The sequence below is a fragment of the Saccostrea echinata genome, unplaced genomic scaffold, assembly GCF_033153115.1.
Source record: "Saccostrea echinata isolate AGI-Se365-2 ecotype Australia unplaced genomic scaffold, CSIRO_AGI_Sech_v1 ptg000022l, whole genome shotgun sequence".
NCBI classification, from domain to species: domain Eukaryota; kingdom Metazoa; phylum Mollusca; class Bivalvia; order Ostreida; family Ostreidae; genus Saccostrea; species Saccostrea echinata.
The window spans coordinates 12752554-12896732 of NW_026889771.1; the positions used below are offsets into that span (position 1 = coordinate 12752554).

At 32.7% G+C, this 144179-nt stretch overlaps 8 protein-coding genes across 13 annotated transcripts; 4 read left to right on the plus strand and 4 right to left on the minus strand.

The window, feature by feature from the left end:
- Positions 1-4882: 4882 nt before the first annotated feature.
- Positions 4883-15431, plus strand: LOC133190436 (ubiquitin carboxyl-terminal hydrolase 36-like). 2 transcript variants are annotated; one of them, XM_061326073.1, is made up of 17 exons: positions 4883-4970; positions 5445-5694; positions 6121-6363; positions 6694-6804; positions 6995-7097; positions 7243-7310; positions 7482-7552; positions 7678-7760; positions 7882-7959; positions 9855-9948; positions 10198-10323; positions 10517-10606; positions 10748-10820; positions 10932-12302; positions 12487-12648; positions 12804-13015; positions 13232-15431. In XM_061326073.1, the coding sequence occupies exons 2-17, from the start codon at positions 5457-5459 to the stop codon at positions 13364-13366; spliced, it is 3258 nt and encodes a 1085-aa protein (XP_061182057.1). In that variant the 5' UTR covers positions 4883-4970; positions 5445-5456; the 3' UTR covers positions 13367-15431. The 2 variants fall into 2 exon arrangements, with proteins under 2 accessions (XP_061182057.1, XP_061182058.1); XM_061326074.1 differs by having other exon boundaries at positions 4919-4970; positions 5584-5694.
- An 8537-nt stretch (positions 15432-23968) lies between these two features.
- On the plus strand, positions 23969-24812 carry LOC133190729 (uncharacterized). Its single transcript, XM_061326414.1, has 3 exons — positions 23969-24086; positions 24260-24394; positions 24502-24812. Exons 1-3 carry the CDS (start codon positions 23969-23971, stop codon positions 24810-24812), a joined length of 564 nt encoding a protein of 187 aa, XP_061182398.1.
- A 4735-nt stretch (positions 24813-29547) lies between these two features.
- Positions 29548-47234, minus strand: LOC133190437 (cytohesin-1-like). 4 transcript variants are annotated; one of them, XM_061326075.1, is made up of 14 exons: positions 47098-47234; positions 42135-42208; positions 39983-40047; positions 39290-39356; positions 37058-37176; positions 35699-35779; positions 34840-34952; positions 34360-34508; positions 33907-34018; positions 33525-33539; positions 32220-32296; positions 31409-31565; positions 30771-30840; positions 29548-30672 (listed from the first exon to the last, which is right to left on the minus strand). In XM_061326075.1, exons 1-14 carry the CDS (start codon positions 47132-47134, stop codon positions 30600-30602), a joined length of 1209 nt encoding a protein of 402 aa, XP_061182059.1. In that variant the 5' UTR covers positions 47135-47234; the 3' UTR covers positions 29548-30599. The 4 variants fall into 4 exon arrangements, with proteins under 4 accessions (XP_061182059.1, XP_061182061.1, XP_061182062.1 ...); XM_061326077.1 differs by lacking the exon at positions 33525-33539; XM_061326078.1 differs by lacking the exons at positions 42135-42208; positions 47098-47234 and adding an exon at positions 40440-40594.
- Positions 47235-47422: 188 nt separating this feature from the next.
- Positions 47423-60299, plus strand: LOC133190441 (serine/threonine-protein kinase LMTK2-like). 2 transcript variants are annotated; one of them, XM_061326085.1, is made up of 12 exons: positions 47423-47529; positions 51884-52014; positions 52291-52498; positions 52692-52762; positions 53826-53953; positions 54448-54535; positions 54737-54870; positions 55329-55413; positions 55694-55812; positions 56015-56158; positions 56437-58081; positions 59285-60299. In XM_061326085.1, the coding sequence occupies exons 2-12, from the start codon at positions 51907-51909 to the stop codon at positions 59555-59557; spliced, it is 3003 nt and encodes a 1000-aa protein (XP_061182069.1). In that variant the 5' UTR covers positions 47423-47529; positions 51884-51906; the 3' UTR covers positions 59558-60299. The 2 variants fall into 2 exon arrangements, with proteins under 2 accessions (XP_061182069.1, XP_061182070.1); XM_061326086.1 differs by having other exon boundaries at positions 56437-58360; positions 59285-59423.
- A 1466-nt stretch (positions 60300-61765) lies between these two features.
- Positions 61766-70026, minus strand: LOC133190934 (WD repeat-containing protein 13-like). Its single transcript, XM_061326616.1, has 13 exons — positions 69906-70026; positions 69636-69691; positions 67560-67648; positions 67181-67235; positions 66713-66861; positions 66485-66567; positions 65964-66104; positions 65672-65838; positions 65312-65371; positions 64466-64608; positions 63656-63775; positions 63207-63325; positions 61766-62625 (listed from the first exon to the last, which is right to left on the minus strand). Exons 1-13 carry the CDS (start codon positions 69982-69984, stop codon positions 62429-62431), a joined length of 1458 nt encoding a protein of 485 aa, XP_061182600.1. The 5' UTR covers positions 69985-70026; the 3' UTR covers positions 61766-62428.
- A 2613-nt stretch (positions 70027-72639) lies between these two features.
- Positions 72640-83777, plus strand: LOC133190438 (ras-related C3 botulinum toxin substrate 1). Its single transcript, XM_061326080.1, has 7 exons — positions 72640-72815; positions 73530-73601; positions 77308-77425; positions 77695-77757; positions 79673-79951; positions 81358-81420; positions 81686-83777. The coding sequence occupies exons 1-7, from the start codon at positions 72781-72783 to the stop codon at positions 81971-81973; spliced, it is 918 nt and encodes a 305-aa protein (XP_061182064.1). The 5' UTR covers positions 72640-72780; the 3' UTR covers positions 81974-83777.
- Positions 83778-86388: 2611 nt separating this feature from the next.
- LOC133190935 (acyl carrier protein, mitochondrial-like) lies at positions 86389-93083 on the minus strand. Its single transcript, XM_061326617.1, has 5 exons — positions 92888-93083; positions 88525-88644; positions 87759-87846; positions 86996-87114; positions 86389-86515 (listed from the first exon to the last, which is right to left on the minus strand). Exons 1-4 carry the CDS (start codon positions 93044-93046, stop codon positions 87023-87025), a joined length of 459 nt encoding a protein of 152 aa, XP_061182601.1. The 5' UTR covers positions 93047-93083; the 3' UTR covers positions 86389-86515; positions 86996-87022.
- Positions 93084-131648: 38565 nt separating this feature from the next.
- Positions 131649-137936, minus strand: LOC133190598 (uncharacterized). Its single transcript, XM_061326290.1, has 4 exons — positions 137906-137936; positions 133456-133681; positions 131946-132128; positions 131649-131809 (listed from the first exon to the last, which is right to left on the minus strand). The coding sequence occupies exons 1-4, from the start codon at positions 137934-137936 to the stop codon at positions 131656-131658; spliced, it is 594 nt and encodes a 197-aa protein (XP_061182274.1). The 3' UTR covers positions 131649-131655.
- Between the last annotated feature and the right edge of the window lie 6243 nt (positions 137937-144179).

Sequence of the window (144179 nt, forward strand, 5' to 3'; positions counted from 1 at the left end):
GGATTGGATATTTTATGTTTATTGTAAATTCAAAATGACACTTTAAAAAAAATGAATTTGTATTTGCTAAACCACGACATTATATTGAAGTAACCTTTTTTCTTCAACAAATAAAACAAAGACTTCTTTTTTAAATTCCTTTATTTATTATGAAGAATCTTATTTGGTTGTAATTGGAATATATCGATATTCTAGTATCTTCAAAATTCCTCTGTCATTTTTTTATTACATACATTTACTAATTGATTATTTTTGTGTCTTAATTTAATCAAACTGCGATAGAATATTTCATCTAATCCATCTTTATATACGATTAAATTGTCATGATGCGTCAGCATGATTGAATTAATTAATAAATGATTAGTAGACTGATGATGGTAAATTCTCGGAGGAATATATTAATTGAACCAAGACATGAATATGAATTTGTAGTAATATAAAACTCAAAGCGATAAATTTAACCTGATCGCCATGAGCAAATTCGACTGGTTACTCAATTATCAAGAGAATTCAACTCTTTGCTTATTGTTTTAAAAACAGTTTTTAAGTCACTTTACATGTTAGCAAAGATATTCTTTAAAGGTTTTGTCACAATTACCTACGGTGTATAATAAGTTCCCAGTAAAATGTCATACAATTGAATTTAAATTCTTACATAAGTTTCATGACTCTACATTAACAAAATTATCGCTTTCCAATAATTGATAAAATGTTAATAGATTTATATTAAATATACCATTACCGTGTTCTCGCCATAAAATTATCAAATCATGAGCGGATCTAGAGGGGGGTCGGGGGTGGGTGGGGTCGGGAATAAGTCTTTTTCACGTTTGCGAAATGGCTTTTTTTTTTGTTTTTCTGTTGTTGTTGTTTTTTGTTTTTTTTTGTTTTGTTCTGTTTTTTGTTTTGTTTTGTTTTGTTTTTTTTTGTTTTTGTTTTTGTTTTTGTTTTTTTTGTTTTTGTTTTTTTTTTGTTTTTTTGTTTTTTAATTTGTCTTTTTTTTTTTTTTTTTTTTTTGCTTGTCAAGAAATTTTTGGGTTGGAATTTTTTTTTTTGACTGGGGTGGACCCCCCCACCCCCCGGAAAAAAATCCTGGATCCGCGCCTGCAAATCAATTCATAAGTATTCAAAAAGGTTGGGTTTCATCTGCTGAGGCATGTATGTCTAATGTACAGAATAATTTACCTCAAGTACCTCCTCCCGAATTCTTGTAATTTTCGTCGCCAAACAACTGACCCAATGACTTTATTTTCAGAAGCCATTTATATATCAAATTTTAACCTTATCTTACAGATAGATAGATAATCGTTATGTTTGGTCAGGGTAAATTCTAATGAATATTCTGATTACATGTGTTTGATGTGCACAAATGTTTCTTCTTATGCCTGCAAACATTTCGAAACGCGAAGGCATAATTAATTTCATATAAAATGAATCACGTTAATTACAAATTCCCTGAGTAGTTTGATGAAAAGAGATGAAAAAAAAAGATTAACACCTTAGGTATGATCGTTACCAAATCGTTTCAAAAATTATATGCCAGCATTTTTAGCGACTTGCAATTTTAACTACGTCTTTAAAAAAAATTCTTCTCTTATTTCCTGATGTTTATAAGATTTCTCAAAATTGGAGTCGTAATGATACTTGTTTAAGATTAATATGAAGATAACATCTGGTTAAATTGCTAAATATCTTGTGCTTCACGAAACTTTTCAGATGTCAGTATCGAAGTCCTTAAATGTTATCATTTCGCTACCGACTTTTTTTTCTCTTACCCCCCCCCCCTCCCTTTTCCCAAATCATCTGTCAAATGACGGTGTTAGATCTAGATCTCTTTTGTATAAATTTAGGTAGTTAATCTTTGATATTTTCTTTAGCTTCCGAGCTATGATGGCTCCTATTAAAATATAATAGAATTAGCTGCAGAAACAGATCTAGATATTATATCCATTATTTCTGCTTTGGGATATGAGACATTTATGTAAATTATCTAAAAATGTTTTATTCATTATACCACGCAGGGCAAAAACTATATGTTTCCTATCACTGTTTAGATTATGAAGATTTAATTTTTTTTTTTTTTTTTTTTGCTTTTAATTCTAATTTATTTATTTATTTATTATTTCATTTATTCTTTTTTCTAGTGTGGTCTCAAAAATACAGAGAGGGAGCTATTTCCTCGTATCATATACTAGAAAGAAAAAGAAATATAGATCATTTTCTACAGTTACATTTGAATTATGCTGTATAACAACAGTCTTCTGTTGTACATGTATAAGTTTTCTTCCAAAATTTAAAATTATTATATAGCCTATCAACATTTCCTATAAAATCAAGACTGAAGAAATATCATGGAAACATTTAAATAAAATGTCAAAAATATGACTGTACCTATGGGCAATAGCTTTTATCTTATACTACATCATGAATTTAGACCTGCTCATGCACAGATTTTAATATAAATATTATCATGCTGTAAATTATGAATTTACTGGGTGGAGGTAAATACAAACTTTTATTTTAATCTATTCCCTTATATATTTCCTTCATTTATTTATTCATATAGAAAAAAAATTATTAACAATTTGTATTTTTTTTACTTACCAAACCAGAAAAATACAAAAATCCCCAAACTAATTGAGTTGCTCCTTAAGTCTATCATTTTATTGTCGTCATAATGTCTTGAAATTTCTCTCCTGAACTGATGCTCAGTAACCCACACGGCAGCCCTACCTCAGTACATAGGAAATGTGCTTACATTATGCATTGATCACTCAAATTGTCGTAATTGAGCCGTTTTCCGATTTGTCTTTGAAGTTTCCTGGTCCGTTCGTGACAGTACAACACTTGCAAGCTCTCCCCCTTGTCACCTTAATTTCATTGCTTCTGTAGAAATTGGTAATTGTTAATTAATCGTGTGCTATGCTAAAAGATAGGATGAAAACGAAAACAAGAATTTATATTATGAATTATGCAGTTCTTGGTCTTCTTTAAATGGTCTGCCTACTGGTGCTCCAGAGTTTCTAGAAACGATTCAAGTTGCGTCATTAATTGTTTTATCAATTCATCTTCTGCTTAGTTTCTCGGGAATTAGCGAGGCCCCTCTCTCGCTCTCTTCTGATTTTCTTTTTTATGACTAATTTTTTTTCGAAAGATTCTTTGTTGTACAAGATGAATAAAAATACTGTAAATGCACATTGAGGGGGTAAAAGATGCAATCTTTATCCCCTAGTGGCCCTTTTATCGGATAATTTTTCCATATTTGAACTGTATGTCTCTCTGCAGGGATTTTTCTAATATTGATCATACACAAAATTTAGAATACCTGGCATTGCATGGCTGTCCTCTTAACAAACACAATTAACACTGGAAACAACGTCTTTTTAAGTTCTTTTAAGTCGATCTGCAAAGATTTTTTTCCCAATTTTTTTTTCCCAATGGGGAAGTTTGATATAATGCTAATATATGATCTCCAAATCGTCTTGCTACCCCTCCCCCTTTTTATACTTTGATATGCTTGTGACTCAGGAACGTGTGAATTTTACAAGAATCGTTATTTTTTTTTTGGGGGGGGGGGGGCTACTAATATGAATCATGAAAATAATAGGCAAATTGAAAGGGGGCTGATTGAAAGAGAAACTTTTTTTTAAAAAAATTCAAACCTGAAAAAACTTGACAACCAAAAAGCAAAAAAAAAAGTAAATTAAAAATTCTCCTAACCCGAAAATCCTATTGTTTTTGTGTTTTGTGTGTGTGTGTGTGTGGGGGGGGGGGGGTGGAACTTCTTTCAGTACCAATCCACCCGGTTCCGACGCCTATGATTTATATTGCTACATAACGATTTTTTGAAATGCAGAAAGAACTTTGGTTTAATTGAAAAATATGAGTTACACAGAAAAGTATATTTATAGCTATTTGGCAAAGAAGTAGTGGCTTCGAAGCAAATCCATTTAAAAAGGGGGGGGGGGGCTGAGATACAAAACCAAATAAGTAGAGGCTAAATAAAAATAGAGGTGAGATGAGAAGCAAAACCAAAACCACACTGGAAGGGGGGAAGCTGAAGAAGAGAGAAAAAATAAGAAACTTGAAGTCTTGCTATTAAATGAATGTCTTCAACAACCATACAATATTCACAAAAAGTAGGCAATTATTTGTGATTTTGATTTAAAAATTTCTATGCAATGTATGTATCATGATTTTCTGTACATTGAATTATTTATGTACCATGTTTTGATAAAAGAGAAAAAAAAAGAAAAAAAAGTCTTGCTATCAAAAGTATCACTCATTCATCATAAGAGAGTTTGAGAGCGTTGACTTGATAGATTCAGTCTAAATATATGATGTAAGTTCTACTTGAAAATCTATCTCATCCTACCATATTTCTTAAAACACAGTCAAAAAGTCTACAAACTTAAGAAATTTTTTAAGCTTCACTATGAAAGTGTTTGGTGAAATTCGGCATGTTTCCTGCTTGAAAAAAAAAGCAGTAATTTGGATTTCGGGGGGGGGGGGGGGGGGACTAACTTAGTCAAAATTACAAGTGGTGAACGTAACAATGTTCCAGTTTTATGTTACCTTAACCAAAACTGTATTGCAATGAGTTTATTAAAACAATTTAAGGAAAGAAATTTGCTTGTATATACTGAGCTTAAAATTTCAGGAAAAAAAATTTAATTTGATATATTTTTGCCAAGGCAGTTCGGAAAACGTCACCTTTAATACGCAATCAAACATTTTTGTGTATCTTATCTTATATGTACAGTAACATTTATTATTAAATCCTTTTCTGTTGAATTGATTTGCGGTTGCTAAGAAAAATAGACATTTCCCTATATCGTTGCCTTTTCGGCAAATAGTCACGCCATATTTAGCACCGGAAGTAAAAGTCTGCGCAAGACAATTGATTGAACAATCAGAAATGCCCGGATATTGCATTCGAAACTGTGTTGTTGGCCATCGTGTTGAGAGAGGTAATGTATTATTATGTGTTATTTATAACAGTTATGCTCTTGTAAACTTATTGAAAATATCTTGATTTATATTAGTTTCTGTTAATGACCTCAAAACATGTTACACAAAGACTCTTCTCAGCTGTTTGACCCGTGTGATGGCAGACCCCCGGTACATTCCCAATCGCCATGTGATTTTACACAGTTCTGTACAGAATAACAATGCAAGTTGTGTGGTCCCCAACTTTCCATACTTTTTGTTTAATTTTTTCTGCCAAGTTATGTCATAATATCGACGACAGTTGCTTAAACGTGCTCCCTTTTTATAGACTGTAAACATTTCCTCTCCCTTAAATTTCCGTAGCATGCACTGAAACTTGTTCTTGGAAAGTGCACATTAGAGTAGGGATTTGTATGGTTAAAACTTGGTCTATTTGTTAGATTTTCTTCATAATGTGTAGTGTAAGGTGTAACTTAAATCTCTTTCATCCACAGAAAATTAATGCTATGCCTGCAAATTCAGCTGACAACGTTTTTCATATTGAGGAGACTATAAAGTCTTCCCTTAATTTTAAGGGAACAATTGATAGTCAAATTGCCTCTTCCTCAAAGAAGATTTTATTGTCCCATATAGGCTTCCAGCCTGCTGGACAACCATACAGTATACAGCAAGAGAATTTGAGAGCAAAGTATGTTCCACTGAACTCATTGAAGAAAACTGGATCTGATCATGAACTTCACTTTGGTATGTAAAATATGTCTTACATGGTGAATTGAATATATTAGGTATTTTATTTTCAAAAAATAGTATTGTTGGCTTCAGATATAGTTGGTTATGATGATACATTGTATTACATTTGAACAATTTTGTGGTTTTGACCGGAATTATTATTTCATTTTCCAGTGTTTTCCCTTGATTTCAGAGTAAAGGGTCAGAGATCAATTGTAACAGGCTTTGGGTTGAGATTTATGACAAATCTCTGTGGACCTTACCACAATTAAATTTAGATATTTTTTTAATTTCAAAGCGGCATTTTTATCAGTTGAAGCGGTCAATTTGGTCGGTAGCCGTTCTTAGGGAAAACACTGATTTTCAAGAGGAATTTGTAATATCACTAAAATTTGAAGTTTGAAGAGACTTGATACTGATACCAATTTTTTTATATTGTAGAAGCAAACATGAATACAAATGGAAATAGTGTAACTGAGAGTAGTAGTGGTGAAAGTTTGCCTAGTCCAAAGATTGTATTGTATCCCGAGGATAAAATTAAACTACAATGGAGAAAGGTGCACAAGATTGGCTCAGGACTGATCAACATGGGAAATACATGTTTCCTGAATTCCACCCTTCAGTGTCTGACTTACACTGCACCTCTAGTCAATTACTGCCTGAGTGGGGAGCACAGCCAGTCATGTAAGTGAATCTGATATTATACCTAGTCTATATGCATCTTGGGAAAGCTAAGATTCAAGCATGATTAATGGCAAAATTTGAAGAAAATATTCAGTTGTCTAGGTAAACAGCCTTGTAGTTTTTGACAGTTCACGATTGTGATTTCTGTTTTTCTGATGTACTTAGTATTGACTGATTATGTTTTATTTCTTAATTTTAAATTGATAATTTTAGTGTTGAAGAGCAAAGTAAATATATGATGTGTTGTGCATCATATATGGCAAAAATTTGATGGATATATATAACATGCTTCCTATTAGAGAATGATACAGTATTTCAATGTTTTAACAGGCAAACAGCCAGGGTTTTGCATGATGTGTGAACTTCAGCGTCACATTAGAAGATGCTATGAGAACTCTGGATCAAATATAAAACCTCAGGCAATCCTACAGAAATTGAAATGTAAGTTTCTTACACATCAACATGAAAGCAAAGTTGCCATTATAGGGAACATGTTTTTTTTTTTTACATATATATATTTACATATTTTTACATATATATATATATATATATATATATATATATATATATATATATATATATATATACATATATATATATATATATATATTTTAACCTTAAAAAATTTCAGTGATAGCAAAACACATGCACTGGGGTCGACAGGAAGATGCCCATGAATTCCTGAGATATGTGGTAGATTCTATGCAGAGGTCCACTCTAAATGGTCATACAAAGTAAGTAAAAATGTTCATTTTGTAAAATGTGTAGACTTATATTTGGATTGGATATCACTAAAAATCTGACAAATGATGAGAGCATTTGATAGAAAATCAGTACAACATGAAGCAGATGTTTATGTTTTACTCGTTGTCTTTTCAGGCTAGACAAATTTAGCAAAGAGACAACAGTAGTTAACCAGATTTTTGGAGGATATCTGAGAAGCCAAGGTGAGTTATATTTTCTAAGATTAAAAAAAAAAACAATATGTTTTGCTAAAACTTTCACAATATTTTGAATTCAAATCCGTAATGTTGAATGTTGAATTACATACCACATGATGTGTCTCTATAGATGTACTGAAATAGTAATTTGATGTGTTTTTTTTTTTCCTGTTACAGTTCAATGCTTGCGATGCAAAGAAAAATCTAATACTTATGACCCATTTATGGACATCAGTCTAGACATAAAGGTATCCCCCCTCCCCAAAACCTTTTCATGAACCTGTAAATTTTGTAGTAAATTTCTAATTTTGCAGTTGTCTAAGTGTGACATGGGGAAGTCGTTTTCATCAATTATTCTTTTTTTGATTAACAGACAGTGCCAAGTCTTGAAAAGGCATTTGAAAAGTATGTACAGCCAGAAAAACTAGATTGTGACAATGCATACATGTGCAATAGGTAAAGTATATATACATATGTTGTAAATGAGAGAAAGAAAGATGTAGACTGACAATAAATTTTGAAAACTCTTTGAGAAGATGGTCAGGTGTAGGTATTGATGTTGATTGTTTATTTCCAGATGTAAACAAAAGGTCCCTGCATTGAAAAGATTTTCCATCCACAAAGCTCCCAATGTTTTAACCATCTCTCTGAAAAGGTAGGATTTTTCGTGTAAAGATCTGCATGAAAAATTACAACAAATTGCAAATTGATGTATCATGGTGTGAGTTGCTCATAGATTTCAGTAGAGACTTGGGGGGAAATTGTTTTTATGAATGTTTATATTTCCTATTGGGAATTAAGTTTCTGGTTCTCCAGATTAATTAGAAAGCAAAAAAATCTTGTATTTACTTGTATCACATCATATACATGTAAGATTTTTTCGTAGCCTGTACGTTAATGTTTTTTCATAATCTGTAACAGTATATGGCATTTGTTTTGATGTTTATTTTTTAGAATAGAATATTTGATTTCTAATGATAAAGATATAGATACATGTACAGTAGCTTAGATTTCATCTTGTCAAGTTAATCATCATAAGTTGAATATTACATGTAACCGTTACTTAATGGAAAGAAAAATAAACACATTGTTCAGTAAAACTTGCTTTGTCTGAATTCTGTGCACCAAAACTTTGTCAGTTTTTAAGTAAAATCTTAGGAGTTATGTCTATAAATCTTTAAAATGTAGACTGAAATTGACACATTGATGGTGCACAGAAGGCACAAAAGAGTTTTATTACTTATTTCTTGTAGTATATCATTAGATATTATTAGACTTGTTGTATATTTCTTTAGTCTTAATCATGTTAATTGGTAGCTTACTAAATGACTGTCTGTACACATCCATTTTACATGGGAATAGTGTTTATAATAATAGAGCTTTTTAAGTTACTTCAGAAACAAACAAAGAATTTTACAATATAGATGACACATGAATACATGTATCTAACATTTATGTTGGGCTTGCACATACCTTTACTTGTGGCATTTATATTAAACATGTATAACTGTAATGTAATACAATTAGTTGATATGGTCAGCTTAGAAAATTCTCTGCTGTGTTGAGAAACAATGTGATATTTTTTCCCCTTACATTAAGTTGTATGATGTAGCTTGAAGGAAATATGGAAGTGAAGTTTTTTTTAATTAGGAAAAAACCCTCTGCTAATTAACATATATTTTTTTGTTGTAATTTTGATGATTATTCAAAAGAAGGTGGAGAAAGTTTGAAATTCAAGCAAATTGTACCACATGGTAAAAAATTTGAGATGTCAAATTATAAAGAAAAAATAGTGATTCAACAAGTTTAGTTTTTTTTTTCAGCAGAGGCCTAAGGGTCATTTTTTGTTTCTTAGATAACATAATATTACAATTTATTGTTTTTGTGTAAAAAACAAAAAAAGAAGTGTGATGTGTTTGTGTGCATGAGTATATGTACCTTGTTTTGTTTTCCTCTAGAAATACAGAGATGTTGGAATTTGACGGTGGCTATGGCTTGAGACAAACAAGACGCAGTACAACTGCAACGTAATTTTAGAAAGATCACTGGTGCATCTGAGCAAGGAAAAACAAATGATTATATAGAATACATGTACATGGTGATAAACTTGTACTGATGAAAGCATTATCAATTTGTCTTCACCTTGTTCAGATGCCATCAGTTTTCTATCATTACAAAGGCAATGCAACAAAATATTTAAGAACTTTATTCTAGATTCATTGATTAATATATAGTCAAGCATTTGTATGATGAGAATTCATTTAGCTATTTTTGTCATTGCTTTAGAATATTGTATTAAGTTAATTAAGTTACTTTTGTAATTAAGCTATAGTTATTAAGATTACTTATATTACCTTACTTAAGACATTTACCATCATGTACTATTTAGAGTTAAGATTAACATTTCTTAGTTTATAAGTTAGTTAAGTAAATATGTAGTAGTTTTAGATATTAAAATCACATAGTATTTAGTATAGAGAAACATGATAAGTATTCTAAAACATGCATAAGTGGATGTCCTGACTTAAATTGTTACTTTGATTATTTTAGATTTGACTACAGTAAAATGGTACAAGGAAAAATTGGGAGACATGTGCACTTTCCAGAAAAGCTGAATTTGAGGCCTTATATGAGTGCAAAACAGGTATAGTATTTTAATCAATAAAATATTTTTTCAGTTTAATTCCTAAGGGTTTTCAAAAAGAACTATTCTTAGAAGGTACAAAGCAAACCCTGAATAAATATTCTTTAAAAAGTTGTTAATTGATTAATTACTGATTTGTAATCATCGACTCTTTTCTTCTTAACTTGAGGATACTGTAGAAATAATGTACATGTAGGTTATTGACCTTGTTATAATTATTTGTAGAAATATTTGTGTTTGGCTTTGTAGGGTGATCCAATACTGCTCAATCTGAATGCTGTCCTGGTACATTCTGGCTACACAGCTAACTCAGGACATTACTACTGCTACGTTAAGTCCTCCAGTGGAATCTGGTACTGCATGAATGATGCCAATGTAAGTACTGATTACTGATAAAGTTTATAATTATGTATGTATCTTGGGAAAGATAAAATCAAGGTTTTAAAGCAATAAATAGGGACATCAAGAGATTTTTTCAAATGCTGAATTGAAGAAAGTACAAAATAAAACTGCCGACTTGAGGACAAAAGGAAATGTGTAATACATGTATTTCTTAATTAACTTTCAGGTACAACAAGTCAGTGCTAGTCGAGTTTTGGGTGCTGAAGCTTATGTCCTCTTTTACACCAAAGCACGTAGTGAATGCAGCACATCTAAGGTAAGATCTAAATCTGTCGGAATTCAGTTTGGAATTCTAATTACCTCTGATGTCTAAATGTGGAATTTATGCATAAAAAAACCTTTTAATTTTAGTGAAATAATTTTGTCTCCTCTGATAATAAATTGTTTTAATTTGTAGCCCACACACACCATAACAATGGCAAACCATGTAGACAACAAAAATAAGTTCAAACCTTTGAATGGATTGACAAGTGAGTAATAACAAAAAATTAGACACTATTAAATTTCAATAAATATATCAAAACGAGACAGTGATTGATCTAGTTCAGAATTGGAGGTAAAATTTGATCATTTTGTTGTAGAGTACCCTAGCACGGACACTGGTGTTCCCATTGCCAGAAGTACTTCCCTGCCTTCTGTAATTGGTCCTTTCCTTCACAAGACAGAACCTAGATACCTATCAACAGCCACACTATTGCCAGAGAAAAGGGACAAAATCATGTTTGGTCTGAACAAGACACCCACTCAGAGTCCAGAGGATTCTGATGGAAAAAGAATCGTAGTTAAAATTAAACATGGAAAAGCTACAGCCTACGAAAAATCTCCGAAGGGCAAATCCAAAATTGTGAATGGAGACACTGTGAGCTCAAGGCTAGTGCCATATGGTGATGACTCCGAGTCTGATGATGATGAAGCTGTTGTTAACGCAGGGAAAAAATCACCTCATGTGAATGGGAAAAATTATATACAGCAAGACATGAGAGAAAGTGAAAAACAGAGGAATGATCACCGAGTTGTGTTCGATGAAAAACTGAATGCCACTACATCTGTGCCAGGAAATACTCATCTGCTGGAAACCACATTAAAGCAGAAGGGGGATACGCATGAAGCTTCCAACAGGAGGATTGATGGACTGAATCTGATGGTGAATAAGGCTAAAGAACAAAAGGCATCAAAGACCTACAGTGATGATAACGGCATTCAGTGCATGAGTGATAGTAGTGGAAGAAAAGTAAAGGCTACATCCAGCTGGCATGTACTGAGTCAAGACTGTGATCCTAGTTACTCAGTTGGCTCAAGCTCAAGTCGTGAAAGTGTTAACTCAACATCTGGCTGGGATATCAAAGAGAAATCGGAGGCTCCCAATTTCGACAAGGTACCTGATAGACAGCACCCAGGATGGAAGATCTCCAAGGAAAATGAACCCAAACAGGAGGTTGCTGACAATTCTTTGTCAGCACAGGTGAAAAAACTCTTTGCAGCAAAGAAAGAAGACAGTCACAGTAACTATGAATCTGCTGTTAACCAATGGAGAGAAAATTCAAATTCTTTCTTCCAAAGCAAGAGCGTAGCCATGTCTGAGAATCAACCACTCTTGGCAGACATTGATATGGAGGAGAGGGTGTCCAATAAAAAACGCAAGAAGCATAAGAAGCATAAAAAAGAGCATAAGGATGTAAAGTATGAGCAGCTAGTAAATGAGAGCACCTCTAGTCCTGAAGCCCACAGCAAGAAGCACAAGAAAAAGAAACATAAGCACAAGAAAGAGCACAAGCATTCAAAGCACTCTGATGATTCAGAGGAGGAAAGGCGCAGCAGGAAACACAAGCGATCTTACGATGACTCGGATGAGGATTCTGGAAAGGAAAAGAAAAAGCGATTGGATGAGGACTCATATGTCTGGGTGGAGAAGACAAAGGATACAATCAGGCAGACCAAATCAGACAGTAGTGGTAAGAGTCTTATATCACATATATAAACATATTTACATGTGTATATGTATATACTATATAATATATACTATAATATATATATAATATTTACTATACTATATAAATATATGAATGTATTAAATATATTCTTTATTTTCCTGACCAGGATTTATTCTAGGATTTTAAAATGTGTTGTTTTTATTAGTTTTGGTGCAATCCTGGGATCACCACATCAAGGATGGTTTCAAAAAGTCCAAGAGCACTTTTGGTGATAGCAAATCTTACAGCACATGGGATGGTAGCCGTTCATCCAAGATAGCAGAGGAATTAGAGAAGCAGTCATCAGCTGTGGGCTATGGATCTTCAGGTAAATACTTAACAGTGATTATATTGATCCAGCAAAAAAGTAACACCCAGGTTCTTTATATTTTGGTGAAAGTTACTCTTAGTTCAGATTTTCTTTTACCAACAATAGCCTTGAAATTTCTGAATGTTAAGGAATGTGTTAAATTTTATTTTTAGTAAACTCCTGGGAAGGTGGCAAGAGTACTTTGGATACTGAAGTTGAGAGCGAGAAAAAAGATCGCAAGAGGCTCTGGTCTGATGATTATGACGAAGAGTTGGATCACGGCAAAACCAAGAAAATCAAGAAAAACCATTCTGACTATAATGTCCACTCAGGATATAATCCCTTCCAGAAATACCAAGACCACCGAAACTATGACAACAATAGAGTAAGTCTGCATTGATTCTGCAAAGATAATGACCCAGGATTAAGCGTAGCTATCAGTTTGAGTTCCATAGATTTGACTCTTTTTTTTTCTTTAATTAAAGTTAAAAAGTAAGCAATCAGTATCCTTGATATTGAAAACATTAATAAGTGAATGAACGTTTTCTTTGAAAGGTTTGTTATAGAATTTAAAATATGAAATTTGAATTATTTATTTCAGTTCAAGGGAGGATTGAATGGCTCTCACTCATTTGGTGGACACAATGCCAATACTCATCACCGAGACTACCGTCATGAGGATCATCGTAACTTCCAACACTACAGCCATTCTTCCAAGCATGCATACAAGGCTTAAGATCGTTGGATGTGTAGAAGAAGCTGGGGAAAAATTATGTGCTTTATACTAGAGCTGTGTTTTCTTGCTCATATCAGGAATTCATTTTATATTGCTGCTGAGCAGCAAAACTTTCGTAAAGACAGATGATTGTTATCTGAGGATAAACTTTAAAAAAGGATGATAAATGGGTTTTTTTTCTCTCTCTTTTATTATGTAAAGATTTCAAGTTGGTTAATTTATTTCATTTGTAAAATTAATTAAAAGAGAATTTACTTGATTTAGTTTGTGGGCTTTCATTATTTTAAAGTGAAATTAGAGCGAGAGCTTGAATTGCAGATTTTATTGTGAGAAAAGAAGGATATAGTATATGATTGATATTTTACTGTGATTTACGGAGAAAGTTCAAGTATCTTTCAAATTGTGCACACAATTATAATGTGAACATTTTTTATACGATTTTTTTAAATGAGATATTTGCAAGAAGTGACCTGAAGGAAAAAATTGTGGACTTTAATTTAAAACTCCAATTCAGATAATCAGGAATAAAATGTTTAAGAAAAATCCTTTTGATGAAAAAGGTGATTGAAAAATATGCTGGCCTACCAGGCATTCAAAAAAGAATGTGATAAAGGTGTTGATGTGTAAAAGTTGGTTGATATTAAGTGCTTTTTAATCATGAAAATGATACTGTTGCAGAGTTTAATGTTACTATCCTGATGTCATATTTTGTGTTCTTGTAAGTTTCAATAAACTTAAATTTTTGTCAAAACTTTGTATAAGTTTGATGCTAGTTTTGTTTTTTTAAAAAAAGAAATCAGGTTGATCATTTTGTAAAATTGTCATTTTTTCCATCATATCACTTGTATATTTGGTGAGTAAATGTGTGTAGTATTTAAGTTAGTAATAGTACTTTACTCTGGGAAAACATTGCTTCCTTGTTAGGGTGTGCAACAGGTTCGAAAATTACCAGTGATACATATAGTTGTACTTACCATTTATACCTACATTTTATGATTTAATTCATTCAAATCAAGTAAAAGGGAAGCATGATATATCTCTTGCATATCAGAGGAGAAAATGCCCAGCTTTTAATGATTTCAAATCTATAATAATTATCACACATGAATTTTCAGGGAATGTGCAATTGTGAAATGAAAGTATCAAGTACTTTTAAAGTTTAAATGCATGTAGCAGAGTAGCACTTTATTGTTTTGTATGAATAATGCTTTAATACAGTAATACAATCTAATTTTGAGGTATTTACCTTGTATTGAAGAGTGAAGTTTTGTAATATTTCAAGTTTAAAGATATTTTTTCTAGTCTGCTGTATTTTAGGACAAGGAATATAAATTTGTTCCTGAATGTCTTGAATAAGTTACTTTCACTTTGTAAGTTTTTGCTTGCACATAACTGGGATATACAAATAAGAGAGAAAGTATGTTCTATTAGAAAAGTAGAGGAAAACATTATTATGAATTTTACACTTGTGGTTGGTTGTTTTAAAAAGTTGTTTCCTTTTTACTCATTGCACAAACCAATATCTCAGGCAAAAATTGAGGATTTAAAAAATATCTTTGTCCATAGGAAGGTGCTACCACACATTATTCTCAATTCTGAAAGGGGAAAATTTGTTATTTGGATGGTAGAACTGTAGTACCTATAATTTGTGCCATTTTTATTCAGTTCTCATTGCATGATAGAGAAATATTTATTTCATTATTTGTCTAACAGAAAGAAATACCTGATTGATATAAAAGTAAATTCAGATTGTTAAAAATGAGTGACTTAGTGAATTTTAATATTCTTAATTGTTGATACCTATAAATTTCAACTATTAATCATTTATCCAGTATGCTTGTTTTTGAAATGAGTATTTTTATGAAGTATTTTGATGATGGTTATGATGAATCAAGTGAAAATTGTAAATGTAAAGTAAATGAAGATTAAATATTTTGATTATGCACCAAAATAAACTGGTGTAAAGATAAATATATATATTAAGTTGTAATGTTTTTGTGAGACTTTGTGTTTATTTATACATTGTATGCAAGATGGAATACAATTAAATTGTTACAATTATGAATATTTCTTACATCTCATTATGATTATGAGGTTGCTGTCAACATTCACTGTATAAAATAGGAGTGACAAGAAATGTTAACGTAATCTAATCACTGGTGTTCTAAAACTTCCTTGGTGGTGGAATAGGCAAAAGTACAGATGACTATGGACCAATTTTTGTAGTTTGAAAATGCCCTCTTGTTCTTATTTTGGGGCCAGGCATTACAAAACATTGATTCAAATTATTTGCAAGTTTTGTGAGTCTTCCTCATGAAGAGCAGTTTTAACTGTTGAGAAACTGAACCAGGAACACTTAGTTGTTGAAAAGAATAGTCATTATTGAGATAAGGTGTACATGTTCAGTGTATTTTGCATGTGGGAATTCATTAGGCTTATGGAATATGAGTGCAGAATAGATGCTGACTTTTTTTCATTTGGGAGTTAAAAGGTAAATTTTATAATCATTTTGTTGACTTCTTAATTGCCCAATACTTAAAGATAGAGTCAAGCACACTGAAGTTTTGGGAATGGAACCGCGTGATCGTTATATGTGCACTTGATCAAGCGGGATTCAGATTTGGGCACCTTTTCCGTTTTTTTTTGGTGCTCCATTTCTTCTACACTGCCAAATTAGTGAGAGTGAAAAATATTTCTGTTGAGTTTAAAAAGGACCACAAATTAATTGTATGACAGAGAATTCAGTTTATTGCTTTTCGTGTGAACAAAAGTTCTCCATACAATATTTTTTCCCATTTGCATACTAACCTGAGTTTAATGGTAAAATTCTCTGCATTTTCGCTCAAGTTAAATTCTACCTTTAAAGGTTTTCGGAGCTGAGGGGGAATTAAACTGAAGAGGAGGAAAGCTGTATTCCCATCACAATTAAATAAACTAAAATTATGTCTGCATCATGAAAAGAAATGTACCATCCTTCTTGAGTCAGAAATAATAGTAAAATATAATGGAAATAGAAATCATTAAAAAAAAATTTCATATACGGAACTTAGGGTGATTTCAAAACGAAGGAATAGTGAAGTCAAGGTCATTGAAAAAGCCACTATGTGACTTTGTATACAGTTTGATTAACATATCTTGAAAAAAGAGGTCAAGGTCATAGGGAAGGTTAAGATAAGAAAATTACGGCATAGTTAAATAGTTCTCATTAAATTGTATTAGCTTATGAAGTTTAATGAAAGTTTTAATGAACAATTTCTTCTTTACTGTGTTAAATGAAAAACAATCATTAGTGAGGTCATGGTCATATGGAAGGTCATGGTCAGAAAATGACATCCTGAAATATCTCCCACTGATATGTATCAGTTTACGAATTTTGATAAAAAACTTCCAAAAATTGCTTTAAAATTGAGCTAATACTAAATACACAATAGGAAATAGTTCATATCAGTGTATGAATTTTGGTTAACACTATCTTAAACAATTTCTTTAAAAGTGATCTAATAGCAAAGTGTGGCGGACGGAAGGACGTAATACGGACATGACAAACACTATATGTCCCGGATATATTCATAAAATTAATGCACAGGTCATTTCTTAGAAACAAGAATTAATACGGAAAATTAAATATTACTTTTGCAAATGTGTTCAATGAATTATATATAACAATCAAACATGAAAACTCTTAAACTGGTCTAGAATATTTTTTCCAGTGCATGTAATGCAGTTCATTCCTAATTTCTAATCGTACTCACTGGGTTTGTGACTGAGAAGCTTGATATTATATTATCACTAAACAATTTATTTGTTTAATTAACAAACAATCGACCATACTCTCTCTCTCTCTCTCTCTCTCCATAGACAGTTAATTTATTTAAACACAGTATGGAAAAAATCGTCATTATGAAAAAGGTCAGGAACAGACCTCGATCTAAAGAGAAAAAACTATACAAATCTGCAGATAGGGCATAAAAATACGGAATCCTGGAAACCCCAGCGGTGAGATCAGGTGTCCAGGAGGAGCAACAGGTGATACCCTGGTAGCGTAATATTACTACACAAATAAGGAAAGTTGACGATGGAAAAGCTAAAGTCATCTCGTTTGTCTTACAGTTTAGTTATCAGCTGAACTTTATTGTCTATAGTCAGTAAAACATCCAAATATGAAACAGATGTCACGTACTCTGTTGTGTCTTTTACTTCAAGTTCGCTGGGATATATCGAGTCGACATATGAATGGTAGTAACTACATGTATTGTTAATTGATGAAACGTTGTCGATATATCTGAATATCGAGTTAAAGGCCACAGCAAGTGTTTCCTTATTCTCATTTAGAAGTTTTTTTTTAAAATAAATTCTGCTTTATAGGAATATAAAAACAGGTCAGCTTATAAAGGAGCACAATTTGTGCCATTCGCAATTCCAACAGATATTGTCTATGAAGAACTCCAGCATCCTTTAAATATCAGCCTCAGGGTACCTATGTGTAGAATCAGTTATTTTTTAACAAAGTAATTCCGTAGATGACAATTTTTCATTTTTATTTGAAAAAGCAGTTGAGGATATGGAAAAGCCTAATTTTTAAATTATTGTAAGGAATGGTTGTATAAAGTGTAGAAAAGTCATACGTTTTGATGTTACTGACTTGTAAAAATGTTTGTGATTTTAAATTTTCTTAAAGTTCTTTGGAGTTTTTGAGAATAAACATTTGATTAAAACCACTTCTCTTATATATGCCGTAACACAGTACATCTGAAATTAATATTTTTGTGAGGAGTAAAAATATGGCTTGCATTGGTAGAGCAGTTGCTGAATCCATCAATTTATCTTTGTAAGGATTTTTATAAAGTTTAAGAATCCTGCATAGGTAGGGTAAATCCTGTGGTAATTATAACTCACTTTCGTTGACTGAAATGTTAAAAGTTTTAAAGACTGAAATGTGATTTTGAAGAATTTCATCCGTAGAAAGTGAACAGTGAGTATAAGTTGGATTTCCAGATGTAGAATTAAAACCATGCAAGTTCTACTATAAATACAGTTGTAATGATGAGCCTTACAAACAAAGACGATATTGTTACTTAGCCTTGCCTGCTAGAATCATAATATATTGTTCATGTAGTCTTTCTAATTCTTTTATCACTTCCGAATTAGTGAAAACATATTGCCTTTTAACTTTCTGATAGGACTTTTTAATATATTTCTAAAACAATCCATTCTGACCATGTCCTGACAAAGTGTTCAGGTCTTCACATTATATCAAATTTTAAAGATTGCACGTTTTCCCCACACATTACTGACACCGTGAGAGAAGTAATACTAATGTAGTTCCTTTTTGTGGGATGTACTTGATCTAATTACATGTATATTGGTTTTGCACTTCACTTTTCAACATGCACGCAGATTATATATCAAACGCTATTCTCCATAATATTGTGATGGAAGTTTGGCTATTTTGAATAACACGGGACCCATATCTCACCTGAGCACTTTGGCTGGGAAAATCCCAACCTACAGCCCAAGGGAGAGGGGTGGGGGGTGGGGTGGTTTGAACAAACTTCAATCTACACTAACTGAGGATGCTTCCAGATTTCTTTGACTTAAATAATGTTTTTAGAAGATTTTTAAAGATTTTTTCCTAAATATATCTATGTAAATGTTTGATCTTCTATTGTGGCCACTCCCTAACACCGGGGGGACAATTGATTTGAACGAAGTTGAATCTACACTACCTGTGCTTCTATATTTATAGGACCAATCATGGCTTTGCTGTTCTTGAGAAGATAAATTTTAATGATATTTCCTATATATTCCTATGTATAACTTTGATCGTCTGTTGTGGCCCTTCCCTACCATATGGGGTCATGATTTAATGAAACTTGAATCTACATTATCTGAGAATTCTCTGTATATGTATCTATAAGACAAACCATGGCTTTGCTGTTCTTAGGGAGATTTTTAATGATTTTTTCCTATATGTATTCCTATGTATAACTTTGATTCCCTGTTGTGGCTTCCCTACCTCTGAGGGTCATGATTTCAACAAACTTGAATCTACAACACCTGAGGATGCTTCCATATAAATATGACTAATTATGACTGTTCTTTGCTGTTCTTGAGTAGAAGATTTTTAAATATATTTCTTATACTAGTATATTCCCATGTATAACTTTGATCCCCCTGTCGTGCCCCCTATCCCCCACCCCCGCCCCGAGTCATGATTTGAACAAATTAGAATCTACACTACCTGAGGATGCTTCTTTATTAATACGAATAATCATGGCTTTACTGTTCAGAATATGTTCTGATAACAGTACTTAGAGCTAAGTTCTCATCAAAGAACACTTACGAGACTTTTGCTGATTTTTTTTAATTGAAAGACTGATATGGATATATGCGAAACATCCCGAGGAAAATTGGAGTATCGAGTGAAGTTCTTTAATTGCAAGCTAATTAATTTTGCTTTTAAATAAAAATATAACTGTCCTACAATACATTGCATTGTAATGCTTGATGTACTGTCTAATTAAAACATATACTTGACCAATTTTTATTATTAGGCAAAACAGTGAAAAAAATATAAACTTTCCTGTTTGACTGATGAGTGAATATTTTGAAACTCAAACAAAGCGCCGATGACTTTGTAGAACAATCAAAGACGCTTTTCAATACTGCTTAGCAGTACTTGTTTAGTGAGATAAGCTCACACTAAGTCCTTTATACACGACATTTACCCGTAACCGTTATTAACTCTGACTTTTGCACATGGTCATTTGTGAATGTTTCTCTAACGTCTTATATATAGTATACAAGCCTGTTACTCGTTAGCATTGCTCAAACATTTACATAATATAAAGCAGAAATCAATGATCGTTTTGTCTACGTTGTTCAAAGGGACATAATTTGAGTTATCGAACATTGAAACAAAACTTACTTTATGCAAATTTCCAAATAAACATTCAATCACAAGGACAAATTGTATATAAAAGCTGTGTTTGGAGGGTGGATGGTGGGGAATATTTCTAATACATTGACAAGTAAAATAATTGTGCTTGTTTAAATACAAGTAGAATTGCACCATACTGCACTCTGCTGCAACACAATGCGATACATTGTGATGACTGCCAAAGTGTCTAATCAAAATAACTTAGTCAGTTTTTCTTTTCTTAATTGAATCTAAAAACTGATTGAATACACACACTTTTTTTCATTTTATGCTTTAAATAAAAGGTTTCAAAAACAGACTAGAGAGTATTTCTTTTATTCTCATATTCTTAAATATTTGTTTTCTTTGATATGAATCAAAATTAACAATCAGTAATTAAGTCGAAGGACTTTCGCAAAGTTACGTGTTACTGGGGCTTTTTTTTTTATTGAATGACTAGTTTGAGTATGCGCAAAAGATCCAAAAGAAATGAACACTCCTTTTTGACTGATGAGTAGATTTTTTTGTTTGCAAGAAAATTATACTGTTTACCTTAATAAGAATTTAACTGCATTTTTTTGCACTGCACTACAATGCAATGTCAATTAATAAAATGAAGTCCATTTTTGTTTTACATTATGGTTTTGAAAATAAGGTGTAAATTAACATATTTTCTAATATATTTTTATTTTTAAAAAAGTTTTGAAAAACAGACTGGATGGAATATTTTCATTCACATTTTCTAATAAGATTGTTCTCTTTCATACGAATCTGAATTAACAATGCAGTAATAATGTCGAAGGATTTTTCGACAAATTTTTCATTGCAGTTTATTTGTTTATGCAACGCCTAGTTTGGGTATATGAAAGATTGAAAAAGAGAGAAATCTCTTGTTTGGCTGATGAGTGTAAATTTTGAGAGTGATACAGATAAGAACCAGGAAGGATAAAGAGAATATATTCCGATAACAGTACTTAGAGCTAAGTTCTCATCAAAGAACACTTACTTTTGCTGATTTTTTGTTTATTGAAAGACTGATATGGATATATGCGAAACACCCCGAGGAAAATTGGAGTGTCGAGTGAAGTTTTTTAATTGCAAGCTAATTAATTTTGCTTTTTAAATAAAAATATAACTGTCCTACAATACATTGCATTGTAATGCTTGATGTACTGTCTAATTAAAACATATACTTGATCAATTTTTATTATTAGGCAAAACAGTAAAAAAATATATATATACTTTCCTGTTTGTCTGATGAGTGAATATTTTGAGACTCAAACAAAGCGCCGATGACTTTGTAGAACAATCAAAGACGCTTTTCAATACTGCTTAGCAGTACTTGTTTAGTGAGATAAGCTCACACCAAGTCCTTTACACGCGACATTACCCGTAACCGTTATTAACTCTGACTTTAACACATGGTCATTTGTGAATGTCTCTCTAACGTCTTATATATAGTATACAAGCCTGTTACTCGTTAGCATTGCTCAAACATTTACATAATATAAAGCAGAAATCAATGATCGTTTTGTCTACGTTGTTCAAAGGGACATAATTTGAGTTATCGAACATTGAAACAAAACTTACTTTATGCAAATTTCCAAATAAACATTCAATCACAAGGACAAATTGTATATAAAAGCTGTGTTTGGAGGGTGGATGGTGGGGAATATTTCTAATACATTGACAAGTAAAATGATTGTGCTTGTTTAAATACAAGTAGAATTGCACCATACTGCACTCTGCTGCAACAAAATGCGATACATTGTGATGCCTGCCATATTGTCCAATCAAAATAACTTAGTCAGTTTTTTGTCTTAATTGAATTTAAAAACTGATTGAACACACACACTTTTTTCATTTTATGCTTTGAAAAAAAAAGGTTTCAAAAACAGACTAGAGAGCATGAAATATATGGAGATAACGAACAGTATTCAAGCATTTCTTTTATGCTCATATTCTTAAATATTTGTTTTCTTTGATATGTATCAAAATTAACAATCAGTAATTAAGTCGAAGGACTTTTGCAAAGTTACGTGTTACTGGGGCTTTTTTTTTTATTGAATGACTAGTTTGAGTATGCGCAAAAGATCCAAAAGAAATGAACACTCCTTTTTGACTGATGAGTAGATTTTTTTGTTTGCAAGAGAATTTATACTGTTTACCTTAATAAGAAATTAACTGCATTTTATTGCACTGCTCTACAATTCAATGTCAATTAATAAAATGAAGTCCATTTTTGTTTTACATTATGGTTTTGAAAATAAAATGTAAATTAACATATTTTCTAATTTTTTTTTTTTTAAAAGTTTTGAAAAACAGACTGGATGGAATATTTTCATTCACATTTTCTAATAAGATTGTTCTCTTTCATACGAATCTGAATTAACAATGCAGTAATAATGTCGAAGGATTTTTCGACAAATTTTTCATTGCAGTTTATTTGTTTATGCAACGCCTAGTTTGGGTATATGAAAGATTGAAAAAGAGAGAAATCTCTTGTTTGACTGATGAGTGTAAATTTTGAGAGTGATGTAGATAAGAACCAGGAAGGATAAAGAGAATATATTCCGATAACAGTACTTAGAGCTAATTTCTCATCAAAGAACACTTACTTTTGCTGATTTTTTTTTTAATTGAAAGACTGATATGGATATATGCGAAACATCCCGAGGAAAATTGGAGTGTCGAGTGAAGTTCTTTAATTGCAGCTAATTAATTTTGCTTTTAAATAAAAATATAACTGTCCTACAATACATTGCATTGTAATGCTTGATGTACTGTCTAATTAAAACATACTTGGTCAATTCTTATTATTAGGCAAAACAGTGAAAAAAATATAAACTTTCCTGTTTGACTGATGAGTGAATATTTTGAGACTCAAACAAAGCGCCGATGACTTTGTAGAACAATCAAACACGCTTTTCAATACTGCTTAGCAGTACTTGTTTAGTGAGATAAGCTCACACTAAGTCCTTTATACGCGACATTACCCGTAAAGCTCCAATTTTCGCCGTAAATTATCACAAAAGCGAAGATTAGTTAAGTAGATTGTGATTTTTTAAATCCCACTCATTTCTGTTTAAAATCTTTAAAATCTTTCAGAAAATTCTGGAAACACTTTTTTATAGTACATGTTTTTAAAAGAAACAGATTATAGCAATTTCCTGTTTACTGCCAATTTTATTTATAAAACCGGTTCTACCCTATAACCTTAGAATTGGTCAACCTACACCACGTGTCTTGAATTTAAATCACAATAACATTAGTAGGGGTGATAAAATTAGTTTGTACATTCTATGCAGAGGATGCAAATATCACTCCCATACCAGAAACAACAAAGCCAATTACTGTACACCAATATTTATACCAGGTATAAAGGACAAAGATGATGTTGCTAAATTACCGAGTAAAGTCAATGTTCCTGTGGAAAAAAGCAGAGATCAGGCCTCAAAACAATAAACTGAGAACAGACTTAAGTCAAAATTTCTATTTTGAATATTTTGCGTTTTATTTAACATACGTACTTAAGAATTTGCAGATTAGTAAAATAATTCAATTGAAACATATGATGAAAATTTTGTTTCATTATCAATATTATTTCAAAAGTTATTTTGATTTGAAATTTTTACTTAAGTCTGTTCTCAGTTTATGGTCTTGGGGATAGGAAAATAAAGGCAATGGAAATATCACTCCTCTTAAAATCCATGAAACCAACAAGTAAACCGTTTAAAACTGACGAACAGAAATCCCAGGAGAAGCCCTCCATCACCAAGATCAGGGAGTTCAGAGTACCAGGTATTTACGGTGATTTCCATATGTCAGTACATCAGTCAGGAAGACTATAGGGCAGTGATTTTGATGGAAACCTTGTCCAAACAGATCTACAGGAGAATCAGCTACAGAAGATAAAAATAGTGGTAGATTTGGTTTCCACGCAGTGTCACAGGATGGGAATTTGATCTTTACAGACAAAGACAAGAATGTCACCAATAGAATGACACAGGATAACATTATCACTGAATTTATTAGAACAGAAGACTGGACACCAATCAGCATACACTCCTCCCACATCATTGGGGACTTACTGGTGGGGATGGTGAAGGGTAAAGAGCTTAAAGTCACTAGGTACAACAAGCGGGAAAAGAACTACAGAACATAGAGAGGGATAACAGAGAAAAGGAACTGTATAGTACACCATACTACATAACAGAAAACATCAATGGAGACATCTGTGCCTCAGAGAGTTATATGGGTGCAGTAGTGGTTGTGAAAAAATCAGGACAATACAGATTCTCCTACACAGGTCTGAAATCAGCATTAATTCCCTTCGATGTCTGTACTGATATCCTCGATCACACAATGGTTTGTGATGCTTTAAGTCAGTCTGTTCACCTTCTTCATGAGAACGGTCTGTTCTTGTCTCTGCTACTCACACAACAAGAGAACATAGCTTTTCCTCGGAGTGTTTTATTGATGGTGAAAATAATCTTTATGTTGGTGAAAGTGACAATTTCACAGTGACAGTGTTCAAGTATCTTCGTATAATGGATTTTTGCAACATTACCTTTTCTATTTAAAAAAAAAGCATAATGCAGAGATGAACACTTGAGAAATCCAGAAATGAAAAACCATGAAGTGGTCCTATACCAACAGCACAAATATCAACTTCCTGTGAAACAATGCCAAATCCACCCAGAAAGGAATGATAGATCTCCTTTGTGATGAATGCAGAACACTATTACATTCCAAGTGCACGACCACTTAGGAACATCGAGGTCACATTTTCACAGATTTGGAAATTTAGTTTTTCTTACCAATAACACAATAATTAAAGACAATTATTAACAAAGATTTGACAGAAATAAAGAAAATAGGGGACAGTATAAAAACATACATAAAAAGTGATGGAGAGTCCCTCAAAAATATGGTCGGCACAGTCGTATAAGAGCATGTAGAACATGTTAAGAAAATAGGATATTCCCTTACAGAAACACCGAGAAGCCAAAACAAGACACTTGTACTTACCTCCATGACCTTGTCAAAGAGCTCCATGGTTACCTTTCAACTGCAGATCACATGAAATTGATATTAATATTCTATGAAGAGGATACAAAAACATGTCCATTACCAGAAAGAACAAAACTCATAACACCAACATTCATATCATGCACAAAGAGTGAAAATGATATTGCCAATTTACTTGGTAAAGTCATTGTTCTTGTTGCAAAAGCAGAGATCAGGTCTTTGAAATTTTGGAACAATATCAGTTCGAACAATGTTTACAGGAAGAATAAAAAAACACCCCAAATATATATTTCTGCTTTTTTTAAATTTAAATTTTGTTTTATATATATATATATATATATATATATATATATATATATATATATATATATATATATATATATATATTGCTTCACTGAGGGGAGAGGGCTGTAGTGACGGACATGATCATACGAAACACCAAATTTATATGATGTTTCTTTTGATTCACCTTTACCTTACGTCAATAAACTATTAATTAAATCTTCATCACATTCGCACTCATTAATTTTACTCGGTTCCCTTGAAATTTCTGGAATGGACTATTTGAGGAATCTAAAGCAACTCCACACTTGTATTCTTCAACTGCAGCATACATGCTAGTGTTTTTTTTTTATTATGAATGTTGCCCAGTACAGGTTCTTTAAGACACCACGTGTGTCAGAAGATACCGGGTAATAATTCCAATTCAACCCGTCGGTTGCCAACAAAGGAATATATGCTGTTAACATAACATTCTTAATTATAAACATTCCACTATATTTCAAAATGAAGTCCACACCCTGCATTTCCTACAGATATTCCCAAACTTCCAAACTTTTCAATTATAAACATACCTAGTCGTGTCTAGATATTGAACATCTAAAACAAAATCCTCTTGTTTATTTCTCTTTCTCTTCTTTTAACTATGGTTCCACTGGACACGTCATTACTGGTGATGTTTATATAGTTGAAAACGACGACATAAAAGCAATCATTTTTTGTTTGTTTGTTTGTTTGTTGTTTAAACTCACATCCCTAGGGACAAATACCATTAACATGGTAACACTGAATTCCATCCCGGCAATGACCGCACTGCTATATGGAGACGTCCCCATTTACAGATGGAGGGCTGCAAATTTTGACCTATACTCGGCACTCAGGGCCATTGAGCAGTGAGGGATCTTTTTCGTGCCAGCACTTACTGCGACAATGGACCTCGTTTATATGGTATCATTCGAAGGACCGGTCTCCACGTCCCGCAGTGGATTCGAACCTTGCAATCATTTTAAAACGTCCTAAATACGGGAGCCCCGATTTTTCAATTGGCGACAGAACTTCATTTCTATTATGAATTTTGTCGAAGATTATGCCAAGTGCTGGGCGAACTAGAAGAGGAAGACCTCACAGAACACTTTGTCAGAATGCATTAATTTTCAAACCATGTAATTGGTAATCAACAAAAAAATCACTCTGGTTCTGCACTCAAGTACTCTGAAGTTGATATTAAAAGGATGCTGTTGTTCCTCATTGGCAACATCTATGTAGTCTTTGGAGAAAAACTTGGAATTTCGATGCGCGCTAATTATTGCGCGCTTTATTAGCCGACCTGTTTTATATACCTACGAAGCAGAATTTATTCAAACCTTCTGTATGATAGGAAGAAAACACTTACTGTGGCCTTCAACTCGACATTCAGATATATCGACGACGTATTATCAATTAACAATAGTTACTTTCATTTATATGTCGACTCGATATATATCCCAGTGAACTCAAAATTAAAGACAGCTAGGAGTCTACTACACCTGTTTCATATCTGAATGATTTGCTGACCATAGACTATAAGGGCCAGCTAACAACTTAATTGTATTACAAACGAGATAACCAGCTTTTCCATCGTCAGCTTTCCTTATCAATGTAGTAATATTCCGGTATCACCTGAATAATGGTGATTACGTCTCCCAACTTACTCGATACTCAAAAACATGCTCTGAGCACGATTCACTCTTATACCGAGGCAGGCTACTGATAGATAAGTTGATGCTACAGAGATTTCAACAACCTCGTTTAAAGTCAACATTTCATATTCTATGATCGTTATAATGACCTTGTTAGCAAATATAACCTTGGGCCGTATTTTGACTGACATATTTTATACCATTTGTTAGGCCTTTGTGTTTATACTAAATTTGACTACTGAATATTCCGTCTCTACCTGATCAATATACAGGGCCTTACTCCTCCTAGACACCTACTCCCAGCTCTGGAATTTCCGAGGGTCCGTGTTTTCACAGATTTTTGTGTTGTTTGTAGGTTTTTGTTTGAGATCGATCACTGTTTCTTTTTCTTCACTTTTTCCATTTCATGAATATAAATTCCAATGAAGGGAAGGGATATGATTTGGTCAGCGTATTTTTTGGTAATCAAATACATGTATGTATTTACCTTTCTACACAGATCATTAAAATATTTGTACAAACCCTTGCCGAATGCAATAAATACAAAGAAGCATTATGCACTAAATCTGGGTATTTAACCGTCCGAACTTCTTGCACAATATTAGAAATGATCAGAAAAGTGAAACTTACACAATTTTAATGCAGAACATTTAGCATTTCAAAAGAAACTCTTTCCGATGCACACGAAAATCTTTATTGAGGCTAAGTCATTATAATGAAAAAGAGGTAAGGGGTTGTTACTTTTTTTGGGGGGGGGGGTGTTTCGTGTCACTGAAGTCAAAATATGGAGTGTATAAACCTATCATTGACATGCAGAGTGAGACTTTAGAGCAATATGAGCTGCAACTTTGATATCAGATATTTTTGTTGCAAAATTGTAATTAACTATTTTAATGACAGAAAAAAGAACGTTAATAAACTTCTATTGTTTATATTTGCGATGGAAGAACTAATTTTAAACTTTGATTGAAGCAAAATTATATTATTGTCGTCCTGTACAATACTGATTTCTTATATAATACTATATACATTCCATTGTACAGAAATCGTTCTTAAAAAAATTTAATACTTTATTTTAGTCTAATTGATCATATAAGTTTAAGTTGCATACACATTTATCATAACAGCACATTCTAACAGCATTATAAAATTCTCAAAAATGCATATTGCTTTAAACAAGTGGTTCAGATCGTATAGTATTTCACTTCTATGGAAGACTGCATTTGGTCGTGAGCAACGATGACACTGAAATATGTCGCTAAGAACGATAGGTAGAATTCAACACATGCATAGCCAATGTTGATGTCAAAGGCCTAGTCAAAAGTTGTGTTCAACCAAGTAAAGCATTTAATTAACAAACAATAAAAAGGGGCGCATTTGACAATCATACTTCAAGGATTTCTTAGTTATTATATTTTCTAAAGGGGATTGCCTATGTCTTTGATATATATCTTAAATCTAAAATCTAGAGCTAATTGTATCATGTATGAGGAAACTGGACGTACATGTAACCCATTGAACATTTACGTGTACGTGTATCTATACAAAAATGATGGATAAATTGTTACATAGAACTGAAAGAATTTGTATAAGGCATTAACTTATATGGAAAGGCAACAGTTCAAAATTCCAATTCTATAAATAATTGTTTAGAATGCACACATATACCTTAATTTGTAAATCATTACTTCATAATATTTATCCATATTCATTATAAATGTATCATTTCATTATATATTTATAATATTCACTTATCTTTTTCCCTATCGTCCTATAAGAAAAATAAAGGAAAGGCTGAAGAAAAGTTTCTAATCATCATTTTAGTATTATTTTTAAACCATGGTCATCACAGTAGTATACTGTAAAATACACATCACAAACATTCAGTTTATTCTCTGGTGCCAGTAGCTTATCCAGCAGAAGGGGGGTTTACATAGAGCGATCTGGACACCCCCCCCCCCAAGGGATTTTCAGTAATAAAATTTAGATCACTCGAAAACCCATTAAAGAAATTAGAAGCTTGCATAATTTTCATGATTTTCCCCAACTTCTCAGAGCCCAGGGAACCAAGACCACCTTCTGCATGCCTTCTTTTGTCCACAGTTATATATTTTGGTTACATTTGATCAAAAAAGTTTTAAAGATTATGAAAGAAGCATAACAGCGGATGATGATAGATAGCAAAAGGTCACGTGAGTAATTCAGCTGACCAAAATATGGCCATGTCACATTTCATATCAGAAAAAAAAAGAAAAAAAAGAAAAGAAAAGAGATTTTAATGTCCAATCTCGTTTATTAATCAGTTATTTTCTATATCAAATACACAAATACATGTGGGTGACAATTATAGTTGCATGAAAATAAAAATGTTTATGTACATAATGAGTTACAAGTAATACAATGCTGTGATTGCAGGACTAGAACATCCTCTGTTGAGAAGTTACCATGTGAATATCACAGAAAAATTACTCCTGCTGATAAGGGATTTTTTTTAACATGAAACAAATTTACAGAACAAATTATTATTAAAAAATATGTTTTATGTAAATGTACTTCTGACAGACTATTTACTATACCCAAAACATTACAAAATGTAGAAAGAGCAACTTTGAATAATCATCTATACTTGAAGGCTCAGTAGCTGAATTTAAAAAAATATTATTATTTTGTCTTTAATCCAATACACAAAAATCTAATTCCTTCCCCAATTGAAAATACGTTTAGAAAAAAACTTGTTAATGCTATGCTGGCATAATTTTTTTTTTTTTTTTTGGTTTTTGTTTTAAATTATCAGGAATAAATATTGCAAGCACAATTACACCACTTTTCAAAATGAGCATTTTTTTTTCAGATAAATCCTTATATTAAATAAGTAATGACAATTCACACTGGCTTTAAAAAAATTGCACCTTATTTGCATTGAAAAAAAAAAGAAAACACACCTTAGTAAACCGATATGTTCACTGACTTCTGTGTTTAGCAAGAATTAAATGATCAAAAAATATCTACTTTCTAAGATCAATTATATCATTAAATAAAAGCAATTCTAGTATATTTAATTATCATGAGAAGTATCACAGACTAGCGATGCTGAAAAAAAGTGGATTCTCTCACAATTAAATCGCACAAGAAATTGAGGCATGTTCATATGCGGCAAATCATGTTAGTGTCTGGTGAAAATAAAATAGTACAGATTTCTGAGTATGCTTCAGTATATTTATATATAAACATATGCTCCAAGGGTCCACGATGGCAATACGAATCACTGGTTAACTGAAATTGGTTAATATTTTCTGGGCCTCAATTGGTCAAGAAAGACAACTGTTCATTTCACATGAGCTGCCTTCTTTCTTCTTGCTGCCAACATGTCGTAAAATGGATTCTCACTTATACTTTGTCTGCAAGACAACAAAAAATTGTGACTTTAAAGTCTAAATGGTAATTCTTAATGATGACGGTTAAGATGATTCAGTTCTGTGAGGATATCAATCAATACCTTATACAGCGTATCCATTCATCCTTCTCGTCTGCATTGGCAGCTGACATTCTGTAAACATTGTGTTTTCCTACAGGGAGAAATCAAAAACATTTATTGAGATTGTGCCCAATAAAGTCTAACACAGGCATGAAAGATGACAAATATTTTAAAGATTTTTTTAAAAAAGACACAAAGCCAAAGAAAGAGGGTTGAGTGGCATGCAAATCACATGTATACTTCCATCTCTTAAAACACCATGAACTTCTATAATTCTCCCTAGTTCTACAAATCAAATAGAATTTGTTCCCAACAAACAACGAACCAACAAGCTAAACAAGATTTTATAGCCTTATATGCATGACCAACATGTATCATCTGAAATATGATCTTGGCTCAAAACCTAGACAAATCCTTTTCATCAGACAACATAAAGTGCCAAATGGACAGTAGGCAAAAAACAAAAAAAAATGAACCCCCCCCCCCTTTCAAAAAACAGAAGATCTAAATCTTTTTACTTCCCTAATAGTTACTTTCAATACTGATATTTTTCAAACGACCAATCATGAAAATCTTACCTCACTGAAATACAAAGATGAAGCATGTTTTAAACCCAGACTAAAGGGGGAAGAACTGTGTTATCAGAGAAGAGCCCCTACCTTCTACAACCTTTCCTTCCTTGTCAACCTTACAAGCCTTAATGATGTCCTGTCCTGTGGCAAACAGCTCAAAGCTGAACGGTTTGTTGGCTTTGTCTGTTGGTACCTCCCTGATTGAGATATTCTCTAAAGGAATGATTCCTTTGGGCTCCTTATCCTACAGAAACAATTTATTATTATATCAATCTGACAAGTTAGTAGTGATAATTAAGAACAAAGTTTTTACAAAGTGATTATAGATGTAGTCTTTAAAAGCCTTTTCAAAGACTTAGAATTATATATATACGATTAAGAAAGAAATCACAATTAAGAAATTGCAAATTTTGTCTTTTGAAACATTCAGAGAAAAAGCCATTTATCTATTCCATAAAATACATGCAAATACATGGTTTGAAATTAAAGGGAAAAAAATACAAAAGAAAACATACATATTACTCCATTTATCAAAATCATTTTTCAAAGGAAGTGTCTTTGAGTCAGTAAGTTTTCACATTTAATAATATACATGTTTTTGGGTCTCTTCCATGAAATCCCAAATTAAATAGTTTAATATATTTCTACTTCCCTTTACAGCACTTCCTTGTTTTAAATGAGAGCATCACTTTTAATAATTAACAAAAAGCAAAGCTAGACAGTTAACATTAGTTTTTTTTTCATATCCAACCTGATCAATAGATATAGAAAAAAAAAAGTGGTGATTTTCTACTTTATACAATTTAATTTGGCAAGAGAGGGTCATCAAAAATAATGAAATATTACAAGATTTATTTCTTGTTTTGTTTGTTTTTTAGTTCTAAAATCTGTTACATACTGTTGTGAACTGGAAGTAATACAAGCAGTTGTCATTGAGAATGAACCACCTTCTCTTCCAGTTCTTTATTCTTCCACCTACGAAAAAAAAAAACAGTAAGAAAAGTTATCTTGTTTTTCCTCATTCACATGCAGATGATAACAACATAGTTTTTTTAACAATAAAAGCTCCTAAATTTTTTTTTTTGGTTATTTCTTTCAAGTTATATCAATAGCAGACATTTCTTTTTCCTCCTCTCTATTTTCATAAATAAGTATTGTGGGAAAATTAGCAAAAACAGGTTATCACTCACAAATTTACCCACTAGAAATTGAAAATCCATGCACATTCAATGAAAAGCATTAACAATAGAGACATTCTTTCTTGTGAAACAAAATATTATCAAATTTTACAAAAGATTTACTGGTATTTTGCCATAAACTAAAAGACAAAACCATAAGGTGCTTGGATACAATGGAATATAATACATTTTTTCACACTATAATGTTGTAAACAGCAATATTCAGAGATGATATTATAATCATTATTTTGAAGTAGAGAAATTTTACTTCTGGCTACATTTTCTTCCACCACCATGACTAACAGTTGGATAATACACTAGTATCTTGACCCAAGTAACAATAGTTATACAGAAATGGTTAAATGTGTATTACAGTGCTTTATACTAGGTATAAGGTCTTATAAATACATTCTTTTGAAGCCACATGATCAGCTGACAGATATATCTACTAGTTTATTATCAAGCAATTCCAACATAGAAATTTCAAGTACATGTACATGTATATTGTACAAAATTAGGATTTTTCTAACAGTTTTCTGTTTTATACCAATATTGTTTTATACAATGTATATTATAGAAATCTCTTTAGGTACATGTATAGATACACATGTTCTTTTTAAAATTCTCTACCACTGTTGAATGTTGATGATCAGTTAATTCTGATTAGCAGGAAGATACATGCTCGGAAATGAGTTACTTTGTGCAACAACTGGTCAAACGCACCACGTTTTGGAGCAAAATAATATGAACTTCTACCACCTATATGCCTCCATGCTAATTTTATTCTAAACAGGTATTTTCTATAACTATCAAAAATATCTACACATCTTTTTTTTTTGGTTCATAACTATAGCTCAGCACCAACGTAATAACAATCCATTAAATAAAAACAACTCCCGAGATGTATAAATCACTTTTCCAAGCACCAAAAAGCTTTTGCCACATTTGACCAGGAAAGAATGTCTTTGATATGAAATATAAAACAAAGAGTCAACAAGAACATGGCAGTAATACACCAAACTTACTGATTTTTTTGGCCCCTGTGTAAGTAAAGGGGGATAAAAAGAGAAATACACAAGCACATCACATAGATTCCAAATACACAGAGAATTCATTTTAATGGAACATCATTAACCACTACACTTTCATTAAACAAAATTTTAATTTTACGGGGTAGAGCAAGTTCGAAAATAATATTTTTGCAGGCATAGAAGTTCTTTTGTATTTTTTAGCAAGAATTTGGGGGTTTTTCCCCCAAGATTAGTAATTTATAATTTTGTCATTCTAACATGCAGTTCAAAGGTTGTATGGGGTGAAATTCTAGAAGAACCTTGCCAACAATAAACAGTCCTGTGATTCTTTCCAGAATCCACCTGTATCCCAAACATTATAAAGGCACCGTCTTACCTTGTTTACACAACCAGCCTTCCTTGTCAGGGTTAAAGAAAGTATGCATCAAGTCATTCCCATCATCCTCTGGAATCTTAAAGGGTTCCTTCTTGATGCTTTCATACAAACTCTAAAAAGACCAAAATGAACTTGATTCTGAAAACATCTACTGTTGCATTTATAAATAATTTTTTTTTTTTTTCACCATAATTGTTAAGCTATAGATAATGTTTATGTTAATGAAATTCAAGCAATTTTTTTTTTTGGGGGGGGGGGGGGGGGCAATGATTTTCAAGGGATGATATAAATAATTTTCAGAATTGTTAGGTTGAATAAAAATATTCTAATTCAGACATACAAAATTATTTCCACCTCACCTCAAAATACATATGGGTATGAGACGTATTAGGAGTATAAGGTTGTTTCTGCATCAAAATGACCCCCTGCCTTCAGACAGGGAAGGTTACTCACTGTGAGTAGTTCAGGTGGTAGATCCCCACCATCGTTGATGCCACGGTTCATTGAGATGAATCTCTCCACGGTTGGTTTATCTTTAACACTGGGATTATGGAGACTGGTGTTCAGCATGATGATGGCAAATGACAACACGTAACAGGTGTCTGAAAAAGTAAAGGTATCTCTTGTTTTATACTGCGTAGCATTAAAATGAACAGTACTTTTCAAAGCCTTCCATGAAACAAAATTCCTTCCAGCAACATATTACATGTACCCACATTGATAATTTTAGCCTCATTCATGTGTTGTGTGCCTTATACCATTACTGATATTTAGAGAAAACGATATAATCCAAGAATCCAAAGGATTTCATAACATTCAAGAATAAATATATACATTTTTTTTTTGTTTTATGGCAAACGCATACATTTGCTGATTCAAGATAGTCTTCACAAAGATCTGCGTCCATGATGTTAAAAAGTTAAATACTGGTACCTGTACTGGTAAAAACTCCCGGGTTGAGCTCACAGTATCTCTCAGCAAAACACTCCATCATCCTGTCAATCTTTTGTGCCTCTCCTGGCAAACGGAAACTCCATAAAAATTGCCTGAAATTACAACGAGATACAGTGTACTTATCTTTGAAAACTTTATGAAAAAGAATAAAATTTATTTTGCCATAATATTGTAAAACTGCATAAAAATGTATAAAAAGCAACAACTTTTGTAAACAAGCTAAATTTAACTGTGCATAATTTTTCATCTTTCTGCTGCAGTTAACAATAACATTTAAACATTTTTATACATTTCACTTCAAGATATACTGATTCATTCTTAAGATAGATTCATTTTATTACCATTAAATTTGGTTTTTGTCAATGTGCATAGCCTGCACATTTGTGTTTATCTATTTCTTTGATAAAGGTAATAACTTATTTTATCTTTCAAAACATTTTACTTTCCAAACATTATCCCAGACAAACAAAAAAGCCAGCATTTATATATTACTTTTACAAGCTTTTTTCTAAGATAAATCCATTATACTTGACATACTATCTGGGCAAAACACTTTAAAATGGCTTTGTACTATATTTCTTCTTCATTTAACCCTTGAGGAACTGAAGTCTAACATAGGTATTTTAAAGACACTACGAAAAATGTCATTTCTTCTAGTACATACTAGGAAGTAGCTTAATTTGCATAAAATCAACAAGTAACATGAATCACATGGCTCTAGCAAATTCATTTCATGAAAATAGCTGATCAACTTTAACTCTGAAGTAATAATTTGACCCGATGCAAGATCTTGGGAGTTTTTCAGGACATATAACTATGACAGCGTGACATGACTTACCTCAATGCCTGAACCAGAATCATGTCCGAGAATTCATGTTCATTTACAAATGACTTCAGAACGGATATATTAAAGTCATTCCTGTAAAAGGAAACGTAACTGTTTTAATACTTAAACATACAAAACAATGCTTACTTTTTGGTTGGTTGTGCTTTGTTATTACTTTCATTTAAGTAAATAGATATTTAAAATAAATTCCAATCCATTTTCTGTTCTAAACCAACATCATTTGACATTATATTGCTAGGTTTGAAATGTATTTCTATCTTCTCAGACAAGGCATACTTCCCTTAAAGAAACATATACCTCTTGAAATCAACAATCTTTTAAACTACATATTACATAAAAAAAGTTCCTTCAAAATTATTTTCCATTATCAATGAACATACAAAATTTTGATTGAATTGTCATTTATATGATCATGTCCAATTATAGTAAACAATGGACATGAAAAATGCTTAACCTATCATTTATGTCATCTTGAATAAGGAGTTTGATGATACATATTTATATTATGATGTTTTGATTAATCATAACCTTGGAATAAATTGTCACATTTTCTGTTTCATTACTCAACTTGTACTAAATATTACAACAATTACGCATGATTGGACACATCAATGGACATGCATGACTGACTAGACAGATGATGTCACACATTTACACGTCTTCTACCAGGTGACAAATCCTGATGATAAAAACCAATAAATACACACGACACGCAACTATTTTATTGCTTACTATAGACCATGTATTCATTCACAAGCTGTGCGTTGCAACACAAACAAAGGGAGGTCACAGGAGTCAATATGCACCGATCATCAATCACATTTGGCCAGGTGTGGTTTACCAATGTACTTTCCGTGACTATTACACTGACCAGTTTCAACATGTAAAAGTCTACAGGGGTTTTTTTTTTTTGGTTACAGCAAAAATTTATACCGTCAAACCTGATTCTCCCTAACCTCAGTTACTATCATGGCTCTCTAAGAACAGTCTAATTTGTCTATTGGTAATTTGAATCTAGACTTGATATTTTGATTGTAAATGTTTATGCAAGCTTGAAAGGAACTTCAGCCCCTTCTGTAGTTTCTAAAATGTTGTCTAATCTATCCTAATACAAAAATCAATTTGTTTCAAAATGTGTAACAATAAAAAATACAATGAAACATTGTGCATTTCTAGAGTATGCTATTCAATATATAACTGAAAGACATACTACTGTTTGACTTTTGGTTGTCCTGAGTAGTTCCCTATCCTTCCCCATTAAGAAACTTACAAATCTCCTATTCCTAAGTGGTTTCTTCCCCTCCCCCCCCCCCCCCCCCCCCCGGTACCATGAATGATAGAGGAGCTTACCGTTCCCCTAAGTAGTCCCCTATAGCTGTTTTGTTCAGTCCCTCTCCCTGATACAGAAACTTGGCAACTTCCTGATGGTCATTGTTAAGGAGCTGATGGTCAATCAGGTACTCAATGCCCTGTAAACAAATTTCAAATAATGAGGAAATATGAAGACAAAAGGTTTACATACAATTCATTATCAGACATAAAAAATAACTTTGTCTATTCTTCCTTCAAATCCTTCTGTGTAGATGAAAAATTTTTAATTATACACTGGTTGGTAACTAAAATATTGGCTTTATTGTTTAAAGATTTTTTTTTTTTTACACATTTGATGGAATATTTAGTTTCTTTTTTAATTCAACCTTAAGATAATTGACTTATAATTTAAAGCCGATTAAATTAAACACGGACATATCATCAAATATTCAGATATGATCCCCATGTACAATGTCAAAGAACACAGACGAATAAGACATAAATACATGTATATGTGCCAATTCTGTCTGTCTTATAAGATGAATAGAAACCACATGAATGCTGATTATGAACTCCTAACTGTTCACAAACTATGGGTATTTGTTGTGCATAGAGTGGTCTTTGTTCAACCACAAAAAACACACCCTTCACAATACACATCTCTTAAATTAATAAAGAAAAGCTTATCTTTAAAAAGTACTTCTACAAACATATCTGACAATTCATACGACTGTGTGAACGGTTCAAAAATTGAAGATACAAGAGTCCCCCTACTTTAGTTTTCATGATGTGTGGCACTTATAAGCACTTGAAATCTCTTTAGCAGCAGCAGAACAATTTGTTATGTAATCTAAATTTTTAAATAAGCAATCCATATACTCTGATATAATTTTACATGCTTGGTTTTTTTTTTTTTTTTTTTTGGTACTTAGAGAGCAGGAAGGTAAGAATAAAGTGTGTTTTACCAAATCTATCCCATTAAAAACTATCTACTTACTTACAATTTCTTCCTTATTGCTTTTGAATATGTATGGGTTTAATAAAAAGAGTATTAGGAAGAGGTAGGGGGGAGAAAGGGGGAGGGGGGTTTATCTGTACATCCCTCAAAGACACATGATCTTTTATTAAGGCAAAAACATGAGAAGATGCTAACATATTTTAAACATGCAAAGATTTTTTTTAATCAGAAATGAGGGGAACCATAAAATATAATTCAAGAAATGAAAACTGTTTCTCGTCACAATTTTTGGATCTCCTTTTGTTTATTGCTCGAGGAAAACCTATCACACACAAGGCTCATAAAGATAACAGTGCATTCAGATTCCTTTAGCTTTTATTCTCTTTCTCTGCATTTATATCCATGTAATCAAGCAACAACAACAAAAATTCCTGCCACACGATAAATTTAGTACTTTAATTTAATAAAGATATGGCATGGTTCCATAAGTAGTCAGAGTAATCTAAATTTCAAATTATTCTTTCACTTTTGCCCTCTTCAGCAACTCAGAATGCCATGTAAATCAATTTACACTGACGTTTTAAAAAAGACTGCAAAACACTTTTTTGTAACCACAACTCCAATTGCTATGTGGGAAGTAAATAGTCATTTTCTGACATTAATGATGGTTCTGAGGTCAAAGAAAAAGCAGTGCCTACCACAGATAAATGCATACAGTCAAAAAATAATTATATTAATTGCCTCTCCATAATGTAAATCTCCATAAACCTTATTAATTTGCAGCTTTTTGAAATTTAAAACCAATTTTTGTAAATGGAATGGAGACTGTTTCTGTCAATTAAATGCTTGCGCTATGGAATACTTGGATGATGAAATGTCTGTTAATAATGTTTCTTTAAAAAACAATCATTACATTTAACTGTTTCTGTGAAGGGCTTTTCATTTACTAAGTTTACTATTAGGGGCATAAGAGTTTACTATCATTTACTAATCAACATTTATGGGAGCTTAAAACTGTCTTGTTAAATGTGTACAGCAAAACAGGTTTATAGCAAGGGCCAGTTGAAAATGATAAGTTTATTGGTCATTCATCATTTTTCTAGTAGTGTTTGAGAAAAAAATGATTTCGTTATATGCAAGTATCTACTAAATAATTCATTTTTTTTTTGTTTTAAATATGGACATGTTTATTATACTATCGGACAAAAGTACAGATAGGATAAATGGGACGGGGTAAGAAAAAAGGGGAAGCAACTTGTATTGGACCCTTAATTTTACAAGTATATGTAATGTTCTTGCTTATTGTGTTTTACCTTCTTTGGATCCATGTTAAACTTCTTCTTCCCAATGGACATCTGTTTATTCTTGGGATTGTTTTTGCTACAAAAAAAAGATACATCATAAAAGAAAAGATACATCATAAAAGAAAAAAAAAATCATTGTTTGATGGTGAATACAGGCCCCTAAATGAGCTATTTTCACAAAATATACAGTTATACACAGTCCCTGTAAACAAACACAGACTGAAATCATTCATTTGGTATGGCCATGCATTTAAAGAAAATTGTTGGGACTAAGCATGTATACATTTTCCCAATTATTTTTTCAATTTCTTTTAATAACTATATCTGACTCGTTTTAAGTCACAGTGACCTATATCAGCTGTTTCAATATTTATTCTGCGATCATCCCCTTCCATTCTCAACACACACAAACCAAAATGGTTTTCGTCTGATCTGAGGTATGTTTGAAAAACACTAAAAACCCCGCAAATCTTTTCTCGGACTCCTTGCAACTGACAGATGGTAGGAATGATGTCATTGGTTGATTATAATCAACTTCTACAATCCCTAATGCCAAGACATTGGTGGAATTCAGATAAAAGCAGCATTTGTGTTTCAAAAACAATGGGATTTTTTTTTTTGTTACAAAGATAACACATTTGTAGTTCCAGATGAAAAGACCCTGTTTTCCCCCCTTTCCCTCTCTGATAAAGCTGATCTTACCTCTCATCTGAGACCTCTATGGTCTCCATTTCATTGGAAACCTCAGCTATTTCATCTTTGAGTTCCTAGAAAAAAAAAGAAAGATAAACCAAATAAAAGTTTTAATTCTGCAAATTTAGAACTAGGGGATTGTACAAATTGCTATAAAGATTTTGTACCGGTATGTGCAATGTATCAAATTGGACATTCTTGCATTGAAATGTTTCTATATTACTCTCATGTTTTTTTTAACTGCTACAGACAAGTTTTGAAATTTTTCAGCATTAAAAAAAAAAGAAGAAATTTTATGACTTTTTGAAAATGTTAAATTCAAGGAATTGAGTCTCTCCTATTTCAGTAGCCTTGCAAAACATCTCATAGTTATCTCAAAAGGTGCTTAAATTTAATCATAAAGATAAAACTAGCACAGACTGACATGTATTGAAGCTATACTATTCCAGCCATTTTCAATATATACCTTAAGTAAATTTCCCCAGTGTAAAAGAGTTTTATCACACACAACTCCATCATCCATAAGCATCATTTTAAAAGTTTGATTTTTTTTCCAAACCATTTATATGATCTATGCTAACACATAGTTTCCACAAACATTCACATTTTTACAAAGAAGTACACTTTCGTTTCTCGTCTTTTTAATCCATAAAAGTCGAACACAACATCCCATCCATTTAATATGTTTACATACAAATATACTGGGGAAAAATGAATCCACTTGATAATTTTATAGTTGTGACATAAATTTTAAAATTCCATTGTAATTTATATAAAATCAAAAGAAGACACAAGAGATCCTGTTACTTTTTGATAACACATAAGATTATTGATGCACAATTTTAACGCAAATTTTCCACTCGGATATATTGAAATCAAAGTAGGAAATAGTCCATTCACATGCATCATTAACACAGGAAATAAAGACAAAAAACAGCTAAATGCCTCGATCACAACATGGTTATTGGAGGAAAATAAAAGAGATGATTAATACTCATTATAATAAATTGTCAATCGTGGACATGACCCCCAAATAATGGACAACTTTACAGTGGATATTATTGACAGTGCTTACTGCCCAGAATAATCAGTAAAGAACTGTCAGTCCAGAAGGCCTAAGAACAACTGTGCCCAAAAATATGTGGGGAATAACATTAATGGTTCAGGAACATTTTATTTGAAGAAGACTCTTTTAATTCTGCATGAGTCATCATAATGCCTCATGCATCTCCAGTTTTTTTCGGGTGACAAATATTTTTTTTTTTTCATCTGAAGAAAGCTTTGATGGAGTAGTTCAGAATCACTAACAGGGAAATGATATCATTTTATACAAATTTTGATACTCTTAACCATAATAGTGAAACAAGAAAAAAAATTTTAAGAGTGCCAATACTTTAAAATAACTTTAAAAAAAAAATTACAGTCATAATAATAAATCCTATTTAATTTCTTGTCAAAAGGTTAAAAAGCAGGATTGAACAGATTTTACACAAGTTGACACCATGATAACATAACAGATTCTTCCAGTTTATGACCTAATCTTTATTTTCTTCCCTTTTTTATTTTGTTGATACCAGCTTGCTATTTGACCTTTAGATTTATCTGGACCCTGTCTTTATCCTGTTGCTTGTCAGCTTCCGTAGACAGAGCAATCAGCTGTCTGGCACTTCAAAATCCCACACACCATTAATTCTCTCAGTTTTAATTATCTTAGCTTACACATGAAAAAAAAAGTTTCCCCCCGAGTCGCTGAACCAGCACAAAGAACAGTACAAAACACAATCTCTTTTCTTTTTAAGTTTCCCAGGAATTCAAGACATATACATTGTATTACATGTATGAATTCTATACTAAAGCAGGGAATATGGCCATCTATAATCTTCCATCTATAATCTTCAAGTAAATCAGTGCTTCCTTAAAATTAATTTTGACAAAAGGAAGGATGCAGTTGAGAACATGAAGTGTTTTTGGGGGAAAACACATCTGAGAAGCTGCAGATGTGAATTGATTTTTCTCACAAAGATTGCCTGATAACCAAATAATACAATGATGTACCAATCTAAAAAGGGAAGTAAAAGAGAAAGAAAAAAAAAACATTTATCATAAAGATACCATCCCACATGTTCCAGGAAATAAGTAAAAAAAAAAAGTAGCAACATACCTGGATTTCTTTTAGGAGCTTTTGTTTCCTCTCTCGAATGGTTTCCAGAAGCTGTTGCTCTTCAGGTGTCAGATCTGTAACAACAAACATCCAGGAAGAATTACAAATAATTGCAGCCACTCAGTTCTACTGACCACAGTCAAGTTCTAGGCTTTTGAGCTCCCTGCTGACTCCCCCATCAGAACATGTCAATGATGAACACATGTAAACAATATATACTTCTTCTTTCCACAGTATGTGCAGGGCTTGCTACCCACTTAGTTAATCCACAAAAATGAGCACTCTGTTAGACAAATGTACACTTGGACCACCACACTCCAAATGATAAATTTTATGGGAGGCAAATACCTATTAATTATTTGCAAACATTTGGTCTATATATCTTGAAGCTGTAAAGTTTCCCATCAATTAGAAATCTAATACTTCAGCTTCTCCCGACAGCCACTGGATGAACATGGTGATACAACATGAAAACTTTGCTACCAAATGGCTAGAAATGAACTGAGAATCTACTGCTTTTTCTTAACAATCCATGAGAAATCTAGCATATGCTGGATTCATCAAAACAAGGCCCTCGAATCCTTTATCAGTGATATCATGATGAGTTACTGCTCCCTCTAACTAAACCCCCTCAATGCATTGTCTTAAATAACAGCATACATCTTTCTAGTTAAATAAGTAATTCAAGGCCTTCACAGTGGTAATTTCTATTTATATAACCAAATCAAAACATTCTTTTTCTAATCTTAGCAATACCTTGGTCTAAATTGTACAAATGAAACTACAGTTAACCCTGGTTATCTCAAACACCCATATCTCAAATAACAGGGAAATGTCCAAGTGAGCTGTGAGTCCCAATTACTTATTCTTTATGATTTTTACCCTGGCGATCTCGAACCAACGGATATCTCAAAGTTTAATTTTGGTTAATCTTACGTTCGAAATAACAAGGTTTGACTGTAGTTGAGAATGATTCTTACTTGTGAAAGTAGCAAAACTTGCTAAACTGAGAAATGCAATAGGAATCTCTGTTTATATATATATATATTTACTGAACTCCTTACTTACTGCCTAAAATCTGATGTAAATTAGCATGTTAGTAACTATGATCATGATGACAGCTTGTAACATGTTCTTCTTCATGACATTTACACATCAAAATAACATACATGTTAACTTAAATGTAACCATTTGGCAGAATATGGGAAATACTGTGAAAACAATATCTGTCCCTGACCTGACTTAATTAACACTTCATTTCCCTATTCTAACCCAAATCTCTAAGTCTTTTATATTACTGGTATATAAATGAGTTTAAATGTATATAAAAATTTAGAAAATCACTAAGTAATAATGAATTTACATATATTGTAAAAGTAATTTATAAACATGAACACAATTTACAATGCTGTATTCTTTTCAAAAAATATAGCAACATATATTTTTTTTTCCCCTTTTCTAAGACTTGAAATTGTTGTAAATTTGACAGTTTCTATATCAACTTACAATTCCATGTTTTAATATTATAATGTGCTAAGTTAACACAATAATTAAAGTTTCCTACGTTTTACCTTCACCTTCCTTCAGGTGTTACAGTAAACTATTCCTGTTGTATAAATCCTGTCTTTTCTATGTTATGTAGCATGTGAAAATTAAACATGTCACTCACAATACCCAGGCTAAAATTGTGAGGAAATTCTGGGAATAAAATGTTATTAGCGATGTCCAGGATAAAACATTTCAGGAAATGCTGAAAACAAACATGAAGTTTTTTCCCAATTTTCCTTCCTTCAAGTGTGACAACATTAACACTTTATGCATTGTGGAAGTTAATTGCTATTAAACCTGGACAAATGGGAACAATTTATTTCAATCCTAAATGTAGCGTTAGAAAATGTCAGAGGCTTCAGCATTCTAGACCATGAAAATTGTTGCTTTATACCAAGCAAATAAAAAATGACTTTGGACCCCACTAGAAAACTTGGATCCCACCATCACCACCATGAAATAGGAGTTTTTCACGTTTGGGAATTTTTTGTGTGTGTGTTTTTTTGTTTTGTTTTGTTTTTTTTTTTTTTGCTTGTCAATAAATTTTCTGGGTTTTAAATACGTTTCGGAAGGGAATTTATTTTTTTTCCTTGCTTGTCAAGAAATTATAATAAGGACCAGTATCTCATTTAAGTGAGCACCATGATTTAGTAGTCATTTTTTTAAGGCCAACTTGGGCCAAGATTAAAAATATGCCTGTTTTTTCCCAAAAATATATAATCAATTCTGTCTAGTCAATTACTTTAAAGTAGTACAAAACACCTGTGAAATCAGATTTAACTCATTTCTTCTAAAACATGCCTGAAAAAGGAATAAAATCACTCTAATGTTAACAATCAATTATCCTTGGAAGGAAAATATAAACTATGAATGATATGTATTTACAGTATTCTGTAGAAAAAAAAATTGAGACATCATATATTGGACATTCTCAATATGTAGGTGACTTGTGACAAAAAATGGTTGACTCAGTTGTACTCGAGCAACGAACGGCTGTAAAGTTTAACGTATATATTGGAAATTCCTTTGCAGTAGAATATAATTTGTACAAGGTTTATGAAGACCAAAGTCTTACCAGAAGTTCAATCATTAATTGGATTGATTATTTTACAGAAGGCAAGGAGATGGTTAAAAATGATGTTTGTTCTGTTGCCCAGCGGAAGCAAGCCGCAGAAAAGATGTGTCCTTAGATGCAATTTGTTATAAAAGATCGCCAAGTTATAATAAGAAAATAGTTGCATATCTTAACAATAGGTGTGAAACGATACACCTCCTTCATGGTTCAATATGTATTGTATAATTTTGTCTCAGTACGGTTATTTTCGATATGATACATTTTGATAGAAGGAAACAAATTCAACCTTGTTTTATGCTTTCTTTTACTAAATCTAGTCACTTAATTTACGAATTTTTATTTGCAAATTGACTAGAAGAAATTGATTAGAATTTTTTGACCGTCAAAAATTATTTTACAAACTATCAGTCATAAAAAATTTACGTTTTCTATACTTATTTATACTGAGTAACGTGTTTTACCTTATGCCAAACCCGACTGAATAACGATCCCAACCGAAAAATGAACCGAACCGAAAATTAAAGATTTTGCACCATGTATCAAACCGAGAAAAAATACCGTGGTAAATCGATACCGCGGTGAACCGTTTCACTCCTACTTAACAATAATATAATTATTAAATCCCTAAAATATCGTTTACTTTAGACATGAAACATAAGAGATATGATAAAAAGCGGTCGCCCATACTTTATCCACATTGAATAAACGACACTCCCGAGCCAGAGGACTCGAGTTTTGATGATCACCATGCTAATTCTGGGAAGGGATGTCCTTATCCACCAATCCAATTGCCAAGATTTGGCCATTTCTGACAGATGGACTGTTCTTGTTATAAAAAATAACTTCCATGGTAAGAAATATAAGACTCGGAAAAACCTTTTAGCTTCTGTGAACAGACCGCTACGGAGCATGTCACGTGACCGCCTGGATCACGTGATTCACGCATGGGCAGAACAATGGCAGATGTGCATTAAAATTGAAGAGGACTACTTTAAACAATAATGAGCTCTGAAACCTTACTTTATTTCTTTTAAGGAAGTAATTCAATTAGTTCTCGAACTTTTTGATCACCCCTCGTATTTTGTAAAATCAGTAAACACCTTTCCCTTTATGCGCCATCACATTTTCTGCCGTAGTTAGTTTTATTCAAATACAATTAAATACTATTTTGAATCATGAATATAAATTTTTGTTATTTTAGAAAAAAAAAAAAAAGGGGACAAGAAACAAAATTGCATAAAATATTTTTAATACCTTAGCATATGAAATAAACTACTTACACAGGGGCTGACAAATCCCATTGCCCGACTAGTGAATTTTAAGGGTGGGCAAGTGGAATTTTTCAACCACTTGCCCCTGGGCAAGTGACTTGGAAAAATAAAATCCATATGCAAGTCATATATCTAAAGCTTTGTGCAGGGGTTTGCATGATCTACTCAATATTTATATTCCATTTTTTAAATATATATATAAATATGATAATATATTGTTTATGAATGATGGGACAAGCAAATATTCAGGTAGGGCAAGTGAATTTTGACCATGCACTTGCCCTTGGACAAGTGCCTAAAAAAATCTGTTTGTCAGCCCCTGACGTACAGCCAGATAACCAGGTTAAATTCATTTGATGTAATGTACATGAATGAGATACATGTTCAATTCTGTAATGTTATGAAAGCCCATTAATTACACTGATTTCGTTAACATACTAAAAACAAAGTTGAAGGTCACATGTAAGTATTGAATGTGAAAAAGAATTCAGAGAGTAACAATTAGCACATTTTCCCCTTACAGTGATGGAGTTTGGGTTCGCAAGGATCTGTCTATTTCCCACATACAATTCCAGAACAGTTATTTTGCAGAACTACATAGTTAACTAAATTTGAATGTTTGCCAGCCTCAGTAGCTGAGACTCTTGTCCTCCAGACTGTATGACTGTATTAATCAAATTGGAGCAATCCATCTTGTACTATTAAATAATCGACTGTCAGTCATTATTAGTAATGTATCTGCTGATACCTTGAAGCTTTAACATTTGAGAAAGGGCCAGATGAGACATGAGTCTGTCAAAAAGGGATGGAATTGGAAGTACTACCTTATCATTTATATTTCATTTCTAACTTACAACTTTTAGAAATTACTTGATTTTGTCTCAGTCATCACCACACCCATCACATAATCTGATAATGGGTATTTTATTTACATTAAAATGTTTAATATGATTTCTGAAAATGGAGTTTTAATTTTTAAGTACAATGCAATGGTGATCCTCCCCTCTCCAGTTACCCTGGCCTGGATCGATTCAATTTCTTATGGAAAGCATCTAAAAATTGTACTCACCAGAGAGATCAAACATATTGCTGTTGGTGTTCGCCATTGGTTTTTGCACTGTTCACGTTAAATATCAAAAAGTAAATAATAAAAAGCCTAGGTGTTTCTTTCATTCAACTTCCTCTCACGGGCGCCATTAGTTATGCATGACTGGCCGGATATTTTCGGATTTTATCGTTGATATTTGCATTTTTCGAAGAAAATGCTTTTTTATGTTTTCCACATTTTTTATTTGAAAAATTAAACATTTGTTGTGAAGAAGATGGAAATATGCATATTTATTTTTTATTTTTTCCTTTCGGAACTACCTCTTGAGGCAACCTTCGGAATAGAAAGAACCCAAGAGGTTACGTGTGTCAAAATGGAGAAAAATTGAAGAATCTACGAAAACAGAAACGCCTCCCAAATTTCACAATGTTACTGGTTTTAGAACAGCTTAGGGTATGTTTCATTAGAACATCCTGTATTATATGATATGCTTGATTATATAAAAGAGAAATCAAAACAAACCTACTGTGCATATATTGAACTTTGGTAGATCACAAACCTGAATATTATCTGAATCATACATAGGCAGGAATTTTTAAAGTATATATTGATGATGTGATCCATTCCCTTTGAAGAAAATATTCACATAGTATAGTATTATATTTAAGAAGTTGAATTGACTAGCTTATGTGTCATTTGGTGCTATGTAAAAGGTACATACATGATATAATGAAATGACTTTAACATGTTTTACGATTAGCTGCAGAACTGTAGCTCTCTGCTTGAGAAAATTCGGACAAACAAAGCAGAGAGCTACAGATCCAAGCGTTGTAAAAACCTTCGATTTACGCCGCCGCTTTTTTGTTGCTCGCTTCGGTTATTATTTCTTGTATTTAATGCTTTAAAAGTGGTATCCAATAATTATCCATATATTTTACTCCAATTCCTGATGCTTTATTTACCTTTCGACGGTCTCAAACAGTCCTTTATGGTTTTGAAATGTCAGTTTAAAAAATTCCCATTCCGACGTCCATGTTATTGGGGGTTGTGCGAAAAGAAGTAATTCAAAGAACATATACTTGTCAAGAAAATGTAAATAAAAATTTCAGGAGGTTTAAATATCATGTATATTGTCTATAAAGATTAGAATACAACATGTATGTAAAAAAGAAATGAGATAGATAAAACCCGGGCGTGTTGTTTCAAGAGGACACCAACGTCGACGTCGGAATGCATTTTTGAAACTGATATTACGGCTGTCTGGAACTGTTGAAAGGTAAATAAAGTGTCAGGAATAGGAGTAAAATATATGGATAATTATTGGATACACTTTTAAAGCAGGGGAAAGCATTAAATACAAGAAATAATAGCCGAAGCGAGCGACAAAAAAGCGGCGGTGTAAATCGAAGGTTTTTACAGTGCTTGGATCTGTAGCTCTCTGCTTTGTCTGTCCGAATTTTCTCAAGCAGAGAGCTACAGTTCTGCAGCTAGTTTTACGATGTGACCGTTAAGGCCAGTTTACACGGTAATACCTGTCGTATACAACTTGTGGTTTACAACTTTTGTATTATATTCCTTATATGTCTACACGGTAAAACAGGTTTACATTCCACTCTATTGTTATTTAAACAAACAAAACGCTCCTTTGAAGAAGTACAGTTTTTTTTTCATTTTGTTAACATGGAAGAACAGGAAGAGGAAGATAGATATCTTTAATGTGCATTTTGATAATTTCATTTCCACTTGCTGTTGTGCCAGCAAAGAAGATCTAGAGGAAGGCCACGGGTCAGACAATGGATCGGGAGGGGAGTGATCACTATGGTGCATATCAGAACCACTTTTTCAATTCTAGAAAGAAGTATATGCGGTATATGCACATTTTTGCCCCCACAAAAGTCATATTTTGAAAATTTCTTGAAATGTATATATTGTGTGAGAAATCTAAATTAACAAAAAATATTATAGTTTCGAAGTAGATTATTGGCAACTTTTGTTTCTATGACGTCACAAACTATTCGGATTTTGTGTTATTTTTCAGAAAAAGGAAAAAATGGACAAAATTTGTTCAATTTTTACTATAAAATTTATAGAGCGCAGGCCTGCTCAAGAACAATATTTACATATTTCATTGATATTATCATTCTACACATTATATCAAAATATTGAGTTGGAGCAGACCTGCGCTCGGTGATTTTTACTCAAATTATCGACGTAATATACACTTTTTCTGTATAAATCATTGAAATTTTGAATTTACGTCATCTTTCTGACGTCATATTTAACATATGGCGTCATGGCTTATGAAAATATTCAGTGCTTTGAAGTCTGCAGATATCCCCCTGTTTTAAAACATAATTATATATTTCTCCGCCAAAGTTTGATTTTGGGGGCAAATATTGGTCATTACCAAATATATTCCTTTTCTGCGAATAGATATATGGCAGATTTTGATGATCTTCTGGACGTAGTATCCCCGGCCATTTATAAAGAAGCAGGACACATGAATGAGAAATTCAATTTCAGCAGCAGAAGGATTTACTCTTACACTGCGTAAATCTTTTGACCACCGGTCAAATATAAAATAAATCGTCTATTTGAAATATATTTAAGAAGGAATGCTACACCAAAATTTATTTGATGGATCTTCAAAACATCCATTTTAAACTAAGATTTTAGCATTGAAAGATTGATATTCGCTCTTAATTATTTGATGCGATTTGTTTCAAATTTATTCAGCGAAAATGTTAAAAAAAATTACATTTTAAATTTGAACAAGCCATAACGTATAAAAATGTTGAAGTATTCTTTTAAAATATTGAATTGGTCAGTAGAGCATAAATAGATCACCCAAATCCCAGACCACTGATAGGCTAAAGATAGAGAGTCTCATACGACTTGCTGTACAGAATAGAGACACGCTCTATTCGAACGCGTGGAATATATGACTCCGGGAAGGTTTAAATTCCGTATAATAGCCCCGTACACACGGTAGCATTTTGATGTATATGACAAGGTTTATACAGCTTGCTTTACCGTGTAAACCGGCCTTTAGGGTAAGCGCAGTTGTACCATCAAAAACCTTTACACAGCTTACACTTGTAACAGTGCAACTTTGGTCCACCTCTTTAAACTTTAAACCACACAAGATACAGTCTAGGCTATGACGTTGTATGTAAGTTGCATTTCCCTGAAACAGAGTCTAAATGGGCTTTGTAAGTTCATTTCATGGTAGAGTAGATGCAATTTTGTTTTGTTTCTTTTAAGCTCTGCAAGAACTAAATCTTTACGATAACTGTGGGCCTGTTACATTTGCCATTATCACATGGCATGCTGGTAGCAAAGAAATTCTTGGAAGGTACACAAAAATTTGCCTGATGGATATACAGATTGCAATTCAAATTTTCTCTGTTCTTACATGTTAATCTGTTGATCTCACTGCACTCACTTATAAATGCTGTGGACCAAACCCGGCCCCATCAACCCCAAACAGGTGCTATACAACTTTAGCTATCTGGCCACTGGTGATCAAACCTCCATAACTGCTCATTCTTAAATCCCCCCTTCCCTAAGACACCAACTCAGGCTATATCATGGCAGGACTTTCACTGACACTTCTAGGTGAACATAGTCATGGCACTTCATGTCATAGGAATTTAGAAAATGCAATGGACCAGATGGGAGAATGGATTTCTCAATTTTGGGCCTCCAAATTTTAGACCTCTACCAACTGAGCTATCTGACCACCGGCAAAAGAACCTGCCGGACTGCCACATTAATGTCTAAGTTGGTGAATACACATATATATGTATATATATCACAAATTTAACCAACCAAAAGTTTAGAGTTTCCATCACACATTTTAGTGATTAAACCTGTTTGTAATAGAGTTGCTGATCTCTGCTATTTATGTGTGGAGTATTTATGCATATCTGATATATTATTTTGTATGGTGTATTTCATGTGTATTTCGTTGCCCGACCTCACTGCTCAGAATCCTGAACAATTGATATCGAAGAAAAATTAGACTTAATCAGACCAGAACCGGTAGCTTCCAATCACTATCAACATGATTAATACATAACATGCTATATGTATTGCAAGCTATTCATACATTTCAACATTTTGAACATTATTTATAGATTACATGTAATAGAACATGTTATTGGCCTGCAACTGATTTAATCTTTTCACAAATGATATGACATTACATTTAAATTTCAAAAATGAGTTTCCTTATTTATGCAGGTGTTGTTGGGCACTTACATTTTAGCTTACTTATACAATAGAAATTATATCACATTGAATATACCAGGAAATTTTTAGTACTCCTTCCCTTAAATTCCTTTGTCAATGACATGAAAGCACTGTTAAATTGCAGACCTGTTAACAAGTTTTGTTAGTTTCAGTTTATGTCTTTTTCTTGTTTGTTTACTTTGCTCATTGTTAGTCACTGTGAATTTTAGTTATGGATATAACTTTGGTTTGTTTTGCTAATCTTTAGAAGTATGCAAACTACAGTTTCTGTATTTGAACAATGTAAAGAATAAAATCATGTTTGTTTGCAAATTTTTTGTTCTTAAAAAATCACAAGTAATTAGGATAAAGTAGCATATAAATATTAGTAAACTTATTAACTAACAATGAAATAAGAAAAAAATAAATAAGAATAAACTGTGTATTTGGGCTGAATAACTTATGTTAATTTTGTTTGTGTTTGTTTTAACACAAAATAATATTTTAAATTCTGATGCTTGTTATTTTGATGGTTAAGAAATGTTTGTTATTAAGCAAGTTTTTCTCTTCCCAGATAAATCCACCATGACCTGAACAATGTTAGATATAGCAGTGCTGGCTGGGATTTGTCTGAGCTTTGCCTCAGTCCTGCTTGTCTTTGGATGTATTTGCCAGCTGTTCAAAAAGTCATCTCATGAATTTTCAGTAAGTTTTTCACAACTCATGGTCATTTTTGGCCATGTATAGTCTACATTAAAAGCCATTCACAAGGTTTTTGCCTTAAAAATGTGTCTCCATCACAAATGCAGGGAATTTTATGAAACATATAAATGCATACACTTATATGTACTTGTATAAAGTCTAATTTTAGCTTTATTTTGTTTGATATAAGATATTCACATGAAAAATTATAAAAAAAATACTGGTAATGATATTTGTCTTTTCATTGATAACTTGGTACATTGTTATTATTTATTCCAGACTTTTGAAAATGATGTTGAGGCAGGCCATGGCCAGGGATTGTCCATATTTTCTACCCAGAATGCAGTTGCCGAGACTTCAGAGGTCAGTCAGGTTACATTTGAGCCGTTGCCAGATATACTCGCCAAAACTGTGTCAGCTACAGCACTTCGGCCAAGAATCTCAAGCATTGAAAAAGAACAGCAAAGGATCTCTGCTAAACACATCAGTAATAATGATTTTATGATTTTAGTCTTCATAAACAATCAATAATAGGCATACATTTCTCGATTTTAGCTTTAACTGATTGCATATGCATGTAAATTGTATTTCAGAATTAAAACAAACTAAACTTTTTAAATATATGTTATAACATACATGATTGAATTATATAATCAACTTTTCTATCATTTCATACATAGCAGTGTACAGACCATTTCCTCGCAGCAATCTTCTGTATGTGAAAGAGATTGGTATAGGTTGGTTTGGTCAGGTAAGATTATTTAGAATCAGCATAATTTTTAGTTCACCTGAGCCGAAGGCTCAAGTGAGCTTTTCTGGTTGAAATTTGTCCATTGTCTGCCGTTGTCTTTATAATCTTTTCACATTTTCATCTTCTCAAGAACCACTGGGCCATTTTCAACCAACTTGCCACAAAGTATTCTTGGGTAAAGGGGATTCAATTTGTTCAAATGAAGAGCCACACCTTCTTCGAAGGGGAGATAATTACGAATTTGTTAAAAATTAATGGCATCATTTAAAACTCTTCTTCTCAAGAACCACTGTGCTAGAAAATATGAGACATATATATATGTCAATGGAATACAGTTAAAATCATTTGCCCAGTCAGATAAAGCGTATCATATCAGACCTCCTGCAAGGCTGTCAATAGAGAAAATTTTATGTGTCCATCTAATAAATCATCTGAATACAACATATGAAACACTAAAGATGGGGTTTTGGTTAAAGAGACGAGTAGGAGAACATTTCCCCGACAAAGTGGTTGCAAAAATATGATAGGTAACACTGTTAGTACCTTGGAAATCAGCCTCGAAGCGCGGAACCCCTTGTTTGTTTATAATTTTTATTTCTTACCTTTTGTATTTTTATGATACTATATATGGCCAATTTTTAAACCTTATCACAGTACAAACCAATTGCACAGAATAACGTACAGATAGAATTGTTTTAAGGAAAGAATGGTACAAGGCATCGTCGGATACCCACAGGTGATCTCGTCTTTTACTTATCTGATAAGTAAATGACGAGATCACCCATGGGTATCCGACGATGGGTACAAGGCTGACAATGGGTGGCTTCATGTCCTGTGTAGATACTCATTTCTTATTCACATGCTTGTTTAAATAAAATACAGTGTTAAAATGAAAATCACATGCACAGCTCTTGATATGATGTGTCATGAAATGGAAAGACTGTGTGATCAATAAGAAAATTACTTGAATATTTTTGTTTATTGAATTTTTTCTGAAAGATTTCCTAGTTTATATGTCATATGATGATGAAGGATTATACATGTACATTGTTTTATATTGTAGGTGTTACTTGGAGATGCCGAGAAAATTAATGTCAATTCTAAAAAGACTAGAGTGGTTGTCAAACTACTGAAGGATGATGCTACAAGTTCTGAACAACAGCTGTTCTTAGAGGAAGTTGCTGCTTATAGGTAATAATTATCAGTTGGGTACATGAACACACATTATTCATGTAAATAGATTGAATGTTGTTGAAGATGTAGAAAGTTTTTTGGCCGATTCCATTTTATACATTCCAGAATATGGAAAAAAGTCAAAATTTTATTGGTAATGATCAATTTGATTTTAAAATTCTTGGTAAATACATAGTAGATTCATAAACATTTTCAGAAAAGATGCAATTATTATGTGGACTGTGGCTTCTCTTTCAATTCATTTGCACATATCTGTAAACAAAGTCCATCCTTTCCCACTGATCTAATGAAAAAAAATTTTGTTTGATTTGAAACAAAATTTTTTTTTTTAATTTGAAATTTTTTTTTTGGGAAAAAAATATTTTGTTTGTCTTGAAACAAAGTTCTTTTTTAATTTGAAGTTGTTTTTTTTTTTTTTTTTTTTTTCAGGGAAAGAAATGTTTTGTTTGATTGGAAAAGAAATTCTTTTTTAAATTGAATTTTTTTTTCAGGGAAATTGAGCATCCAAATGTGCTTCAACTCCTTGGCCAGTGTACAGAGTCAGCACCATTCCTAGTCATCCTGGAGCAAGCACCATTTGTAAGATCATCTTATTTCAAGCACAACAAAATTTTAAAGATTCATTTTCTTCAAAATTGAATGAAATTGCCAAGTTTAGGATATCACTTATGACTGTTGCATTTATTTCCACATGCTAAAAAGTTAAATTTTCATTTACTGGTAATTAAATTTTTTCTGCTTGTAAACATTCCATATTGAAATTCTATTCTTATTTTAAAGGGAGATGTAAAGTCGTACTTGAAGAGATGTCTTCCAGAACGAGAATCATTTATAAAGCGGGGTATGCCCCTGAGGTTTATCATAGACATGGCCTCCGGACTGGCCTCTCTACACAGACATGACTACCTACACCAGTGAGTAAAATTAATTTAAAAAATATTAAATCAATTGTGAAATTTGGTATTAACTTTAATATTTCGAATACCATGGATATGTCTAAGTGAGTTAAAAGTCCCAACTACTCCTTCTTTAAATGTTTTTTAACCTTGGTATCGAGAATCATCGGATATCCTGTAGTTTTTCTTGGTCTCATCAAGTTAGGACAGGTTTGACTGTATGTTTTCAACACAATGGTAATGTAAGTGTATTAGCAGTTCCAATACACACAAACAGGGTATAAATCCAGTAAAATGTATGACTCTTTAACTGATGTTTTACTGATTTGAGATCAACTGTAGCATTGCCACACAAAATGAAACAAAGGTTTTAAAAATCAAAAAAGAAAATAAGGCTAATTTTTTTATGTTGTGCAGAACAAGTGTATATAAACACTATATTCAGTTGTTGTCAAATAATTTTGTTTTGTTTACAGTGATTTTTCCTGTCGTAACTGTTTGGTCATGTCTGATCTGTCAGTGAAGGTTGGGGACTATGGAGTGGCAGAAGATCACTATAGGGTTGGTGTTTGAAACATCCCTATTTATTGAAATATTATTGATTGTGAAATGAAATATAAAAAAAAAAAATCTTGAGATGGGGATGAAATAACTTTTGCAGATATACATTATTTCTCTGCATTTGAACCTTCTCACACACAATGATTTATTCTTAATCAGTAGAAAAAGGAAATAGTGACAAATACATGTAATTACTAGACTCATCATGTTATGTATAAAAAAAAATGTATGTAACACACATGCATACATTTATTTTTGAAATTGAAAATTTTTGGTACAGGAGGATTATTATGACACAGGACAGAATCTGCTTCCCATCCGCTGGATGGCACCGGACACCCTGGAATTACAGGACCTCATCTGGCAAGTTACACAGTTCTCCAGGGAATCCAATATATGGTAGGTACTTCAGGATAAGAAGTAATGCTACAATGGTATTGCGTGGGCTCTGTTTTTAGAATAATTTAACAGAATATTTTGTGTATGTCATAGAATGATCGTAGACTGTGATATCAATTCTTGAAAGTAAATCTGGAATTTCATGGCCTGGGTATAAACTGGGTATATATATATTTACATAAATCTGCTCTTTGTTTTTTAGGTCATTTGGAGTTGCAATATGGGAAGTTTTAGAATTTGGAGAGAAGCCTTACCATTTCATGTCAGATGAAGAAGTTTTACAGAAGGTCATCAAACTGAAAGTGGTGGGTCTTACCACAGCCCCGTCAGAGGACCAGAAAGATTTGTATGTCCACGGAGAAGCCATATTAAACTAATTCTTAATATATGTTTTCTAATGAAGTAAAAGACAAAAATAGAATACATCTGTTTGAAATCAATCCATGTCTATTTATTTCTGCAAATGAGGAAATATTGTGCGTAAATACTGTAGATTCTTATATATACACAAGGAATTTATTTGCAAATGAAAGTTCGTTTACAGAAGCCTCTTTTAATTGAAAAAATTATTTCTAGTGTTTGTTTGAATATAATAAGCAAAACAAAATTTTCAATGTTATACAGGTCTGACCTTATTCCTATTTGTTGTGCTGGAGAGCCTCCAAGTTTAGAGGACATTCACTCACGTCTGCTTGAGATTCAAAAAAACAGACAAGATCATCGTGCCAGTCTGGAGAGTGAATTTGACTCAAAATGGGAGCAGGCCCCCACAAAAGTGGAGCCAAAGGTTGTAAATGTTCAAAAAGACATTCCTCCTGAGCCTTCAGAAGCCAAAGATGTCCAGAATATGGCAGCTAGTCCCAAATCACATTCATCTCTGTCATCACCTTCCATTGTTAATGTTATAGCAGACGTTCACCTTCCACCAAAAGATCATTTGATGAAAACAGATCTTCATTCAGCTGAGTCAGATTCTTCAAATATACCCATAGTTAGTGAAAGTACATGTGTATCTAAACCTGTGAGTGCAGTTACTCGTCCTGTAAATGTGCCATTGAAAACTGAAGAAGTGGAGGATGTCATAATGAATGGCCATGTGGTCGAGGAAATGGAGAAGCCCTCTGATGCCAATTCTGTTCAAACAATTTCTAATGAGAGAATGAAAGAGGTGGAAAAGCCTCCTGTGAAACAAATGCCTACAGATAATAGTGTAAATGTAGAAGAATCTTTTGATATTTTGGGGGGAAATTGTGATATTCAAGTAGAAAGTATGACAAATTTTCAATCTCCCCTGCCAACACTTAACTCCCCTCTCAAAATAAGGAGTTCTGATTATTTAACAAGTACCCCGGTAGAAAAAAAGGAAATGTCTGATGAAGTCCTACATTCAGAAGATCCAGAAATCCAAATGGAAGAGAATCAGGAAATTGAAGTGGAGATGAGGAAGAAAGTGTGTGATGGAAGTGAAAGTCCCACTGGAAGGGGAAGGAAACCTGTAAAAGCCATGATACCCAGAGCATTATCTGATGAGATGGAGGATGATGAGAGTATAGGACGTTACTCTGCTGCTGACATAGATAAAGCTTTAGACTTTATGAATGAGAGTGAGGGTAAGGATAGTGTTCTAGAGGCCCAAAACGAGAGGGATTCCGTGAGTTCTGCCATTGAGGATGACATCGATGAGGAGGAAGATAAACTGAAGTTGCTCAGAATGACAATTGCTAGTGCTCTGGGGCAAAAGGAAGATGAATCTCAGGTTGATGAGGGTGGTCATAGCAGTGACACAGAAAACCCATTCATGGATGATTTAGATATTGCTAAGGAAATCTACAGGTCAAAAGGGACAACTATTCCTCCTACAAATCATACAACATCGAGGACCTTAAATACAATTCCAGAGGATGGCATTCCTGTAGAAGACAATTTGGTAGAGACTGCCAGCAATGCCAATACAAATTCCACAAAATCCAGTCCCATAAAAAAAGCTTTAAAATTTAATCCCTTTGATGAGTCCATTTTTTCGAATTCAGCACAAGACACTTTCGAGTGGGATGATTACATAGGAGATGAGCTTGTGGGGAAAGTGAATGATGATGACTTCCAGGATTCCCCAAGGCAGTCCATGGAGTTTCCCGATTGGACTTTAGAAATGGATGCTTCATCCAGTTCTGGAAATGAATCATTAAATCATTCCAAACCAGGAAGTGAGGCTTCCGACAGTCGTCCTGGAAGTCGAGCTAGCAATCATTTGTCAACCTCTGAATCAGAGGTAAAAAGTCCGGTCGGATTAGCTGCTCGCTCCTATGTCAAAGATCTCCTATCTAAAAAACGCTCAAGTGCTTCGCCATCTCTCTCCTCTTACATATCTGATAAATCCTCTTTCTATGCTTTATCTCACAATTATGACTTAGATTCGTCTGAGCATGTCACCTCAGACTCCGAACTATCCAATTCTCCGGTCAGCATATCCAATGGAGATGGTGCATTTATAGAGGAATGGGATCTTGTTTAATCCAAGACTGATATATCTTTATAATCACATAATCAGGTAACTAAGCTATTAATACACTCTGCATGTGCTCATATTTTCTTTGTTTCAAAGTTTGAATCTATCTGGGTTTTGTATAGATTTTTCATTAGGCTTTGCTTGAAGTCTAACAACATTTTTTTCTTATTGTTCTTGGCTTATGTAACTGTTATGTGAAATTTGGTATTTCGCACAAGAACTTGGAATTTTTTTTTGCTTTATTCCTGGAAAATTACATTTAACTGTTTAAGATAAAAGATTAATTTCTAATGCACATTTGTGTAAAAGGTGGTGTTTTCTGAGTTTAGTTTGAGCACAGTGCAGGTGTGTACAACTAGATTATCATCCTATTTACTGGTACTGTGATAAAATTTTATAAAAATTTTAACATTTATACATACATGTACCTATACTTGTACTAGTATTGTAAATGCATGAAAGAATAGATATGAATAGATAAATTTAGCATGCTAAATTTGTACCTGAAATGTATATATATGCAGAAGTGCATCTTGTAATATTAGTAGATGCTATGAATGAACATATGCCCTAATCTATTAAAGTTTACTATTGATTATGTAATCCTTTACTTACCTTTTGGATTAATTACTGGGACCTTTAGCCCTTACCTTTAGGCATAATTAAGAGTAATCATGGCAGTTGTAAGCTACATATAACATTGTCAAGTGTAAATAGAAATTAGCTATGAAATTTGTATATATATCTAGTAATTTATGTGTAGAGGATATTTTTCTACAGAATGAAAAATTTTATTCAGTAGGTATCAAAAAAAGAGGTAATAAAATACATAATTAATTTTGATGGTAAAATCACATGAAATATCTTGAGTAAAATATGGAAAGTGCATAAACCATAGAGGTAAATTTCTTCCAGATGCTTGAAATCTCCAACAAAATTAAGACAGTATTCCTTTTCACATTGTAGGACTCTGATGAGGACCAAGACATTGATCTCAGCACTAGTACTCTACAAAACACGGTCAGAGAGGAGGACAGTACCTTAGTAGCAGATGACCAAGTCGTGCCTCAGCTGTCAGAGGATATGCATGACTGCACAACTATTCCAGAGAAAAATTCCACAGAGAATTCAGAGGAATTAGGAGAGGAAGAGGTCAAAGGTCAATTGCAATCTGAAGCAACTTCTAGCATTCCTGTTTTAGAGAGCCAAGGGGCTGACATAGAAAAACAAAAGCTTTAGATTCTAAAAGTTATATTAAAGGAAATCTGTCGAGTATTTGTAGATATTTACCTGTGGATTTCCTCATGAACAAAAAAATTACTTTCATGTAAAATGAAAGAGATTTAGACTTTGAAGTCACATTTACTAATGGGCGAATTTTTTTTACAGCTGTCACAAATTAAATATTATTTGACCTGTATGTAAAGATGGATTCGGAACATCTTATTTTAATTAGATCAGTATAGATGTGGTATTTATAAATATTCATGATGCTAGCCAGAATACAGAGTTCCACTTTATTATTTATTTAAGATTTTTTGCTTAAAATGTACTTATCATGTTATTTTTTAAGCCTAAAACTGAGATTTTATTTTATATATTTCTAAGATAAAGGAACTTTACTAGCAAATTTAATTTGATTATGTGACAGAAAGACTTGTGGAAATTATATTCAATGGTGTAGGTCTGGAAAAAAAAACACAGGTGGTGCTGCCATTTAAGCGAAAGTGTTTTTATAAAGTGCTTAACTATGATACCTGTGAAAAAAGGAGATTATGGTATTGCATTTTTTTAAGTGCTGCATTATTGAGAGTTGGCAGTTTGAAGTATTTTCTTGTGTAATATATACATATATCAACAAATAATTTTTTAATCTTTGTTATTGCTAACTTAAATTTGTATGTATGATTATACCTCTGTGCAATAATTATTTTCTTATCTACTCTAGTCTGTGTAGAATTTGGGCTTAGGATATCAATAATTTAGTATTTTAAATTAATTATAAAGTATTAAGCATATCTGAAATTTGCATTAAGTGTAACAATGCAGTTTTTTATGTTAAAATTATTCTTAGCTTCAGCTCTTTTAAGTTTATGCTGTAACTTTAAGTATAGGAAGTTTAATATTAATCAATTTGTAATTGCAAATCCATTTCACATTAACACATATCAGTATTGTTGATTTGTCATATATTTACAAAAGAGTTTTCATTTTTTTTTATATGATGTTTTCATGGACAAATGGTTCTGAAAGAATAATAATTTTGTACAGGTTTATCATGCATTGTGCTTTTGAATAAATTAATATTTTTATGCATTTTTAAAGCTTTGATTTATTTGGGAAAAAATACCTAGGTGTTATATACATGTGTAGTTTTTTAAAATTTCAATGACCCAGTCCTCAAATTTATATTCATTCTATAGCCTGGTGCATTTTATCTAAAACAAGACCTAATACAGATGTTTGCTCAGAAATACCTGTATAAACAAAAACATAGGTAGTCAAAGATTTCACATCAGTGACTTTTATCTTTGTAAGGCAAAGTCACATATCAAATGTTCTGGTAGTGTGCAACATTTATGGAAGTTTGGTCTGGGTAGGATTTTTACTTAGGAATGGATTTACTCCAAAAACTTTTTTCTATGCATTCATATGGAAAATGTAAGATTCAGCATCTGAAGCAAGTCTGGTAGTGTGCAACCTTGGATGCATCAACCATACAAGTCTGGTAGCATGGGGCTTAAAGGAATAAATTGCAATCTGGTCTTTCATCCAGGAAAATAGAAGTCAATGCAAGTATGGTATTTTCATTCCTACATGAATCTTCCATGCAGGTTTGGTCCAGGTAGGGCTTATAGTTACTTTGGAATGGACCTGCTCAAAACTTTAACCTGGACACTCATTCTCAACATGTAGGTCAGATCCAGCATCCGAAGCAAGTCTGGTAGTGTACATCCCTACAAGTTTGGTCCAGGTAGGGCTTATAGATCCTGCTCCAAAAAATCTCATCCTGTTTGGCTGAGAATGCAGCATTTGAAACCTGAATGGTACAATGAAACATAACTTACTAGATGCATCATCCAGGCCACTATGGATCAATACAGGGCATAGAAATACTTGGAAAGAAAACTGGTCTGAATAGGTGTGATAAAAGCAAAAATAACAATGGGCAAAATACAGTATTCTAACATTCAAATCTTGCATACCATAGGTTGAGATCAGATATAATCTAACATTTTATATTAACCTTGAACTTTGAAGTAATATTTTAATCAAGGCACATAATGAGATTTAAATTACTTCAATCACAGGTTTAGTCAAGATAGTCAGATATAGACAGATATTTGCTGTAAAAATTTCCCAATTTGCAAAGGGAGCCTTGACAGAATGAGTTGGATATCTGTTTTAATGCACATTTAATGATGTAATGACAACAGGGATAATTAATTCAGTCACATATCAAGTTTTTATTAAACAAATTATTGTTACATACCATAATTCTGAATACCTGGATAAGAGATAAAGAAATATTGCACTGACATTTTTATTTGAGCAGCAGATTCTCTCTCTCCCTCTCTCTCTTTTTCTCAACATAATTATAAATGCTGGTAGCGAAAGAAAATAATATAAATGCAACTTTATGAAGAAAGCACTAATTTCTACAAAAATGGGAAAATGAATGAAAGCTTAAATAATTACTTACATGTATAAAGTACATGTACATGACTACACTTAGATATTACACTGTACTTTGATATAAACATGTTATTTTTGGGTTGACACCATTTGAATATTGTCACCTTACTGATTTTGGGCAATCGTGCACAAAAGATGACACTTCTGTTGTGAATGGCTGCTCCATTTGGAAATGTCCTCAGTTTTGTCACAAACAGTAAGTAGTATTGCTGATAGAGATAAATATATAATAATTCCCAATAGTCCAGAAAATCAAAGGGGTATCATCACACAGAACATTGAATTTTCTTTGGCTTATTACACAAAACATCTCCTATTTAGCAATATACCCTAACAATTTAACATGTTCTCTGTATATGTAATACACTTGTAATAATTGATATGTATTCATTAAAAGCTGAACAATTGAAGATTCTATAAAGCCCCTTGCTTTCCCTCTCTTTTCCAAATGATGACCAGTCCCTGTTCATCACAGGAAGCTAACAAACTCTCATCACAGTTGAAGCAGACGTCAAGCACTGGAGCGGAATGACCCAGAAGTTTATTCACACATGGCTTGCTGTCCTTTCCAATATCAAAGAAGTACACACACATATCCTCACTTCCAGATACTGCAAAACAATTTATTTGGATACAACATACATAATTTTAAAGAGTGTAATAATAAAATATATTTTTTTTATTAAAAGAAAAATAAGTAATATCAGGTGCCTGTGGTTTTATTGTACATGTTTGTGTACTAAGATTATTCTCGACACAAATATGTTATAGTGATAAATTCTTCAATTTTAATGAAATGCATTCATCAGATTTGATTTTTGAAAGCCAGTAAGTTAATCTTATCCTTTCAAAAGTTTTAATTTAGGCATGCAGTGTTATTTTTGATGTACATACATGTAGTTTACAATAAAATCTCAATAGAGAATGTCCATACATGAATGTACATGTAGCAAGTTATGTCTATCATTTTTTTTTCCTGGGACAGTAGCATTGTATATATTTACAAAACATAATTTTTATACATCCTCCATATGTTAGGTACTTAAACTTACTTTTTTTATAACTGAAGAATACTTCATTTTCTCATCAGAGCAATCTTGTAAAATTATTCATTACTAATGTTCATGCAAATAAAATGAATCTAATGAGTTTTAAAGTCTATTCATTCAAGCGTGACCAATAAGACACTTACTGACACAGGCTCCCTGTCGGAAAGACATGAGGGGACAGAATGTACTCCTAATGTGAGATCTTTTCTGTTTTACTGGGAAAGTTTTCTTTAGTTGTAGTCCACCATCATCTGTGATGATTCTGCAGAATAAAAATGGGATAATTAATCAAATTATGACTTCTTATAATCTCATGATTTTAGCAGTAATCATATTTAAGTGCCTTTCATACTGCTTCTTGTTTGCTTGTCAAGTAAATTAGTATACACTAATATATATGATTAAAATGAATACAGGTCATTTGTAAGGCTATAATGTGATAATTTAGGATAGCACTAATCTATTGGTGAGGAAGAGTCTGCAAAATTTTGATTGCGCTAATTTATGTATGTTCATAGTAATCAAGTCTCTTAAACATAGATACATCAGTTATATACACATTCACCTGTCACTGATAAAATCCTCAACTCACCTGAACAGACACATTGCATTGATACAGGAGTTGATTAGAAGAGAGGGGTCCCTGGCCTCTCTGCTGATCCAGGCCCGGGCAGAGATGCTGGTAATGGGGTGACCTTCTGATACTGTAATCCTAAAAATAGAAACAGCTATTCTTGGTACACCTTATAAAAATACTTGAAGGGGTGACCCTGATGTTGTGGTGAAAAGAAAAATATCTAATCACAAGAGCTAAATTTCCTCATGAATGCTAAAGGTCATACTGAACTTTTGAGTTACAGTCCACAATTTGTGTATTGATCCAAAAAATAAAGGCATTTAAAATAAATCAAAACGTAATAATGTAACATAATGACAAGACCCAAGCTACTCAGAGTCACAAAAGTCATTTTGGAAACATTCTGAAAAGTAGCAGCACTTTTCTTTGACCACATTGAAAGGATTACAGAGGTTTTTAAGACTTAATGCTTATAGATGCCTGGTGAACAAAAACTTAGAGCATTAAAAGTCATTTGGAACTTTCAGTATAATTGAATTTAAATTGCAATGAATCAATTGCTTATCTGAATTGTGCTATAGTGCATTGTTTAGATTATTTGTAAGTAAAGAAGTAGATTTTAAATAATTGGTATTCAGTCATCCAGTTATCTTGGTTTGTAAAAAAAAAAAATATGTGTATATAAGTGGGAAACATTTGTATACAATGATAAAGTTTCCCACTGCATTTGTACTTCTATGCTTTATCAAACATTTGTACACAATGATAAAGTTTACCAATGCTTTAATAATTCTACACCTTATCAGAAAAAAATCCTGTTATTACCTCCTTGTCTTTGTTAATTTTCCAGTAGCTATGTCTATTGTGAATGAAAATATAGATCCTCTGTTATCCCCTGCCCATAAAATCCGTCCTGTGGGGTCAAAAGTAAGAGCTGTAACTCTGCCAGTTATTTTGCTGCTACCACCCTTAAATAATAAATATTTTCAATGACAAGGTATACTACTGATATTCTATTCTAAATGCTGATGCTTAAAAGAATCAAAATTATGTTGGTACAAAACAAATGCCTCAGGCTGCAGAAAAATAAAAAAAATATTGAATCTGTTCCTCATCAACACACAACCATACACAATAATCAAGTCAATGCCTGCAGGTGAAATTAACAACAAATTTAATAACAGGAGTAGTTTTCTATCAAACTGTCTAAATTAGATATATGTAATTCAGTTAAAACAAAATACCACCCAACCAAAACAAATATAATTCCTATAAACAGAAATCAATCAGAGAGTAGCCCCATTTGTTCTTTTGAATATCATGGCTTTGAAAGAAAAATCATGGACTATATATCATTACACAGGAAGTCTGATTTATGACGTTATGTTTATTCTTGCACCCAATTTCACACTATGACATTTACATACAATGAAGATCTGAGATTTTCTCTGTTTTAACTGTAACTTTCTCTTTAATTAAGGGTACCGTATATACTCGCCTATAAGTCGGTCCGACTATAAGTCGGTTGTATTTTTTAAGCTTATATTAGAGGGCTTGAAACTCTAAAATACCAATCTTTTTATAACTCGCCTATAAGTCGGACATAGAGTTTTGGACCAAAATTTAACTCCCAAAAAAACGACTTATAGGCGAGTATATACGGTACTCTACCTTAACTCCTTTTCCAGTTGAGACATTGATTACTTGGACCATGTGTTTACTGTTGCCAGTCTGGTAAATGTGTTAAGATCAATAACTAAACAAGATCTTTTTGTGAAATATTGATGCCCCTGTATGGCAGCTCATGGCAAAGGTTAAAGTCTTACAAAAATAGGTCAAACTCCAAGGTCAAGGTAAAAACTGTTGGTACTCAAAGAAAGGTTTTGAGAAAAAAGTACCAAAGTTATTCTGAATATTGTAACTAGAGTTGTGTTGTTAAAAAATGTAAAAAAGACTCTAGTTGAAGAGCAACTGAGGAAGTTTCCAAGTCTTTGTAAATTGTAAAGTGCATAAAATCCAAAAAAAGGATACAACAAACATATTGTTGTTGAGAGGTTGGAAAGCACAACAGAGGAGTTCTCCCCCTTGTTCATCTTCAATAGTCCTGATGCAACTTCCTGCTGCCACATCCCAGATCTTAGCAGTGCCATCTAGTGACACACTTAAAATGATGTCATTGGATAAAGACCACACAAAGTCTACAAGAAAATTGATATGCAGTGAAAGAGCCAGTCAAATGGAAGCAGATATCTATTTATACTAGATGTACTATTTAAATCAAATATTAAACACAAAAGTAGAAATAACTGATCATGTAGACTACCTCTGACCCCAGCCTTATGTCCCCTCAACATACAGATGACTGTGGCTGGAGGGGGAATCACCTGACATATAGAGAGGGTTCCATCCAAAGAGGAGCAGGCCACACGAGATCTGTCATCATTGGCAAACTTTACACTGCTCACTAAAAACAAAAAAACCCATCCAGTTATTACTTTGTTTTTGGCTTTTTTTTCAGCTGAAATTGAAAGCGAAACAAAGCTGCCACAAGCAGACATGGGTCCTATTATTTTAACTTTAGTATTCAAAAGTACTTGATTAATCTCGCTATATCTGTGCACTTTTTATATATTATAAGTCAATTTAAAACATTACATGTAAACCATGATCACATCTGATAACAATGAATTTTAAAGTAAACTCCAATCATGATTTACTTAAATAAACCTTTTATGAAAATTTCTAGTGGCAGACTACTTCTTGTACTCTTTTTCCCTCTGTGCAGAGTTCAATATAAAGACAAAAAAAAGATGTGTCAGATATAAGTGTATTTTTGACATATACCTGCAGCTGTGTGTTGGTCAAAGATGTGATGCATTCCAGCAAAGGCATAATTTTCTGAAATAGTCTTTCCACCTGCCATTGCCCTATATTAATATTTTAAAAAACGAAAATAAAACACAAAATTTTGTGTCAAATTTCAAAGACAGTTATTCTAAATTAATTAGTTCCTGGGATATGTGTACCTCTACTATATGCAATCTTACATAAAAAATAACATGCACAAATTACCTGCTAGCATCTGCTTCTTTTGTTGGAACAAGTTCAATGCTGTCAAAAACTCTTTTCATTGGTCCATCAAAGGACAGTTTCATGGACCCACTACTAAGATGTCTCCTATGATGCTTTTTCCCATCAGAGATTGCCAAATTGTCAAAACTCTAAAATCATGCAGACAAAGTTCGTGATTTATCAATCATTCTATTTATTAGCTTTAGAGCTTCTTTTTCAGTCAAGACATTTTAGAACTAAAACTCTTAGTTCAGAAAGAGTTCATAATACTAAACATAAAGTCTAAGAGAAAGAGAAATTCTTAATAATTTTATACACATGTATCCTGGGTTTTATTCAAAAGTTTTCATGCAGATTAGATTTTAAACATTATTGATGAAGGGAGAAATATTTCAGTACTTTTATATTTTCACATTTTTGCGAATTAATTATTGCTACATTAGTTAAGAAACAATTTCAACTTTATACCTCTAATGTGTTCCTGCCTACACTTCGCATGCTAAATGATCTGCTTCTAATACTCCTGAAAAAAAAAATCTTTAAATAGATTCCCATTGCATATTCCTCTTGCCATTATGCAAATTACCATGTACTCAATCTAATGTATACAAACTCCTATACACCCCAAAAACTCTGAGCGACTTCTTTAAGAGTAAATTATTTATTATTAATGATATTCTTCATCAGTACCCAATGGTCTTTCTTCTATATTTTCACTGAATGAAATAACGTTATAATATGAAGAAATTAAGACTTTGGGTTATCAATAACATTAAGAAAGAAAAACCTAATTTTGGAGCAGACAAAAATAGCCTAAAAAGAAAATATTTTGATGGTGCAAAATTACCCTTGATCTGAGAATGCAGGGCTTCCATATTTGGCTGTTAGAAGTTGAGCTCGAATGGGAAGAAACTCCTTCCTCACTGCAGGATCCCTCTGTCACAAAAAAGGTTCAACAGTTTTATTTCAGAATGGCTTACAAATATTCACAACTACAATACATTATATATATGTCCGAAACTAGTACTCTTACATGTATTGATTTGCAGCATATTGCTGGTATGCTAGGATAGCACATTAAATAAAATAGATATAAAAAGCTGAATTTTTATAAATATTGGATCATTGTTAAGGATTTCAGGTGCAATTCTCATTGAAGTCACAGCTGTGCTTTAACTTATTAGTACATGTATAGTCAAGCAAAACATAAATGGATACCATCTGGCTCAGTGTAGGAGGTACATCAAACAACCCAGAGTACTGTGCACATGGGATATCTCTTCACCCAACCCCCTCCCCTCTTTGTTAAAGGAAAAATGGGTTGATTTTATGTTAACATTAATGGTATCCCTACACTAGTTCAGAATCATTTCACACCTAGTATCTACCAGTATTATCTACTGTCTTTCAGTCATTATGGTAAATAGACTGCAAATATATCACCTTTTTGTTTATTTCATTCCAAATATTTTGATTTATATTTTTAATTTGTATCAATTGCTTTCTAGGTAAATTGTGGTATTTATTGAAAACTCAAATCTTCTTTATGTGGGATTTCACTTGTATTCGACCAACCCTAGTTTAAATGCAGTCGGAACTATCAAAAAAGTGTACGGTAATATTCATAATGTGTAATGGTTTGGGCCGTGGTTATAGGCCTGGGTAGCTTAGTCAGTAGAGCACCTGACTAGTAATGCAGGGGTCTTGGGTTTGATTCCTGGTCCAGCCATACATTTTCTCCTTTCCTGTTACAGATTTGGTGCAGTTGATCACCCCTGGACTTGCAGGTGAAAGTCCTACCAGGGGCTAATAAGAACTTGGGTTGTGTCTTCGAGGGTGAAGACAATTTAAGGAGGGAGGAATGTAATGGTTTGGGCCATGGTTATCAGCCTGGGTAGCTAGTCTGTAGAACACCTGACAAGTAATGCAGGGCTCCTGGGTTCCATTCCCAGTCAAGCCATATTTTATACTTTTTCTCCTTTCCTGTTACACATGTTTTATCTACTAAAAAAGTTGAGGTAATTTTTTAATATGTTTATTAATATATTAACAGTCCTGCTTATTATTGACTCTATACATATGCATTTACTCCTAATTTAGTAGGGCTGATTATTGGCTAGAGATTTTGTATTGCGATATATTGTAATATTTTTAACTGTATTGTATTTCAACAAAATTTAAATGGTATTTTATTATATTAACTTCCTTTTACATGTAGAATGTACATAACTATGATAAATAACCAATAAATTTTAAAGATATCTTGTTGATAGAATTACAGTTATGCAACTAAATACACCCATACAACTGCTTTTGTCTTACTGTTTGGCATGATCGCAAACCTTTCTGACAACTTTTCTTTATATTTTTTGATAGAATTCCTGAGTCCAAGCATTTTGCCAGTATATCGGTACATGTATTACAAAAACGTATTGCAGTACGATATTTTTGTCAACATACCGCAATATACCGGAATATCGGTATTATTGCCCAGCCCTATATTTTAGCACTAATGGTCACACGGTCTTAATTTTCACCATGCACAAGAATGTAAATGATCTCTTTAAATTTACCAACAATGCAGAGCTCGGCTGTCAACATTAGTTATGTTCCACTCATCAGAGCTTCCTGTGCCCATGAACTCCTGGGTACAAATATATTGCTAAAAGACAGACTTTCTCACCATAAATTGCCATAAGACTTTCTCACCCTTGCCGATATAGATTAGACAGTTTATATGTCCATTCAAACTACTTTTTGTCTTCAGAATGTCAACTATAGATAGACTAATATCATAAAATAGGTGTTCAAGGTGACAGTGATTCTTATCCATGAAAATTCACAAGAAAAAACTCTTAACACATGTTTTTTCGTATGGATTTCACTGAAAACATAATGGCCAAGTAAGGTACTATGGATTTACCCCCGATTTGGCACTCTCTCGAAGAAGCTGGCTTTTCCTCCTGATGTAAAGAGTCTCTGAAAATATATAAAATATCTTAACACTTTTTCAGTGCAATACAAAGTGATAATGTATATTAGATAGTAATGTTTACTGAGATCAGCTGTAGGAAGAGGCTTGTCCAGTTGTCTACTGTTCAAAGAATAAAAGTATAACATTTCTTCGCGTATTCACTGTTTTAATTACTCAAGCTTCTTTAATCGTCATAATAAAGGGAATAATGTTTCTTACTAAACTGGGGGTTGTTTGGAGTTCTGTAAGCATTGAATTTGGCGTCTAAAGCAAGTGCTTGTTGCCACACAGCTGTCATGTTTACATTTTTTTCACTTCCGGACCTATGTCAACGATAATTCGTTCTTATGCGAATTCGCAATAGTCAGGACGTCATCAAGCTGGATAGAAAAGCATTTAAAAAAAATATTATACATATTCTTAAAAATTTCTACATAAAGTTTTGACCAGATTGGTAATTTAAGGGTCATCATGTGAACAAATATCACTTGCACTCTGTCACACACCCCCACCCCCACCAAGCACTATCGGCCGATCCCTGGCAAAATAGAATTTTTTGAACTGAAAAGATCTACAAAAAACAAACCAAAAAAACAAAAACAAAAACAAAAACAAAAACAAAACAAACAAAAAATGCGAATGCTTGTTTTCTGAACTATTGCACCAACGGTAAGATCTTTTCTTTGGCCGGACTCTTAAAATTACAAACCTCAGGTGGGCACTTTGTCCATGATTTTTGCATCAGTACCTTTCAAAATATATATATATATATATATATATATATATATATATATATATATATATATATATATATATATATATATATATATATATATATATATATATATATATATATATATATATATATATATACGCAATGAATTTCCCCTACCATACTATCCAGAGTATCATGCGGTAAATGGAATGAAATTATAAATATATGCGTGTATACCAAAAAGAACGCTTTTTCATTGGAATAAATGAAACATCATTTGAATAAATCAAACATCTTAGTATTCTGTTAAAGTCTTTTTGATGAAATGGGGTGAGGCATGCTTGTGGATTATGCTGTGGCTTCAGACTTCTGATCCACCAGGATTCAGTCCTGAACCTCAGTGCAAAAGACATATATCACTTGCACTCCCCCCACCCCCACTCCATTGTAACAGAATCATTCCTGGTATGGACTTTCACTCAGCAGAAAGGACAGATATATGAACTAGGCCTATAGTTACTTAATTTGCTGACACCCCTCTTTCATTCCCCATCCGCCACCACACACCACCTACCCTCATCATCTAAATTTCAAAATGTTGTTTTTTTTTTTTCTTAAACAGGTGTTTCATCAGCTTTTAACATATAGTATAAATGAATAAACGGGTAAACCGGCAGCTAGTCATTTTTCAGATATGTTTGGTTTATTTGTTTTTATTTGTTTTCTTTGTTTTTTGCTAAATCACTAATTATTATGTAACAAAAAAAATCCTTGGAGGGGTTGGGGTATTTACATTCAACTCAGAATGAGATGTAAGGGGTGTATAACTATTGATTCACACTCTTTTTGCTGATATTGTTTAGACATGGGTGTATTGGTAATGCTTGCTAAAAGAGTTGATGATCCAATAACTTATTTCAAGTTTGATTTATGTGCTTTCTCATATGAAAATTGTAAACATCTATATATTGTCAGGTGCTTAAGGTGCTTAAATTTTCAACGGTAAATAGTGCATATATAATATTGGGTAAACAGCCAGTTATGTCAGCAAAAATATAACATGCACACCATTTATAAACATGGGCAGTTTTAGTAATGGAGGATCCAATCAAAATGGTATTCGTATTTTATTTTGCCTTAGCTGTAGCATTTTATGTACATGTATATGACTAAACCTGATAATAAAAACATACAATAAATCATTTGTTCAAAATATACTCTATAACTGATTCTGGAGTCGAAAGTTGAAAAATGTTTGATAAGGATGGGTTACAAAAATATGTGCGCTGGGAAGAAAAAGCAAGCAAACAAACAAAAAACTCTAGGATGAAAAACTATTTTTGAATTAAGAAAACATAAATATTAGTATTTTAAAAAATGACCTGAAAAGACGTAGAGAGAGCAGGGGTGGTATGCACTAATTGTACATGTGCAGTTGAAGCTGAATCACCCAAGAAAATTTGCGGAGATTTATTTTGTACTTCTGGAAACACAAGTCATGAAAGTATGCTTAACTTGCAATTGTGACACCAATCGCATCTATTTTAGGGGGAAATCATACTTACTCATTATTCATCTGTTTAAAATAATGTTGCTAGATATTCATACCAAAAAAAAAAAAAAAAAAAAAAAAATCATCGCCAGATTTTTCAGTGCAGAGGGGGTTAATTGTATCTTTTTAAATTGTATTTTTTAAATAATATTCGTTTCATCAAAATTAGTTTATGTAATTTTTTCATTATTATTATGATTTTTTTTTTCATTTATTTATTTATTTATTTTTAATACACTGTTTGATGGGATATCATTTTCAGAATTTTATTTTCAGTCAAGATAGGCTCTATTTTTTTTTTTTAAATGAGAAGACAAAGATTGAAGTCATTATCTATATTTGAGTATCTCTACTTAAATACAATTTGTGAAAAATCAAAAATAGAAATCAATATAAGGTATAAAAATAGAGCAAACAAGTTACGGAAACTTATGGTCAACGCCAGTTGGTTTTAATCTTCAGTTTTTGATACTAAAAATACATTTCTAAAATTAGAGTAATTAATTTTCTGTCAATAAAAAAATATTTCAGCTCATAATATCAGCAAAAAGTTTTAAATTGATACATACTTTCTATTTTAATCTTAAAAATAGGGAGAAACACTCACATTTATAATTTCAAACATTATTTTTGCAAGACATTAAGCGGCCAAAGACTTTACATCCGGGAGTTCTCGTTTATTTTCGGTCGTCTAAAAATAGGACAGCGAATTCGGGCTATTTATTCGACGACAGCCATATTTCAGGAGAGTAAAAGGGAGAGGTCCAAGAAGTTTGCCGGGCCAAAATACTTATCTGATAGATAGATAATTTAACATTTGATTAATTATGCAGGCGATCAAATGTGTTGTTGTCGGTGACGGGTAAGTTATTTAGAAGTTTCAAATCGCGGCAGGTGCCCGTGTGTCGAGAAGAGAAGCGGACTTTGAAAGAAGTCCTTTCTGTACATGTCGACATCGTTTTTTACACTAAATGGTGCCTATTTGTTTTCTATAAGTTCAAGCACATGTAAGAAAAGCCTCTATGAATTTTAAGTATATTGTAGAAATTTGTATACTGGGTCTTTATTGTTTTGCATTGAGAGAGAAAATAACGGTATTTTAACTAGGAAGTTGGGGAGGTCAAGAGTAGAACTTGCATAAAATGTCAAACTTCCTGTGATTAAGCGTCATCTACACGATATGTTTGGATATGTGTATACTGTGTTGAGTTAACCTAATCTTCGTCCATATTTAAGACAGTGGTCAGTGATTCATGTGTCCACAAGGGATTAAAGAATTACTGGTGCATGGCCTTTGGACATGTGCGTGAACTAATTAATGTGACCGGATGACTAACATGTTTTATGGCATCACAATCAAAACATGTTGTTCTATCTATTTGTTTATTCATTTCATTTTTTTAATACATAGCCACATAAGGCAGAGTTTATGAAATGGATTTTTAGAAATATCCCATTTTAAGAGACCACATGTAACATATTTTTTTTAAATATAAAATGGTTATAGTGTATTATAAAAGATCATATTAAAACAAATTCTTTTATATTGATTTCTTATATATCTTTCGTATTTCAGAGCCGTGGGTAAAACATGTCTTCTCATCAGCTATACCACAAATGCTTTTCCAGGGGAATATATTCCAACTGTGTAAGTACCTGCTCTATTGGAATCAGGCACATTAAAAAGTCAATGGGAGCACCAATGTCCTTTACATAGCTTTAGATACAAGTCCTTGACACCAGCCAAGACCTTTTATCTTCTTAATTTATTTTTTTTCAATAATTTTTTTTAAATTTTCCAATTTAAAATTATCATTTTTTTTGAGAAAGTAACACTTTCTTTTAATCTACCGATGTCCATAAAAATGTAAAGATGTAACACATAACCATAATTTAAATTGAAACTCAAATAAGGTATATTAATTGTGACATTATTTACCCCTTTGCACTCCAAATTTTTTTTACAATAAAGAAATAAAGATGATCTTGAATATCATTTGTGATGCAGCTGTGTAGCCATTATGCAAGGATACTGATGGAAAATCAAAGTTCAAATATTTAACTATCAATTATTGATTTTTCAGAATATAATCATATAATCAATTAAAAATAGAAAAGCCCAACTTTTTTCCTGATCAAAACCATCTGTATTGTTAAACAACAGTATCCTAACTTCCAAATGTCTTAATCTTATTAGAACCCAACTATTAGTCACTGGTTCATCACAAAAACATGTTTCAAGCATTGAAGTAAAGAAAATATCAAGTCACATGAAGTTATTTATTTTGGTTTTTATATAAAATATGTGTAAATTATAAATGACATCTGGATACCTTTAGAGAACAGCTTTTTATTGTTAGGGACAGTCGTCCTTTTTAAAATTATGAAATTATATTGTAACCGTGGAAACTTTACTTTGGGAGGGGGGTTAAACTCAATTCAAGATAAAGATTTTGCATAAATATCCCCTGCATATCAATGCCTTTATAAATGTTTTATTCAGATTTAGTAAAACATATTTCTTGTGTCGCAGAAATAACCCCCATGCATAATGTGCTTGGTACTTGTTGGCGTGATTAATGTCCACGATTACAGTATAATATGTTCATGTTTGTGGTTTTTTTTTTTTTGTTTTTGGTTCTGAACTATGTTAAATGTTTGTTTGCTATTTGTATTTAAAGTTTCCTTTAAAATATGAAAGGGAGGGATAAATCTTCAGAGATTTATGCTTGTAAACATCTTACTTTTCTTGTGCATGCATATTCTGTGATATGGATTGTATCACTTGAATCTTTCACAAAATAACATAATATCTGTTAATCAAAGCATCTGTATTAAGTACTGCTGTCATCTCTTATGTCATCTGAATCGACATTTATGAACATTCTTTTTCACTGCCAAGCTGTTCAGCATTTACATACTTATTGTGTGCACATTTTGGAATTTTACACCTCATTGCCAAAGTAACATTTCTTGATCAACGATCATTAAAATTGAAACACAAGTAACAATGCTTGGACGATGACTTCAAAATTGCTTAAGTGTTTGCCTTGCATATAAATGAGAGGGCAAAGGGACAGGATATAAATACGCATTTCACAATCTGCCCAATAATGTATGAATGGAAGTGAATGTCCAATTCGAGATTTACCATGATAAGAAGAAGACAGAATACCCAGTACCCATTTTCCTTGAAGATGAGCAAAGCACTTGGTAAGTAAAGAAACTGTGAATCTCTAGAAGTGAGAAATAGTGGATTTACTAAATGTAGTGGTATGGCTAAATTGGTGTGCGCTTTGAAGTGTAAAGCTAACTCTTTAAAGTCTGAACGCTTTCATTGTTAATTGATTTTTAACTAACTAGCATATTAGAGGTCTTCTGTAAAAGGAATTTAAAATTCATGGTACCTGGCTGCTTTAAATATACACTCATAACCTGCATCGACCCTCTTCACCACTGCACATTATAATTATGAAATGAGAGAAGATTCTTATCATTTGATAGATTTACAGTTAACACAATAGAGAAAAAGGGGCTTACAGTGAAGGTACTTTATAGGGATAGGAGAAATAAGAAGTTGCATGGGACAAGAGTGTTTCAGGAAGTTGGTATAAGTGGGGGGATCAGCTTGTATTCCACCTCTTGTGTTCTTGTATTATTACGTTTCTTCCCACTGTCTTTACATGTTATCCTGTATGTGTAAACATTATCACTTTGTCCCTGATCAGGAGATTTTATAAGTCGCATCTGAAGTGATATGTGTAAAGTCCACTCTTATATTTTCTTAAAAATTGGACATGTATGTTTTTAAGCTTAGGTGAAGATTGAAATTGTCAGAGAGCTTTGCCTCTTTGTTTCTATATATATACTTGGTAAAATCTATAGAAGTAGGTGATAAAATAAAAAAAATTTTTTGGTTCAATAAACAGAGAAAATGTTGATGTGTTTTAAATAACAAAGTTAGGTATGTACATGTATTATTTCCTGTTTGCCTAAGTTTAAGTGATTAAAATATATCCTTCTTAGAAACACAATCTTAAGATAGTGCTTAACATGTAGTCTAAAACTTCACTTAGAAGATGCAGAGCTACATGGAAAGAGAGATATACATAGAAACCAAAAAAGCCATATTTGCATACACATGTATACAGTCAAATCTGGTTATCTCAGACTTGATGGGACCAAGATTAAACTTCACGATATCCAAAGATTCAAGATAACAAGGTTAAACAACATAAAAGAAAAGTGGCCAACTCACTTCTATATATCCCTGGTATTAGAGGTATCAGACAGTGTTAGAGATAAAGAGGTTCATCAGTAGTTTAACATTTCTTACACAGTCTTTTTCGAATCTTGGTTTGCTTGTTTTTAAATCTATCAAAGTAAGTTCTGTGTTCTGTTCATTCAGATGTGATTTCTATTAAGAACATACTGAAGTTTATACTATTTAAAAGTCCAGACTCTGAGATTATTAAATAATTGAGATGTAAACTCAAAATCTATAGATTTCCCTACAGTGGTGAAGAGGTTAAATAGTCCAAAATAAAAATGCTTGTCATCAGCTGCAGGGTGATGCTGTCTGCAATTTCTTAGGTAAACTTCATAGGAAATAATCATTTTACAGGAGGCTAAGTTTGAGTCTGTTTCATGATCTTCAGGCCCAGATCTAGTTTAACAGAAATCTTAGATGAAAGAAAGTTTTAAATTAATATGTACTTTGACTTCCATGTAAAATGCATTTGTATGTGCAGGTGTACAATTTTAATGTAAACAACAGGGAAATGCCCATCATAATATTTTAAAGTGATAAGTAAGCAGTTACACTATCATGATATATTATGTTGCCCTAGCTGTAGGAAATTCAGGTTATCAAAAAGCAGGAAGTATAACCAGTCAAAGTAAATATGTTTGTTGTCATAAATATGTACCTTTGACCTAAAAATTTCTACAGATTAGATCTGTAAAGTATTTCTTTAAGGCCCGCTGTCAAAAACAATGGGGCTTTATACATTGTTTTATGTGAGGAAGACGAGAACCAATGGTTCTTGTTTTAATTCTGTACTCAAGTTACCATATTAGATAAGGAGAGTTTGGTAATGAGAAAAATGTGTGCTTTGTTTCCCCTGCGTCTGAGGCATGATTTTATAACCAATAAATATATTAACATCAAATATGCAAAACTCTTTTCATAGCATGCAAATATATGATGATCTTGCTAGACTTTTTGAAATTTTCCACCTGTACAACAAAGGGATTTCTGTCTTGTCATATATACATTCTTTGCATATTTACAAAGGGGTTCTGAATGTGTTTTAATAATGCACACAACTTTTAAACATCATAAAATATTACAGATTTGACAACTACTCAGCAAATGTGATGGTTGATGGGAAACCCATAAATCTAGGATTATGGGATACAGCAGGACAGGAAGACTACGACAGGTTACGTCCCTTGAGCTACCCACAGACAGTGAGTAAATTAACATCTGTATTCTTTACCCTGTGATGATTAAGTTCAAGAGTTTCACTAATTCTTGTTTCCTTTGGATTTTTATTTTATGTATAGTTGTAGTTAACAACACTGTAGAGATTTTGTAGCAAGTTTTATCATGGAATTCATCAAAAACTAGTGCAAGTTCATTTAAATTATTAATTTAGTCATAGGGAATACTAAGTCTTGATGTCTATATAGAGGAAAGATTATTGCATTGTTATTGACATCTTTTTGTTCATTTTCAGGATGTTTTTCTGATGTGTTTCTCTTTGATCAGTCCAGCTAGTTTTGAAAACATCAGAGCTAAGGTATGTATAGTATAAAGTAATACGTACTTGGGATTCACAAGTTATGGGGGGGGGGGGGGGGGGGCTAAATAGATGAATCTGATTTAACATGGAAACAATGGAGAAAAGGATAGACAAGAGAGAGATACTGAAGTGTATGAATCATTCATGAGGTCAGAATCTAGAGAGTGGTACATCTAAATTATTCCAAGTAAATATTTGCACATTGTATTGTTACACTTGCTATCACGGCAATCTTTTTATGATATATGCATGTCAACAGTGGTATGATTAAATTTGGAAAATAGTGGTAAATATTTACGCAGTAGGATTCTTGCATAGGCTTTATAATGGAAGTTGATTAATTAATGTTAGACATTACCAGATATGTACTTTTTATGCCCCCCCCCCCCCATGTCAGAAATGGTGGGAAGGATTAGGATTTTTTTGGCCGTAATCACAAAGATTGGACTAGAGTGTCTTTCCAAGCTATTACATATACATGTACTTTCTAAATGCAGGGATTCTGAGACTTGAATAAAAATTGGCTTAAACAGTTAACTTATAACAAGATCTCATCAAATTTAAGATTTAAGGATAAGTGACTATGGTGTTAGGAAGGGTAGGTCTTCATGTTTTTGAAAATAATTAAAAACCTTTGCAAGTATTTCCCCTGGTTTTAGTAGTTTGTGTATAGACATGAATGGAAATTCAAGTATGTCATTCTCATATTTTTAAAAAGTCTTCCTGTTCAAATAATTCAGCTTTGAGTTTTTTCTTCCCTTTTTCTTTTTCCTTGGTTTATATTTGTGTATCCATTATGTTCCAGCTAGAACTAACAGTAACGAAAATTAAGTGTGGTTTCATATTATATACAATACATGTCCTTGATCTGGTCTAGGTGTTTGATAAAGTACTTTTTAAGTTTATTATACCTTGCATTGATTGCTGATGGAAGGAAAAGTTGCATTTTAATTTGTTAAATAGTAGTTGTTAGGGTGTTTAGGGTATTATTGGTGGTTCATGGTTTTTATGTCAGTATTATTTTGACATTCTGTATTTACCAGCAGTTAGAACCTAATTACATGTAGTTTTAAACAAGCACTTGATATTAAAACCAAAGGATAACTTATTTGTCGTATCGTAGGTGTACAATTTTGTTACATATAATATACATCCCGGTTCGTGTACTAATGTACTCCTCTAAAAAAGGAAGTATATTGACTGATTTGTAGAGCTTTCTAGTAAATTATTACAGATATATGTCCACTAAATAACTGTTTACTGAAAATAGATCAGTGTGTTTTCCGCTGGAAAGGTTGTACTCAGTACTTTTAAGGATGTTATTAATATTGTATTTTGTTAAATGTGGGTCAAAAATTTTATTTAACCTACATTATAGACAGAATGATATAATAATGTGTGCAAGAAATTAGAAGATTTTTACAATTATTGTATTTTATTATGAAAAAAAAATTATTATGAAAACAAAAAAAAGATTTAAAAAGGGGAGGGGGTTGCCAGGGGTTCCTCCTTTCCTCTCTTTTTCATTGATGACTACATAATTAGTCCTTACATTTAAAGATTTTCAATTAATGTTTGCTTAACTGTCTTATTTGTTTATGCAAAAGTATGTTTCCATTTTCTCTCTCTCTCTCTCTTTCTCTCTCTCTCTCTCTCCTTTTTTGGGGGGCTTTTGAAAGTTTCTTAATAATGGTAACTCTTTTATGATTTTTTTTCAGAAATTTCTTGATGCACTACCAACAAGATGTTACAGTGCATCACATGCTGCAATATAATTTGCTCAGATAGTAATTAATAGACACATAGATTAGTTTACTGTATTTTGTTGCACAGTTCATCAGTGTTTAGGAAATATGAGAGTCCTTAATTTTATTTCTTCCAATAACTCTAATTTTTAATTTATTTCTTTCAGTGGTACCCGGAGGTGAACCACCATTGTCCAAATGCCCCAACCATCCTGGTGGGAACAAAGCTTGATTTGAGGGATGATAAAGATACCATTGAGAAGCTGAAGGAGAAGAAATTGTCCCCCATTACTTATCCCCAGGGGCTGGCACTGGCCAAGGAGCTTGGATGTGTGAAATATCTAGAATGCTCAGCTCTCACCCAAAAGGGTTTAAAAATGGTTTTTGATGAAGCAATACGAGCCGTGCTTTGTCCAAAGCCAAAAGCAAAGGCAAAGAAAGGATGCGTTTTACTATGAGAAGGATATAAGACTAGAAAAAAAAGTTCAAGAACATTCCATTTTGCCATGATTGTTAGCATTATGATTCAAGAGTTATCTAGATTGTTTCTCCCCTGAATTTGTCTTCATTTATCACAATGTAGCCTGTGTAATGTTTTTTTTTTCTTTTAAAGATAAAGATGTCATTTGAAAAATGAATGTATTTGAAATACCCCGGTAAGCAATCTAACATTTTGGAATAAATGTTAAAGTAGAGGTTTATACCAGGTAAAAATAGAATCCATGTCTACCAACGGATATGTACTCGGAATTCAGACTCAAGTGTGAAAATTGTGTTTCTGCCTAAAAACATTTTTTTAGAAATCTTTGTTACTTTTTAATAAAACTTTGAAGATAAAATGTATATATTGTAAATAATGTACTGTATATTTTGTCTCAAGTGTATAAATATCTTTATATATAAATATAATATTAAAAAAATTGAACTTTTTGTATATATTTGATAGTTAATCTCTTTCTTTTTCTTGGAAGTGACTATCGATGTGAAATCAGTGTTTGATTAAACTGTTTGTTATATGTGAACTGTAATGGTCAGTCTGTATGGTAATTTTGAAGCTGAAGTGACTATAATTTGATTTATAACTTATTCAAGAAAAAAACTGCAGTATATTTATTCCAATTTTAGCATATTATTTGATGTGTCATTATTTTTATTTATTATTACTATAATTAGGTATGTGGTTTGTTTTTTAAATGAAATACCCAAAATATCTTTGCTTGAATTTATGTACAGTGCTTCAATCTTAAAAAGAAATTGCATCTTTGTATATATTGATTCATATGACATTTAATAAATATTCTTAAATAAAATTTTTTGATGTTTTTCATCATTTTCTCTTTATCAAACAATATTGTTCCATTGCAAAACTAGATTTCTCTTCTGCACACATTAAAATGTTGTGCGTGAAGTAAAATATTCCATGAAATTATTCTTAAAAACAATAAGACTATCAGTTGATATACATGTTCTTATATTCTCACATTTACAGAAGTACCTGAAAGATTTAATCTTGATTGAGCTATATTTTCCCCCCAACATGATGGATATTCTTGACAGTGGGCTTCTGCATTGATGTGTAAAAAAAATGTCAATATTTTATTACAGATTTGATAACTACTCGGCAAATGTGATGGTTGATGGGAAACCCATAAATCTAGGATTGTGGGATACAGCAGGACAGGAAGACTATGACAGGTTACGTCCCTTGAGTTACCCACAGACAGTAAGTTTGATAGTAGTTATTTTGATTAATATGTAATAAATTTGATTACAATTGATAAACAATGCGGTATGAATGTAATTTTATGTTTTACTTGTAGCTGAATTTGATCAATTGTTTTTTTTCTTTCAGGATGTGTTTCTCATTTGTTTCTCCTTGATTAGCCCTGCTAGCTTTGAAAATGTTAGAGCCAAGGTAAAGCCAGCTTTCATTGATTCTGTACATTGATCAAAACAAAACTAGGATTTACAAGTTAATTCAAACAAAGATATTGTTTACATGTTAAATACCTAAATTTTGAAACACTTGTTGATTTTTGACATTTGTTATTTATGAACAGTTGAAATAAGAATTCAGTATATAAAAAGCAATTTTTCATTAGAAATTATGGTGTTGCATTAGTTTGTAATCCAGAATATTTGTAAATGTGTGAGCCAAGCATGTTTATTTGGATTTTCAGTGGTATCCGGAGGTCAGCCATCACTGTCCCAACACACCTATCATTCTGGTGGGGACCAAGCTAGATTTACGAGAGGACAGAGAAACAGTAGAGAAGCTAAAAGAAAAGAGGCTGGCACCCATCACCTACCCACAAGGCCTTGCTATGGCCAAGGAAATCAACGCTGTCAAATATCTTGAGTGCTCAGCACTGACACAGAAGGGTCTTAAAAACGTTTTTGATGAGGCCATCCGAGCAGTTTTGTGCCCAAAAGCCAAACCGAAGAAGAAGAAGTGTAAAGTTTTATAACAGGACAGATTAATGACAGACTTTTTATCCTAGAGGACATCAGTGGAAGGCTGCTACAGGATTTCTCCAATTTTTCTCGAGCTATACAGAATTAGGGATTTGTCAGTCAATGAGAATAAGAATGCATAATGTAGCATGCTGTATTTTAGGGTAGGGGGTGATCTTGTCTTTGTAACTCTTTTTTTTTTTTTATACCTGACCAATGGGTATTTATTCTATTGAGTTACCATTACTAATGATGTAATCCATTTGTTGTTTCACTCTATTCAATTGGTTTTTTTAATGTGTATATATTATTAAAATCATGGCATTGAATGTTTGTTACTGAAACCCTGGCATTGAAGATTAAAACACCCAACCTTAAATGATCACACACAATTCTTTATTTTGATAGTCAGGAAGTTGAATGCACACCACACAGTTTTTCAGTAAGGTAATTGATAGTCAGATGTCTTCATTTATTACCTTCTGCCAAGAAAAAAAGTGTCTATAGGTTTATATATTTTGTGTTTTTTGTTAAAGATGTAGCATGTGATGCATTAAAAGTTGTTTAGGTGTCTTCATTTAACCCCCATACACATTGGAAATTAACTAGTAGAAAAGTAAGGGTGGGGTTAGCATCTCATTTTTCAATCAGGGAATTGTAGATAAGTTGCTTCCAACAATGTTTAATAAAACAGTAATTTTTAAAGAATATAATGTGGCCTTTTTGTGAAACTATTTTGTTGCTCATAGTAATTTAAATAATCTTACTATGAATAATTTTAATGTAAATTTTTCAATCCTGTTTAAAGCCAAAAAAAAAAAAATACCTGTAGGTCTTGGAATTAAAATCTAAAAATTAGGAACACAGATTTTCTCATCATCATCATCGTAAGAAGTAAATTGTACACAATGTACACACTGTAAGAAAATGCCTTACTGATCCTCTTATAATGCAGCTATGCACATTCTGTATAGAAGAATTGATTGTATGTGTACATATATATATATATGTGTGTGTATATATAAATATGTATGTATTTTCTAATTTGTACTAGGTCTTCTTTTTTTTTTTTTTTTTACTATTGAATTAAGTTGTTATAGAGTATAAAAATATATAAATCTTAATATAAATTTTATTCAAATATTTTTTTTTTTATATTTGTATATAATTGGTATTTGTTGATGAGAGTGCTTTATTGTGTATTGGTTTCCATAGCGATTCAGTTTGTATTCAATGTGTCAGAACAAATATTATTGGAGAACAACATTTTCATGTAGCTTTAAGGTGTCACTAATATTGTCAGTCTCAACTGATCTTAATTGTTAAGTTCAACTGCAGTCTTGTAATTTTAAATCCATGTCAACTGACTTGCATTACCAGATTGAGCTGATCTGTAGTTGATTTCAACTGAGTTGATTATCAGTTGGAATATTTTTAGTTTTATTTCAGTACTAGTTGTAAGAAGCTTGATTGAATTTATTTTCTGGGCATTGTATACAAAAGGATTTTTTTCTGTGTCAAAAATAAGTGATATTGTGTATAAATAAGGCTTCCAATCCTATTGAGTGAGGCATATTTTGTTATTCACTGTTTAATTAGATATTTTTTTCTAGCACACTTTCAACAAATAAAATCCTTGTATTATATTCAAAATTTGTTAACATTTTGTATCTGAATACAGATTAATTTTGGTGTGATTTTAGTGAACAAAGCTGTGGCAAGTCTTCAGAAGATCACATTTTCCTTGCTGTTTAATGTAAACATGTACTAAATGTTATATAATACATCAGATCCAATAATAAATAGGTAAAATCTGAATATCCTTGTCATATATTTCAACCATTCCAGATACAGTTATAAAAATTGTAAAGCATGTGTAAATTCAAAACAATTAAAGATACAATGGTCAGTCTGATTTTGATGTAGGTGGTCAAATTCAACCCCTCTGGAGTTTAAGGGACCATGATTCAAATTCTAGTCTTGTATACCTTATTTCTTCAAGTACAGTCAGATCTTTATCTCGAACTCAATGGCACCAAGAAGAAACGTCGAGATATCCAAGGATTTGAGATATCCAGGGTAATATACTTAAAGAATAAGGCATTGGGACTTCAAAGTCACTTTGAAATATCCAGAGTATTTGAGATATCAGTGTTTAAAATACCGAAACTCAACTGTAGCTTTCACAAAAGCTTCGTCTTTTCTGGTCCAGGAGTTTGTGAGAAGAAAATTTACGAAGAAACCATACAATTTTTGACTTTTCTTGATTATCTCCCCTTGAAAGGGGTATTGTCCTTCATTTGGATGAACTTGAACCCTTTTACATCCAAGTATGTTTTGTGCTAAGGTTTGTTGAAATTGGTCCAATCTTGAATGGTTTTGGAAAAGAAAATCAACCAACAAACTTTTATCAGAAAAGCTCATTTGAGATTAAATCATAACTCCTGGGGCGTTAATAGGGAATATGAAATTTTCTTGGGAATAAAGAAGAAAGCAATCTTAAAAATCCTCTGGAGAACAGGAGAACCAAGGTGATTCTTTTGAGTATTTTTGCCTATGAGCTTTTTTTTTTTTTTTTTTTAATTCTGCTATTTATATGTAATTTTTATTAAGACTTTATAAGACTTTAGACAGTTAACCTATTGAAAGGAAAATAAAAAAAAACTTTGCAGGAGAAAGTGTAACCTAACGCATGGACTATGTGTGATAAAAATTTCATATGAGGATGTGCTAGAATGATACTCTAGTTAATTAATCAAAAGGCCAATTTTTTTCAGAATTTTTTACAAGTTAAAAGTTATATGTTACAACAGTGGAACAATTTTTTTTTTTATACATTCTGTCCACAGGAAGTTGATCGGAGTTTTAATGCAAGAACCACCACAATTGAGGAAAAATTCAATTAATAGCACCATTGCCTCATTATTTCCCCACTCACAATCCATCTTTCAGAGTGAAGCATTTCAATTCATATACATGTATAATTTCTGAAAATCTCAATTTATATGATGGAAAACAAACCCTTTACAGAAGTGGTTTTCTGTTTTTCTTTTTACCTGATATGCTACTTCCATTATATATCACATTTATTACCTAGTAATAAACTTGTATGCATTGAAAGAAGGTAAATTTGTCCTAGAAATAAATGATTTATTTTCATAACGAGCAGACCAATCAGGTATGCTTATGGAAAATCCTGTAGTTTGAAACAGTGTAAGTCATTAATCCATTTCATTCCTATTCTCTTACAAATCCCCAATTTTTCCATCAAGAGTGGGTCTTTACTCCACTTTCTTTAAAGTATATCTTCAAAATATATAAGTGCAAAATTACACATTTTTAGTTTAGAAAGGATCCACTACACCTTAAAAATACACTTTTAGGACACAACATTCTTATTTTTCCTAAAAAATATTTAAAGTTCCATTATTCAAGGTTCATATCACAAAGAAGCTACTGCTTCATATGATTTAGTGGTTAAGTCACAATGACATAGCTGCGGATCTTAGTTTGCTGGTCTGCAAAACTTGGGATGGATAACCAGAGAGCTAGAGTGCCACCAATTGAAGAAAGTGTATAATTATTTATTGCACTCGTAAAAAGTGTGCTGTTTTCAGATAAACTTGTCCGTATGTTTAAGCTGTCATCAAAAAAAATATTTCTGTGTGTTCCAAACAATTCATTTACAACAAAACATTCACAAAAACCATTGCTAATAGCCCTCCTAGGCCTGAAATCGATATAATCGAAAACTTTGCTTACTTATCCTGCCATTTTGGGTAGCAAGACAATTTGGTTCAACCCAATTTTAATTCATGCATGATTTGTACATACATTTTTTTGTGGAAGTAGTAAAAGAATATGTTAAAAACACATGGTTAGTAATATTTTGAGATATAAGGAGAAATAAATCGAGAAACAGTACACTTTTTTGTGCGCAATAACTACACACTTTTTCAATGTGTGGCACTATAGCTCTATGGTCGTCCATCCCAATTTTTTTCAGACCAGCAAGTAACAGATCTGCAGATAACAATGCACAGCTGATATTCAGGATTTTTCTTGCTTTGGTTCAATCATCAAACTACAAATTATTTTTTTGTACCACAGAATAATTTTTGAGAAAAAAAATGGTTCATTATAGTTTATATATCTATTAAGAATAAAAACATTCCCTAATACTTATTTCATAAATTAAATTCGTTTATTTATATGCATTTCCCATGCCTTAACCCCCCCCCCCAATTTTCTTAGCATGGAAATTTTCATTCAAAGGTCCCCCCCCCCCTCCCTTCCCCAATTCTCTTGTTGCAGAATAATCATCCGACATTAGTGTATTAAAAATTTAAGGTGAATAAATATACAACTCCCTAACATAGTGATAATAAACATATGTAATAATAAAAGCACAACACATATTGGTTTTTTTTTTATTATTGTAATATCAAACATATACAAGTAAGATTTCAGTCTCTTATAATTTCAAAGTCTCTAAAGAACAAGTCCTTATTTTTCTATTCCAGTTGTGTTGGTCTTTAAAACACAGAAATGGTAGTCTGTAATTCAAAAAAAAAAAAAAAAAAAAAATGATTGAGTAACATCTACAAGGTGTGTGTCTACATTAATTTTCAATTCATAGGTCATATCTATATGATGCTTATAACAGTCACTTCCAAAATGTCATTTTTATTTCACATTATCATCATCATATAGTTACGAAATTAATTACCCCTGAGTAAATTCCTAAATACCTCTATTTAATGTAATACATAATATAAACATGTACATGTATGCTCTTTCATTTGCGTGTTACAGTGCAATGTCAACAAAATTCTGTGAACATCTTTTAACAATCTGATGAAACCAACCTGTAAGTTTGACTCTATCTTGTCATATACAGTATAAAGAAAATAATCATTTTGTTCACTTTACAGGTTTCTCCCTGTAAGTTTTTTTTTGTTATGAAGTGGAATATTTGACTTTATCTGAACTTGAACTTATTGCCTACAGGGCATTTACATGTATAAATGTTATACCTTTAACGATTTTTTTCCTCCTCTTGTTCATTCATATACATCTTCTTTATCACATATATATTGTTTAATCATAGCTGCTGTCATTAATTGTTCTCCGTCATCATCAGGAATTTCCAAGCCTGTAATCAGATTTCAGAAAAATTTGCTAATTTAATTTCCACCAGATTGATCTTTTTAAAAAGACTCCTTTTCTATAAATGAGAAATCTTTTTTCATATTCTTGATGGATGCATTGTACATGTGGCCCCTTTAAGTACTGATGAAGAAAAAATCACATTTGCTTACTCAAATGGGGAAAATACATGCAAATAAAGTTTTCAATTACACTATCATGGTTCCATATAATGTTTAAAATACTTGAATTAATTACAAATTTTGATACAGTGCAGATTGCAAATTACATGTATTCTATTTCATATCATATGCTGGATCAGACTAACAACAAAAAAGTACCCTGAAATTAGTGTACAATGTACAGAGGGTTCTTAAAGAATTCAAAAGTTCAAACACATTTATGAAATATTCTTTCACAATCATACTGGTCAACCTTATCACATTAAATTACATGAATGTATCAATGTTTTTCCAGACCCCAACATCTACACTATATTTATTATTCAAATAATGATGGCCTCAGGAATATGTACATGTTTTAAAAAAATGAAAAGGGAGCTTTGTTTTCTTTCTTTCTTTGTTTTTATTGATAAAAATTGAAGAAAATTTGTGGCAAAAAATTACCAATGCAGGTCTGTAATGTACCTACCAAATTCATCCTCAATAGCCATAATTATTTCTACTTGGTCAAGACTGTCTAATCCCAGATCCTTCATAAAGTGTGACTCCAATGACAGCTACAAAAGATAAAGAAATACTTTATAATGACAAAACTGGTTTAATTTCCCAATTGTTTAAAATACAAGGATTTTGATTCAGCTACATTAAATTCCTGATAATAAAGCTGCATGCTGTTTCAATAAAATATATGTAAATATCCATTGATTCTACAAATTTTAAATAAATAATATTTATCTGACACAAAACAAAAAAGATATTTCCTATCTCAGATTTCTTGAAAGTGTTATTCATTTAGTGTACAAAACAATATCTTTAAATAAAGTCTTAAATAATACATAAAAATTGAATCCAGACATTTGAGGTATGTAGTTTAAACTTTTACATATCATTACATAAATAATAAAATTAATATATTAATATTACAAGTACTTAACAAGAACAGTATAGAAAAAATCTTGTTTACTGTGGACCAAATGCATAGTTATTTTGTGAAGATGTGTGGAATATTTGATACATCAATATTTCAAGCTACCATGGATACAGTCTGAATGTATGTCAAAGAGGAAAAGAAGTCATAATTGCCCACTTGTCTTGATTAAATTTCCTAACAATGCCAGAGAGTAGAACATGAGACTTAAGATTGGGCTTTACAAATCAATATCTAAACATTAAAATTGATAAAAATGTTTTTAAAAAAAGATGTTATCACTGTTTATTAGTGTTTAATAATTCACCTTTTCTGGGTTTATCTTATCAAATAACTGTAAGGTAATCATAATCCTCTTCTCCACTTCATCCATTGTGTACACAGGTTTCCCTGCAGCATTTCGCTTCTGTATCTGCAGTGGCTGCACCTGAAATTTTATTAAATTAAATATACAATTTTTTATGCAAATTGAAAACATAACGCAAGTAAAAGTTTCAAACGCTTTGGTGATAAAAAGAAACTAGTTCTCAATCAAAAGAAATCGGTCTACATACATAGAAAACAAAAGTAAACTGTCGTCAGGCAAGAATTTTTTTCTGGTCTGCTAGTCCAGTGGACTATTGTTACATTTAAATAAGCTAGCCCGAGTCTTAAAACAATTAGCCCTGGAGGTCTGGCTACTGTGTATTTCAACCCGTCTTATAAAAACTTCTGTTTTAAAAATCTTTGGAGATGACATCTTTCTACTCAGATGTAATTCATTACTCCATGCTGTGCAATAAATCTTGGAAACTTTCCGGTTCTGTCTATTTTCCAGCAAAAATTGTATATTGTCCTGCAAAGTTCAATATTGGCTGGTCTTCGTGTACGACGTTAAAAAAAGCAAATCTATGAATTTAAATTAATATCTTCTCAATCATTTACAATTTACTGTTTAAAAAAAAAACTAGATGCTGTCATAAGACAGTAATAACCGCACTATGGTGTTTGCCTCTAAATGCACTGTTACTATATGAAATGTAATACATTTTGTAACAACGCAAAATGTAATAAACTGGGATTATTACATTTTGCATTCCTACATTTTGCATTGGGATTAGCACAAAATGTAATAATGGACTTTTTGGTTGTTACATTTTGCATTACTTTTTTTTTTGCATTGAGGACAACGCAAAATGTAATAAAACAAATATAATTATTTTTTTGTATTGTTTTCAACGCAAAACATTACAAAATTGATTTAAACATACAACAAAGGGGAAACTCGATTTACTAAACAGACAGACCTATGATTATGAGACAAACGTTACGGCTTTAACGGACATTACTAAATCTAATTGTATATTTGTAAACTCTGTTTCTAACATTTCTATTGAATACTTAAAAAACATTAACTTAACTTTGATTGACATTATGTCTGTTTATAAATCAGTCTGTATTATATATCCATCACTGATATTCTTGATTACCTAAGATTGACCATGGGTCCATTAAAAGCTCTTGATATGCATGTACAATGTGCATGTGTACATTGGTTAGCATATTAGAAGTGCGTGTGTGTGTGTCTGGTGAGGAGAATGGGGGGTAGGGGTTACTTCATATGTTGATCATTGTATTTTTATGCACATGCAGAAACAATCCATTTTATTATTGGAGAGAGAGAGAGAGAATTTTATTTTTGCTGGTCTGCAATGCACATGATTTGTAAAACAGTGTGATATCTTAATTGTCAAGAAACCCCTTTCCCGCTATATTTACACTTGCCAGTAAAAATAAATAGATTTCTTTTCTAAATTTCGTGCATGTGCCTATGAAAAAGCAAAAGCAAACTGATACACTAATCCACGAAATAACCCCGCCCACACTCACACACACACACACACGTGTGCATGCAGGTTTCTAATTTGCAATAATTCTTTAATTTACACAGTACATGTATTTGTCAAATTGAGCATAAAATGCTCAATTGAACATGTGGACCATGGGCTTCTTATGTAAGTATTTCATATACTAAATTCATAACCAGTCTGAAATACAGAATTTACAGTAATTAATGATGTAAATTATGTTTTTTAAAAGAAGAGGGGGGATGTAACTTTTTTAAATTTATTTTCAAAACAACAAATATTATCCTTTTAGTGCATAACATTTTTGACGACCTTAAAAAAAAATAAACTTATTAAAATGCCAACTTTCAGAATTGATCAAATTGTACAAATTGTGCATAAAATGTAAAGAGGAGTTCTGGGAACCAGGGTCTTTTTTGTATAAAAATGTTTTTTTTTTTTACCCCCAATTGACCTCCAGGGCGAAAATTGAAAATTCCAAAACCTTATTGCACATCTACAGGATACCACCAATTGTCTTCAAATAGATGATAAGGCTACTGCATAAAATATAAGAGAAGTTCTGGGAACCAAGGTCTTTTTGTATAAAAATGTTTTTTTTTTCGACCCCCAATTGACCTCCAGGGCTAAAATGAAAATTCTGAAATTTTATTGCACATCTTGTAGGACACCACCAATCATCTTGCAAAAGATAATAAGGCTACTGCTTAAAATCTAAAATGCTTATAAGGTGAGTTCTGGGAACCAGGTCATAGAAAAAAAACCCCATCATATTTGACCCCATTTGACCCCCAGGGTGAAAGTGAAAATTTTGAAACCTTACTGCACATCTACAGGACAACATCAATCATCTTCCAAAAGATGATTAGGCTACTGCGTAAAATGTAAGAGGATTTCTGAGAACCAGGTTTTTGTAGAAAAAACATAATTTTTTGGCCCCTGTTTTGCCCCTGGGGTAATATTAAAAAATTCCAAAACTTTATTGCACATCAACACGACACCACCTATCATATTCCAAAAGATGAATTGGTTACTGCTTAAAATAAAAGTGGAGTTTTAGGAAGAAGAAAGTGTGACAGATGAACTGATGGATGTAACAACAATATACCCGAACTTTCTTTAGAAAGTACAGGTATTTAAAAAATCAGGAACAGATGCAGAGTGCATGAAAGAGCACCTGGAGGAGTAAATGATATACTAGTAATTAAATCATTTTTAAAAATAATTGATCTTGAATTGGAATGATTGAGTGACATTGTAATATATATTGACATAATCCCAGTTAGTTGTTTTTTACTCTAAAAAAATTCATATTTGTGCCTGACAACAAATGAAAATGTCCTAAGTCCTGCAAAACTGTGAAAGTTGCAGGCCAAAATGACTGTCAGAATTTTTCAAGTTTCACAAACTCACCAATATCCTACAGGGTTCAACACTAACGGTGGACTGGCAGCCCGAGTCCACCAAAAAATTGGAAGGACCACCAATTGTTCTGGACCAGGTGGACCGTCGGTCCACTTAAAATTTAAACACCGTATTGAAAAATACACAGTAAAATTCCGTTTTTTCTATAGATCGACATCCGTAAATCAAACGATTAAGTTATCCATACTTGTATTTTACAATAAATAAATGGTAAAATTTGTTTTAGCTTAATATTTAGCTGAATGTATATTTTACATGTAATATTGATGACCACAATAACATTGAGACGCAAGGACATTCAACACGGACTTCGATAAAGAAGCATGTAAAATTCGTGCCAAATTAGTCAGTCTGTGCTTTGTTTATTTAACGCACAGAAAGGTGTGAAAATGTATCCTGGGTAACAGGAAATCACTTCACGTCTGAATGCACACTGATGGCCAGGTTTGGAGATAATAAAAACTGATTGACAGCTGCATTGTTTATTTTTTTCGATCTTCAAGCAAGCATGATTTATATTTTATGAACACGTTATCTGCAGTTTCTTTTTTTTCTGCTATACATTAAATCACATTTAAAAGAATCAAATGATTGCAGTTTATTTGAATAAATAATAATTGATTAAAAAAAAAATAAATAAATACATATACTTTTGTTGTTTTGCATCGTAGTAAAAAATTGTTCTAGCCATAGATACACGAAAAATTCACTTGTTTATATGTACAACTTAATTATTGGGATTTTAAATTTTATCTACCATTGGAAGCAAAATAAATGTCCAGTCCAGTCAGACTAATAAAGTATAAGTTTAACCAGTCAACTGAAACAAATCAATTAGACAGGAGTTTTTCAGCAATATTCTTTATATATATTTTCAATATTTTAAAAAAGAACACAATCTATATCCTCAAACAATTTGTCATTTTAATGAATTCAAACATTTATGAAAGTCCACCAGAATTTGAGAAGGTCCACCAATAATTTTTGACAAGTGGACCTGCGGTCCACCAAGGTAAAAAAGTTAGTGTCGAACCCTGTCCTAGTCATAAAGGAAGCGTATGTCAAATCAAATGAGAGTTGAAATATACATGAAGTTTTTGTTTATAAGAATGCTTATTCTACATATCTGGAGAATATTTGAGAACTTTTTCAATTTGTGAAACAGTTTGGAGATGTAAACAATCATCCCGAATTTTCTCCACGATTCCTGGCTGCTTCCTCATTGATAGCTATTAATTATTGTCGCCATATCTCTTACTTATCTTACATAAGACATGTAAAATAACTAACAAAATCTTCTTCTGTTTGATCTTTAAAATATACTTCATTGTGGAAAAATAACAACAAAATTCGTGACCTACACACTTTGGCAAACCCACCGGCTTTGTTTTTACGTACTTGACATAACTGATTTGTTGTGAATTTAGGACATCTGTTTAAACTGGAAGAGTGTCTATTATAGACCATGGATACAGCACTCGCTCTACATGCCGTGTTTTGTATCATTAAACGGCTAATATTCATTAGAGATCTCACGTTCCTCGCTGCAGCAGCCATTTTTGCTGTGTACGACCTTTTCCACTCGGAATGCCTCGAACGTCTATCAAATTAAATTAAATTAGAGTTATCTTTCTTGCCAGTTGGTAAGTGGAAAGGCGGATCCAGTAATTTTTTTTTTTTTTTTTTTTTTTTGCTCATAACCCAGATCCCTTTCGGTAAAGACTTAGAGAGTAGAAAATGTTAAGTTTCTAACCACTTACGACAGACCGGATTAAGGGGACGACAATTTGATTTCTAAAAGGGGGATGAAAATTTGAAAATAAGTAGTCAAGATGATCAGGCACCTACAAATTCGTTCATGTGTTGATATCTGGAAAAGTGTTTTCCATTTACCATGATGATATCTGCGAGATTGAAAGAGAGACCTTCACAGAAACATATAGAAGGGAATGAAGAAAGGCTCTACGGACAGATCAGTAAAGGACTTGGCAACAAAAACAGAAGAGGCACCCACCATCACCACTACGAAATAGGTGTTTTTCACGTGTTGGAAATGGATTTTACGTTTGTTTGTTTGTTTATTTGGGTTGTTTTTTTTTACCCTAGGCAAATGTTAAATTATTATAAATTAAGTAATATTTTTAGCATAAATTTTATATAACAACAAATGTTGCCCGAGACCCCGCTATAAGTTTGTTCTTTTATCGTATGTGAACCCCACAATCCCCACCATCCCTCCCCCCTCGCGTCAAAAAAAAAAAAACTATCGAATTATTTGCCTGCAAGGAAAATGTATTTGAGATTTGATAATTTTCCCTATATAATATGATTAACTATAATGAAGAACTTTGAAGAAATTCCATGGGTAAATTCATGTTACTATTTGAAACCAAAGACATTTTTGTGATTATTTTCAATTACTTAAAAGCTGATTTTCAGAACCTGAGGATCGGACTACCTTAAGAAGAAATACTTCTTTCTTCGATTTACTCCTTTCCTAAATCCACCAATTTTCGTCATTATTGTAAGATTTATGCACGCTAACTCTCGATTCCCGCCTATTTTACTATTTTAGTAAGGGATTAATAATTTTAAAAAAAACTGTGTCAAAAATTAATTGTTCTTATTTACAACTCCTTTCATCAGGGAGTAGAAGATTTTACCAATTGAAATCAGGCTTTAAAACATCACCAGCTAGATTTCTAATACTCATGACTCTTAAATATCTCCGTATGTTTAACTTATGTAAAATTTAAACATATGAGATTGAATAGATAAAGTTCACTTTTTTATTTGTTATCTCATTTGAAATTGGTAATAAAAAAAATGACTATTTTCCTGTATTTAATCTGTAAACGTACCCCCCCCCCCCCTCATCTCCACGTAAAACAACAGTACCTTTGATATGATTTTGTGAAATAACAATTCATAACACTTGTGAGAAGGAATTGTTGTTTCAAAGAAGGGGTGGGGGTTGAAAATAAATTTCCGTTTTCCGTTGATTTCTATAGTGAAAACTATGGAATTCCATACACGACAGCCAACTGCTTACTGCTAACTGCCCACTGCTTACTGCTAACTGCTTACTGCCAACAGCAACTGGTTATAGATGATATTGCCTGTTTTGTTATGTTCAAAATTTTAATACGCATGTTTGAATAAATCCTATGCAAGAAAAGAACAGAGCAGCTTTTTTCAACAAAATGCATCGTATGGTTGACTGTTCTGCATATTTCCAAATTCTATTTCACATATTTTAGACTTCACAGATTTAAAATCAGCTTTGAAAAATATTTCCATGTTTTTGATATTTGGGGCGGCATTTTTTTTATCCTGTTCTGCTGACTAACATGGGTTAAAAACTGAGGTAATTATCAACTCAGGTCTCCACCCTTGACAGTCACAGTAATTAATTAAATAAACTGTGAAAAACCAATCAAAACAAATCGATCGTTATACGAATTGCAAAGTCAAGACGAACGGTATGTAAAATTGTGATATATGTAAGTTTACATTTATAAACATAAGTATAGTAAACATTTTTTTTTTCTTATTTACAATGTACCTCGTAAAATGTCTAGATATCTGAGTAACCGAGTAGCAGTTTTACTAACCGATACTCGCATCGTTCGGGTATACTAGTTGACAACATTAGAATTTTCATAAAACATAAATTGTTTGCGAAACAAAGAGAGATAAGTCTTTAATTCTGGTAAAACTTGTGTTTTTCTCTATAGAAAACAACGGATCAAACGGAAATTTATTTGAAAGACACCCCCCCCCCCGTGAAACAACAATATTATGAATTGTTATTTAACAAAATCAAACAAAAGGTTTTGTTGTTTCATGGTAAGGAGGGGGGGGGGGGTATGTTTACCGACTAAAAACAGGAAAATAGTTATTTTATTACCAATTTCAAATGAGATAACAAATAAAAATTAATGTACTTTATCAATCTGATATGTTGAATTTTACTTTTAAAAGTTAAACACGGAGAGATTTAAGTCATTTATCAATTTCCACGAGTATTTGAAAATCTGGTGATGTTTTAAAGCCTGATTTCAATTGATAAAATTAATGGCCAAATTGCCATTTATATTTAAAATTTTAAATGGATGTAAAATGTAGGCTGGAATCGAGAGTTAGTGTGCGTAGTTTTACAATAATAATAAAAACTGGCGGATTTAGACAGTTTTAAACTGTGAAGGCGAGGAAGGAGTAATATTTCTAGTTAAAAACAAAACATTAAATTCCTGCATTTCCTTGCAGGCAAATAATTCAATAGTTTTTCGAAGCGGGGGGTGGGGGTGGGGTTAAATAGCCAGCACCATCTTTTAGTGTTTCTTTTTACCTATGAAAAGTACCTGTATTTTAAAATTTGATATGTGTCTTATTTAAATCGTTTTTATGGCTAATGTCAGATCTGTAAAATATTGGTGGTGGTGGGGGGGGGGGGGGGTTCGGGGGGGGGGGGGTGTCCCCAATAAATTGCCAACATATACTATACAGTAGTGCATCCTCAATAATGACGCTGATCTTTTTTATTACTTATCAATGGATTTCTGTTGGGTTGTGCCCCCTTCCTCAACCTTGGCACTTAAGGTATTCAATGTATAAAGAAGGGATTTTGAACAATTTTGAATCGTTTTAAACTAGTTAAAAATACATTGATAGATAACGATGAAAGTGAAATGAGCCAAATTCACATGACTGATGATAAGTAAGAAGCTGATCATCTTGCACCTGAAAAAGTTTAGAGAGTTATCTGCCCTTGATGAAAAGAAGAAAATTTTAATTTTATCAAAATATCTGTGGTAAATGATTCATTTTATTTCATATTTTAATAAAAAGAAAGTCCCTGCATATTTTCACCAAGAGAATTGTATGAAATTCACATTACTTTTTACAATATCTTAATAAAACATGCGCTGCCCATAGACGTCAATGTAAAATTTAAGGTGCAAGTAATTGGACAGTAATTAAAATTTTGTAAATTCCTTTGGTGGGGTATGTTTATTTCATAACACCTTCAAAATGTTACCATGATTATTCATTTCGGACCATTCATTTATTAGGTACAAAATATGGTCGCTATACATTGAATACCTTAAATTGTTTCCTTGCCTAAGATAAACTGTTTTAACATAGAGTAAAATGCCTTTGATTATGATTTTTTAAATAAGTATTCCTAGTATAAATGCATATATCAACAAATGTTTCCCAAGATCCTACTCAAAGTCTGTCCCCCTCCCCCCCCCAAAAAAAAAATGTTTTCTGACCTTATGTAAACCTTTAATCTATCCCCCCGTCAAAGACGTTATTGAATTATTTGCCTGCAAGGAAATGAGAATTAGATGTTTTGTACTTAAGGGGAAATACTCTTTCCTCCTATTAATTTCTTCCTCGCCTTTGTGGTTTAAAAATTCCTGAATCCGCCAATATTTTGTAATTATACTAATATCCTTGCTATCATAGGGTTTATTCAAGCATGCTTATTAAAGATATTAAAGATAACAAAACACGCAATATCATCTATAACCAGTAGCATTAATTTTGGCAATAAGCAGCTGACAGTAAGCAGTAAGCAGTTGGCAGTGAGCAGTTGGCTGTCGTATATGGAATTCCATAGAAAACACAAACTATACCAAATTAGAGACATCTCTCTTTGTTTTCCCAAATAAGTTATGTTTTATGAAAATTCACATTAATAGCTATATACGTAAATATGAAAAACCATTCAAATATAATAAATTTCAAAAACTGACTTGGAGGTAGTATACAGAATAATACTATCGTTCGCCGTTCTTTTCTTGCTATCTTAGGATTTATAGGATTTTTTTCTTTTTTCAAGCACGAGTATTAAAGATATTATATAACAAAATAGGCAATGTCATATATATGCAGTGAGCAGTTGGCAGTAAGCAGCTGGCAGTAAGCAGTTGGCTGTCGTATATGGAATTCCATACCATCCCAAACATAACAAGCATTCTGAGAGTATTGCATTAGCAATACTAGTCCCCTACCGGCAAGTGTAATCTGGTTCCCGTTAAGAATTGAAAATGCCATAATTCCGTCAAAAATTAATGAAGCGGGACGAAATGCAAACTTGATCGATAACTAATCAAGGTAAAGCCACATACGAAAAATCAGCTCAATATCTACAAGCGTTTAGAAGAAAATTGCGGAAAACCCGTAAAAATTGAAAAGGTCGTAATTCGGTCAAAAATCAATGAAGTGGAACGAAATGCAAACTTGATCTGTAACTCATCAAGATACACTCACATACCAAAAATCAGCTCAATATCTACAACCGTTTAGGAAAAAAGTGCGGAAAACCAAGTGGGACAGACTGACAGACAGACAGAGGGACAGACAGACAGACAGACGGACGGACAGACGGACGGACAGACTCAGAGGAAACCTATAGTCCCCTCCGGTTTCACCGGTAGGGGACTAACAAGCATTCTGAGAATATTGCATTACTAGTCCCCTACCGGCAAGTGTAATCTGGTTCCCGTTAAGAATTGAAAATGTCATAATTCCGTCAAAAATCAATGAAGCGGAACGAAATGCAAACTTGATCTATAACTAATCAAGGTAAAGTCACATACCAAAAATCAGCTCAATGTCTGAAAGCGTTTAGAAGAAAATTGCGGAAAACCCTTAAAATTTCTTTCGGGAAAAAATATTTTTAATTAGCGATTGCCTTTGATTAACCAAAAGGTAAAATGTGCATTAGTAAAAAGATTAAGAATTCAATAACTCCTTCTCATGTGTTTTCATTCAGGTATTTTCTTTATCGTACTCATAATATAAAGTAGTTTCCTGATATTCAAAATTCAAACATATAAATAGCAATTATTTCGGAACTTTTAGCATCAGAATTATGTATTCGAACCAGTTTTAACATAATTTTATACATACAACTTACCCCATATATATAACTTTTATATGATACATGTATGTCCAAATTATCGTGTAATTTCAACATGGAGAAAATTTGATACTAATCATGTTTGCCTTAAGTATGTAATTCGGAGGGGTGTTGGTGGTGGGGCAAATTTCACATATTTATGGAAAGTAACAGATAACTTCTTCAAAATGTTTACATCAACGAAATTATTGATACACAGGTAGCAAAAAGAGATACGAGGCATCATATTACATGGAGTGCGATATTATTGAATATTTATCAAATGTTTGTTTTTACGTAATTTTTTCGCGGACGCGTGGTATGGAAAACATTACACATGTGTAATTAAAAGTAATAGATATATTATAATGTACAGCACTTCATTAAAAAGTTGTTAATTATGTATTCATTGTTACAGTAAGTGAAGCCTGCGTAGCGCGCCCTCTGGTGAGAGAATGGTATTAATGTACCACACCGGTAATTGACCAATGAAAATGAACTCAATGATTGTAGTTCCATACATATAAAACTTTTTTTTTAATTTCTTCTAGTCTATTTTAACAATTGGTACCTGTGCCTAGTACATTTTATGTACTTTAAAAATACATAAAGGTTTTTGACAGGAACTATTTTTTTAGGACATAGGAGGCTACTTCCTGATGTAGAAGTTGATATTTCTTTGACTAAGAAAACTGAAATCTATAAGGATCCACCCTCTCAAATCTGCTGTATGCCATTAATTGTCTCGCCAGCGTTAGGGCAATATGGGTGATTTGCATCAATTTCACTTTTATTGACTCTATCGCTGTGGGAAATTGCCGAGATTTCTTGGCATGGAAAAAACATTTTTATATTATTTTTGACTTATTTGAAGATCTTCTTTATTATTGAATATTTCTGACTTAATGTATCCTTAAGAGTGTTTTAAAAGGCCATTTTGTTTTTTGTTTTTTGTTTTTTTCCTTTTCTGACAATGTACTACAAAATGTATTTGTAAAAACCGAAAGAGCATTATCAGTTAACATCTTCGGATTTATTCATTCATTCATTCTTTATTTCCTCATGATATGAGATAATTTCATAGAACAAAATCAACTATACATTATACAAAATTATACAAAGTAAGAAAAGAAAACAACCAAACAAAAAGAAAAAAAAAACGGAAATGAAAAAAATAAATAATATGTTTATATACAGTTGTCAATGTATTACATCAAACAATTGTAATCTGATTACCAATTGCCCCACACCGGCATATGTTGATGCAAGAATTGAACAAGATCATATGCTCACTGTAATTTTACGACATCTGGAACAAATCCTTGTTGGCAGTTGCTTAGCTTTGCAAAGAAGGAAAATAAACGGACTAAAAATATTTTCTTTGGCAAAATATTACAGTTCATACGGCAAAGACGTCCAAAGAACAAAAGTTTCCTTACGTCTATCTCAGCACTTATTAGAAGGACGTTGGAGAGGCTTTCGCAGAAATCGGATCTGGTTTGATGTGGAAGGTTCTGTGAGGATTACATATAGAATGTTGAAAGACATGAAGACGTTGAGAAGCTGTTGCCGACAGATTATTCCATAGTTCGCAGCCGTTCAATACGGAAGGCAGGATGACCGATTTGTAGAGACGAACTAAGATTAATGGACTAAGGTAAGGAGATCCAGTGTCTGTGAGAGCGTAAAAGGAGTTTCTTCCTTTCCTACAGGCCGCATTTATTCGATTTGTTAAGGAGCAATTTCTGTTGAGAATAATTCCGAAATGATTACAGGAATCTAGAGAGGGAATAGGAACATCACCTAAAGTCCAAATGAGTTGCTGATAAGCTTTTTTGCCTTTAGTTCGGAATCGAAGAATACTGGATTTTCATGCGTTGAATTTAAAGCGCCATTTCCTGGAATGTTCATATGCAGCATTAAACATGATTTGTAGAGAGTTGGGCGTTAATCCTATACAAGAGATGTCATCTGTCAGTGAGGGACGATTGCTTGCAGTAAGGGGGAGTTTCGATAAAGCCGTTTTTCGGCCCCTCACAAAATTTTATGAAATTTTGATATTTAGTAGAAAAACTCCTTATCTTCCTAAAAATATGAAAATAATTTATATTACGTATTTTCCGGTCACATGATAATTGAAAATTTAGGTATTCGTGTATTTTTGGAGTAGATATTTTTATAGGGGGAAAGTGGATTTTTTTAACCGTTTAAATCGTAAATGAAATAGGATAAATGTCACAGATGAAAATGTACCTTCGGACATTTTAACAATTTTACTTTGAATATTGTCTCTTTCAAATTCTACTCGTCTGTTATTAATTTAATGAGTTGTCATAATTGCTTCAATCTGTCAGATTTATCTTTGAAATGTTTAATTATTTTAATTAACCATGAGTGATATGACCAGATGGACTGTGCTTTGAGTTACTTAATAATTGTTTATTTAAAAATATAATCTTTAACTCTACTTGTAAATCAAATAACTCATGTCATATGTTACTCAAGTTGTTGTCAATTATCAGTCATGTCTTTAAATACGATTTTTGTTAACATTCGGAGAGTTGGAATCAGGACGTTGTCCTTGATACTGTCCGACCCAACGAGAAATAAAGGTCTGCAAATCGTAAGGCGGTTTTTATCTTCTTAACAATAGTCCACCCCAGTGGCTTTGCGAAAAGCACACGCATCTAAAGCGGGGGTGTGATATAAATATGAATAAAGACATAAATTAACCAATTTCAACAATTTTTTTTTTACGAAAAATGGTATCTATCTTATGCAAATGTTCTTTTAAGGTGCGATATTTTTCTGGTGTGTTAAATGTTACTTTTCTTTAAAAAAGGACGATTTAAACTTAAAAAACGTAAACATATATGGAAAGTTTTAACATCATAATTAATCGACAGTTTATACATAAACTTTGTAATCAATATTTAACATTTTCCCATACAAAAAATGTAAATGAAAAGATAATTATGTAGACATGAGATAGGTAAACGTAAAAACGTCATATACAGGTATATGCAATACATTTTCATCAATGAGGTTATACAACTACATGTTTTATAAAAATATACCTTAATATCATAAAATTTAAATCAAATAAAATGTTTTTAATTAAAAGCATAAAAAAATAAATGCAACTTTTATACATGCATAAATAAAAAATTATTTAAAAGCATCATATTACTACGTAAGCCGGTATATTGTAGGTGCAAGGTAAGAAAAATATTTTATCTGGCGGCCGCCACATAATTATTCGGCGGCCGCTAGAAAAATATATCTGGCGACTGCCAAATAGGTTTTCTGCAGCCACCACATAAATAACTGGCGGCGACCAGAATCTTATCTGGCGGCCGCCACATAAATAACTAGAAGCCGTGAGGTGTAGACATGTAATCTTAATAAAAATAAATTTAAAGTTATGAGGTGAAGCCCTTTTATGAAGTAAAATTTTTGTATAAAGTGTAGATTTGATCTTTGCTAATAAAGCATGAAACTCCCAGATTTGACTATAAACAGAAGTTCTAGATGTCGTTAAAGGAAGAGACGGCCACCAAATATAACTGGTCTGTGTACCTCTGTCAATCAAGTGCATTAAGGTACATCATTGAGTGCTACAACTTGATTGGCAAAAACACTACAATTTATCTGGCGGCCACCAGATATTTCAGTGACAGCGCTAGAATCTTACCTGGCGGCCGCCAGATAATATATATATTTTTTTTAACTAGCACCTGTCGGCTTCAGTATATTGCAATGTATTTGATAATATGAATTATATTAATTACAATCAAAAATATTTTATCATGATACGTAATATGTGAATAGCAAAATGATGGAAAAATCCATAATGCATTCAGTGTTTCCTTTTCATTATGAAACTTCGAAGCATTTATCCACATAGATTTGCATTATGTTTTCAGCATAACTGAGAGAATTCCAGCCAGACTAATTTCCTCTCGCTTCCCAACTCTCCACAGATGCTTAAGTTGCGCCACCAACCCTAGTCACTTCTCGTTTAGAGAGTTTTAGAATTCATTATATATGATTTGTTAGACCAGAGCTCAGTTCGAAATACATGTGTAAACGCCAAAGATATGTGTTTAATCCTTAATCAGGCAGACATATGCGCTTAGACATCCAGACTTCAAACAATCCACGTTCCCTATATCAACCACACGGAAATATATGGGCGCTTCTTTAGCATGTTGGAATGTGGATTTCTATTTACAAGAAAGTCACAAATATAACTATGCATGATAAATAACGTTAAGGAATGGACTTGCTCTAAAACTTATTTTTTGTTCAGTCAGTCGGAAAATGTAAGAAAGATCCAGCATCTGAACCATGTCTGGTAGTGTGCAATCCTAGATGCATCATCAGTGCAAGTTTGGTCACGATAGGGCTTATAGTTACATAAGAATGAGACCCCCTTCAAAATCTTTAACCTGCTCACTCATTAAGGAAATATAGGTCATATCCACCATCTGAAGCAAGTCTAGTAGTGTGCATCCGTAGATGCATCATGAAGCAAGTCTGGTCAACAAGAGCTTACAGCTGCTCTGCTCCAAAAACTTAAACCTTAAACCATTCTTTGGCTAAAAATCCAGCATCTGAAACCTGACTGGTGACAAGGAAACACGCTAGATCAGATGACTCTTGATTAATATAGGGCATAGATATACTTGGAAAAAAAATCTGCTTCAAAAACTTTCATCTGGAACACCGATGCCGATGGTATTACAAAAGCCCCCCCCCCCCTCCCCCAAACTTCGAGAAGGTGCGCTAAAATGTGACGTTAACGTTATACGTTGGCGACAAAAAAGCATCGAAATGAAGATAGGATACGATAATGTTTTCTACTGTTAATATAATCGAGAATCTTCCTTGATTTAAAAAAAATATGCTACTTTTGTTTTAGTATTTTAACACAGAGTCAGATCAAGAAACCAGGAGCTTAATCTAATTTTAGATATGCAAATTTTATGCAATTTTCAATTTTTGGATATGAAGTGCACACGCGACACTCATCATATTAAAAAAAATTAGTGTGCAGAGTATATCTAATTACTGGACAAATTTAGGTGAGTGTCCCTCATGCACTTCATATTCTAAACATTGATTTATAAATGCCACCCTTTTATATTTTCCCATAAGCCTAATGTTAACGGATCTGAGGGTACATCTAAGTATGTATCAGCTACGGTGTGAAATCATCTCATATTAACTTTTGAAATATAAATAACAAAAGTTAACATATTTATCTTGAAATCTAAACTAGTTTTGAAAAAATAAATTGAAATTTATTTTTATGAAAAAAGTGGGCCGCTGAGCGGCCTTATCGAAACTCTCCCTTTGTCATGTTGTAAATTTTAAATTTACCGGTTGGCAGTAAATACAGAATTTACAACATGACAACTAAATTTTATATTTACTGCCACCCCGTAAATTCAAAATTTATAACATGGCAAATTTCGTACAAGCTGAGGATTGTTCTAACGTATTAATCAATTCATTAATAAATACTGAGTACAAAAATTCAGAAAATACACTGGCCTGTCTTACACCTTGTTGAACAGAAAACCATCTCGACTGTGTGTGTTTAGTTAACAATTACAGCACTTGACGTTTTATAATGACAATCATTGATAAAGCACCAGAGCCTGCAAGTAACACCTAAATTGTACAATTTGTTAACGTAGTTTTCGTATCTTTTAACAGTATTTCTTTAGCAAGATAGACACTAGTCATTTCATCACTGAGCATGTGCATTGATATTAGCTTCATTTCTTTGATCGTTGTTCTTACGTCGTTCAAAGGGAGATCATTTGAAGACAGCCAGAGTTACCTTATGCAAATTTTACAAAATAACAGTTAAGCATTTGAAAGATTAGTATAAATGCGAGATTTCTGGAGGGTGGTGGTGGGATAATCTATAAAAGGTTATTAACAAAAATTCTCTGCTTCTTCCTAATAAAGAAGGCACATTCACGCACATGTATCGGCAAGTGCACATGAATGCATACTGCTGCAAATGCAGCCTGTGTACACAAAATGTATACCATCAACAACATACTCGTACTTATTTCAAGTGCACATGAATGCATACTGCTGCAAATGCAGCCTGTGTACCCAAAATGTGTACCATCAACAACATACTCGTACTTATTTCAAGTTTCACAAATTGATTCATTTTTTCCAAAACCTCGGATATTTCAATCTTAAGATACTTTCTTTTATTTATACAAATGAGTTATCTGTGTAAATCAGAATTGGCCGGGACGGAGTTAGTTGCATGAAAATGGTGTTTAAAATAAAACTTTTTCTTTACAGTGTTTGAGAATGCAATTTTTGTAGGAAGATATAGCAATTGCAAAGGTGTGAGAGAGTAATTGCACGTGCTCAGTGCAGTTCCAAACTATATACACACTACATATTTCCGATTTCTTTCTGCTGTGAAGAATTAAATACAAGGTCATTGTTGCAGTCATTGAAAAGAACTGTTTTGTCAACTGAGCTCTAGTCATCACGTGACCAGTAACCGTTCACCGCTATCAATAGAAAACATGAAAGCTCTTATAATTACCGACGCTTTAGACTTATGTAGACAAATAATTTTTCAACGGTAACTGTCATTACACTTTTGCATGAATGTAAAATACTTTGCAGCGCATTGCCGCTACAAGATCAAAAAGGAATCTTCTCTCTCTCTGCACTTTTCTTCTGAATTAATTTTTAAAAATTTATTTTCCATACATGGGATTGATTGAGAGGTGAAATTTTTGAAAATTGGACAGTATCTTAACAAACAACTTCAAATTTAAGTTCTTAGCATTTTTCATGTGCAACAAAAAAAAAAAAATGAATAAATTCAGATGTTTGATTATATTAGACATAAATCAAAGTCAAGTAAAATATGTGAGATTCCAAGTCTAAACTGTGGCATTATACTTATGTCATTCGAAGGAAGATCACCAGAGATTTAAAGTGTTCATTCTACAACGAATCATTTCAATTTGTGCATATAAAGCGGTTTAATTCTTGTGGTACAAGGCAAAGGTTTGAGAATATCCGAAGTCAGAAAAAGACAGAGCATTCAATACATCTCAATGATTCACAATAGCCTGAGTAAAGTTATGTGTAGATACATGTATAAGATCATTGGTCTTGGCATGATTTTCATATTGCTCATTTTAGGAGCACTTTTTTTATTTCTATATTTTAAAATTATTTGTGGATAAATAATTTTAGAGAGTGCTACTGTTATCTATTTGTCATTGTGTTCTGCAGCTTTCGTGCATTTTGCTCGACCCAGTTAATCAAAATTAAGTCATTTTGTGTCTAAATGTATTATTTCAAAAGAAACTGATGCATGGGCAATGAAATTCAAAAACACTGAAATACGGAATAAGAAGGGGATCTTTTAGCGGATATATTTTCATATTATTTTTGACTTATTTGAAGATCATCTGTATTATTGAATATTTTTGACTTAATGTATCGTTAAGAGCGTTTTGTTTTGTTTTGTTTTTTTTAAAAAATGTTTTTACTTTACTGACAATGTACTTCAAAATGTATTGGTAAAAACTGACATGCATGAAAAATAAATATTTACGAATTTATCTGTTTAGTTTTTTTTTCAGAAAAAATTAAAGTATTTCATCTGTACCTCTTATGAAGGGTTTAATATAACGTAGTTTTCGCATCTTTTAACAGTATTTCTTTAGCAAGATAAAGTCTCGTCATTTCATCACTGAACTTGCGCAATAATATTAGCTTCATTTCATTGATCGTTGTTCTTACGTCGTTCAAAGGGAGATCATTTGAAGACAGCCAGAGTTACCTTATGCAAATTTTACAAAATAACAGTTAAGCATTTGAAAGATTAGTATAAATGCGAGATTTCTGGAGGGTGGTGGTGGGATAATCTATAAAAGGTTATTAACAAAAATTCTCTGCTTCTTCCTAATAAAGAAGGTACATTCACGCACATGTATCGGCAAGTGCACATGAATGCATACTGCTGCAAATGCAGCCTGTGTACACAAAATGTGTACCATCAACAACATACTCGTACTTATTTCAAGTTTCACAAATTGATTCATGTTTTTCTGCCAACTGCTTACTGCCAGCTGCTTACTGCCAACTTCTCACAACTTATGTATGATATTGCCTATTTTGTTATATAATATCTTTAATACTCATGCTTGAATAAAGAAAAAATCCTATAAATCATAAGATAGCAAGAAGAACGGCGAATGATAGTATTATTCTGTCTACTACCTCCATGTCAATTTTTAAAATTTAACATATTTGAATGATTTTTTATATTTATTTAGCTATGAATGTGAATTTTCATAAAACATAACTTATTTGGGAAATTAGATAGAGATGTCTCTAATTTGGTAAAGCTTGTGTTTTCTATGGAATTCTATATACGACAGCCAACTGCTTACCGCCAACTGCCAGCTGCTTACTGCCAACTGCTCACTTCTTACTGCCAGCTGCTTATTGCCAAAATTAATGCTACTGGCTATAGATGATATTGCGTGTTTTGTTATCTTTAATATCTTTAATAAGCATGCTTGAATAAACCCTATGATAGCAAGGATATTAGTATAATTACAAACAGTTGGCAGATTCAGGAATTTTTAAACCGCGAACACGAGGAAGGAATTAATAGGAGGAAGGAGTATTTCCCCGTAAGTACAAAACATCTAATTCTCATTTCCTTGCAGGCAAATAATTCAATAACGTTTTTGACGGGGGAGAGATTAAAGGCTTACATAAGGTCAAAAAACTTTTTTTTTGGGGGGGGGGCAAACTTTGAGTAGGATCTTGGGAAAGATTTGTTGATATAATATGCATTTATACTAGGAATACTTATTTAAAGATCATAATAAAAGGCATTTTACTCTATGTTAAAACAGTTTATCTCAGGCAAGGAAGCAATTTAAGTGCCAGGGTTGGGAAGGGGGCACAACCCAACAGAAATCCATTGATAAGTAATAAGAAAGGTCACAGGCGTCATTATTGAGGATGCACTACTGTATAGTATATGTTGGCAATTTATTGAGGACTAAACCACCAATATTTTACAGATCTAACATTAGCCATAAAACGATTTAAATAAGACACATATAAAAGTTTAAAAATACAGATACTTTTCATAGGTAAAAAGAAACACTAAAAGATAGTGCTGGATATTTAACCCCTCCCCCCCCCTCCCCCGCTTCGAAAAACTATTGAATTATTTGCCTGCAAGGAAATGCGGAATTAAATGTTTTGTTTTTAACTGGAGATATTACTCCTTCCTCTCCTTCACAGTTTGAAACTGTCTAAATCCGCCAGTTTTGTGTTATTATTGTAAGAACTACACACGCTAACTCTCGATTCCAGCCTACATTTTAAATCCATGTAAATATAAATTGCATTTTGGCCATTAATTTTATCAATTGAAATCAGGCTTTAGAACATCACCAGATTTTCAAATACTCATGGAAATAGATAAACGACTTAAATCTCTCCGTGTTTAACTTAAGTAAAATTCAACATATCAGTTTGATAAAATACATTTATTTTTATTTGTTATCTCATTTGAAATTGGTAATAAAATGACTATTTTCCTGTTTTTAGTCTGTAAACATACCCCCCTCCTTACCATGAAACAACAAAACCTTTTGTTTGATTTTGTTAAATAACAATTCATAATACCTGTAAAGAGGAATTGTTGTTTCACGGGGGGGGGGGGGGTTCTTTCAAATAAATTACCGTTTGATCCATTGTTTGCTATAGAGAAAAAAGTTTTACCAAAATTAAAGACTTACCTCTCTTTGTTTTCCCAAATAATTTATGTTTTATGAAAATTCACGTAAATATCTATATAGATATGAAAAATCATTCAAATGTATTTAAAATTTTTGAAAACTTAACCTGGAAGTAGCTATAGTTGGCAGAACAGTACTATCGTTCGCTGTTCTTTTCTTGCATAGGATTTATTCAAGCATGCGTATTAAAGATATTGAATAAAACAAAACAGGCAATATCATCTATAACCCGTTGCTGTTGGCAGTAAGCAGCTGGCAGTTGGCAGTAAGCAGTGAACAGTTAGCAGTAAGCAGTTGGCTGTCGTATTTGGAATTCCATAGTCTTCACTATAGAAATCAACGGAAAACGGAAATTTATTTTCAACCCCCCCCCCCTTTCCCCTTCTTTGAAACAACAATTCCTTCTCGCAGGTGTTATGAATTATTATCCCCCCCCCCCCCCCATTCCCCGCATGGAAATTGCTTCCTTGCCTAAGATCAGCTGTTTTTACATAGAGTAAAATTAATATTTGTATTAGGATTTTTCATTAGACTAAGTATTTCTGGTATAATGCATATAGAACCAATTTAATGTATTCTTGGATCCTACTGCAAGCCCCCCCCCCCCATTTTTCTGACGTTATATAAGACTTTAATCTCTCCCCGTCAGGAAAAGCTATTGAATAATTTGGCTGCAAGGAAATGTGGGAATTAGATGTTTTGTATTTAAGAAGAAATGCCCCTTCCTCCTATTTATTCCTTCTTAGCTCCCCTTTCTGAATTCGCCAAAATTTGTTATTATATTCAAGCATGCGTATTAAAGATAACGAAACAGGTAATATCATCTATGAACAGTGGCAGTTGGCAGAAAGCAGTGACCAGTTGGCAGTAAGCAGCTGGTAGTTGGCATTTCATAATAGGCAATTGAATTTATTTATTTATTTATTTACTTTTTTTTTTAATTTTTATTTTTTTTTTTTGTTGTCAAGAAATTTTTGAGTTGGAATTTTTTTTGACTGGGGCGAACCGCACCCCACCCCTGGAAAAAATTCCTGGATCCGCGCCTGTTTGTCATAGCTAATTCCCAAAATACACACGGAAAAAATTGACACTTTAATTACATGTAACAGATATCACTGGGGCGAAACCACTGGCCGCGAAACCACTTAGAGCGAACATGTTATCGGGGCGAACCCACTCGTTACCGTAAACTCAACACCGAACCACCAAAAAGTCCCAAAATTGGAACCTCTAATACAAACTTTAAAATGGAAAAGCCCTGGAAATGTCATCTGTTCAAAACAAACAATTTCTTTTGATGCTATTGATTTTGGTAAAATTTTGTGTGATTGTGTGTGATTTAACGAGGCCGAGTCTAATTATTTCTACCCTAGAGATTTTGATACATTTTCTTAAATTAATTTTTACTATTATATTTATTGTTTTAAAATTTAAAAAATTGAATGTTTACCGTCCCTTTTTTTTAAGGGGGCCATCTCAAAAGTTGTTAAATTTTACTATTGGACCCTATGGGAATTTGTTGGAAAAGCGCCAAATTATCACACTTTTTCCATATTTTTTGTTTTTCTGCCCTAGAGATTTCTTTTTCTGCAAAGTACATGAAAGTTATTGTAAAAAGTCAACCAAATTGTGAAATTTCAAAAAAGTCTAAAAAATCCATCTAGGTGGGTGTAGGAATTATTAGAAAGTTTATTTTTTCAATGCCCAATACCTCTAAAATTGCCATATTTCGGTATATTTATAAATCGGTGCAGATGAAATTATCGGCGCAGATGAATTATTTTGGTAAAAAATAGCAATGTTTAGATTGCTAGTATGTTTCTTTTGATGTTCTGTCAACAGTTTTTAGTAAAATATCCATGGACGTCTTGAACAGCTATTGAATATACAAGTGAGTCATGTGTCATTCTTCAGCGTCATGCATTACTTACAAAGTCGGAAAACAGGATGTCATTAGAGCCATTTCAGTGGGTTTTTCCTAATTATTGTCGTAAAAGCACAATTTCAGACCCATAGATGTTACAGATAATGTTAATTTTGTATTAAAATCAAAATATTTGGGAAAAGTGTAATGTCACAAATATGACTGCATGAAATTAAAAACTTAAGCCGCGCAAAGTCATGCGCACTCGACCATTAGACTCGGCCTCGTTAAGATTTTCTTAAAGTTCCTTGGATTTTTAAATATCTGGACAGTGTATCAGTCAATGGCCGTATTTATTCGTCTTTGCGGACATTCGCCAGGTTTAAATAAATAGTAGGTATATTTGTTACATTAAAAGTTTAGACTTTATCAAGTTAGAGTAGCGGGTCAGAAACCCTTGGCTAGCGAAGTTGGCAATGCTTCTACGTTGTTATCATTATTTGTCAAGCCCATTCCACTTTCAGTGGTGGTCATTGTACCGTTATCTCAAATACCTAAAGTGGATCTAAGACCCTGCCATGTTTTGACTGTTACAATTCAAGTCACTAGCATCTCCATCATTAGCAATGATTTTTTTTTGTTTATTCCAGGGACACCTCTTGATTGGAAATCACAGTTCAAATTAATTCATTAAAATGTAACAGTAGAATGGTCTCTTTTATTAGCCGGTCGCCAAAAATGCAACCACCTTCGTAAGTCGGGGAATATTTGAAACGACCCAGCACACCTAAATCTATGAAATCTCATCTTTGTGAAACTGAATGTACTTACAGGGGGGAAATAAGTATATTTTATCTTTAATATTTTAAGCTGAGTGATATCAATGAAATCCATAACCTTAAGTTTCATTGCAAAAGCTTCTAGAGAACTAAAGTTATCACCTGAAATGCATGCATGCAATATCTGCAATGTATGTACAATCTATAGATTTGTGACCTTGGTCTTTGACATTTTGACCTCTAAATCAATAGGAGCCTTTTTAGTGTCATACTGATCAAAGGTATCAATTTTCATCGCAAAACCTCAAAATGAACTAGAGTTATTATAACCAGAATACTACTGGATGCAAGATGTGAATGTTTGACATTGACCTTTTCACCTAAAAATCAAAAGGGTTCTTCTTTAAGTCTCTAGGAGTTTTGATATTTAACTTCATTGAAAAAGCTCAGAGAAAACTACTAAAAATCATCTTGAAACCTATGAATTTCTGACCTTGACCTTAATTAAAATCAATTGGGGTCTTCTTTATGCCATAGAGAGTTGTGGTATCCACAATCACGTTTGAACTTAACATTTCGCAAAATCCTTTGGTCGATTCAGTGATCTTGTTTGCTAATACAATATGTCGTAGCCGAATGTTGACTAAAGTCCTTCATGCAATTTGTTAGGCCATATATTTTTTTTTACTGAATTTATTGTGGATTTATCTCTTTACCCGAGCATGACAAAGAGCACACGACAGGTCGACAGGGGATTCCTACTCTTCCATGGCGCCTGATACAACCTGTGTTTTGGGGGGTCTTTGTTTGCTCTGCTCACAATTTGTATTGGTTCAATCTTCTACTTTTTTATTATTTAAATAAATTCTGCTTTATAAGTTGGCTAAGAAAGGAACACAATTAGTGCCCATAGGGATTCCAACAGATTGCTGCATGGAAGACCTGATCTTTAAAGACTACACAGATAATGTGCATGAGGAACTCCGGCATCTTTTCAACATCAACTTCAGAGTACTTGGGTGTAGAATCAGAATGGATTTTAACAAAATAATTTTGTAGTTGGCCAACAACAGCCAATTCGTCGCCTGCGTAGCACAGTGGTAGGAACGTTTTGCTCTAGAATAGCAAAGTCACCGTGTATAACCCCACATATGAGGGCGCGGAATAGTGACATTCGGGGGCGCGGATTTTGAAGCGGATTTTTCGAGGTAAGTTGACCTGATTAACTTTCCTACAGTGATTGAGATGAAATTAATCTTATTAACTTACGGCGGAACACAGTGATATCCCAGCTTACTGTTTCTCGTTTTCCCAGCTCGGGATTCGTCCTAGAAATACATGAACACTTTTGCAATATCTGGTAAGAGCATGCGGGAATGCAGATTTGACCGTTTCTTGGTGAAAATTGGTGCCTAATATATCAGTCAAGTTCATTTGACTTATGTGAGGGACTTCTATAGCTAGATATAATTTTGCTGCAGATACTCTAATGTTTTCGAGAATCCCACCACAAATAAAGGGGGCAGACTTCAATTTCAGTGTGTGGAACTCGGGGGTACAAATTTTAGTGGAGGCCGAGGGAAGGAAAAATCTTTTAGTCATTGTATTTTGATCGTATTTCTTAATATCTGACCTATTTTGATTGTTTAGAACCTGGTTATAATTGAAATTGAAAATAATAAGACCTGAGGAACAAGTCATAAAATCAATAATATATATTTTTTTAAAACTATACGTAAGAATTTCATAATGTAAACCTTCTTATTGAATTTACTTTGCTGTGTTTGTGACCTCGCGTCAAAGTACATGTGTAGATGCTGGCAGGAAAAAAAGATCCCTCACTACTCAATGGCATAAATAACAATTAAAGATCTACTTTTGAGGCCTTCAATCAGAAACTGGTGGCGTCCTAACCTGAGATGGGACAGTTTACACTTGATTGGTTGGTGTGATTAATAGATGTGAGAGCCGTTTTGATGTGGAAAGGTGAATAACGCAATTGAATATTGCGAGGGAAAAATTACAAATTAATTTTAAACGTACAGCTGTTATATATTTACAATAATTTGATAGGGTAATTGTATCTATTTAAATTGAGCCAAAACATGTGCATTTTGGGTGTTCCTAGTGTATTGAAATTGTATGTAGTCCCTGCTGTGTATTCTACCGCGCCGTGACAAGGTTCGTGTGTGTTATAGGGGAATCTTTACATTTCCAAATATATTTCCTTAAGATTCTTTGCAAATTAGGAAAAAAGTTCATGTTCTCATGAACTACCGTGGGATGAGTAAGAATATTTCCAATGTGATGTAATTGAAGTAAAATATAGTGCAAATTCTTTTTTCAAAAACGATCGCTGAATGACAAAAATATGTGGCAAGTCATCAGAAAAATAATGTAAATATAAGATATGAATGAATGAGGTACAGGAATTACAAAGCTTCACGCCTGCATACTAGTATTTATCACGAAGCGCTAACGCGCTCCATGAAACATACAGGCTTGAAGCGTCGTAGTTCATGTTCTCATGAATTCTCAAAAATTAAATTCATCTCTTAATTGAATGTTGTAGATTTCCAAGGGATTTCATAAAGGTAAATTAAATTACATTGAATTTAAATATACCAACATTGTTTGGGATTGGATCAGTCATTCCAAAGAAGCAGCTGAAACTGTTCAAAGTTAACCATTGACGGGCGATGGACGACATCACAGACAACAGAGAACAAAAGATCACCTGAATGGACCGGGTAACATAAAATCATTCATTGTCTAGGTAACTAAAAACTTTTTATATAAGTTTACAAAGTTTTAAAACTTAAAATCACGCGGTTTATGTCTAGAGTCAGTGTTGGGCGTTTTGAACATTTTCAAATCCGAAATAAATAATAATTTCAGTGAAAAAAATTCATATCATGGGTGCTTGTGGACAGGACCCTGCTTAAATTACAATGCATCCCCCTTTTTAAAAATTATTTTTAAATTCCCTGCGTCGGAATTTCAATGAGATTTTTGATCAGGAACATGTAGATGAAGTAGTAAGAGATAAAATATATATATATATATATATATATATATATATATATATATATATATATATATATATATATATATATATATATATATATATATATATAATTATTTAAAAATCATTAAAAAGGTGGGGGTGCATCGTAAAAGCAGGGTCCTGTCCACAAGCACCTGTGATTCATATTGGTCATTACGTTTCTTGTTTCATCTTATTCATGAACATACGTCCTGGTCAGCGACAAGTCGATAGTAACATTTATCTAGCACTGCGACCTAACACCAGTTTTCAAAATTATTAGTTTAATTAAACAGAATTTTTGGACGTATACTATAATATAGATAATTAAAATATTATGTTCAGTATTCACGGAGTAAAAGAAAACGTATTTTCAACAATTAATGAAATACTGTAATTTTAGGATTTGAAAAATTCAATCTGTGAAAATAAAGTTATTTTCTCGGTCTGGAAATGATGTTCGGAACACGTGTTTCTCAAATGCACAATACCATATGACTGCCAGGCCCGTAGGAAGCAGAAGGGGGCACAACCATACATTTTCAGTTGGGGGCACTATCAACTTCCAAAAAAAAGCAAAAAAAAAAAAAAATAAAAAAAGGGGTCATCAGATGTTATTTTTGAGGGGGAACAAGCATAAAGTACCTATGTATTCTATAGTTTTCGGCAATATTATTGGCTTCCCTGTGCCCCCCCCCCCCGTTCCTATGGCCATGACTGCACACCTTCGGAAAAAAAATAAGAAAAAGAAAATTCTGTTGTAGTTGGATATTGAATTTATTTCACTCGTGAAACAGGGAATTTATATAGTTCTTCACACTCTTGAAAATATAAAAATAAAAAAAAATCTTGTCCCACTGAAATAATTTTCATATCCAACTACAATACATTGACTATCCTCTGTTTATTACCTTGAAGAGATAAAAAGGAGATTTAGCAATCAACTTCTTAAAATAATTAATGGTTTGAAAACGTACATACTTAACACAGACACTTGTTTCTGTAATATTTTTTTAATCCTCAGGATAATAAAATTTATTACAGAAACAAGTGCCTGTGATACTTTTAAACATGTAAGTTTCATAGGTATTGTAAATTGGGCTGTTGTGTCATGATATGTAGCGTCAAACCGTATCTACTCGGAAAGGTTAAATGTATAAAAGTACAAGTAATATACTTAGATAAACCCAGATAAACCACAAATTAAGCCAATGCTGTAAGGTCATATGGTATGTTGTGTTTGAATAGCGATATAAAACGGGGAAAAGTATACAAACGTATCTACACGTGGTGTAAATATTGGATAAGTAAATGACAATGAAAATTATTTGATTTTATATTTTCAATGTTTATATCTATTCAGTATATTCGAACCATCATGCTCTTGGTAAATTAATGTAATTTACTGGTATCTTTTAATTAAGTTCTAATATCTTTTGGAAAGAAATTCATTTATTTAGAGACGTTATGTAATATATTTTATTGTGTGGCAAGGGTGAAAATACAGCTATTTTATAAACTAATTCATTGGTATCTTTTAATTAAGATCTAATATCTTTTGGAAAAAGAAATTAATTTATTTAGAGACGTTATATAATATATTTTATTGTGTGGCAAGGGTGAAAATACAGCTATTAAACTAAACCTGAAATTAAAAAGAATATTGTTTGGAAAAAGATGTGCTGATGTGTGAAAACTTTCGATAAATTATTGTTTTGTTACTGTGACTCACAAATGCATAATTTTTACAACATGACCCGATGTCTTCTTTGACGGGGTCAATAGTTTCTATAAAGTAGGGGCAGACGTGCTATATTTTTCTTGTGTTTTCACCCAAGAGGAACTTAGTTTTCGTTGACCATGTCACTTATACTTGACAAAGCAGAAATAAGATCCTTCACGTTTGGATCATTATCTGTTTCATCCCAGCCGATTAATTAAAAGTTAATATGGATAACGCTGTGAATTTACACTGATAATTAAGTGTTATTTTAAACATCTTAGACATATTTTGTTTTTCCTTTCTTTTCCTTTTATTTTATTTTTATCTTAATTATTTTGTTGTCGTTTTGTTTTGTATTTAATGTTTGTCAGTTAGTTTGGTTTTTTAAGGTCTTCCGTCTCCACGGAAGACCTTATAGTGATTCCATTGTTTCTTATTATTATTAAGGTCTTCCGACTTCCTTCGGAAGACCTTATTGTTTTCCGTCTGTTTTCTATTATTAAGGTCTTCCGTCTCCACGGAAGACCTTATAGTGATTCTATTGTTTCTTCTTCTTCTTATTAAGGTCTTCCGTTTTCACGGAAGACCTTATAGTGATTCTACTGTTTCTTATTAAGGTCTTCCGTTTCAGACGGAAGACCTTATAGTGATTCCACTGTTTCTTCTTTTTCTTTTTATTAAGGTCTTCCGTTTTAGACGGAAGACCTTATAGTGATTCTACTGTTTCTTCTTTATTATTATTTTTTTTCCCCCTTTTCTTTCCGGGGCGATTTCTCAGAGATGGCTTGACGGATTTTCTTGAAATTTTCAGGGATGATAGAAAATGAAAATACCCCCAGGCGTTTTTTTCATTTTTTCAAAATTCACTTCCGGTCGTCAGATATGTCCGATTTCCGTTTTTTTCAGAAATATTTTGTCCCAGTCATATCTCAGAAACGGTAAGAGATTAAGACACCAAACTTATATGGTTAATAGATCTTGAGGAGTAGGCAAAACCATTTGGGTAAAGAGCGTCAGCTGTCACTTCCGGTCGTCACAGGAAGTGATCAAAGAAGTCGAAAATTTCAACTTTTCTTTTTTTATTTTTTTCTTTCATCACATTGTTTCATCTAATTTGCAGATTCGAAATATGTTGGTCCCACCGGAAACAAAAACGTCAACTTCCGGCTATAAGCGAAAAACTGCATAATTTGAGTATTTTACTTTCCCATAAATATTTTTTATAGATAAAGTATTTGAACTGATTTTTGAATATGTTATCAAGACTGCAAATGTCTAGAGTAACGTCAAATATCTTTGTAAAATTCACTTCCGGGCGCGCGTTTAAGTGTCCGCAAAATGAGAATTTGTCCGAGTGAGATCTCAGAAACTGTATGAGATTTAGACACCAAACTTATAGGAGTATTAGACCTTGAGGAGTAGACAAAACCATTTGGGTTAAGAGCGTCAACCGTCACTTCCGGTTGTCACAGGAAGTGATCAAAGAAATAAAAAAAATTATTTTTTCTCTTTTTGAATAAGACTTGCATCATATAATTGTATTTTTTTCACAGTTACGATATGTGTTGGTCCCACCTGAAACAAAAAATGACAACTTCCGGTTATAAGAGAAAAACTACATAATAGGGTTTTTTTAATTTTCCCATACATATCGCTTATAGATAGAGTTCTTTAAATGTTTTTTATATGTGTTATTGAGACTGCAGATGTCTAGAGTGACGTGAAATATCTTAGTAAAATTCACTTCCGGTCGCGTGTTTTCTTGTCCTCAAAATGAAAAGTTATTTCAGCGAGATCTCAGAAATGGCATGAGAGTAAGACACCAAACCTATAGGAGTAATAAACCTTGGTGAGAAGGCAAAACACATAGGGTTAAAAGCGTAGCCGTCACTTCCGGTCGTCACAGGAAGTGATCGAAGAAATCAAAAATTTCAACTCTTTTCTTTTTAAAATTAAAACTTTCACCACTTTATTGCTTCTCTTTCGCTGATTTCGAATATGTTAGATTCCACCAGAAACAAAAACTTTAAATTTCCGGTTTTAAGAGATAAACTACGTTATTTCGTGGTTTAACTTTCTCATAAATATCACTTATAGATAAGTATTTGAAATGTTTTTTTACATATGCTGCAGATACTGCAAAAGTCAAGAGAAAATTCAGAGATTTTTATTCAGTTCACTTCCGGTCGTGTGTTTTCCTGTCCTCAAAATTAGAATGTGTTCTCACAATTGTTCGGCAACAGTAAAAGACTGAAGTCTAAAACTTTCAGGACTTATAGTCAGTCGTCAGTTCATTTGCATCGTGTAAAAATCGTGTGTTCTCATTACTTCCGGTCGTGACAGGAAACGAAACAAAAGAAAAGTAATTTTTTAAGTTAATTTGTTTCTACATAAGATTAAGGCTAATACCGAAGTTGGAAAAGACATGTTCATGCAAACAGGAAGTAGTATAACGGAAGACCTTCTCATTACTAGTAATGAGTTTCTAGTTATTATTATTTTTGTTCCCTTTCTTGTTTTCACGATTTCTCAGAGATGGCTGGACGGATTTTCTTGAAATTTTCAGAATTAAAATAGAGAATGAAAATACCTACAAATGTATCTTTCATTTTTATCAAGATTTACTTCCGGTCGTCAGATATGTCCGATTTCCGTTTTTTTCAGAAATATTTTGTCCGAGTCATATCTCAGAAACGGTAAGAGATTTAGACACCAAACTTATATGAATAATAGATCTTGAGGAGTAGGCAAATCCATTTGGGTTAAGAGCGTCAGCCGTCACTTCCGGTCGTCACAGGAAGTGATTAAAGAAATCGAAATTTTCAACTTTTCTTTTTTGATTTTTTTCTTTCATCACATTGTTGCATCTTATTTGTAGATTCGAAATATGTTGGTCCCACCGGAAACAAAAACGTCAACTTCCGGCTATAAGCGAAAAACTGCATAATTTGAGTATTTTACTTTCCCATAAATATTTTTTATAGATAAAGTATTTGAACTGATTTTTAAATATGTTATCAAGACTGCAAATGTCTAGAGTAACGTCAAATATCTTTGTAAAATTCACTTCCGGTCGCGCGTTTAAATGTCCGCAAATTGAGAACTTGTCCCAGTGATATTTCAGAAACGGTAAAAGATTTAGACACCAAACTTGTAGGAGTAATAGACGTTGAGGAGTAGACAAAACCATTTGGGTTAAGAGCGTCAACCGTCACTTCCGGTCGTCACAGGAAGTGATCAAAGAAATCAAAAATTTCAACTTTTCTCTTTTGGAATAAGACTTGCATCATATAATTGTATCTTTTTCACAGTTACGATATGTGTTGGTCTCACCAGAACCAAAAAACGACAACTTCCGGTTATAATAGAAAACTACATAATAGGGTTTTTAATTTTCCCATACATATCGCCTATACATAGAGGTGTTTAAATGATTTTAATATATGTTATTGAGACTGCAGATGTCTAGAGTGACGTGAAATATCTTAGTAAAATTCACTTCCGGTCGCGTATTTTCTTGTCCTCAAAATGAAAACTTATTTCAGAGAGATCTCGGAAACAGCATGAGATTAAGACACTAAACTTATAGGAGTAATAAACCTTGGTGAGTAGGCAAAACATATAGGGTTAAACACGTAAGCCGTCACTTCCGGTCGTCACAGGAAGTGATCAAAGAAATCAAAAATTTAACTTTTATTCTTAAAATTAAAACTTGCATCACTTTATTGTTTCTCTTTCGCTGTTTTGAAATATGTTAGATTCTACTGGAAACAAAAACTTTAACATTCCGGTTTTAAGAGATAAACTACGTTATTTCGTGGTTTAACTTTCTCATAAATATCACTTATATATCAGTATTTGAAATGTTTTTTACATATGTTGTAGATATTGCAAAAGTCAAGAGAAAATTCAGAGATTTTTATTCATTTCACTTCCGGTCGTGTGTTTTCCTGTACTCAAAATTAGAATTTGTTCTCACAATTGTTCGGCAACAATAATAGACTGAAGTCTAAATCTTTCTGGACTGATAGTCAGTCATCAGTTCATTTGCATCTTGTAAAAATCGTGTGTCGTCATTACTTCCGGTCGTGACAGGAAACGAAGCAAAAAAGTAATTTTTTGAGTTATTTTGTTTCTACATAAGTTTTAGGCTAATACCGACGTTGGAAAAGACATGTTGATGCAAAGAGGAAGTAGTATAACGGAAGACCTTCTCATTACTAGTAATGAGTTTCTAGTTATTATTATTATTATTATTATTTTTTTGACCAAATTTTGTGCAGGCGTTTTCTCGAAAACTATTCAGTGGTTTTACGTGAAACTTTCAGGAAAAATTAGTCATTGTATGAAGTTTGTTCATCACAAGGAAAATTTGGAAAATTCCATTCTGGTTCCAAGTTACGGGCAATTTCCTGATTTTTAAATGGAATGTTGTCCGCGAATGTTCTCAAGAATGGCTTAAGATATTAACTGGAGACTTATTGGAGAGCATAGAACGTGACATTTTAATTTTTGGAATCGCCTTTTCGTTCGTCGTCGGCACTTCCGGTCGTGTACGGAAGTGATCAAAGAAATCGTAAAATTTCAACTTTCCTTTTTTGAATTAAATCCTATATCACATTATTGCATCTTTTGTGTAGTTTCGAAATATGTTGGTCCCACCGGAAACAAAAACGTCAACTTCCGGCTATAAGAGAAAAACTACATAATTTAAGTATTTTTCTTTCCCATTAATGTCTTTTGTAGATAAAGTATTTGAAATGAATTTTTAATATGTTATTTAGACAGCAAATATCTAGAGTAACCTCAAATATCTTTCAAAAATTCACTTCCGGTCGCGTGTTTTTCTGTCCTCAAAATGAGAAATTGTATGAGCAAGATCTCGGAAACGGTAAGAGATTAAGACACCAGACTTATATGAGCAGCAGACCTTAAGATGTAGCCAAAACCACTTGGGTTCAAAGCGTCAGCCGTCACTTCCGGTCGTCACGGGAAGTGATCAAAGAAATCAAAAATTTCAACTTTTCTTTTTTTATTTAAGAATTGCATCACTTTATTGCATTTCTTTCGCAGATTCGAAAGATATTGGTCCCACCGGAAACAAAAACGACAACTTCCGGTTATAAGAGAAAAACTACAAAATTTGCGTATTTTACTTTCCTATAAATATTCTTTATAGATAATGTATTTGTTTTGAATTTTAAATATGTTATTCAGAGTGCAAAGGTCTAGAATAACCTCAAATATCTTTCAAATATTCACTTCTGGTCGCGTGTTTTTCTGTCCTCAAAATGAGAATATTGTCTGAGCGAGATCTCAAAAACAGGTAAAAGATTAAAACACCAAATTTTTATGAGTAGCAGACCTTGAGGAGTAGGCAAAACCATTTTGGTTAAACGCGTCCGTCGTAACTTCCGGTCGTCACAGGAAATGATCAAAGAAATTAAAAATTTTAACTTTTCTTTTTTAAATTAAAGTTTGCATCACTTAATTGCATCTCTTTCGCTGTTTTGAAATATGTTAGATTCCACCGGAAACAAAAACGTCAATTTCCGGTTTTAGGTGATAAACTACGTTATTTCGATATTTAACTTTCTCATAAACATTGCTTATCGATAAAGTACTTGAAATGTTTTTATGCATTTTGTAGATACTGCAAATGTATAGAGAAACGTCAGAGATTTTTTCATAAAATTCACTTCCGGTCGCGTGTTTACCTGTCCTCAGAATTATAATTTGTTCTCACAATATTGCTCGGCAACAGTAAATCATTGAAGTCTAAAACTTTCAGGACTGATAGTCAATCATCAGTTTATTTGAATCGCGAGAAAGTCTTGCATCGCCGTTACTTCCGGTCGTGACAGGAAGTGATGCAAAAAAGTGAATGGTTAATGGTTAGCGCGTTGGATTTTCACGCTGACGACCAGGGTTAAATCTCCAGAGTGTCTGAATTTCTTTTATCACCTTTTCAGCTTGAATTAACGTTTTTATTTTCAAAATCGGACGGAAGACCTCTCATTGCTCGCAATGAGTTTCTAGTTATTATTATTATTATTCTTTTTTCATAGTACGGCCGATATCTCAGCTGTGAGTAGACGGATTTCAAAGATTTTTTTCAGGGAAGATGCATCGTGAGAATATCTCCAGACGTGTTTTTCATTTTTTGAAAAATCACTTCCGTTCGCTATTTTTGGGGAAATTTGTTTTTTTTTAAATGGAATTTTGTCCGTTAATTTTCTCGAGAACGGCTAAAGATATGAAATTGAAACTCACTAACGTGATAGAGCATCAAATGGAGATATGGTGATCGACCTTTATTTTTCGTCGTTCGGACTTCCGGTCGCGAACGGAAGTGAATTCAAAAATGTTAAATTTGCAACTTTTTTGTTTTCCAATATTTTTCTTTGATATTTACAGGGTTAATAGAAAGTCTTCCAAGAATTCTATGTATGGTTTCATCATTTTGATTGATGCATTTATTGCAAAGATATGACCGATCCAAACTTTCTCGTATGTTGCGGGTTCGAATCCTGCTGGGGCGGGAGATTGTTTCTCTCTTTTTTCAGTTGTAAATAATATTTTTCTCCGTGAAGACATGTATGATAGTTTTTGCTTATTTTTTTAAGCTTTGTTAACAGAGATTCTACAGAAATCCTTTAATAATCATGATCTATGTTGAAAGACTGTGTTACATAAACGCAAACGAAAAATACCTTCAATAAAGTATTAAATAAAGTGAGATAGCATAGCGTTCTGGAGAAAATTTCGGTCGGAAGACCACTTGTTGCCCTAGCAACAAGAAACGCATCTAGTTATTATTATTATTATTAAGGTCTTCCGTCTCCAACGGAAGACCTTCTTGTTTTCGTTCGGTTTCTTTTTCCCTATTATTATTATTATTATTCTTACCGATTTTGTGCACGCGAGTTCTCGGTATCGCCTTGGCCGATTTTCATGAAACTTTCAGAACTGATAGGTATTGATCTGAACCTTATTGGAAATTTTTTTCGTTGATGACGTCACTTTCCATCTTGAGATATTTAGGATTTTCTGATTTTTAGAGGGTCGGCTTGTCCTGGAAACTCCTCCGAAACGACTTAAGATATTGAGTCAAGATTTTCAGTGAAGGTAGGGGAAGGTTTGTAAATTTGCAGGCAGGTGTCCAAATCTCTCTAGCGCAGAAGGCGCCGAAGCTCGGTAGGGCTCAAAAAATGCCTCGGAAACATCTCACAAAATTTAACACCTTTTCTTTCATATCTTCATACATGTTAAGAATTTGTTAAAACATATAGAAGAAAAGTTGTGCAGAATGATACGACCTTTCATTTGATATGAGGAAAAAGGGGCTGACCCCTCAAATTAGGGGCTCAGAGAGGCCAAAAGTCTTCCATCTTTAACTCTTTAACGATCAATAATTTGTAATACATTACTGAAGCAAAAATGCTTATCTTAACGACTTACAACAATATATGATAAGATTCTGATCATATGTTACGTAGTAAGGGGTCAAAAGGGGCCAGAATACTAAATCTTTGACGCTTTATATCTCGAAAAGGGAGAATATTTTGATAAGCAATACTGAACAAAAGATGGTCAGAATAATGTTTTAAACAATATGCACCCTTTCGATTTTTGTCAAACGGCCCCATTAAGGACCTGGAGGGGTGGCCCCTAAATATTTCCATTCAGTATATCTCCACAACGAAAAGAAATCTCTGAATAGTTGCTGAACAAAAAGTCTTCAAAATTACAAGACCTTTCATTTGATATCAAGAAAAAGGGGCTGACCTCTCAAATTAGGGGCTCAGAGGGACCAAAAGTCTTTCATCTATAACTCTTTAACGATCAATAATTTGTAATACATTACTGAAGCAAAGATGCTTATCTTTCGATTTACAACAGGATATGATAAGATTCTAATCATATGTTACATAATAAGGGGTCAAAAGGGGCCAGAATGCTAAATCTTTGACGCTTTATATCTCGAAAAGGGGGATTATTTTGATAAGCAATACTGAACAAAAGATGGTCAGAATAATGTTCTAAACAATATACACCCTTTCAATTTTTGTCAAACGGTCCCACTAAGGACTTAGAGGGGTGGCCCCTAAATATTTCAATTCAGCATATCTCAACAACGAAAAGAAATCTCTGAATAGTTGTTGAATAAATAGTCTTTAAAATTACAAGACCTTTCATTTGATATCAAGAAAAAGGAGCTGACCCCTCAAATTAAGGGCTCAAAGGGGCCAAAACTCTTTCATCAATAACTTCTTTAACGATCAATAATTTGATATACATTACTGAAGCAAAGATGCTTATCTTAACGATTTACAACAATATATGATAAGATTCCGATCATATGTTAAGTAATAAGGGGTCACAAGGGGCGAGAATGCTAAATCTTTGAGGCTTTAATCTTTATATCTAGTTATTAAGGTCTTCCGTCTCCAACGGAAGACCTTATTGTTTTCGTTCGGTTTCTTTTTCCCTATTATTAAGGTCTTCCGTCTCCAACGGAAGACCTTATTGTTTTCGTTCGGTTTCTTTTTCCCTATTATTATTATTATTATTTTTCCAACCGATTTTGTGCACGCAATTTCTCGGAAACGGCTAGGCCGATTTACATGAAACTTTCAGATATAAAAGATATTCTATTGATCTTGATAGATTTTTTTGTTTTTTGATGACGTCACTTCCGGTCGTGAGATATGGACGATTTTCTGATTTTCAGAGGGATGGCTTGTCCTGGAGTGTTCTCCTAAACAGATAGAGATGCAGAGATAAGATTTTCAGTGAAGACAGAGGAAAGATTGTAGATGTGCAATTTGGCATCTATATCTTTCCAGCTCAAAAGGCACCGAAGCTCGCCTGGGCTCGAAAAATCGGCTCACAAACATCTCGCAAAATTTGATACGTTTTCTTTTATATCTTGCTACCTGTAAATATTTTGTTAAAACATATATAACAAAAAATGTGTAAAATTATAAGACCTTTCATTTGATATCAAGAAAAAAGGGCTGATCTCTTAAATTAGGGGCTCAGAGGGGCCAAAAGTCTTTTATGTATAACTCTTGAACTATCAATAGTTTGTTATAAATTACTGAAGCAAAAATGCTCATCTTAACAATTTGCAACTATATGTTTTAAAATTTTGATCATATGTTACGTAATAAGGGGCCAAAAGGGGCTAGAATGCTAAATCTTTGACGCTTTATATCTCAAAAAGGGGGAATATTTTGAAAAGCAATATTGAACAAAAGATGTTCAGAATAATGTTCTAAACAATATGCAACCTTTTAATTTTTGCAAAACGGTCCCATTAAGGACTTGAAGGGCTGGCCCCTAAATATTTCAATTCAGCATATCTCGAAAACGACAATAAATTTCTGAATAGTTGTTGAACAAAAAGTCTTTAAAATCACAAGACCTTTCATTTGATATCAAGAAAAAAGGGCTGATCTCTTAAATTAGGGGCTCAGAGGGGCCAAAAGTCTTTTATGTATAACTCTTGAACGATCAATATTTTGTTATAAATTACTGAAGCAAAAATGCTCATCTTAACAATTTGCAACTATATGTTTTAAAATTTTGATCATATGTTATGTAATAAGGGGCCAAAAGGGGCTAGAATGCTAAATCTTTGACGCTTTATATCTCAAAAAGGGGGAATATTTTGAAAAGCAATATTGAACAAAAGATGTTCAGAATAATGTTCTAAACAATATGCAACCTTTTAATTTTTGCAAAACGGTCCCATTAAGGACTTGAAGGGCTGGCCCCTAAATATTTCAATTCAGCATATCTCGAAAACGACATTAAATTTCTGAATAGTTGTTGAACAAAAAGTCTTTAAAATCACTAGACCTTTCATTTGATATCAAGAAAAAAGGGCTGATCCCTTAAATTAGGAGCTCAGAGGGGCCAAAAGTCTTTTATGTATAACTCTTGAACGATCAGTATTTTGTAATACATTACTGAAGCAAAGATGCTTATCTTAACGATTTAAAACAATATATGATAAGATTCTGATCATATGTTACGTAATAAGGGGTCACAAGGGGCAAGAATGCTAAATATTTGACGCATTATATCTCGAAAAGGGGAAATATTTTGATAAGCAATGCTGTACAAAAGATGTTCAGAATAATGTTCTAAACAATATGCAACCTTTCAATTTTTGTCAAACGGCCCCATTAAGGACTTGGAGGGGTGGCCCATAAATATTTCAATTCAGCATATCTCCATAACAAAAAGAAATCTCTAAATAGTTGTTGAACAAAAAGTCTTCAAAATCACAAGACCTCTCATTTGATATGAAGGAAAAGGGGCTGACCCCTCAAACTAGGGGCTCAGAAGGGCCAAAGCATGTCATTTATAGCTCTTTGATAATGTTATGTAAATCAAAACAATAAAATCTAATTAGGGAAGTCTATATATTATTATCTTTTAACAAAGATCATAGTCAAAATCATATCTCATCTTATCGAAAAATCGGACGGAAGACCTACTCGTTGCTCGCAACGAGATCTCATCTAGTTATTATTATTATTCTTTTTTTTAGACAAAATTTTGTGCACGCGATTTCTCGAAAAATATGAATTTCTTTGAAATTTTCAGGGATAAAAGGTCTTTATATGAATTTTATATAAAATTCCGTTTTTTGGTAAATTCGGTTCCAGTGCCAAGATATGGACAATTTTCTGATTTCAAAATGAAATTTTGTCCGCGAGTGTTCTCAAGAATGGCTTAAGATATTAACTGGAGACTTATTAGAGATGATAGAACATGATTTCTAGATTGGAGAGGGCACCTTTTCGTTCGTCGTCGGCACTTCCGGTCGCTAACGGAAGTGATCAAAGAAATCGTTAAATTTCAACTTTCCTTTTTTAAATCAATTCTTACATCATATTATTGCATCTCTTTTGTAGTTTTGAAATATGTTGGTCCCACCGGAAACAAAAACGTCAACTTCCGGTTATAAGAGAAAAACTACATAATTTGAGTATTTTTCTTTCCCAATAATATCTTTTGTAGATAAAGTATTTGAAATGAATTTTAAGTATGTTATTCAGACAGCAAATGTCTAGAGTAACCTCAAATATCTTTCAAAAATTCACTTCCGGTCGCGTGTTTTTCTGTCCTAAAAATGAGAAGTTGTCTGAGCAAGATCTCGGAAACGGTAAGAGATTAAGACACCAGACTTATATGAGCAACAGACCTTAAGATGTAGCCAAAACCACTTGGGTTCAGAACGTCAGTCGTCACTTCCGGTCGTCACAAGAAGTGACCAAAGAAATCGAAAATTTCAACTTTTCTTTTTCTATTTAAAAATTGCATTACTTTATTGCATTTCTTTCGCAGATTCGAAAGATGTTGGTCCCACCGGAAACAAAAACGACAACTTCCGGTTATAAGAGAAAAACTACCTAATTTGAGTATTTTTCTTTCCTATAAATATTCTTTATAGATAATGTATTTGAAATGAATTTTAAATATGTTATTCAGACTACAAAGGTCTAGAGTAACCTCAAATATCTTTCAAAAATTCACTTCCGGTCACGTGTTTTTCTGTCCTCAAAATGAAAAATTGACTGAGCGAGATCTCAAAAACAGGTAAAAGATTAAAACACCAAATTTTTATGAGTAGCAGACCTTGAGGAGTAGGCAAAATCATTTTGGTTAAACGCGTCCGTCGTAACTTCCGGTCGTCACAGGAAGTGATCAAAGAAATTAAAAATTTTAACTTTTCTTTTTTAAATTAAAGTTTGCATCACTTTATTGCATCTCTTTCGCTGTTTTGAAATATGTTAGATTCCACCGGAAACAAAAACGTCATCTTCCGGTTTTAGGTGATAAACTACGTTATTTCAACATATGTAACTTTCTCATAAATATTGCTTATCGATAAAGTACTTGAAATGTTTTTATGCATTTTGTAGATACTGCAAATGTGTAGAGAAATGTCAGAGATTTTTTTTTATATAAAATTCACTTCCGGTCGCGTGTTTACCTGTCCTCAGAATTAGAATTTGTTTTCACAATATTGCTCGGCAACAGTAAACGACTGAAGTCTAAAACTTTCAGAACTGATAATCAGTCGTCAGTTTATTTGAATCGTGAGGAAATCTTGTATCGCCGTTACTTCCGGTCGTGACAAGAAGTGATGCAAAAAAGTGAATGGTTAATGGTTAGCACGTTGGATTTTCATGCTTACAACCAGGGTTGAATCTCCAGAGTGTCTGAATTTCTTTTATCACCTTTTCAGCTTGAATTTACATTTTTATTTTCAAAATCGGACGGAAGACCTCTCATTGCTCGCAATGAGTTTCTAGTTTATTATTATTATTCTGGATTATTTGGAGGGGTGTTATTTCTGTATGTAATTTTAGTAACACGATTTAGTAATCAAATGATATACTGTAGTATATTTTATTCTGAGAGTCTTCTGTTAAATAGAACCTGGATAGTGGATAAGTCATATAATGACATATGAATCATCCAACAAAGTCAGGAATATAAATACATTTCAGAGGGGATACGGGTAGGCGGACCAATATAGTAAAAGCGTGAGGGGGTGGTTTGGGGGCGGGGCTCTGTCGTATTTGATATCAGTATTTGCATAGACTTAACAACCACACGTAACCAACAGTAAATTTAGGTCATCCCCTCAATGACCTTTTAAAAATGGGTTATCATCATGGCTATTAATTTTGTTATCCAGCACGCCAACTGTAGACATTTTTTTTTACGTTTTCATCATATGTTTCATAATAACAAACATAGCCTAAAATCAATTATAAATAAACGATCTTCTGAATACGTATAGGATATATTGTTTGAATTGACATTACAATACATTATAATAAAAAAAAAATCTAAGAATTAAGAGAAAATGACAAAATGTAATTTCATTTACAGATTCAGAAACAAAACTGCGCATACTATAGATTACATTGCACATAAGAAGAACCTTAATTTAGGGTCACAGTGCACAGTGTTGATACTGCTTAAAGATTAAAATTACTTTTTGAAATAAGAAAAACCGACTTTGAAATTCAAATTCAATGCCCAAGTAACTAAAAACTCTTTCTATAAGTATACAAGGTTTTAAAAATTAAAATTATGAGGTTTATGTTTAGAGTCAGTGCTGTGCGTTCAGTTCTGAACATTTTCCAAATCAGATACTATGAATAGATAATTATTTCAGTGAAATAAATCTATATTGGCCATTAGGTTTCTTGTTTCACGTAAGTCCTGGTCAGCGACAATTCGATAACACATTTATCTAGCACTTCGGTTTTGCGACCTAAAACCAGTTTTCAATTTGCAGATCATTACAATTAAATGGGTTTTTTTGTATGTCTGCTGAGATACAAATAATGAAAATATTGTTACATTAAAAGTTTAAAATTTATCAATTTAAACTTATGTCACAGAAGTTACATTTTAATTTGTACATAAAATTGGCGCGCATTGCCAATCGAACGCGTTTGTTGCGTTTGTTTGTGTCGTGTGTCTAGTGTGAATGTATTGGGAGATCATGTGACATTGTTTATTTTTGTATTTCCACGTGTTTCCGGTTAGGTGACCTAATGTGACTTTACAGCTGACAAATAACCGACTGTTTTTATCTTGTTAATATGCATGTTTTAATTTCTGCACCTCGTATATAAGCACAGTACCCGCCAATTATTATATTTTCAATGTTTATATCTATTCGGTATATTCGAACCATCATGCTCTTGGAAATTATTGTAATTGACTGGTATCTTTTAATTAAGATCTAATATCTTTTGGAAAAATATTCATTTTTAGGAGATGTTTTATAATTGCTATTGTGTGGCAAGGGTGAAAATACGGCTATTTTATAAAACTAATACATTTTGTTTGGATATGATATTTAATTTCATTTTCCCCCCTCAGATAGAGATAGTAAAGTGACACAAATTAGAGCTGTTCCTGTGGTAGAGGGTTCCAGACCGATTTAGAGGGGAAGATAACCTAAGAAACTTATTGTACTGGACAGGCTGTAGATGGTTGATTGTTGCTTTTCGTCCCTTCGAGAATTTTTCTGTATCGTCAAAGTCCTATATGGGAATATTAGGGGAAAACCCTTTTTAAATCCTTTTTTAAGAAAAGCAGCGGGGATTAAATTTTTTTCAAATATTGATCCTGAGGCTAGAAGGCCACAATTTGTGAAGAGGACACAAATGCTCAATATACTTTAATTAAAATTATTTAAATCAAGGCCAGGACTTTCAATTGTTGATCTTAATAAAGATTTTCATTCTTTTGAAAGAATTTCATTTTTTTTTGTCGGGAAGAGAATGGAGACTCAGGTGAGCGTTGTTGCACATTGGCCACTTGTTTAATTTAACTGCCTAGTTCATACTATCTGGTGCAATAAGCCTAGCTTGTATCAATACTTGTATAAATGTTGACTGGTCAAACCTTGAGCCCTCTGTACTTGTATCAATGTTGACTGCTCAAACCCACCGTGAGCCCTCTGTACTTGTATCAATGTTGACTGCTCAAACCCGCCCTGAGCCCTCTGTACTTGTATCAATGTTGACTGCTCAAACCCGTCCTGAGCCCTCTGTACTTGTATCAATGATGACTGCTCAAACCCGCCCTGAGCCCTCTGTACTTGTATCAATGCTGACTGTTCAAACCCGCCCTGTGCCCTCTGTACTTGTATCAATGTTGACTGCTCAAACCCGCCCTGAGCCCTCTGTACTTGTATCAATGTTGACTGCTCAAACCCACTGTGAACCCTCCGTATCAGTAAACGGAGTAATCCGGTAAAATTAGTGTAAAAACATAGCCTAACAATTGGTATGAAACATGTCAGTAAAATACGACCCATCTTAAGGTTGTATTTGTACACAAAATCATACCGTAGAATTTGCATAATGGTGACATTGAACAAGATTGTAGAAAGTCCTGTAAAATCATTTTATTTGTCAATAGCCTGCTTCAGTCTAAAAATTGACAAACTAGTAGTTTGTTAGTTGTCCATAAACGTCTATAGTCAGAAGTTCAGAAGATAACAGCAGTCTGTTTTCATATGAATAGAAAGAAACAATATTTAGTGAATGTAAATATTGTGTTGTATTTGCACTCAGACACTTATGGGTTTGAGAGTACAGTATATGAATTGGATATTTTTCAGAGACGATTTACAGTATAAATAGCACTCTGCATTTAATCTAGTTCATTTTTTTCATATTCAGGATACAATACACGTGGATACATATGCATGTGTAATACTTAGTGAATAAAAATCCTATACAATTATGACATGACAGTAAAGATGAGATTTATTCACACAATTGGAAGAAATTATCATATTCCTCCTATCAAGACATACATTTTTAAAATGTATCTTCATATATTTTCATTACTCTTAAGCAATTATGTATATTATTATACCTCAATTTAAGTATCCCATGTAAGCTGAATCTCATTATATAGTTCGGGGGGGGGGGGGGGGAGAGAGAGAGAGAGAAAAGGGTTACTAGTATGCAGACATCTTTTTAAAATAAAAAAAAAACCTTTTTTTCAGTCATGATTTATTTTTATTTCAATTCTACCCAATATTATATTGTTTCCACTTTTAATGTTATGTACAAAAAATAAAAAACAAAACAAACAAATTTAAAAAAAATGACAAAGATGAATTTAAGCAGTACTCTCAGCTAAATTTTTTTTTTAATTTGCCTTCTTTTTCTGTAGGAATTTATTAAGCATAATCGGTATATTTCTATATGGCACAAGAGGAAAAGTACATGAAAAAAAAAATATACAAAAAATGCTTGGAAACACACACACCCTCACACACACAATCATAAAACGCTACTTTAACGCACTAGTATAACTGTGACTGTTCCTGTTAATGGAGCATAAATAACATAGCATAAACAATGTTATGTACTTATACAAGAAAAAATTATACAAAACGCTCATGAATGTGAATTGTCGATCTACAAGTAAATCTTTAATATGAAGTCATTCATTCGAGAATGTCAGTTGGAAGGCTTTTCGTCTTTTTAGTCTTTCAAAGTAGGAGAGAATCGATGGGTGGTTTTTTAGCAGCTCTCCATTTTGCATTACACTTGCCCACCAAATGTTGTACCCAAGTACGCAATCTGCTGCCGTGAATCTAAAATTAAAATTTCGTTTTTTTAAAATTTAATTGCACATAGAAAAAAGTGTAATACTCTACACAGCAATTGAATTACACTGTACGTAGAATAAATGTAAGACTACATGAAGCAATATTAGCATAGACTTCTTACTTATCTCCGCATATGTATTTTCTGTTGTGTAGTAATTTTTCTATGTGAGTGGCAGAAGAGTCAAACTTGGACATCATATTTTGAATTAAGACATTGTCCCTTTTTTCCGGCTCTACAAACATCCATTGCACAAATAGATGTTCCAGTATTTCATCGATGGTGGCACAACAGTAAAAAATTATGCTGAAACAAAAATTCAAAAACAATTATTTGGTGTTTTTTTTCTTCTTTTTGATACATTTCTTCCAAAAACTTCGTGAAAAAAACTAATTCAGTAGCTATCATGATATCTACATGAAGTTGAATTGCGTCAAGTAAGGACACGTGGGTAATTATTAAGGTATACTGTCAGTTCTTAAAATTCTTCTTGAAACAAGATGTGTTTGTGAAACACTGATGCCCCTGATGGCAACTTATAGCAAAGGTTAAACTATCTCAAAAACAAATCAAATATGTTGGTACCCAAAGTAAGGTCTTGTCTCGAGGAATATACCTGTGAAATATGAAGGCCCTAGCAGCAACCATTCAATAAATATGGAAAAAGTTAAAAATTTCAAAAGTAAGTCAAACATCAAGGTCAAGCTCAAATGGTGAAAATTAATGGTGCCCAGGGAAAGGCTATCTCACAAGAAATACACATGTGAAATATGAAAGTCGTAGCACCAATTGTTCAAAAGTTATGGCTAAGGTTAAAGTTTTCCAAAAATAGGTCAAACTCCAAGGTCAAAGGGTCAAAGTTGTTGGTATCCAAAGGAAAGTCTTGTCACAAGGATTACATATGTGAAGTACGAAAGCCCTAGCTCCAATCATTCAAAAGTTATGGCCAAGGTTAAAGTTTTTCAAAAGTAGGTCAAATTCCTAGATCAAGGTCAAAGGGTCAAAGTTGTTGGTAGCTAAAGAAAGGTCTTGTCACAAGGATTATATATGTGAAGTATAAAAGCCCTAGCTCCAACCGTTCAAAAGTTATGGCCAAGGTTAAAGTTTTTCAAAAGTAGGTCAAACTCCTAGGTCAAAGTCAAAGGGTCGAAGTTGTTGGTGTCCAAAAAAGGTCTTGTCATAGAAATTACACATGTGAAGTATGAAAGTCCTAGCACCAATTGTTCAAAAGTTATGGCCAAGGTTAAAGCTTGGTAAAATTTTGCAAAAACTGGGTCAAACTCCAAGGTCAAAGGTCTAATATGATGGTACACAAAGAAAGGTCTTGTCACACGGAATACACATGTGAAATATGAAGCCATAGTTCCAACCAATCAAAAGTTATGGGCAATGTTAAAGTTTTTGCGGACAAACAGACAGACAGACCGACAGGGCAAAAACTATATACCCCAGAATCTTCAAGACGAGGGCATAAAAAAAGATCAAAGTCTATCCACAATGATCCGTAAGATTTCTTAATTAATGAAGGGTCAAACTTCATTAATTCCTAAATTTAGAAGCGAATGTTTAGTCACAGCATCGTGAATATATTTTAATTGCAGTCTACATTGTCAGGTTAAATCACGCCACTTACTTAAGGTAGTCCATTTTTCTGTCTTTCTCTGGTTGGAGTTTTTGGTAGAGATCTGCCAGATACATACAGATGGCTCCTGATTCTATCAAGGGTTCTTTTCCCTCTATCTCAAGTGCTGGCACTGTGCCAAGATGATGAATATTGCTTCGATAATGGTCAATATTGGATTTGTCCGTATCTCTTGAATTATATAACTGAAACTGAACATCGTCTGTGGCTCCCAGTTCTACAAGATTATTTCATGATTTTAGTTTTTGGAATTCGGAGTACTTGTGCAATTGACAATGGTTATCCTAAATATTTCTTATAAATAAAAAAAAATATATTAATTAAAAAAAACACACCCCTTCACAAAATAAAAAGAAATCAAAGCCAAAACGCACACACCCACTCTTTACCCCCCCCTCCCCCCCACAACAAAAACAAAACAATATATAAACACTGTTGTTCGAGTATTTGAAAAGTCATAAAAAATCTAAACCTGAAATTTAAAAGTAATATTTTTTTGGATATGATATGCTAATGTGTGAAAACTTTCAATATATTGTTCTTTTGTTTTGTATATTGTTTATTGTCACTCAAAAATTCACAAAGTCTTACTACATGACCTGATATCATCTTAGTGGGGGTCAATAGTTTCTATTAAGGATGAGGGCAGACTGTCTATATTTTCTTGTGTTATCATCCAAGAGGAATTTGGGTTACGGTTGACCAAGTCACTTGTACTTGACAAAGCAGAAATGAGATCCTTCAAGACTGGAATATTATCTGTTTTATCCAAGTCAATTAATAAAAAATTATAGATAACGCTGATAATTGACACTGATAAAAATGTTATACTTGTAAACAAAATAAGATTAAACATTTGAAATGTTAATTAATAGTAATACTGGGATTTTTTTTTCTTTTTTAATTTCTTTCTTTTTTTTAAATTTAATTTTATTTAATTTTACCTTGTTTTATTTCTAAATTTTGTTTTATTTTATTTTTAATTTGTTTTTCCCCCCTTTTTCCTAACGTTTGTATTTTAATATTTGTTTGTTTTTTTCTTCTTGTTTCTTGTTATTTTAGATTTTTGGAGGGGGTGTAATTTCTGTATGTAATTCTATTAACACAATTCAATAATCAGATAATATACTAGTATTTTTTTTTATATTGACTGTTAAACAGAATCTAGATAAGTCATGCCAAGCCGCGAAAACCGTGCAAACTTGTGAAGGTTTTACCGTGCTTATATATAATGACATATGAATCAACCTATTAAAATAAATTTCAAAGGGGATACAGGTAGGCGGACCAAAATAGTAAACAAGGGGGAGGGCTCTGCCGTATTTGACATCAGTATAAGCATAGACCTTATAACCATATAGCAACCGACAGCAAATAATTCAATCTCATATGAGGTCTTTTAGGTCATCGATTCAGTGACCTTTTAAAAATGGGTTATCATCTTGGTTATTTCACCTTTGATATTCAGCACGCCAACTGTAGACTTTTTGTACGTTTTCATTATCCACAGTGATCATCTGTTTTAAAATAATAGATATGACCTAAAAATCAATTATATAAAATAAAAATCGTTTGAATACGTTTAGAATGTACTGTTAGAATTTGACAAAGGATATATAACCTTTACATATGTACAAAAAAAAATATGCTTTCAGTAAAGAAAAATGACGAAATGTAATTTGATTAACAGATTCAGAAACAGAACTGCACATACTATAAATTACATTGCACAAAATGGAAGAACCTTAATTTAGAGTCACTATACACAGCCTTGATTATGCTAAAAGATTAATTACTTTTTAAAATAAAACAAAATCGTTTTAAAATTAGAAAAAAAAGGTTTTCCTCTATCCTTTTCAAATTCGCGGGGTTTCTCATTTTTTTCCCGATTACTCGTTGCTAATGTTACTTTCGGCATTGTCTTAATTTCTTGGCTTAATGTCAGAAATTTAAAAAAGAAACAGCTAAAATAATATTGTATATAGTTCTACAGTGAAAAACGATGCCAATGGCGTGGACACGCAGGCAGCAGTGTGAAAAGAAAAGAAAAAAAAAGACTAATATTTATCATTCATTTCTTTAATTTTTTTTCCAAAATGAGATTTGAGATCTTTGAAAAATTGGTGAAATTAAAAGTTTAAAAAAATCCTTAAATATTTCAATTCATAAAAATAATTAAGTCTTACCATGAACAAGCCATATGCATCGGTTGGAGCGAAAGTTTGGGAAATAATAAAGTCGCATTTTATAGTTGTCCTTATTAGTTTCCATGCTCGCTCTCTACAAATTGCTCTATCGTGCATGTTATCAACCCAGGAAGCGCTTTATATACGTACATCCACTGTCCTAAGAGAGGTCGTGTTTGCAAATCACATTTGAGATATAAAGCTTCAAGCAGCGTCACGGTCAATCATACATCAACACATGACCTTGATAGCATAATAGGGAATCAATATGATGACATTATTAACCAATCCGTAAATAAATTTTACATTTATAAATTGTGCATTTTTCCTTTAACTTTTGTTTCTTTGTGCTTTTTGAAGATTTTTTTTCTTGCTTTGTTTGTTACTGTTTCGTTTTGTTTCTTTAAAACAAGTGGCCCATGGACCACTACGCTCACTTCTGTTAAACAGATTTCTTCCTTTTTACAAGTCATTTTTTCCTCCCTATTCTGAAAATTTTGACCCCGTATTGTGAACTCTCGATCCCTAGCCCCACAAGAATCCTGGCAAAATCAAACTTTAATCCACACATCACAGGGATGCTTCAAAATTATATCAATATGACTAACATGACCTTGCTATTCTGGAGAAGTTTTTTTTCCTAGTGAACGTGCATTTTGTAAAATCGGATTCCCGATGCCCTGATTCTAGTCGTACCCTAACCCCAAGGTTAATACTTTGAAAAAAAAGAAAAACAATCAAAATAGCTGAACGCAATTTTGCATATTATTAATTTTATATGTTTTACCAGACATCATATATTAATCCTCTATTGTATCCTCACCCTCCTCCCTCCGGGGAGGGGGGTATACCATCTTAAATTTGCACCACCTTGATGCTTGCGTGTAATTATGACTAGTCACTAATCATAGCCCTGTTGTTCTTAAAAAAGATTTTCAAAGATTTTTCCTGTATCTTTCCTATCTACAATGTTAAATTTTGATTCCTTATTGTGTGGCCCCACCCTACCCCAGGGGTCAAATTTGAATCTGCACTACCAGAAGACGTTTGCATGTTAATATTAATAATCATGGCCCTGTTGCTGTTGTTGAGAATATTTTTAAAGATCTTCCCAAGTATATTCCCATGTAAACTCTATTACTTATTGTCACCCGTACATGTATCCCTGGATTTGAACAAACATGAATTTGCACCACCTGAAGATGTTTGCATTTTAATAAGACTAACTGTTGTTTTTCTGTTTTGAAAATAAGATTTTTTAAAATTCCTTAATCCATGCCCTTTGGGGGGGGGGGGGGGTGTCATGATTTGACCAAATTTTACTATGCAAAATCTATGAATGTTTGTATATTATGGCCCTGCTGTTCCGAAGAAGATTTCAAAATATTTTTTTTAAATATATCCCGTTGTGAAACTTTGTGCCACTTATGTGGCTTCAACCTATCCCAAGGTCACTTGAATTGAATTGACTTCAATCTGCAATACCTGAGGACGTTTGCTTGTTAATATGACTAATCATGGTCCTTTTGTTCTCAGGAGGAAGGTTTTTTTTAAAATTCTATATACATGTACAGTGTATATTATTTTCTTTCTATTATATTGCGTCTGATAGGTATTCTCGGCCAAAAAAAAAATCAAAAGCCTGAAAGGCTTCAATGACGTCGAAGAAGAAAAACAATTTCAAAAGATCATTTTGAATTTGAAGATAGCAATAAGTCAAGTGAGTGACTCAGGAGAAATAATAAAAAAAAATAGTTTTAAACAAAATATCACAATTACAGTCTGGGGCCTTATGTCATGGTCCGAATGGAGCAGGGTTCGAATTGACCAGACACCGTCGAACATGTTTCATGCTAAATTCTTTTCAGTCAGTTGAAGAACTATGAAGGATTTCATAATTTTATATAATATTTTTTCTAATTGCCAATGTCAAAGCGTTGTATTAGTGATTGCATCTAAACTATACAACCAAGACTGTTCTGTTACAATTACGATCGAGTTACGATCGGGCGTGGTATACGGTATACTGGGAAATGGAGGAAATAGAGAAATACAGTAATACTGGTCAACATCATCGGTTTTTAGGATAAAGTTGGTCAGAAGATTGTAAAAGTAAAGCTAAGATTTACAAATTCAATCTTTTCAGTCTTATAGTATTCGTGTTTATGTAATTTTGTAAATTATTTAACCGCCTGTTGGGTTGTTTGTGTTCCACGGTTATCGTTCCAAAATGTTATTCATGTCATTCGACGCACCTTTCTGTAGAAATTCATCCGCAACAACCATCACGTTTATATTGTGTGAAAATAAAACATAATATCGTTGTTTTGTAAAAGAATTAATTGTAGATACAATTGATGCAATTTCATTTTCAAGCTATAATTATTCATTGTGAGCATTTTAAAAGAAATTGGTTTATAGCTATTGCTATTTTCTATTGCGGATGCATCCACTGACACATTCGGTCGCGTACATCCCTTGGCGATTTCACTTGGCCGATCGCTAGATGACGTTCGAGCTCCAAGAGTTCGACGTCATAAAAAAAAGTCATCTCTCGAGGGTCCGAAGGAATGGGATACGATACATGTTGTATTTCTTCCCGAATAGGATTAATCGACGTTTTATTATCCCTTTCTCGTGAGCGCTTAGGCCAATCAGATGACGCCTTTTAAAGATAATAGTGTGACATAATATTTTCTTTCCTTATCAAAGAGTGTCCGGCACCATTCTGTCTTAATATTGTACACTGTAAACTTTTCACATTATCAACTTCTTTTCTAGAACCGCTTGGCCAAATTCAACCAAACTTGTCACACAGCATCCTTAGGTGAAGGGGATACAAAAGTTGTTCAAACTAGAGCAGAGCTCGTTGCAAAGCAACGAGTAGGTCTTCCGTTGGAGCTGCGAACAGGAAGAAGTGACCTTGAGTCAAGGTCATGCCACATTCTAAGGTTATAAGGAATCTTGTAAGGGGTATCAGCTTGCAATGTCTCACCAGTAGAAAGACAGTTAAGGAATGTTGTTTCTCCGATGATGACATTGAACTCGTTCAAATGACCTTGCATCAAACCATGACACACTCTGGTTATAAGCAAACCCCATCTACGAGGGGTTATCAAAAAGTTCGTGGACTAGCGCCATAAAATTAAAACCGCTTTAGGTACATCAATGAATTTTAATACATTTAGTTAGCATCATCTTTTCTATCGATAGATTAAACCATAAATCATAAGTTTTATTTTTTTAATAAATTGTTATTGTTTTTGTAAGCAATGGTATGTCCAAGCGGCGCAACCTCAAATATGACGTTTTTTCTACCTGAGTGTAACTGAGAAAAACTCTTTTGATATGAGTATTTGTCGTCAAAAACTCCGGTTAATCCAGGCATGTGGTACAACACAATTGTTCCGTAAAAGAGCAAGAGCCACGAACCATCAAAAATGGCCCTGTCTCAAAAATTAACAGGTTGTTGTCAATTGATAGTGAAGACTTTTAGCTTTTCTTTGCCGTTTTTCTTTTTTCGATATCGATTATATTTTTTGAAAAAGAGAATCTGAAGTATGATAGTGTTTTAAAGGAAAAATGTTAGTAGAACGTCATTTTCTGTAACGTAACGTCGTAGCGCGAAAAAAATACTTTGATCGATTTTACATGTATGAATATGTGACTTTGAATTAAAAACTAGTACTAATATTATTATATTAAACATCATAATTAATTTAACACTTTTTAAAGGATTTGGAACTTGATTTTACATTGCCGTCTTTACATGTATGGCAACCTAGTATTTACATGTAACTGATCGGATTTTATAGATACATGTAGTAAAAAACTAGAGGTACTGGAGTACTGGGCTCACAAAATGATACCCTGTCTCGCATACGTTTATAATGGCAAAGTCCATGTTTTGCTATGGGAGACCCGAAGTATGTGTCTGATCAAAAAGTTAAACAGGAGGCGCACAATGGCACTTGCAACAAAGATTCGTTAAAGTATCATTAAATCTTATCCAGTCGTATAAGAGGAGTTGCAGATTAGAGATGTGTACCCTAAAGCGTATATATACCCCCCCCCCACTTTTCAGGCGGGGGAGGGGGGGTATAATAATCTGTGTGACTGTCTTGGTATTTTTTTTTCTACCTGGTTCCTATGTGATATAATACTAAAGAGGAACATTCTATTTATATCCCTTCAACACATTTTTGAGCGATGCTTCTCTCCTAGTTACCGGTAAGTATTGATCATCATAAACAATATACGACAAGCTTCAAATGCTGATAGTCTGTCCGACTTTGGTTTCCGGATTTTTCTTTACAGGCCTGCAGGTATAAAGCTGATCTTTGGCATGTGCGTCCAGGCACGTAGTATCGTTTTTCAAAGTTGGGAAGGGGGCAGTCAGGAAAAAGTAATTGACAAGATAACTGAAATGATCTTGAAACGAATGTTTCTGAACTAAAGAGCTCATTATATTTATAACTGGATAGAAGTTAAGTTGCAAAAAGTTTTATTTAAATTGAAATAGACTTTCAATGCGAAATCCTTAGATCCTGAAATTGCGAGTTTTTAACATATACCTGTAAAAGATCTAAATTATTTGGAAAAGAGGAGGAAGAAAAAAGTTGGACGGACTACTAGTAATCGATTCATGCATTTGTAACAATAATTTGAACGTCGTTTTCGATACAGAAACAGGGAAAATTTTAGATTAATTGGAAAGGGATTTCGCAATTTATCAGAATGGTTTAATTAGTAAATAGAACTCAAAACATTATAGCCCTAAATAGAGTTTCTTTGGAGTAATATGGAATACATGTACGTTTCAAAAAATATTCTTAAGAAAAATAAATTTGTTAAAAAATCACTTGTCACTGTCCATTATTATATATTTAACGGTCTTTGCTACACACACCCTTTCTCCTGCAAAGTATTCGAATATTTTTCTCCCAAATATCCTATCTGCGAGGATTTGTAAAAGTAGAAGTTTGCAAAAATTCTATGATTATTTTCCATGTAAATGTACAAAAAGATTAAGCATCAGCAATTTTTCGTTATTATCATACGTAACCATAATGTAAAATCCACACTTTCGATTTCATTTACACATTATGGTTTTTGTTTATAAAAAGAGTAGAGCTGCATTGATATTGCTGATATGTGGGTCACTATCTATACTACTATATTAAAATAATAGACTCGAATTTTTGGCCTTTAATACCGATAAATCGGAAGAGTACCGTCTTTTATTTGATATATTTTAAACATCATTGGTACTTGAAGATTACCAATTTGTTTTTATTTTTTCTCAATTAAGCTTCGCTAATTAATAATCAACGAAAATTCCTCAAAAAAATCCGGAAATCATCTGGATTTCTTGGATTTTACAATCTTGCGCGTGCGCATTACATTCACGCTAAATCACGGTGTTCAAATCAATCTCCCTTGCATAGTTGTCGTTCGTTTCTCTCTTATACACGAATGTATGAGCCGTTGGTCGAGAGTGTGTTCAAATCAGAGAAGACAAAAGTATATACTAAGTAGATATATATTTGTTATTGTATAATTTCTCTAATAAGAAATCATTAATGTATATGAACAGAATATATAGCAAATTTCCAATGAAAATTTACGCGTATTTGTCATAGGCGTCGGAACCGGGGGGGGGGGGGGGCTAGGGGGGCTTAGCCCCCCTCCCCCACTTTTTTTTTTTTGCAAAGATAGGCTTAATATAGGCATTGAAAACTGGGGCTTACCTTTTTTCGTTGCTTTAGCTCCCCCCCCCCCACTATCAAATAGCCACCCCACTTTCAATTTGCTTCTGACGTCTATATGTTTGTATTATCGTAATCGTTTCTGAGTTTATATCCATACAAATGTGATATTGTGGCCACGTGGGTAATCATTCGCCATCTCGGAGACACATTTATTATATGTTATTTATATCTCTGGCCATCTCAACGGAGGCAAAAAGCTCATGATCGTAGGAGCAACATTAATGTAACTACCCGATTTATTTTATCCCTCCTTTCTTTTATGCTTTTTTGAGGGGAACTGAAGGGGGAGGGTGTGTTACAACTCCAGTTAGAATCACATCTTAGTGAAGTAGGCATTCTTTTTCCGCCAAAAATTACAATAACTACTATATAAAAATTATAGACTCGAATTTTGGGCCTTTAATACCGATAAATCGGAAGAATACTGTCTTTTGTTTTATGTATTTTAAACATCATTGGTACTTGAAGATTACCAATTTGTTTTTATTTTTTCTCAATTAAGCTTCTATTTTTATTACTTTTTCTATGTACTAATTCAAAGATATTACATTAATTTTTATCAAAACAGACAGTCTTTTACAGATTATATAACCTGTCTATTACCTTTGTATATATAAAGTATATGTATTAGCAGTGCTTAACTCTTTTATTGTTGAGGTCATATTTTGAAAAAGTTGAGACCTGCAGTGTTAAAATTGTTACAAATTTTTTTTACACCTTTTCTTTAATAACTGATTGTGTAAAAATACCAGCTTAGCACAATTCTTCATTTTCATTACTTTGCTTGATATGTATCAGCAGTGTGCTCAACTCTTTGCTGTTGTCATATTTTCAATAAACATCGATCCATAATTTCTTTTATTAAATTTGGAAAGGTGAAATTTATGTAAGCTCCGGCGTGATTCGAACTCAAGACTTGATTTATAGCTAACTGGTGGTCAAACCATTCTGCACTACGCCGTTACGCAACAATTAAAAAAAAAACAAAAACAAAACAAAACAAACACAAAAAAAAAACCAGAATTATATTAACATTCATTGTTTATTTCAAAAATACCTTACAATATGAATGTGTCGATGTATCTATTTTGTAAATGTCCGATATGCACATGGATGCATTCATAACAATGTCAACCCGTGCACGCACGGGTCAAAATCTAGTCATAAGTGAAAAACATGTACAGGTGTTTATTTGTCCTACAATCAGCGCAAGATTGATTTTACTCAAGAAAAGCTTGCTTAAAAAAGGTTTTACTCAGAGAAGCAATAAGATTTGCCCTTATATATATATTTTTTTCAGTTTTCTTTATGAATTTTTTTCTTTTTCGTGAAAAGTGGCGCCGCCACACCAGGTACCCCCCCCACCCCCTTGAGGAAAAAATATGAGAAGTAGGAAAGTCTTAAACAATTTTCAATTTCTAGATTGAATTCTATTAATTAACAATAAAGAAAGTTAAATTCAAGACTACTTTTGAGAATAAACTGAAGATAACTACATTAGATGCAAGTTTTGCTGTCATTTGTTTGTAATCCCCCCCCCCCTTTTTCAATCTCAACTGGAATCTACCATTCTACATATCATGATACTAATACTATATAGTAGTTAATACTGAGGAAGGAGGTACTATACCAGAATAAGCTGACAAAAGATTTAAAAAAGAGTAAAAATTATTATCCCAAAAAATTCTACTTCGTTGGCCAGGGTTAAAAAAAAACTGGCTATAAACAACTTACGACCATACCTTTCAAAGAATATATTCCCAGTTTATTGTTTGTTTTTTTTAAAAACACATTCTAAGGACTCGATCTCTCTCTCTCTCTCTCTCTCTCTCCATGTGTTTTCACGGTGCTGAATTCTTAGATAAAACAAATCCGTATATTGTTATAGACTATAATAATAAAGTCGCAATGAAGAATTGATGACAGATAAAAACTTTAGGGTAAATTATATGTATTATACTTATTTATTTATTTATTTATGTTTTGTCTAAATAGATTTAAAATCACTACCCCTTTCACTGACTGACGATCTGAAGCATAAAATTGTGATAGTTAGGCCTACAATGAAACATTTGGAGCACAGTACAAAAAATGCATAAACATTTTATACTGATTTCTAAGATATCTGACATGCATTTAATGGATTTTTGCTCACTGGGGGTATATCTGAATTATGTTTCACAAATGATTACAAGATCAATTATTTGTTATATGTATACATGCATCAATATCCTCACTAATACAGACATATTAAAAATATATATTATATGCTATGTTCTAGATCACGGGCGCGGGTTCGTCAAGTGCAAGTGTTTTGACGAAACCCGATATCGGTACAAACATACATGTATACTATAACTATACATTATTTTGTATCGGCTTGTATAAGCCATCGATATAACTGAATCTTATAGATCCTCCTCTGAGATGATTCTTCTGCATGTACACTAAAGGGTAAATTTCGGTGCGGAAATCTAGATGATTATCTTAATGCGTATTTTTTTTTTTGGTCATTTCTTTTCTTTTCTTTTTTTAAATTTTCACTTTGGACAGCAAGCTATGTCATTATTATTTCTCTTGTTTTACAAAGGTCTAGCGTGATATCTTTGTTACTTTATCTATTAATTTATTTACAATTTAAGTCATGCCTGTTAACACTGTAAACAACAGTATTTTGAATTATTTCAAAGGGGGGGGGGGATAGGGGTAGTAAAGAAAAACACCGTGGCGGAATTTCTGAAAACTTATAATTTGATGG

Excerpts from the sequence above, each read along its gene's own strand:
- LOC133190436 (XM_061326073.1), top strand. The coding sequence starts at position 5,457 with ATGCCTGCAAATTCAGCTGACAACGTTTTTCATATTGAGGAGACTATA. Across the intron at positions 10,324-10,516 it reads ACTGCATGAATGATGCCAAT|GTACAACAAGTCAGTGCTAG; the intron begins GTAAGTACTGAT and ends ATTAACTTTCAG. Across the intron at positions 10,607-10,747 it reads GTGAATGCAGCACATCTAAG|CCCACACACACCATAACAAT; the intron begins GTAAGATCTAAA and ends TTTAATTTGTAG.
- LOC133190729 (XM_061326414.1), top strand. The coding sequence starts at position 23,969 with ATGGAAATATCACTCCTCTTAAAATCCATGAAACCAACAAGTAAACCG. Across the intron at positions 24,087-24,259 it reads CAGGGAGTTCAGAGTACCAG|ACAAAGACAAGAATGTCACC; the intron begins GTATTTACGGTG and ends TGATCTTTACAG. Across the intron at positions 24,395-24,501 it reads ACTGGTGGGGATGGTGAAGG|AAAACATCAATGGAGACATC; the intron begins GTAAAGAGCTTA and ends ACTACATAACAG.
- LOC133190437 (XM_061326075.1), bottom strand. The coding sequence starts at position 47,134 with ATGGCGAACACCAACAGCAATATGTTTGATCTCTCTG. Across the intron at positions 37,177-39,289 it reads TTAACATGGATCCAAAGAAG|GGCATTGAGTACCTGATTGA; the intron begins GTAAAACACAAT and ends ATTTGTTTACAG. Across the intron at positions 31,566-32,219 it reads ATTACTTCCAGTTCACAACA|GATAAGGAGCCCAAAGGAAT; the intron begins GTATGTAACAGA and ends TTGTTTCTGTAG.
- LOC133190441 (XM_061326085.1), top strand. The coding sequence starts at position 51,907 with ATGTTAGATATAGCAGTGCTGGCTGGGATTTGTCTGAGCTTTGCCTCA. Across the intron at positions 52,499-52,691 it reads GATCTCTGCTAAACACATCA|CAGTGTACAGACCATTTCCT; the intron begins GTAATAATGATT and ends TTTCATACATAG. Across the intron at positions 54,536-54,736 it reads TCCTGGAGCAAGCACCATTT|GGAGATGTAAAGTCGTACTT; the intron begins GTAAGATCATCT and ends CTTATTTTAAAG.
- LOC133190934 (XM_061326616.1), bottom strand. The coding sequence starts at position 69,984 with ATGACAGCTGTGTGGCAACAAGCACTTGCTTTAGACGCCAAATTCAAT. Across the intron at positions 65,839-65,963 it reads ACATAAGGCTGGGGTCAGAG|ACTTTGTGTGGTCTTTATCC; the intron begins GTAGTCTACATG and ends ATTTTCTTGTAG. Across the intron at positions 63,326-63,655 it reads AATGCAATGTGTCTGTTCAG|AATCATCACAGATGATGGTG; the intron begins GTGAGTTGAGGA and ends TTTATTCTGCAG.
- LOC133190438 (XM_061326080.1), top strand. The coding sequence starts at position 72,781 with ATGCAGGCGATCAAATGTGTTGTTGTCGGTGACGG. Across the intron at positions 77,758-79,672 it reads TTGAAAACATCAGAGCTAAG|TGGTACCCGGAGGTGAACCA; the intron begins GTATGTATAGTA and ends TATTTCTTTCAG. Across the intron at positions 79,952-81,357 it reads CAAAGGCAAAGAAAGGATGC|GATGTGTTTCTCATTTGTTT; the intron begins GTTTTACTATGA and ends TTTTTCTTTCAG.
- LOC133190935 (XM_061326617.1), bottom strand. The coding sequence starts at position 93,046 with ATGGCTGCTGCAGCGAGGAACGTGAGATCTCTAATGAATATTAGCCGT. Across the intron at positions 87,847-88,524 it reads ATAAGATAAACCCAGAAAAG|CTGTCATTGGAGTCACACTT; the intron begins GTGAATTATTAA and ends TATCTTTTGTAG. Across the intron at positions 87,115-87,758 it reads GGCTATTGAGGATGAATTTG|GCTTGGAAATTCCTGATGAT; the intron begins GTAGGTACATTA and ends ATCTGATTACAG.
- LOC133190598 (XM_061326290.1), bottom strand. The coding sequence starts at position 137,936 with ATGGTTGTTGCGGATGAATTTCTACAGAAAG. Across the intron at positions 132,129-133,455 it reads AGAAAAATGGACTACCTTAA|CATAATTTTTTACTGTTGTG; the intron begins GTAAGTGGCGTG and ends TTTTTGTTTCAG. Across the intron at positions 131,810-131,945 it reads AAATACATATGCGGAGATAA|ATTCACGGCAGCAGATTGCG; the intron begins GTAAGAAGTCTA and ends TTTTAATTTTAG.